General features: G+C 37.1%; 2 protein-coding genes and 2 long non-coding RNA genes across 5 annotated transcripts; 3 read left to right on the forward strand and 1 right to left on the reverse strand.

The window, feature by feature from the left end:
* The first annotated feature begins 6,244 nt into the window (after nt 1-6,244).
* On the forward strand, nt 6,245-49,032 carry SPARCL1 (SPARC like 1). Of its 2 annotated transcripts, XM_032498438.1 has the most exons (12): nt 6,245-6,656; nt 18,623-18,804; nt 32,384-32,447; nt 35,282-35,458; nt 35,847-36,842; nt 38,147-38,219; nt 38,933-39,051; nt 39,513-39,633; nt 41,204-41,340; nt 43,101-43,249; nt 43,878-44,026; nt 48,573-49,032. In XM_032498438.1, exons 2-12 carry the CDS (start codon nt 18,695-18,697, stop codon nt 48,599-48,601), a joined length of 2,124 nt encoding a protein of 707 aa, XP_032354329.1. In that variant the 5' UTR covers nt 6,245-6,656; nt 18,623-18,694; the 3' UTR covers nt 48,602-49,032. The 2 variants fall into 2 exon arrangements, with proteins under 2 accessions (XP_032354329.1, XP_006193665.1); XM_006193603.3 differs by lacking the exon at nt 18,623-18,804.
* A 2,678-nt stretch (nt 49,033-51,710) lies between these two features.
* LOC116669284 lies at nt 51,711-54,769 on the forward strand. The gene is made up of 4 exons (XR_004326645.1): nt 51,711-51,783; nt 52,744-52,776; nt 52,869-52,946; nt 54,726-54,769. It is a non-coding gene; the product is annotated as an uncharacterized LOC116669284 (long non-coding RNA).
* A 1,226-nt stretch (nt 54,770-55,995) lies between these two features.
* Nucleotides 55,996-88,737, reverse strand: NUDT9 (nudix hydrolase 9). Its single transcript, XM_006193604.3, has 8 exons — nt 88,376-88,737; nt 79,883-80,122; nt 78,205-78,300; nt 75,263-75,349; nt 70,121-70,232; nt 67,100-67,246; nt 65,871-65,955; nt 55,996-62,138 (listed from the first exon to the last, which is right to left on the reverse strand). Exons 1-8 carry the CDS (start codon nt 88,480-88,482, stop codon nt 61,960-61,962), a joined length of 1,053 nt encoding a protein of 350 aa, XP_006193666.1. The 5' UTR covers nt 88,483-88,737; the 3' UTR covers nt 55,996-61,959.
* An 81-nt stretch (nt 88,738-88,818) lies between these two features.
* Nucleotides 88,819-108,102, forward strand: LOC116669281. The gene is made up of 4 exons (XR_004326640.1): nt 88,819-89,663; nt 98,753-98,823; nt 99,549-99,611; nt 105,005-108,102. It is a non-coding gene; the product is annotated as an uncharacterized LOC116669281 (long non-coding RNA).
* Nucleotides 108,103-123,959: the final 15,857 nt, after the last annotated feature.

Consider the following 123,959-nt stretch of genomic DNA (forward strand, 5'->3'; position numbering starts at 1 on the left):
AAAGCATGCTCTGGAAAGAACATTAAGTATATAGCTAGACAACATTTTGCTACAGAAACTAGGCATGTGAATGTGACCCATGGATCCAGTCAACTTTCTCAGCAGAAGCCAGGAATAAGGATGAATTTGTCCAGAAAATATCTGTAGAGGACCCTCTTGTCTGATGGTTTGAACCATCATAGATTTCACAGGAGACCAACAAAGTTCTTGAGAATGTTATAGCAGCAGAAATATTTCCACCCTGGGCTGAAAGACACAGAGGTAGGATGTAATGAAAGTTGTCAGACTTCCAAAATTCTACATGGCTACAAACAGGTGTTATCCTTGAAGAAAAAGGAAAAATGACTCCCATTATGAGCTGAATTGTGCCATCCTCCAAATTCATATGTTAAAGTCCTGACCCCTAGTATCTCAGAATGTGACTATATTTGGAGATAGGGCCTTTAAAGTCATAAAGGCAAAATGAGGTCATATGGGTGGGCCTTGATCCAATATGACTGCTGTGCTGTTAAGAAGAGATTAAGACACAGACATACACAGAGGGAAGACTGTGTAAAGATAGTCATCTACAAGCCAAGGAGAGAGGCCTCAGAAGAAATCAACACTGCTGACACCTTGATTTTGGACTTTTAGCCTCCAGAACTGTGAGAAAATAGATTCTTATTGCTTAAACCATCCAGTCTGTGGCATTTTATTGTAGGTAGGGCTACCAAAGTAATATAACTCCAAAGGTGGGTCAGGGGCTGGTGGAACCTCCACAGGCCCAAAAGGAACCTCTGTTGGCCAGAAGGAAGAGCACTGGGCCCTAGAGGATTATTCTCAGGACTTGAAATCTAATAGAATTTACCCTGGTGAGTTTTGAATTTGCTTGGATCAAGTGACCTCTTTATTCCATTTTCTCCCTTTCAGAATGGAAATGTCTATCCTATGCCTGTCCTTCCATTTATATTTTGGAAGAAGATGACTTGTTTATTAGTTTCATAGGTGCACTGATGGATGGGAGTTTTGCCCCAGGATCAATCATACCCAGAGTCTCACCTCTACCTGATTTAGATTATTCAGATGATGAGATTTGGAACTTCTGAGTTAATGACTCAGGAGATTTGGGAGTTAGAGTTGATGCTGGAATGGATTAACACATTTGGAATGGGTTAAGAATGTTGGGACAAGCTGAATGTATTTTGCATGCGAGAAAATCATGAATTTTGGGCAAGGGAGGTGGAGAGTAAACTGCAGTGAGTTGAATTTTGTCCCTTCAATTCATATGTTCAAGTCTCAATCCCTGGTACCTGTGAATGTGACTTATTTGAAAACAGTCTTTGCAAAATAAGGTGAGACCATACTGGATTAGAGCAGACCTAAATTCAATAACTGGTGTCCTTACAAGAAGTGGAGAGGGCACAAAGACTCAGAGGAGGCACACAGGGGAAGAAGGACACTTGAAGATAGATGCAGAGTTTGATATGATGCTGCTACAAATCAAAGAATGCCAAGAACTTCTAGGAGCCACCAGAAGCTAGGAAGAGGCAAGGAAGGATTCTTCCCTAAGCCTTCTTAAGGAGCATGTGCCTACCTTAATTTCAGACTTTTATCCTCCAGAACTTTGAGAAAATAAAGTTCCGTTGTTTTAAGCCACCCAGTGTATGGTAATTTGTTATGACAACTCTAGGAAACTAACACATAACTCTTACATCTGTATAGAAGCACTTGATTGGCATTGCTCTAACCTAATCTAACCCCTTATATTTCTGTTGTCAGTTTTCTTAGTTATTTATTTGTATCTTCTATAGAGCTACCTCTTATTTTTACCCTACTTCCTCTCTCTTCTGCCCGCTCATCTTTTTATCCTCCACATTTTTTAAAAAAACTTTGCTTCTGCCCCTTTCATTTTCCTCTTTCCCTTTCTTCTAGTACTTTTTTCCCACAGGCTGTTCTATCCATCCCTTCAAGAGTAGAATCTATTTTCTCGTTCTTTTGCCTATGGTTTCTCTTCTCTGTAGGAGGATTATACTTCCCGACCCCGCTGAACTCAGTGTGGCCACATGACCTGCCTTGGCCAATGAAATGTGGGCAGAAGTGATGTGTGTCACACTTGGGCAGGAGCTTGAAGAACTAAGCATAGTTTGCCATTTTCATCTCCAGCCGAGGGAACATGGGGTTGAGCCTAGATCCCAGAGTGAAGACAATGTATAGCAGAATTGCCGTTGACTACAATAAACATGGAGCATGAATGAAAAAGCAACCTTTGTTGTAAGTCCCTGATGTTTTGGGGTTCTTTGTCATTGCAGCATAATGCATCCTGATAGATGCAGTATTTTATGTTGTTTCCTTCCTACTCTTTCTAACCTTCCAGAGTTCCCTTTCACCTAATGAATAAAGGTCCAACTAGCCTGGCATACAAAATTCACCTAGCCCTAACGAGTCTTTCCTTTTCTATTTCTTTTGCTTTGAAAGTTACAATGAGAAAAATTTCAGTTAAGCACACTCATCACATTCTATTTAGCAAATATGATGCATATTTGCAACTCTCCTACTTATTAATGACTTCTATGAGTCAAGCCTCTGCTTAAGACCTAATAGGGAGTATGACTAATCCCGCAGAACTATGGGCTGGGGAAGGCTGGCTAGAGTAAACTCCTATAAGAATCTGTAGTTGGAAATTGACTCAGTGGGTTGATAGCCAATACAGAGCTGAGAGATCTGAAACGGCTCAGTGCCAGGATATGATGGTAGTGCAGGAGAATGGGGCAAATTGCATAGAAAGAGGTCAGGAACTAAGCCAGGACTGAGAAATGAGAGTGGTTCCCAGAAGTAAGACCCAAGGAGAAATAAATGTCAAAGTTTGAAAGATACATGGGGTGTGACAGACTGAACTTTGTCCCCTCAAAATTCATATGTTGAAGTCCTAAAATCCAATGTGACTGGTTTAGGAGATAGATAGAGCCTTTAAAGAGGTAACTAAGATTAAATGAGATCATTCAATAGGTCTAATGTCCTTACAAAAAGAGGAAGAGACACCAGGGGTGAATGAGCCAAGAAAAAAGGCCATGAGAGGACACGGTGAGAAGACAGACATCTGCAAGCTAAGGAGAAAAGCCTCAGGAGAAACCGACCCAGAGAGCACCTTGGTCTTGGACTTCTAGCCTCCAGAACTTGAGAAAGTAATTTTCTGTTATGTAAGCTGCCCAGCATGTGGTACTTTGCTATGGTAGCCCCAGCAAACTAACACATGGCATGAGCAAGGAGAAGAGTCCTACAGGCCAGGTCCTGGCCAAGATAACTGTCAACACCCTGTTGTCACTGCAGCTTCCCTTCACTCATACTCACTTCCTACCTGGGGCTCTCTACCACTCCATGGGAATCATGCCCCCTTCTGACAATGAGTGCATGTCTCGTCTCTTAGACTCCAAATAGCCAGGAACTATGATTTTTCTCTCCTATCACCCAGAGATTTGTGCTGTGTATAACAAAAGGCTCATTCAATGCTTGAGGACTGATGAATGTGTTCTCTGGTCCCTCACCTGAATCAGTGGTTTTTAACCTCATGGAACCCCTCGGGGAGGGGAGGTTCATGGATGAACTTTAGGAACTTGCTCAAAGCTTTCGTCAGATTCTCAAAGGGAATCTTGGCACTCAAAGGTTGAAAAAAACACTTCAACTTTGATGTTGGCTTTTGTTAGACCCTTCTGACCAACGCTGGTGTTACATGATTCAGTTCACATGCAGGAATGTAATAGGCTCCTTATTTATCAAACTTCTCCCATCATATTTAGATAGTGGATAAGTTACTAAATCTGTCCTACAGTTCCATCTGTTAGGTGGCTATTGGTGTAGGTTTATTGTCCTTAGTTTCATAAGCTATAAACTATTTTAGAAATGACAGATTCAGAAACAAAAGTTTGGATATCTGCCCATAAACATTCCCAAAATAAAGTCATACTTAAAAGAACTTGTGGATTCAAGGTCTTTTTATTAAAACACACACACACACACACACACACACACACACACACACACACACACACACACACACAAACACTGTTCTCTGTTATCTAGTTGTAAGAAATACAGTGAATCTTTTTAATCATGTTACAGATTAGTAAGACCCAGAGCAAAAATCCTGTATAACTGAGTCAAAACTCTCAAGCTTTACCACATACAAATGAACTCTCTAGGTACGTATTTACATTTGAAAGGTAAGTCCAGTTGGCTTTAACCAAGTTACTTTTTATGTTAACATAGATTTCTGTAAGAAATTTTATCATGATCACTTTGTAAAAAACATAAAATATCAATTTTAGTATTAGAAAAAATATTTTTGTGGGTCCAACCATTCTTCCTTAGATCCCTAGCTACAACTTTCTCTACATTCTCATTGAAATGATGTAATTACCTGAATCCAATCTCACAAAGCTATGTCGAATAAATGGGGAATGTTGTTAGAAGAAGATCACATTTTTGGTCCCAGACAAATTTCCCTTTAGCCAACTTGGGCAAAATCTTCAGAAATGCTTGTCCTACACAACCTGCAATAGTCCCACCGTACCTGTGGCCCTCAGGACCCATTAGAGAAATAGTGCCTGTGTCCCCCACACTTCTGAGACCCAGATGTGCACGGAGGCAGAGGAAAAGCAAAGTCAAACACAGCCTACCCCTCTGATCCTCACTCAGAGGAGACTGCTCACGCCCTAGACCTCAGCTAAGGAAAAACATCCCATTGTCTGAGGCAAAAGGACATCACGTCACTTCATCCTGTGCCTGGAAAGGCAGTTTGAAACAAGTAATTCTGATTCTAGAGATGTTGAGACCATTCCCAGCTGCACCGTGACTAGCTTTCAGTTCCTAGGCAAATTGCCCAATTTCCTCTGCTCCCAAATTTCCCCAGCTGTAAAACAGAGATAATTATTGTTACCTTTCTCTTGTGCTATTCTGAAAAATAAATAGGACAAATGTTTCTAAAGTGCTTGGAGACAACTGTCTGAAGACATATTTGCCTACAGCTATAGGTGGGGGTTTTCTTTATTTTTGTTAGTACTTTGCTTTTGGCCTGACTTTGGCATAAATATAGAAAAATCTAAGTTAAATTAAGTCATAACCCTTTATCTAATGTAAACACTTACAGTACGCATAGCACTGTGCTAGGCACATGGAGAATACAGAGGGGGCACGTCCCCACCCTCAAGGAGCTCACAGCTCACTCAGAAGGAGGTGGTATAACCTAGAGAAACACAAGCGCACCAGTCAGCCAAGGTAGCTGGGTAGGACTCCTGCTCCAAATCTTAGGAGCTGGAGATCCTGGAAAAAGCACTCAGCTTTACCAAGCTCTGTTTTTCTCATGCAAATCATAATAACTAACATCTGAGTGTCTGCTGGGTGGCAGGGGGTGTTTACTTACTTGAAGCTCAGAACCACCTGAGATAGATACCATTATTATCCCCATATCTGCATCCCCATCTTATAGATAAGGATTCTGAAGCTTAGAGACATTACATAACTTGTCCCAAGTCTTATACAGTCAGGGACCAAAATGCAAACCCAAGCTGTATGGCCACAAACATGGAGACCTTCCCACAAAACTACACCATCATCAAATGGGAGGAACACTCACCTCACGTAGACTTGTGAGGAGTAACTGAAATGGGTGCATAAAACACTGTTAGCCAGTGTCTGACACATCATAAACGTGCAATAAATGTAGAAGTAGCGGTGGAAGAGCTTAGACACATATATAAATAACCAGAACGCCAAGTCTGTTTCATGGGAAAACTCTTACAGACCAATCGTTACATAGAGGGTTACGGTATGGAGTTGTGTTGGGGGAAGAATAGCCTGTGAACTGCACCATTTCTGAATCGGCAGACAAGGGACCTATACTAGGAAGGAGAGGTGCTTCATATCAATGTGCATTTCTGAAGGTCATTTAAAGAAAGGTTAAAGTATCTGCAGTACCCTGCTATGATCAGATTCAGGCGTATTCGTGAGAACAATTTTTACATAAGCAATGTAAAAATGCATCTGCTGCAATTATTCTACTCCCCTTCCTTAACCCCCACCCCCAATTTCCTTTAGGAAGAAACCACAGCATGGAGTTTCTTTTCAAAGTCTTGAAATAAAAATACCCCCCCAAAGGATCTTGCATTTAAAAATCTTTTAGAGTTGTTTGAGAAGAGAGAGAGAAGGGAAGGAGAAAAAAAAAAGCGTAAGGAGCCAAGTGCTTATATTCTGGCCAAGTTCTGAGCCTCTGGGAACAAGAGCTGGAGGGGAGGACTGTTAACCCCATTCTCTCGAGCAGAGTGAGCTCTTTGCCTGCGAGTCTGCACCGCCTGTAAAGCTCATCGCGCACTCGCCCTCGGAGTGAGAGGCGAGCCCGCTGGGAACTGCAGGAATCTGCAACAAAAACGATGACAGTCTGAAACACGTTCCAGTGCCAACCTCCAAATTTGTCTGTCACCTCAGACCCTGACTAGTTGACAGAGCAGCAGAATTTCAACTCCAATAGACTTGAATGTGTTTCTGGGCAAAGAAGCAGAGCTAACGAGGAAAGAGATTTGAAGAGTATTGGATATTTGTCAAACTTTTATTTCCAGGCTGTGTGCAAAGAGAGGACTCAACTTCAATTTTCTGCCAAGGCTCTGGGTCCAGCTACCTACCTGAAGGTAAATTTTAATAAGTTTACTGTATCATCTAATTGCATTTGTTAATACGATTTGCGTGATCTGATAAAGATGTCTAATATTTTTACCTAATACAAAGCCATTTTTTTACCCCCAAAAAACCCTTTTGCATGATTTACAGAAAACCTACTTAAGAGGGAATTTTAACAACTGAATTCATGCTTCCTTTTCTTTTCCAAGATTAAATAGTAGGTACTAATAAATGATGGTTTTAGTGTAAACCAAGAAGACAAATGCAGAACTATGGTTGGTCAGACTAGTCATTCAAATCTTGGTGAAGTCTGAAATCTGGAAATGTATTTTATAGAAACACTTTACTAAATATATTAAATAAATCAAAGGGCAGATAGCTTTTTAAAAAAAAATCTTTCAGATTAAAGTAACTTGAGTGTTTTCCATGTTTAAATTATCCGAAGTTAGTCAATCACCATCATTTTCCCAGTCTGTACCTAACAGCAATGTAGAAATGGAATATTTTGCTTTTCCAAGAGGTAAGAAAATCCCTATAATACTACATTCTTCATTGATTATTTTTTAGTTATTGTGGCTATAATTTTTTCCTGATGCCCTTTTACAGTTTTACGACTCATTGTTTCTTATCTCCTTAGATCATTTTTAAGATGCACACACACACACACAATTTCTAATTCCTAATGATACCTTATTTTGGAAGGGGAAAAGGAGGAGGGGAATCAAAGAGCTAAAAAATTATGATAACTCCTGTATCTTTAAGGTATCTTGGTGTCTGGCTCTATCTTCTAAAACAAAACAATAATGCAAGTCATGCTCCCTCATTTCTTTTAGATATTAGGGGTCACCCTGCAGGAGAAAACCACGTTTTTAACTGCAGATCAATGCTGTTGATACCATAGCCAAGAGGTAGTGCAGAGAGAGTATCTCTTTTGAACTGCCTTTAATCTGAAAAGAGGTTAAATATGTCATCTTGGCATTGTATCCAAGCTCTCCTCTGGCCCAGAGCCTAAGTACACTGAATAGAAATGATCACTACGTCCAACTCAGCAGAAATCTTTCTTTTTTAATTCTCCCCTTTCTCATGGGTACCAGCTTTTTTCACTCCACAACTTATTCAGCTAAACTTTGATGGTTATAACTATTGTTAACTATGACTTTTTTTTAAAGGACACTCCTCTCAGGAAACATTTAAGTTTATATTTCTGTCCATTCAACAAGATCCAGCAAAGCACAACAATCTGTTTCATATACTTATTATCCAATCAAGCAATGCTGCTTTCTACTTTTTGGAAAAGAATAGGTACATGTTATTAACGAATCTTGCCTTTTTTCTCTCAGAGAATTTTTGAACAGCCATTTAGCAACTGGAGTACTGGGATTTCCTTTCCAGGTCCTTTGGAGTTTAATCCCCAATAGCCTCTCATGCAGTTTCACTTATCAACTAAGTAAAAATAATAAATAGTGATGACAGAAATGAAATGAATAGTGATATGTCTGGAAACTCCAGAACATTATTCATCTCATTTCCTCCTGACTGCTTGTTATTTTTATTCAGTTGATACATAACTGTACACAAACATTGCTATTTTAGTTAAGTTTAGCACAATGTCCAGAACATGCTGGGACTCTTTTTCCACCGAGAATATGAGTGACTGTTGTTAAGACTTCAGATGCCCTTTTCACTAACATATCATTCTGGAACAACCTCCAGTGAGGGAAAAGGGGGCCCCACAAATCCAGGAGAACTTCCCCAGCAGCCCTAGCTGCCAAAGAGATGTCCAATTAGGTGAGGGTCTGGTTCATACAGGGGTTATCACCCAGCATCTTCCCCCAAAGGTGAGCTTGCAACGGTAGTACTACCTGAGGCTAGCCTGGTTTTTGTCTTGGGCATCGAGAGACAGTCAGAACTCTGGGGAACAGAGTGTGTGGTCTTGACTGATTGTAGGGAGATGGTGTGATAAAGTGAGTGAGATCATGGGCTCTGGAAATACACAGATCTGGTTTATACCCAGGCTCTCCCAGGCTCGGTGACTTTGGGCAAATGACTCTTTGAGCCTCAGTCCCCTCATTTGTGGAAATGGGGATCATAAAATTAGTTGCTACCTTAGAGATTTGTTGTGATAATTAAGCGAGGAGAACAGCTATGGCTGATACATATGGATCAATCCATCAATCACAGCTAACATTACAGCACGAGGCCGCCTGTACTTCCCAAGTGGAACTCTGTAGAAAGGGAATTTACTCTACGTGTTCCCTCCGGGTTTCTTCCTTGTACTTAGACACTTTGCTGTGTAATAAAATGTCAATTTCAGGTCTACGCCTCTGAGTCAGCGAGGCAGAGTGGATAGAGCATGGGTTTCAGTGTCTAACACCACTGAGTTTGAATCCTGGCCGAGTGAGCTTGGGCAGTCCCTTCACACCTCCAGGACTCAGTTTACCCACCTATTCAGCAAATAGTGGTAATAATACCCACAAGGGGGTTGTTGTAGGAATTAAATAAGATTTTTTTTTAATGTCAGGTATAGTACCTGGCAGAGTACTAGATATACAGAGAGAAAGTGTTTGATTATTCACTTGGAATAATTTTCTGACAGTAAAATTGGAGGTCAAGAAGGAAATATTTCTTTGAATTGTCTTTTTTTTAATCCTAAGAAATGGAAAAATAAACCTGACACTACTGTATTCCCCTGAGGGACCTCGACGTGAAGTATTTATTACTGAGAGTCTTTACTGCTTCGTCAATTAGTTGCTTCTTAATGGCCAAGTCAAATGAAACCAAAGCAAGCTTTCTGTTACAGACTGCCATTAAGAGGACTGAGGCAAAACGCTGCTTTGCACTCAATTCTGTTTTATTGGCCTACTTGGACAGAGGAGGCCCCCAACATTTCTCCTTTCTTATCTTTTCTAAAGGCAAGAATAGGGGTTTTGACTTGCTCTAGGGGTATTTTTTCCTCTCGAACTGAAATTCAAGCAAAGGGCTTGTTTTTTGTTTTTTTGTTTTTTGTTTTTGTAAACCTCTCCCCGATGTTCTTAGCATTTGAAATGTCAGCCCCTTTTTTCTGGCTACATGAAGCAGGAGCAGGCCGCCATCAGAGTGATGATAGAGAGCCTCGAGTCTCACAATCCTCTCCGTGAAATAACTCTTAGTCCGCTTTAAAAATCCTTCTTTAGAAATGAAGTCTCCAGTCCTGGCTTGTTTCCTCCCTATTATGCAACCATCTTACGTATACCAACAACAGTAGCCAAATGTTTCCTTTTAAGAGTCAATGAATATGTGTTAAGAAAACGAACAAGAAAGCTACTAAACGGTGAGCAGTTTACTGTGGAGGACGGGGACAAAGGCAAGCAGGAAAAATAGAAAGACCTCACTTTCTAGCAAATACTGCACATCCCGCAATAAATCCATTTCCAGGTTCCCACCACCTCTTCCCATCTTCACTACGTGCTTATCAGGGGAGATCAGGGACAGGCTGCCTGGGCTCAAACCCTGGTACTCATACTCTAGTTTTTTAATCTAATCCACTCTTTGCCTTGTCTTCTCAAATGTAAATTAGAGGTAATAATAGTCATGAAATAGTCGTGGGAATTGAATGAGATTGCATGTAAGAATCTTATCACAATATCTGACCAGTGGTAACGGTTGGCTGTTAAACTCACCAAGCCTCAGTTTCCCCTACTTCTTAAATGAGGATAACAGGTAATTCATAAGATTGTTGGGGGATTAACTGAAATAATGGATAGAAGTGCTCAAGAAGTAGTAGTTCTTTTAATCCTTTTCTCATTAAGTCTAACACTGATGAGACTGGCTTTTTTGAACTTGGAATCTCCCAGTGAGTAAACTGTAATGAATACAGGACTCAGAATTATTGTATAAATGTGAACCATTAAATTTCTAGAGACTAAAAGGAAATAATTAAGGGTTTTGATATTTATAAAGAGTAAAAAGGACTCTTCTCATCTTGATTAACACTAGGGCAAAACGTATCAAAACATTTTATCTTTCATTACAATCCTTGTTATTAAAGTTTCTGTTTTAGTTTCTCAACTATTTTCTAAGTTATACAATTAGGTAAATAAGTAATATTTTTTCCTTATCTCTCAAGCAACTAATGTATTCAGTGCTCTACCCCATTCAAAATGCCAGAGACGCTACAGGAGCCATAATAAGAGAGGCTGTGCTCCCGTGAAGTTTGCTGTGTAGTTAAAAAGGCAGTCGTTAATCAAATCATTGCATTAATAAAAAGTGCATTTGCCCAAACATAAGGTGACCCCAAATACAAAGTCATCTTCATTTTTCTAATGGAAAGATCCTCAGCCACAGTCTTCAGTCAACCTAAGTGCACAGATGGATAATATATTGTAATGTATACCTAGGACACTTAACTCTATTGTTATATATACATATTTTAAATCTCATTTCATTCTAAATATTTCATACTTAAAAAAATTTTTTCCATCCTCATATTTCAGGAAACAATTTTGTTAAAACTCTCTCTATGCACCTTTAACATCCTTGTCTGCATTCACTGGACCCACTCTGTAATTATCTAATAGAGAGTAGTGCATTATGAATTCTCTGCAAGTTGTTCATAATGCATTTCTCAAAAATCTGCTGATGCTGCAAATTTGAGCCCCAAGCATAAATTCTCACTCTACAGTGATGATCTCTACATATTAATTACTTACTATATGGTTTTTTCCAGTGCTCTTTAAAGGGCTTATTTAAAACCACTGGAGTCCATGAAGTGTGGTTTTCTAAAATTGTGTAATTCCAACACTTGCAATAATGAAGTCATACCTCAAGAATAATTATCATCAAATCTGTTTTAAATATCTTTATCTCCTTTTTTAGTGTCATGGTGACTTTCTTAAAAACAAAAATAAATATTGCTTGAGATCATTTCAGGCTGTTTTCCTAAAATGGTACTTTGTTGTTCCAAATGAAATAACTGAGACAATGACCATTAATGTGAGAGACCTCAGAAGTATGAGAATATAAGTCAAATCTCTCTTTTTTATAGCACAATTTTGGGGGGTGAAAAATTCACATTATATTGAGCATGTATTGCATATAATTATATGCTGAAATGTGTTAAGAAGGCAAAGCACCTTTATTCTAAGAATGTAAGGAGCCTGACCTCTGCTCAAGGTCACTGATGGCTTTCCTTGATCTGAAAGCTAAATAGAGATTAACTCTGCAGAAGGTTTGTGTGTGCTGGATGTTGGTGGTTGGGGCAAGTAGGTTCTGGCAAGAGAATTCTGAGCATGTGAACACCTTGTGCAAAGACCCTGTAGCAAAAGGGATCACGGCCTATTTGAGGAACAGAGAGGAGCCAGTTCCTGGGAGAGCAAGAGGCAGAGCAGTGGGAGATGCGAAGCCTAAGCGATGCCCCATAACATCCTCTTCCCTGGGCACTCAATGCATTTATCCTCTGCTTCATTCATGTTTAATGTGTATCTTTAACATCTCTGTTGAATTCTGGTTAGATCTCAAGTTCTGATGCGCATGAACCAAGTCTACCCTAGCTTGGATTCATATAATGGTGAGTTCAGTTAGGCAGGATAACCAGCAGTTGAAGGTCAGAGCTCCAGAAAAATATGTATCTTTGAGTGTATATCATATACATTTACAGAGCTGGGCAATCTTGATGTCAGACGGTGACTCAGCAGAGAACTTGAAATAGAAGAACATCTTTCTTAATCCTTCAGATGACTTTAATGCCAAGCTATAGAGCTCTCCCAAGAGACTCATAATACTTGAAAAGCCCCAAAGCATCACTGTTAACTCTGTATCAGGTAACAACACGTATATGTTAGCCAAAATATGACTCAGGGATTTGCTGATAACGAAGTCTTTGGCTATCGTATAAAGACAGGGTGAAGGGGAATGCTCTGTTTGAGTCTGATTATGAAGTACCTATAATAACCATTTTGTTTACTACATTTCCCTGAAGGGAAGTTTTTCCATAGTTATAATAATTACTAAAAATAGCAGCCTACAATCTCCCTCTGATATAAACGAATTCAACAGAAGATACCTGGCCTTATTTGGAAGCGTGGATGTACACACTCCACGAAATAATATGCCAGCAGTAAGAAGAAAAGTAAAATAACAAGGAAAACAGTCACTGCAGCCTCTCCTCTCCCTAGGCTTTCTAGGGTATACCGTGTGTCTTTCTCAGGTCTTTTGACTTTAGATAAGGTAAAATGAATGGATCAAGTAGTCATCATCTGTCTTGGAAACCAAAAATGCTAAAGAAGTTTTCTTGTAAATTTGGCTGAGGCTGCCAATGAAGGAGCCCACAGCAGGAGGAGGAGGGCATCTGAACTGCCTGAGGAACGCAAGGCAACATGAGGAAAATTCAGTTAGGAAAACTTGAAACAATAATTACCAGCACTAAAATTTCCAAAAAGTCATTGACATAACCAAAACAAGAGATGGGAAAGAGCAGACTCCAAGCCTGTTCCTCCCTTTAAAGGTGTGGATGGCCATGTTTCCAATCCAGTTCAGAAGTCAGACAGCTCGTCAATACTTAGAAGAAGAAAGAGAAGGGAGATAAAAAGAGAAAAGAACCCACAACAACATGGATGAGCTTGGAGGGCTTTATGCTAAAGGACATAAGTCAGACGGAGAAAGACAAACACTGGATGATATCACTTACATGTGGAATTTAAAAAATACAACAAACTAGTGAATATAACAAAAAAGAAACATACTCATCGATATAGAGAACAAACTAGTGGTTACCCATGGGGAGAGGGAAGTGGGGAGGGGCATTTTAGGGGTAGGGGTTAAGAGGTACAAACTATTATGTATAAAATAAGCTACAAGGACACATTGTACAACACAGGAAATACAGCCAATATTTCATAATAACTATAAATGGAGTCTAATCCTTAAAATTGTGAATCACTATATTGTACACCTGAGACATATAATATTGTACATCAACTATACTTCAATTTAAAAAAAATTTTTAAGAAAGAAGAGATATAGTGAGATAAGGAGTACGCAGTGGAGACGGATGGTTAGATTAAGTAGATTTAAGTGGCAAGGCAATATGCAGAATTTCAAAAATAAATTTACCATTTTAAATGTAAATTTAAATTAGTGTTCTAAATTAATTAAATTGATGTTCTTTAAAAAACTATAGGAACTGAAAAGAAATCAAATAAAAACACCTACTCAGACCTAATCTTATTCCAATTTAAATCTTTAGAAAATATAATAGAAACTGAAAAGAGACTAATACAATGAGAACTCAAAATGAACCACAATACCCAAAATATATTGTTTGTTTGTGTAAGTTCACTCCTAAATCTAGATGGAAAATGGTGTTCCAGAGTATGCTAAATTTTAAGTGCTCTCTCCTTCTCTAGGAGATAGGCATTTCAGGACCTCAAGAGACAGAGAGACCAAGAGTCAGAGAGTTTTATTCAAAGGAACATCCTATGTTTCCTCCCAAGTGCCAAGTAATATTTATCTACTGCATGCACTGATTTCCACCCTCAACCTGAAAGACCATGCACTTGGTCTTAAGAGACCAGAGCTGACATTGATCCATCAGAGGTCAAGGGGGGCTGGCATGCACATAGCCCGTTCTCCCTTTGCCTTTCAGACCAAGCTCTGCAGGCTTGCCTGGGCTATAAGAAAGAATATTCAGGCCCTTTTCCCTGTTTTTTTTTTTTTTTTTTTTTCGCCAGGGACAGAACTTGCAGACCTGCTGAGAAATCTAATTACAACCTCCTTTCATGGTGAAATCCAATTACAACCTCTCTCATGGTGAAAGCCAATCCTTTTGATACAAAAGGAAACAAAACTAAGGGGTTTCAAGCCAGGAATGTGTCTCTGTTCTGCCTTCTCTCTTAGGCAACCATGCGGATAGGTTGCAATGACCTTGACCTGACTTGTTTAGGAACAATGATCATAAACTATTGCGACCTCTATTCCCATAAGAAGGAAGAATATTTTCATCTCTGATGCCAGGAGTTTCTGGAGATTTTCTTAAGGATCCATTGGTTGAGCAAAGCAAAAAAAAAAACAAAAAAAAAACCTCATTTTTAATTCAGCAAGATGATTTTCTTTTTGAACTTGGAATGTCATGTTAAACAAGAAAAAAATAAAAGTAGTGTTATTTAAGACAATATCCTCCTATAATCTTTTCCTGACATCTTTTATGCCCTGTGCCACCTTTTCCAACAACCCTTTTCCTTGAGGATAATGAGAAAATGCAGTGCTGCCTGAAGGCGGATCACATCAAATTCCTAAAACTTAATTAAGATAAATGGAGACAGTTCTCAAGATAGTCATTTATGGAAATACATATTTTACATATACCTGGTAAAAGTCTATAATTGCTGAAACAATAAAATTACCAAACACATTCTAATCAAAACTCTATCTTTACTACATAATCACTGTAGTCCACTGAATATGTATAAGACCCAGATTTGCAGCTTATCACCCAAAATGGGCAAAATTTTTAGAAGAATCCAGTCAACTAATAAAATTTTAATTGAATATGAGTGGAGCAAGGACTGGTAAATGCTTTTGTTTTGTTTTGTTTTTTAAATATGATAAAATTTACCATAGGTTCAATAATAGTGTTATGCCCATTGAGTGAATAAAAGTAAATAAACAAGGATAAGAATCCACCATTCCGAATGATCCTCAAATAGCTCCAGAAGTAATGCATTTTTACCATACTTGATTCAACTTCAGTTACCTAATCATCTATATAATATGATAGGGACCCAGCGGAAAGGTGCCCTGAAATCTGACAAAATCAGAAGAATTGATCTAGATTATGGGTCAAAGAAAACCTGTAGCTGGTTTCAAGACACCATGATTGGTCAGATCTTCATGCTGGTGGGTGTTGGGTGCTCAGTTTAAAGTAAAAGGGGGTACACAATCCATAGACAGAGTGCAGTCGTCTCGCTCAGAAGGGAGAGTATGGCTACAAGGCGTGGGGGTTGTTAGTTTTTAATGGGCTCGGTAACTTCACATGCTAACAAATGGAAGGAGTATTCCAACCACTCTGGGAAAGGGGTGATGATCCCCAAGACTTGGGGCACCACCCACTTTTTGACCTTTTATGGTCAGCCTTGGAACTGTCATGGTGCCTGTGCGAGTGCCATTTACCACGTTAATATATTACAATGAGTGTATAACGAAGCTCAAGGTCTACTGGAAGTCCAATCTCCCACCATTTGGAGCTTGGAATCATTTTTAACTCTCAAGCCATTTGTTCAGTGGATTCCCCAATCTTTTATTGGGGACCAAAAAACTTTGAGCTAACGCTAAATCAACACAGCATTCTGGTGGAATTCAGAAGAAACAGAACACAAATGCTGAACCTCAAGTGTCTTCTTTCCTTCTCTTTTTCTTTTCTGATCCCCAATTCCAGAACACATAACAGTAGGCTTTGAGGACCTCATGGTCGGGTATAGGTTAACCTCTTTCTAGGAAAATTTTTCACAAATTTCCTAAAATATAGATACAGGAAGCTACAAGAAGCTTTTGTTTTGAACTGGGAGCTTAAAGCTTTTGGCGTACTTGGCATTTCAAGTAATCTTGCATTCAGTAGCTTCTTAGATAGGCACAGGGGGAGGGACGGGTGGGAAGTACCAGCTGATTGATGTCTTCTTGTGACCTGAAAACAATTTAAAGTGATTGATTGCAAAAGTAAATGTTTTCTTATAATTTGAAAAATACACTGGGTAGGAACGTTGGATGTTACTATAGCCTCAGACCTGAATGTGATTAACTTCTCTACTTCCCCAAAAGATGACACACAAAAGTCCAGCCCATGCTTACTCTATGTTTGGTTCTTTGTTGTCTCATTTTGCTCAAATCCTGTGTTTAGAAGGTGGCCACAGTATGGTCTGAGGTTGTGGTCATGGCTGGAGATGGCTGACTCTCCTATGCTTCCCAGCGCCTTGTTAACAGGGCTAGTATCTCTAGTGGTCCATGAATGTGATGTGTACATTTCAGTGCCATGAAACCCAAAACAGTCACTGTCCAAAAAGAATTAACAACAGACTCCCTTGTGCAGTATTATTCATCCAAAATACAACTTTGTTTTAATTTGGCTAATTAGAGTAGTCTTGATTAGGCAAATTCCTACACATTCTGGGACAGACCATCCAAAAACAGTATTTTTAGAACAATGTTTACAATGTTCAGTCAGGCTAAGCTAATGAGTTGAGTTTCCTTGGGTGTGAAGGTACTGTAATAAAAGGGAAAAGAACAGAGAGACTACTTCACTTCCCAAGTTTCCAGATTAGTCCTGGTGTCATAACATTCTAGAGATTGCATGAACAGAGAAATGGGATAGTACGGTGAAAAATGCCAACTTCTAACACAGAACACTCCCAGAGCAGGTTGCCCATATTTCTTTCTAAAACTCTTCAATTCCATAACACCTTCAAATCCTGTGTGAAATAATCTTTATTGAGTGCTAGTCACACTTTAATACCTTGTAGCTTTTGATTCTCTCCAAAGATGAGGACTGCTATGTTCATTTAATAAGAAATATGTGCACCTGCTAAGGCAATGTAAGGGAAGAAAAACTTTTTCCTCTATCCTCTTATGTTCAGTAATTGGGGCCTGCAAATTAAACTGACAAAAGCCAGATTAATAGGAGAAAAAGGTTTATTCATATGCATAAGGGAGCCAACAAAAGTAGCCAGCTCCTTAAACTGTTAAAGGCTTATAAACCCAACTCAGTAGAGGAAAGGGAAGGGGAAGAAACAGCTTCTGTGGGAAAAACAAAAAGATTTCTTTAGGGAAGACAAATAGGTTTTTAGAAGAAACTGGAGATGAGAGAGTTTGTGATATTTGTCTATAAAGGTGTAAGTGGTTTTTCTGTCTTCATCAAGGTCATAAAAACCTCCTTGAGAGGAATTTATGGTAGACTTACTCTGGGTCTCTCTCCTGGGAGTAGAAGCCACCCTGAAGGGGGAATTTATGGCAGTTCTCATTTCTCAGAAGTTTCTGCTTTTAGTCAGACAAGGCAAGCTCCAAGAAGGCTTCTTTCTGCATCCATCTGTTGAATCTCAAATGTCTTCAACTTAAAATAATCTTTATACCAATCCTAGGGTTCTCAGTGGTTCCCCATAGCAGCTATAAAAAGACTTGAAACAGGGCCGCACTGGGGAGCAAGAGGCAGCTTTGTTGGCAGGGGAATCTGAATTATATTCAAACCCACGAATCCTAAATTTTGAATCAAGGGCTATGTGGGTCAGGGTCATAGCAAGGAAATGATAGATCTGGGCAGGAAAACTGAATTGGGGGATTTGAGGAGAGTGACATCAAGGGATGACTTACCAAGGTGTGGGCATGGTGTAGAGAAGTCACAAGGGGTTGTGGGAACAGACTAGTAACAGCTAAGATTGTACAAGCCAGGGAAAGGAGAACTTTTTGAACCGACAGAAAATGCTGTGTGGAGAGGGACACTGAGAGGGGCTGTGACCTTCAGGAAAGGGACACAGTCACATAGAGGGAGCTGAGAAAACATACACCCTAATTTTACTTCTCCTCCTTCCTTCAAATCTCTCCTGCCAGTGCACCTCATTGGCTGAACCCAGCAGAAAGGGAACCTGATGATGCAATTCACACAGGCCCTGGGACAGCTCAGGGTGGAGTAGGCTGGAGAGTGGGTGTGGAGTGGATCTGAGGGATCAAATGGAAGATATCTAGATATTCAGAAGGGAAAAAAAAATCTCTTCCCAATGTGAGAAAGGCAGAATGTACAGCTGTAGACCAGCTGTGTCTCCTCCTTGCCTGAATAACTCTTCTAGAGTTTCCCCTCTGAAGGCATAAATAAGCATAGTGTTTCCATCCTATTTTCAAAGAACTCCTCAAACCCCAGCCACAAAAACCCATTAGGGTTTATTGTACCTGCTCCTTTCACAGAAGGCAGGTAATGAGTAACACTGCACCACTGGGGCATGCGTTTGTTCCCCCTCTTCAGTGCGCTGGACCTCACCAAGGCACCCGAGAAGTCTCCACCATGTGCTGAATCCTGAGGGGACTCCTGCTTGGCATGAGGGCTTTCATTAGCGGTTCACACAAAAACTGTTCATCAAAGCCCACCATTGTTCCCCAGAGGGTCCCAACAGCCATGAGAATGAGGCTACTTGGAACTGTTCTGAGGTATGATTTGCTGTTTTTCTTAATCCTGGAAGAGAACTACCCCAGTCAATAATTCTTTCACAGAGCTGAAAGCACTTGAAATTCCTCTCCCAACTAGCTGAACTTAACAACAACTTACTCTACTCACAAAGGAGGAGGGACAGTTCCTATTGAACCCAAAGAGGTTTTTATATGCTGGTAGAGTTTACCTAATAAGGGATATTCAAACAAGAGCAGTCAGAGGAGAAAGCTAAGAACCTGGCATTCAGGGAAAAGAAATAACAAGGAGGTAAAGAATCAAATAAAGTAGGGCCTAGAGAGAAGAGCTAAAGGCAGAAACAGAATAGGACAGATGCATATGATTATTTCAAAGGTGAGGGAGGCTTCAAAAGTGAACTGTCATGCTGTTAATACGATGAAGCAAATCATTCAGATACTAAGTCCTGCAACGTGACAAATGCCACAGGCCTTCAAGGGAGCCATAATTCCAAGTGGATTCAGAACCTGGGAACCAGAAGTTTACACAATGGGTGGGGCCTTCTTTTTTAAAAAGAGAGAAATCAAAATCAGGTGCAGGACTTTGTAAGAAGCCCTGAAACAAGCTGCTTAGCTCTGCGGTATATCCACCTCTGGCCATACTCAAAAGTCTGTGCCCCAGAGAATATGCAGAAAGGGGGAGAAGGATAAATAAATGTATTATAAATAAGTGTAATAAATAAATATATTTATACATAAAATAAAGGTAGTAAATGTAAATGTGAGAAAACCCTGCAATCACAGAGAAAGAGGAACTAAAGGGACAGATATCAGAATCTTATTTGAGAAAAAAAAATACAGCCAAAATAATTTCTCCCACTGCCCCACAGGTCAGGGAGTGGTGGAGACTTTCTGAAGGACAGACAAATGCCTCAGGAAAGGACCAAAGCACTGCCACATGGGTCTGTCTCAGATGAAGTTGTGAAATGAGATGCAGTGAGATTAGTGAGTGGTGGGTGGCACAAGAAGATGAGGAACTCTGAAAGGAATGACGAAGAGATGTGGAAATAAGCCTATTGCACAGTCTTGCCTAAGATAAGCCTGCGTGGATCCTCTAAGTATAATTAAAGTAATCTGTAATCCTTCAATTACACATTACAGAACAGGGAGAATGTACTAATTTCTCCTGAGCTAGAAAGAGAGAGGTCTTTGAGAATGTCAAAGCCACCCTTTTGGAAATTCTTGCATCCTTTGGCTTCCATGCGCCTCACTCACTCCTGGGCACAGTGGCACAGAGGGATGTTCAGGAAGCTCTCATTGGATGGATACTCTGTGAAATGGAGGTGAGATGACAGGTGGAATACTTGGGTGAGGCATGGATGAAGTACTACCATAGTACCTGACATACAGTAAAATCTCAAAAAATATAAGCCATTACATTAGCTCTATATTAAACAGTCAATGATAAAAAACCTACTTTCAATACGAGTACTTTGATGAACATAAGTGATTCTAATTCTGATGAATATACTTGAATGCTATTTCACTCAAGATATTTAATGTTCATTCCAGTTCTCCACTGCTGCTTACAAATTGTGACTTTAAACAATTATTTCATAATTTCTCAAGATTTTGTGGGTCAGGAGTTTGGACAGGTTGCTTAGAAGTACTGAGCTGGCAGGTGAGCCACTCTGGAAGGTCCAAGGTGACTCCACTCACATATACTGTGCCTTTGCAAGGACACGTGGAAAGCTGGAATGGGCAGGGACTGTTGAACAGCATCTTCTATGGCATGACAGTCTCTTACAAAATGGCTTGGAACTCCCAAAGCAAGTGTTTCAGGAGATCAAGGTCAAAACTACAAGGCTTCTTCCAGGCTAACCTCCAAAGTCCCAGAACAGCACTCTGCCTCAATCATTTGGTCAAGTAAGTCACCAAAACCAGTCCAGATTTGAGGGAAGGAGAATTTGACTTTGCCTCTCAAAGGGAGGAGCAGCAAAGAATTTATGGCCATCTTTATTATACCACACTGTTTATACACATTAAATGAAAAGTGTCAGAAATTGTCTCAAGACAACTATTCATGTGAATTAGAGTTGACATCCTTGGATGTTTAGTTCTTAATGGAAGACCTGAAATTCCAAATCCTGGGCTTCCATGGAAAGGCCATATCTCATACAGTGGAGTCTAGCAGTCATCTTTTAAAATTCCAGATGACGTTCTTCTGAAAGTTTGGTAATGAGACACTTTGTTCCTAAGAGATGGTAGAGGCTCTCCTCAAAGTTCTCCATCACTCTCATCTTAACCTCTCTAGATCCATGCAAAGAAACTGTGGGATAAAACTAACATTGTAAATCAACTACACTTCAATAAAAAATAAAATTAAAAAAAAGAAACAGCGGGACAAAGTAAAGAAATAAGTAACTTAAGAACTCTAAGTAAAAAGATGAATTTAGGTCTGTGTGAATTATTACTTACTATGGTTATGAAAGCCATTTTTGCCTTATGAATGTTTCAAAGAAATGTAATCTTTCATTTCATTTTTATAGTTAGTAAAACTATCAAATGACTATCTGATCATATTTGAGTCTCAAAACCACCCTAGAAGATAAATAGGAAGGCTTTATTTTTTCCCCCCTATTTTGTAGATGAAGAAAGCAGTGACTTCACCAAGGTCTCTTGGCTGGTAAAAAGTAGTTCAGGTCTGGACTTAGATCTTCCATTTCTATTCCAAGTCCTCTTTCAGCTATGCAACTGCCTTTGAATAAGCTCATACAGTTGGGCAAAGATCTAATTTCACATCAACACTTCATAGTTAAGTCTTCAAGAATAATAACTTTATATTCAAAAATGTGTCTCACTTCTGCATTTTTCAAATAGAGTTTTGTTTGCTCTTTCTGCAAAAATAACGATCTGCATTTTGTAGACAGTGCACACCAAATTTGAATGTCTCAAAATATATTACTTTCTACTTATCCAAGAATAAATGGTATTCATCGTACTTAGCAAGAACATCATGGGTTTCATTTTCAAAGTATTTTGCAAGCATCAGCTAATTAAGCCTCCTGTATTCTTCAGTTTAACAGTTGTTTTCAAAAATCTCTCATTTCCCAGGAAAGTTCTCCACTGTGCCTTATTTATATAAATCAGCACATTTGTTCAGTTCTTAAAATAAAAAGTTAAAGGCCGTGAAATTATTTTTGATCACTGTGTGGCAAATACGATCAGCTCAGTGAGGCAAAAGTGCCCAGTGACTGGCTGGTCTGAAGGACAAAGAGGAACACAGCAGAAGAACTCAAGGCCTTCTACATTCTAGATACTTGATTGTTCCACAAGGTTCTATCTTTACAACACAGGCATCTGCTTTACAGTTGAAAACTTGAGGTGGTTTCCTGCTTGGATCATTCTAAATGACATAACCACAGCCTGTTTTTAAATTTTGTTTTTGATTTCAGGATGGAAACAAACACGAGACCCCTAAAAAAACAGTTCGAACCTGGGACACAGTAAATAATCAGGGGCCATGCAGGAAATGTTGGGGTTGACTCCCAAAAAGCCAGCACAACTGGCCACTAAGCTCATACGACAAACTCTATACTTATCCTGTGTTAATATGTCTCCTCCACAGCTATACCAAGATTCTTATCATTCTATAGCTCCTTTGGGTTAAGGCCAATGTGAAGATACCTCTTACTTAAGACTAGAAAGACATTAACTCAGGAATTTTCTTATCTCCTATCTGTGGATTAGATGCATGCAGAAAACTAGAATTTAAATATGTGGGATATAGGACAAGTGAGTTTGTTTTATTGAGAGAACCAAATGTGAAAACATTCTGGAACCAGGACTCCTAGGTAGCTTGAAGTCACCAAGGGGAAGAAGACATGAAGAGAGGGAGAAGAAAAAGTAAGGAAGACTAAAGATTCATTTCCCTTATACCACACTAAATATAAGACATAAATGACTACAATGCTAATATTGATGACAGGTACCAGGCAGAGCAATGGAAATAATAATCATTTACACATATACATCATTTCAGAGTTTGCAAAGAGCTTCCCCACCTCAGTGGCTCCCTTTGCCATTGGAATTGTTGTTCTCACTCTCTATATGAAGTTTAGAGAGATTAAGTAATTTGCTCAAAGTAGCATTTACTACCTGGCAGAGCCAGGGCCGAAAGCCAGACTTCTGATTTCTAGTCTGCAACCAGTTCTGTGAGACCACATGAGAACCTGGATTCTGAATCCACAGTGCTGCGTTCTAGTCCTTGCTCACCTCTTAAGCCTTGCACATTTAGCCAAATAAGTTAGATTCTTCAAGCTTCTGTTTTTTTATAGTTAAATGTTATCTATCCTCCTTTCCTTAATGGATCAAATGAGACAGTATACAGGAAAATATTTTATAAACTGAGAAAATCATGACTGCTATGTAAGTCAAAGTAGGTTAACTAAGTCCGATTTAATGAATTGGTATTTCTCAGTGCCTTACCTCAACACCTCCTTACAGTTAAGCCTTCCTCCCTTTTGTCTAGAAGAACAAAGAATCCCTCTTTCTCTTCAAAGTTAAACCTTCCACCTGTGCTTTAATATTAGACCAGCAAATACTTACCAAGAGCTTACTGAGATTCTATTATCTCATTTAATCTCCATCATCATGTTACAGATAAAGAAACTGAGGCTCCAAAAAGCCGAGTAATTTATCCCAGATTATAAACATTGAGTATTAGAGCCCAGGAAATCCTGTTTCAGAGCCTATGCCTTTAAATCACTGTGCAATATTGCCTTCCCAATAACTCAGGCAACTTCTCTGTTTTCCCCCATTTCAGTTACTTGTTACTGCATAACAACCCAACCCCAAAATTAAACAGCTTAAATCCAGTCCCCTTATTCACACAGACTCTGCAATCTGTACTAGCTCAACTAGGTGGTTCTTCTGTTGACTTTGTCCAGAGTCATTCATGAGGTAGTTGGGAGCTCAGCTGGGGCTGAACCTGCCCCACATGGTCTCATCCTCCAGGGTTCTCTTAACCATTCAGCGGTCTGGACTAGCCTGTGGTCCAAGCTTTTGAACAGCATGGCAGATGGTTTCCACAGGACAAATCCCACTCTGCAAGTACTTCCCAGGCCTCTGCTGTCATCATACTTGCAATGCCCCACTGGCCAGAACTAGTCACAAAGCCAAGGGCAAAGTCACTGGGCATGAAACTCAGGAGGTATACTTCACTGGGCGCCATCACTGTTTACCACATCTCCTCTCCTCCCCTCTGTCTTCTCATTCATCACTTATGCTTTCCCCTCAGCACAGGAAATACTTGGTTGACCACATTTGAGTACAAATAAACATTTCTTGTGACTGCACTTTCCCTTAAGCTATCTTACTCTCCTTCCTTTCATAGCCAACCATCTTAAGAGTGGTCTACATTCACTGTCTTCATTCCATTACTGTCTATCTACTTCCCAGGCACGAAGACTGGACTCCACCAACACTACTGCACCAACACTATTCTCCCTCAACTCTCCAATAACCTCTGCATTTCCAGAGGCAGTGGACAATGCCCAGCCTTGTTTACTTTGACCTGTCTGTAACATTTAACATTTTCTTTTTCTTATGTGACGTTCCCTTCCCCCATCCTTTGTATCTTTAGTTCTTCCCATTCTCTAATGGCACCTAATGGTCTTCACCCACTAGGATTTTGGCTCTTCCCTTCTGTTCTACCCACCGTATAGATTTTTGTGCTAAAAGCACCCAAACTATATCTGTAGCCTCAAGCTCTATGCTTACCTCCAGACCCATTTATCTAGGTACATCTCTACTTAAATTCAACAAGTCAAAAAACTAATTCACCATCTTTCTTGTAAAACCGGATCCCCTTATAATCCTTTATCTTAGTTTTAACACCACCATTTACCCAGTTGCCCAAATTAGAAATGTGATAGCCCAAGACTTTTCCTTCTCTTCTTCCCACAGCATACGATTTGTTAGTAAGTCTTATCTGTTCTATGTTTAAATATTTCTCAGAACTTCCAGTGTTATACTGGCAAGTATTTAACAACCAGATTTTGTGGGGAAAGGAGGATTAGTAGCATTTGATGATTTCCATGGTATAATCCTCCCACCATGGCTGATTTCAAGCTGTTAACATGACATCACTGAACTGAATTGGGAAGAGAAGCGCATTACCACGCATTATATAGTATATCCACCTACAGATACAATAGGCATAAATAAGGTCAAGAGAGTAAGTGACAGTATATGTAGTAAAGTAAATATAAAGCAGTGAGTTTTGAGTATTTATTTCTTTTGTTTTTAATATAATTAAAGTGTATATAATTTAATTTTTAATGATGGCTTTGTTTAATAGCCAGCTCACAAAATTCCCAGAAATTTAACAATTGGCTCTCATGAGCCAGTATGAGCTGGATCTATCCCTCTCTTTTCCATTCAGAGGCCAGAGGCAACATTTAAGGCTCTGACCACTTCTCACCCTAATATTTCAATTTCTTCCTAGTAAGTCTACTTTCTACTTCTAGAGGATCTGTCCTCTACATAGCTGTTCCAAGGACTCTTCCTAACATTCAAATCTGATTATATCACTCCCCAACTTACAATCAGTCATTCAGTTCCCATAGCTTTTCAGCCGGAACTTAAAATTCTGAATTTAATGCACAAAGACTTGCCTTGTTTTGAGCTTTGCCTCCCTCCACTTCACCCACTAACACCCTAGTGACTTAAACATATTCTGTCTTATGTCTGTGGACCTTCACCTATGCTGCTTTCACCCTCTAGATTGCCCTTCCATCTTTCATACAGCTAACTAGTACTGAGTGAGTGGTTTTTCAAACCTCACATCAAGAACTACCTTCTCTGAAAATCTTTTCCATACATGGCAGTATAGCACGGTGGTTAAGAAGACAGACATAAAACCAAATGGCCAGGTCTGAAATATTGGTTCTGCTACTTAGCTGAGTAACCTTGAACATGTTGCTTAACTTTAGTTTCCTTACTAGTAAAGCGATGAAAATAAAATGCTACCTTGTAGGAATGTTGGGAAGATTCAAAGAGTTAGTATGTGCAAAACTCTCAGAACAGTGCTTATAACTTAAGTACTCAGAACTCAGTAAATATTAGTACTATTAACTACCTAATTGTAAATGCTTCTTTCTGTATTTTCATTGCATTATGTACATGCTGCTCACATTATACTGAATCATCGATTTACTTGACTTCTTCCTTTATAACTCTTCAAGACAGAAACCACGGGACCCTGTGCCTATGCAGTGTCTAGTAAGTGCTCAATAAATGAGTGAAAGAGTGAATGAGTGATGTGAGCTCTGGCCAACAGGACACATATTTCTTTTTAACTCATTCAGCTGCATTAGATTTAAGAAAGTGAAGGGAATTTGTGAGATCCTTTGATCAAATTAAAGGGAAATACTTTCTCAAATTTAATTATCTATACATACTGCTATAAAAACTAAAATCAGAAAGAAATTAGCCTTAAAACCCACAACACGTTTGATGATTCTTGCTTCCCCTTTATGTTACTACCATTTATAAGAAATGTGGTTACAGCCTCTTAGCCTAATTCCATTGTTATTTGCGATGAATGTAGAAAAGAATCCTGGAGTTAAAGGGAGCTTTGGTAAATGAGTGGGCAAAAGAGACTATAAATGTTCCACTGGAAAATTATTCTAACTTCACAGCAACACTTAAATTATATAATTTTCTGAGGCTCTAAGTTATTTATCCAACAATAGCACTTTTATTTTTATGGAAAATGAAAAAGGAAAGAAGAAAAATGTATTGGCCACCTCCTAGGTATCACACATTTTTACAAATACTATTTCTTCTAATCTTCACAAAACTGAATTAGTTATTGTATGAATCAGGGTTCTGGGTAGGGGGAATATATATATCTGTTTATGTTTATTTATAGAGAGAGATTGATTTATTATAAGGAAATGACTCATGGAATTATAGGCACTGATAAAGTGCCATTATTTGCCTTCTGCCAGCTGGCAACCCAGTAAACATGGTGATACCATGTAACTCTACAGTCTTAGTCTGAAGGTCTGAGCACCAGGAGCACTAATGTATGTTCCAGTCCAAGGGCAGAAGAAGACCAATGTCCCCCCTCAAACAGTGGCGGACAGAGCCAATTCTCCCATATTACAACTTCTTGTTCTATGCAGGCCCTCAACAAATTGGATGAAGCCCACCCACACTGGAAGGGCAATCAGCTTTACACAGTCTACTGATTCAAATGCTAACCTCTTCTGGAAACACCCTCAAAGACGCATCTAGAAATAGTGTTTAACCAGATAGCTGGGCATCCCACTAGCCAATAGTTCTCAGTCAGGGTGAATTTGCCCTCCAGGGTTACTCGGCAATGTTTGGAGACATTTTTGGTTGTCATAACTGGTGAGGAATGGGGGACTTGCTACTGACATCTAGTGGGCAGAAGAAGTTAGGGATACTGCCAAACATCTTACAATCTTACATCCAAAGGACCACCCCCCACAACAAGAATTATCCAGCCCAAGTGTTAACAGTGCCAAGATAAAATGACCCTGCACTAAATTATACTATTTTATATTTTAACAGTTTTCTAAAACATTAAAATAGTAATAATATGCTGATTTAAAATATAAATGACTAGAGTTCCATAAATCTAATAAATACTGGTGGAATGAATGAATGAATGTTAAATTCTAGAAGATAGAGGAAGGAAACTGAATTTTTTAATGGCTCTTTACAATTAGCATTTACTAAGAGAGTAAAATATTTTAAATTATCAATAATAGAGGTAGAAAATAGATTCTACTTATTTCCTTGAAGTATTAAATAGCATGTATAAAATACTTTATTTTTCATACAATATAATCATAAAATACATTTTTAGAGGGTTTAGTAGTTTAAGGAAAAAAGACAGAAGCAGTTTGTGATTCATGAAATTCATAGAATTATTTCTAATTTTACAATCATGAAATATTAGTGCTGGAGGATCACCCTCTTCATTGTTCATTACCTAAGAAAACGATCTAAGAAAGGGTAATTGACTTGACTGAGGTCTCTTGGCTAGTTAGGGACAGTGCTGAAGCCAGACTCTAGCTCTCATTACAGTTTAATTTTTTCACTAGAAGGTGTCTTTTAATACAAGTGAAATGTCACGAGTCTTTGTGGGAAAGGAGGGTGATGCACTGTATGTTTTTTATTTAAACGTGTTATTGGTTCAAGGGAAATTTAATTTTTATGCTTTTTCCTTGTTTAGACAAAAAAAAAAAGAAAGAAAAAAGAGCACTATTGACAGGGACTGTTTTTCCTTTAATGGAGGCACTGAGGATTGAACCCAGAACCTTGTGTATATTGAGTACGTGCTCTACCACTGAGCTATACCTCACACCCCAAGCTATTGATTGTTTTTAGTGAAGGTACTAGGGGTTGAATCCAGGATTTCATGCATGTGGAAGGGACTTCTGATGTCAAAGACCACAACCAACCTTCTATGACAAGCAACACAGAAAAATGTATTTTGCCAAGTATGTAAAACCTTAAACCTTAGAGTGTTTGGAACTCTTATTTAAAAACTCAAAGTGAATTCTTAATTTTTCTCAATACTGGGTTGGGTTTTTTAATTTTTTCTTCTTTTCTGTATCTCTGGGTAAGAGGTAAATGGAGATCTTTATTTGCAAAAGAGCTGGGAAAGTGCTGGAGCAGGAGCCGGGAAAGCTGTGTTCAAGCCCAGTTCCCCCTCTTAACAGCTCTGTGACACCCCCAGCATGTCACATCGTAGCCTTTCTAGGCCTGTTCTTCCTCTGCCATGTTTTGGGTTGTTGCAAAGATCGAATAAGATAATATTCCATTTGTAAATTTGTTTGGTAAGCCCAAGGCACTTTGATAATGTAAAATTCTAGTATCTCTTATATACCATTACTGGTTCTAAATAATGTTTATTTAAAGATACAAATGATGTAAACACATTTCACAGTAGTACTCGGAATTTCTACTTGTTATGTATGGTCATTTTCAGAGGGATCCAAAAGAGGGCCACCCAGTGGGATCTGAATAATGGGATAGGCAGAAGTGTGTTTTTATTTGTTTCCAACATGATAAGGAAGTTTGCCTTGGCACATATAGCCTCCTTTTCTTCAATAAAAATTCGATTTGCTAAGTTAGAACCAAAGAGCTATAGTAATTATTATGTGTCCTAAATAATAATAATAATAATAATAATAATAATAATAATAATAATAATAATACAAATCAGATGAAGAAATGGAAAACATCTGTTGATTAAATTGGGTGGATAAAAGACATGTATATATTGTTACTCCCTGCTAAAATTCCAGTATAATAATACTAATAATAATAGTAATAATAATAATAATAATAATAATAACAACTCATAATGACAAAGAAAAAAAAAGGAAGAGACAAAGATAAAAGATATCAGCAAATTTTTAGAAGATGGAAAAGTCATTGGTAGAACAGGGAAAGCTTAAACCTAAGGGTTTTCTGAAACAAAGAAGGCCAATTCATACTGCAGAATCCAGAAAAGTTTAAAGAATTGGAGGCAGCAGGTAATTTAAAAGCCGATCAGAGGGTAGAGGCTGAAATCAGGAGGACTGTTGAAAGGCTGTCAGATAAAAAAGACCCAAAATCTTTCCTCATGCCTGCACAGCCAGGAGGACCTCCCGTTCCACCCTAAACAGGAGAGCAGATTGTTCTCTGGCCCTGGACTCAAGGTAGGCACAGGGGAGGGTGGGATGTGGTGCTATGCAGGAGTCCAGGGACTAAATGAGAGTCATATATGCACTGAGAGATCTCCAGTCCCTCCACTCAGTCATCTTGCAGAATGCTAGCAACCAGGCTTTTACCTACCTCCTCAACGAATTAATCGATAGGAAAATCCTCTAAAGAAAAAAACTCCCCAAGAAAAGATCTGACAATGACATTTGGGATGCCTCATCAAAACTGTTAGACTCCTGCCTCAGCACCCCTATCCAAGCTCTCCAAGGTGACAAGCCCTGCCCATGAAACTTCTGACTGGCTTCTTAGTGACTCACTATTAAACATTACCAGACAATCAAAGACATTAGACATTTGGGGAAAGCGTTCAACATGAAAAACAAAGACCAAAATGCACAAACTAGAAAAAGAGGAATAATATGGAAACAGAAAATGTAGAGTGCAGAAGAAATTTTCAAAATGTTTGATTAATATCCTAAAAAAGATAAGAGTATATATCATACTAACGAGAAAAGAAAAAGTTAATATTAAAAAAGGAGACCATTAGGAAATAAGAAATTGAAAATGTATGAGCAAATTTTTTAAAAAACATCAATAGAAGACATGAAAGATAAAATTAAAGAAGTTTCCCAGAATAATATAAACAAGATGGGAAAGAGGAGCAAAGATGGTAAGTAAATTAAAGAATCAACCCAAGAATTTGGACATTTAACTAATATGAATTCCAGAAGGAAAAGACAAAAATAAATAGAGGGGCAAAAATTAGCAAAGAATTAAAATGTAAATATCTCCCAGAACTGAAATATATGAATTTCCAAATTCAAAGGGCCTGATGACTACTTAAAAGTAAAAAAAGAAAAAGAAAAAAAGAATCCAAACAAAGGCAGAGGTTGTAATATTTCAGAACACTAGGGGTAAATATTAAAACTTTAAAACTTGCAGAAAGAAAGAAAAAATTCTCATTTTTAAAAATTGGGGAAAAAACTGACATTGGAGATCTTACTAGCAATGCTGGAAACTAGAAGAATATGGAACATGCTTAAAATTCTAAGAAAAAAATTTCTAGTCTAAAATTCTATATCCAGTCAAACTATGTATCAAGTGAAAGATAAAATACAGATGTTTTTCTGATATGCAAAGTCTCAAAAATTCTGTCTCCTATATTCTGTTTCTCAGAAAGCTTCTGGAGGATGTGCTCCATGAAAATGAGGGAGAACACCAAAAAAGAGAAACATATGGTATCCAAGTAGTGAGACCTCAAACATGAGAAAAGAGCAAAGGGAATTCCCAGGGTGGAGGTGACTAGAGATCCCAGGAGAAAAGCAGTGCAGCTGCCCACAGTGCTTCAGCCAAAAGGAGCAAGAGAAACACAGCTCCGGGCAGGGCATTTCCAAGGGGGCATATGGGACTAGGGGAGTTCCTTATGGATATGGGTTTGTTGTTGTTTTGTAGTTGTTGTTACCATATTCAAATGAAATTTTGTTGGAAAATTTCAGAAGAATTAAGTGATAGTTACTTGGGAAAGTCCTTTAAAAAGGGAGACAATTTCTAGGTCTGAACAAAAACAAAATGTTGTTCAAGAGAAGAAGTTTAAGTATGACTCAACACAAGAAATTACTACTTGTCTCAACAGTGAAGAATATTTACATTGTCATAAATGTTAAATAATGATTTAAATAAAAATTGTGACATAATTATTTTAGAAAGAAGAGTACATGTGGTGTGTGTGTGTGTGTGAAGTGATAGCTGTTACAGTATTAAATCAGTTGAATAATGTTTAACATTATTAGATTTTTTAAATATCCACTTAAGCACTTCTTCAAAAATACTGAGGTAACTAGCAGAAGAAATTAATCATTTTCTTTATAAACGTCAAAGTATTATTTAAAGCTCTATGGATGCTTTTATGCATAGAACTATGATTGCAAAAAATAATTTGAAAGAGTCATTTTCTATTTCTGGGAGATCCAGAGAATCTCTATTAAAGAATAAAAACTGTACCCCTAATCTCAGTCAGAGTTCAGACTACCAAGCTTAGGGATACTCTGCAAGAAAATGTAGACAGCCCACTATTTTAAGAGAGTTCATCTGAAGGCCAATTTACTGAGCCTCACTTGTCTCATCTCTAAACTAAACAAGTTCATAGGGAACTAGCTAAACTCAAATGCAAGACAAATAACAAAAATGAGGCAGATCAGGTACAAATGGCAGCATCACTTACAGAGGAGAGTCTCTACTCAGACTCAGCCAATGGCTGCCATGAAGGCCCATTGTTGCTAAGAGGCCCAATGGTTCAAGAGAAACTGCAAAAATGAGTTTTTACATGAAAGCTCCAGATTTTAAAATAAACACACAGTGCCTGCCAAATAGAACCCACCTGCAGGCCACTACCAAGTCACAGATTGCCAAAGTGAGACCTCTAAATTAGATGAACATGGATGGCCCCTATAGGGCAGTCTGATGTCTCATTCCCCAAAATCTGTATTGGGTATATGAGTTTCTTCAACACCAGAGAGGAAGTTTGTTTTATCCAAACCTGACACACTGTATTACTTCACTCCATGACTTTCCCCTTCACTGTGAACACTCACAAATCTTCAGACCCAAGATCTGTATACAGCCTCTATCCAAGGAAACATAGTCATCAACAGACAAGTTCTACCAAACACAGCTGGGCCAAAAAATCAAAGAGGTATTCTCACAGGGACACAATCGGGTAAAAAGTGTCATAAATCTGTCTTTTCAGATGTGTTAGTCCACAAAGACAACAATCCCTCTTAAAAACAGAGGACACTGTCAATCTCAGGAGAGTATCTTTTCATCTTTCATGAGAAAACTTTTAACCACCACTGCTAATTATCTTCTTGGTTTACAGGTCTAGAAAGATGAAGACCGTGGCTTTTTTCCTATACATGTTGGGAACTGTAGCTGCAATCCCGGTAAGTATCCTTTCTTCTGTTACTACATCTCTCCCTCCTGACATTTAGTTTAGAAATCCTCCATTTAAAAAGTTCTTATAAAGTGATTTGAAATTCTCTTTTTTATTTTAATCATATTATTTTTTCCCAAGCAGGGAATGAATGACTAGAAAAAAATGAAATGTGACTTTTTAAAAGTACATTTCTTTCAGAACTATCAGGTTCTGTAAGATACAATTAAAAATGCAGCGGAAAGTGTTGACTATCAGTTTATTATCCAGGAAACATGCCCAAATAGCAAAGAGAACAGGAAGAAATAAATTCTCTGATGGAAGCTCATCACATTAGTATGAGAAATTTGGGGCAAATACCCACATTCTCCAGTTGCATTTTCTTCAAGATCAATACATACTGGCTGAGAAATTCTGAGTCTGCAATGAAAACAGGAACCAATAGTTCAGGGACAGGAAATGGTATGGTAACCATAAACTGACTCCTAACTCATCCTTGGGGATCTGTCCAAGCAAACATGCTGAAAGCAGACAGGACTAGAACATTCTTTTCTTCACAGTCAGATATAACTGGCCCTGCCATTCACACAGCAATAAATCAGCAAATTGGATCATTTGAAACTATGTCAGCAGCCTCAAAATACATGAAAACTGACTTTTTGTTTGTTTAATGAAACTATGGTTTGGATGATCATTTGGCTATCTCCCAAATGATCCATATCATCCTTAATCAAACTAAAGGATTGATGCCAATTTTTTCCTTTTCACCAAATGGAGAAATCAACCTCCTTCAAACAGAAAGAGCAATTTATCTCTTGTCCTTTCTCTCCCTCCCTCTCTACTGCATCTACAATTCTGTCCTACTTTTTGGATAGCTGGTAGCTAGCTTCTGGTTAACAGCTGTGTCAGCAAAGACTAACACCATGCCACCCAGCCCAAGCAGTTCTTGGAAAACAGAATTCATGACCACCGCTAAGAATCATGCTTAAGTAGTGAGGAGCTACTCCAGCTGGAATTATACATTGTCCTCTGAAATTAAAAAAGTGGAAGAAATTATGTTCAGCACGTAAGTTCCCACAGAACCATTGTTTTCTCCTGAAAATGTGTTTTACCCTTGCAGCTGTTGCTACCATGTAAACAGTCATCAAAGTGTCTTTGAACCAAATGTTTGAATGACATGCTTGCATACAGACAAGTTCCAGATGTTTCCTTTTTAGGACAATCTGTTCTCATACAGACCCCATCAAATGCTAAAAAGCAAAGTAACTTCTCAAAGGATTTACCTATTAACAAGCTTGTGTCATTTTCCCCTCCTGCCTGAATTCTCCAGAAGTAAATGGATTCTGTGTAGTTAGGAGATTCCACACAGATTTCCAGAGAGTATGTTGTTACAAAATATACCTGTGGACATAATGATGAAAGAGAACTTCACTTTCTGAAAATTTCTGAACAAAGATAAGCTGCTATGTTTTTTATGCATTTCTTCCAGCTTGCTGAGGGGGAGTGGGGGAGGAGGAACGGCACAGGGAGGGGGAGCAGTTCTCCACTAATAAGCCTAAAATCTCCTCCACTGTTGTCCTCCATTGGGCCCCTGCCAGCAACTTGCCAAGCTGGCCACCGTTCTTTCTCCATTTTCCTCTTTAAAATGGCTTCTTTGGAAAAGTTTTCAAATAGTATTCCTTTTAGTTGAAAAGGTAATAAGAAGCAAGAGAGCAAATCTACATCTAGAATAAATGCTATATTCCATGGCTTTCTTTATATTATATAATCAGCCCTACAGGACCTGCTAATGGAGTAAAGATGAGTCCATCCAAATAGAATCTGAGTTTTAGACTTACACTTGGACCTGTCTGACATCTGAGTGTCCACAGAATCTCTCTAATAAAGATCTGTGATGAATACCTGCCTAAGGTATCAGACAGTTCCTATTATTACCACTGTATATTACTACTAGCTAGAGTAATTTTTCATTTGGGTCCCCCGTAAAATTCACGAAATGCTTTATACACATAGCTTTATCTTGATATTTCTGCTCACTTCACCTCGAGAGATGAGGGAGTAGAGATTAACAATTTGTCAAACCACCGAAAGACAGTAAACAGCAGACAAGACTTAAAGGGAGGCCCTTTATCTCTAAGTCCAGTTGTTCAATTTCTCCATCATGCATCACTGCCCAGCTCTTCATGTATGCCTCCAATCTTGCTAGACATAGAGCCATTCCTCTAGAGGAAATGACACTCCCTAGCTGTTCACCCCTCCTACATTTGGTGTCTGTTTCACACAGGTTTTTTTTTTTCCACATAGTTTTTGAATTAGTTCTAGATTGAATTATTTGTATGACATGATTTCTTGATGAATATAAGACCAATAATGTTAGGAAAGTACACAAATACTGAGTAAAAAGTCTGTAACTTTTTCTGCTAATTATCAATGAGTACTTAAAAGTTAAGAAAATGTACAACACTAAATCCTATGGTTAATTTAATTTCAACTTTCTACTAAACAACATTTTTCAAAATTATAAAGTATAAATACTTTTTAAAAGTTAAAAAAAAGAAAATAATTTAAAAATCAAAGGTTGCTATTACTGAAATCATTTTTGCTCTATTTCCTCACAATCTCTGCATATGTAACATTTTCCTAATCATGATTTGGATTTCGTTTTCACTTAAGATTATATTCTGAATATTTGCTTGTTCCCTTTAAACTTCTAGAAAATATCTTTTAGTTGATGATACGAATGAAGCATATTACTGCTAACAATGATGACAAGAGAGTAACTAGAAATTTTAAACATTAACATCTAGACATGAATAACACAAACCAGTTTTTAATTTTTTTCAGACACAAGCAAGGTTCCTATCTGATCATTCCAACCCAACTGCTGATTCCTTGAATTCCTTCCAAAAGACTGAAATGCTGGTAACAGCTGAGCGCACTGCAGTTCCCACTGTAAAGGCTGAAGATGCAGAAAATGAAAAGGAAACTGCAGTATCCATAGAAGACCATCCCAACCATAAGGTACAAGTCACATGGTTGTACTAATAAAATTGGTTAAGTCTCCAAAGGTCTCAATTTTAAAGCATGGTCAAAGAGACTACCTCATTCACTGTAAGTTGAATTTTTTTTTTAAGATATGATCTCATCAACTGCCTCCTATCACTAGAAGATCTGTGACAATTAATGATTTTTCCTTGGGCTGAGGTGCTGCATAATTGTTCCATTTCACAAAGTTCAAATTCAGGTTAAACTTATAGCTATTGAATGTGAAGAACATCATAAATTAAGTTTACAAGATATAATGTGAAGAAAAAGAATAATGAATATTGAATTTTGGCTTATGAATTATAAATATGATACAGATATCACATTATCATTTGTTTCAATAATAAGCTTTTTTTCTTTTTAGCCTGAAAAATCTTCAATACTAAAGTCAGAGGAAGAAAACTATGATCAGTTAGCAGATCAAGACCCGAGTCATGGCCAAAACCTGGGATTACAGGATCAAGAGGAAAGTGAAAGTGACTTACCAGCGAATTTGGAGTATGCAACAACTGAAGGTACACTGGACCTAAAGGAAGATATGAGTGAGCCTGAAAAGGAAACACTCCCAGAGATCACTGATTTCCTTGGTCATGACATTAGCTCCATTGTAGATTCTAACCAACAAGAAAGCATCACAAAGACAGAGGAAAACCAACAACAAACTACAAATGACTCACATCCTCAGTTCAACAGGAGCAGCAAACATAGCCAAGACCTAAATGATCAAGGAAGGGAAGAGCAGGATCCAAATATTCCAAATGGAGAAGAGGAAGGCGAAAAAGAGCCAGGTGAAGTTGGTACCCACAAGGATAACCAAGAAAGGGAGAGAGAAGTTCCCAAGGAGCATCCTGACAGCAAGCAGAAAGAAGACATTACCCAATCTGATGATATTTTGGAAGAGTCCAATCAACCAACTCAAGTAAGCAAGGTGCAGAAAGATGAATTTGAGCAGGGTAACCAAGAACAAGAGGAGGAAAACTCCAATGCAGAAATGGAAGAGGAAACTGTGTCAAAAATCAATAAACACGATCAAGATACAGAATGGCAGAGCCAAGAAGGAAAGCCTGGCCTTGAAGTTAACAGCAACCATGAGGAGACGGGTAAAAAGACTCTTTTTGAGCCTTTGCTGGTGGAGCCTACTGATGATGGTAACATCATGCCCAGAAATCACGGGGCTGATGGTGATGGCGATGATGGCCCCAGACACAATGCAAGTGATGACTACTTCACCCCAAGCGAGGCCTTCCTGGAGAATGAAAGAGCTCAATCCAATTATTACCACATCAAATATGAGGAGCAAAGAGAAAAAGCACATGAGAATGAGAATGTGGATACCAGTGCACCTGTAGAAAACCAAGGGGTAAGATTATTTATAGTGATTGTCTGATAAAGTGTTTTATCAAAAAAATAGCCATGACCTTTCTCTGTGCTCTTGCAATCTCTTGTGCTTATCTCTATCAGTACATTATTCCAATATGTTGTAATTATTTTTCTCTGCATCTCCATCTCCATCACTGGGGGGAAATGCCTGTTTTATTTGGGTTCCCCTAGAAGCACACCCTGGACTTTAGTGTAGTTTGAGAAGTTCAGAGAACAAAGAGAAGTGGAGAAGGGACACAGGAAGGAAAGGAAGCTAATCAAAGGTACATCATTAAAGCCATGTAAAATACATTCCTCTGAATCATGCCATTTAGAGAGTGAGGGAGCGATGGCTTTTATACAAGCTGAGAATTACCATGAGGGGTGTTAATTTCTCAGCACTTCCAGTCTGCCTGTTAAAAGAGCAGGCCAGATAGATTGCCACAGCTTTCCAGGCACAGAGATGCTGATACTGGCAGTTGAAAGTAACTGGCGCTAACTGGAATGGTAAATTCTGACAGATATGAGAGATGAAAGACATGACAACTGCTGCTCTAATGCCTTGAGAGCAGGTTCCAGGTCACAGTCAAGTTGAATCACCAATGTCTAGCAAAATACCTCTAACATAATAAAAGATACAGCAATGTTTATTGATTTAGCCAAAAAGGCAAAGAACAAAGACTTCAGCTACAACTTTATTAAGGAAACACACACCAAAATGATCACCAAGAAATGGCAGCAGGGTTGGGGAAGGGAAGAAGCATATTTTTATTCGGTTGTTTAGTCATCTGGAGCTTTCATGCAAAATCCTGGCAGCCACCCACCAGGAGCACTTGACATAGCTTTTTGTGGGCAAGTTCAATCGTAACTTCAGTTCCTAAAAACTCTGCTGCCAAGCTAAGGTAGGAGTTTTCTGACACTATAGAAACCTGATAAGAAAACTTTCCTAACAGCTCCACAGAGATTAGTGATGTAATCATGTCTTAACTACAGAATCCCACGGTAAAATTACATTTCTACTGCTTTCCCAAACCCAAAGGGGAGGTTCCAACTTTGCTTCTTAGTGTTAGTTCCAACTTCTATTGGGTAATCCCTAGAGATATAGCACTGAATCCAGTTGATAAAGATAAAAACGGCTCCTGTTCTCAAAGGGTTATGTCTACTTCTACATTTGTGGCTGGTGTCTCCTGAGATTGAAATGATTTGGGTATGAAAAGCTCTGTGAAAGGGTGTGCAGTGGAAATGTAAATTATGTAATGGCTTTCCCCTAAATAGACTTCAACTTCTGCTCTTGTTATTATAAAGGCCAAGAAAGTAGAGAGCTCACTGAATGAAGATGACAGTTCAACTGAAGGCAACATGAGGATGCATGGTGTTGGTGAGTGCCAGCTAAGCAAGCTGTCTGTGAGGATGTCAAGGAAGAGATGGAATCGGCCATGTTGGGCTATCCCTATCTCTTTATTTGTGGCTACTGCACAGAATTTTCCCTCTCCCTGCCACTCCCCAAGGAAATGCTCCCATAAATTGTTGACATTCTCTTGCGTGCTTTTGATATACAACTCTGGTAACTGTGTTTACAAACTGGAGATCCAGTTGCAGCATTACTGCAAACACTAGAATTCTTTTTCTCTTCTGCATCTAAGAAGAATAATTAATTCTACCTTATTTACTCTCAAATCCATAATTTACCACTGAATTTAGATCCCATATTTACTTGAGACCTAATTCTCAATCATAAAATTTTGAACTTCAACCAATAAAATTCTTGTGGCTTATTTAATTAACTTTGGGCCAACTTGCACAGCATTGCACTATAAACATCAGACTATGACTACTACAGGCAGGCCAAGCTTAGAGCTGTTTGTTCTTTTTAAATCCATAATGCAAACTGCACAGAAATCCAGACTTTTGTGTAAAACGGTCTGATGTCAAAGAGTCCCACCTAAAAATTAACACATCCATTAAAAAGACGCCTAACATTTTCCCAATTTTTTTTTCATTAATGAAAATGGAACTAATTGCCAGGATGAATTTGAGTTTACATACTAAATTTATCTTTGTCCATGTTTCCTGTCCAAACTTTTCTGTCAGATTCTTGCATGAGCTTCCAGTGTAAAAGAGGACACATCTGCAAGGCTGATCAACAGGGAAAACCCCACTGTGTTTGCCAAGATCCAGTGACTTGTCCTCCTACAAAACTCCTTGACCAAGTAAGCATTCTACAAAATGGTCTTTAAGGGACACCAAACAGTTAGTGATTTGAATGAAAGTCATTTGCAATTGAAATCTTTGTTTAAAAAATAATAATTTCCCAGGTTATCATCTAATATTTAAGTAATAGTCAATAGAAACAAATGCCAACAAAACAAGAATTTCAACTGCACGCTAAAACAACAATGGCATTGACGTAGAATTCAAATTAAAACTCATTTTAACCTTGGAACATCTGCAATTTTTATTCTACTGAGTTTATCTAGAGCTAAACTGTCATCACCATTGGTATAATTGAGTTGATACTTTCGTGCCAAGTGGGACAGTTAGGATTTTAATGGCCCTACCTACCCGACCACATCTTTGGCACGGCAGTTCGTCAAACAGCCTTTAAGGAGCAGAGTGTTTTCCCAATGAACATTCATAGACTTGAGCTTTTTTTCATTCTTGTCTTTCCTAGGTTTGTGGCACTGACAATCAGACCTATGCCAGCTCCTGTCATCTCTTTGCTACCAAGTGCAGACTGGAGGGGACCAAAAAGGGGCACCAACTGCAATTGGATTATTTTGGAGCCTGCAAATGTAAAAGTCCATCACTACTGCCAACCACTGTTGCTGAAAGGGTTTTCAGTGAATCTGAATAATATATATATTATATAATATAATATAATGTATAATAATATATATATATATAGTATATATATATATATATATATATATATATATATATATACACTCATATATATACAAACAATAACAAAAAAAAGCTAAAGGTAGTTCTGAATCCAGGCTGCACATTAAAATAACTGGGGAGACATTTTTTTAATTAGAAGAATAATTTTCAGGCTTTAACTATAAGAGATTCTGATTTAATTGGACTAGGTTGGAACCTCAGCATTGTTTTCTCATTTGTTTTTAAAGTAACCTAGGCAACCCTAATGGTCAGCCAGGGTTCAAAACCAGTGTGATAATGGTACCCACTCAGTAACTGAGATGAGTCATTGGAATTTTGTAAAATTAGTTGTCCTCTTCTCAAGTTACGCCTCCACCAAGAAGTTTTGATGACAACATATTCTTTCAGAATTTTTAAAAATCATCTTCCTTTCCCAGGATATTCTCAATTGTGTTTGGATTTCCTGGTCGCTAAGTGATTCTCCACATTAGCAGTGCTCACTAACGTCTCCTCTCTTTCCTGACACACAAAAAAGACCCAACATCTCAGCCTCCTTGGTGTTAGACGTGGCCATATGAGTTGCTCTGTCCATTGAAATCTGAGCAAAAATCATCCATGTGAGTTCTGGGCAGAAGCATTTAAGAGCTGGTGTGTGGCTCTCCATGCTCCCTTCACCTCATGTTGAGATGGTGTTGAGCCTGTGGCATCTCCACCATCCTAAGCACCAAAGAGACTGCGATGAGCAGAGCCCTCCTGCCATCTTGCATTGGACATGTAGCAGGATGGAGAAATAAACGTTTGACGTGACGTACAACGTGACGGCTATAGTCAACACTGCTGTATGGTATATTTGCAAGTTGCTAAAAAGTTCTCACCACAAGGGGTAAAAAATGAAAGTAACTATGTAAGGTGATGAATGTCAACTAAACTTACTGTAGTAATCATTACACAGTATACTTAAGTCATTATGCTGCACACCTTAAACTCATGGTGTTGTATGTCAATTATATCTCAAAAAGCCTGAAAAAATGGTAATAATCTTTTGTTCCTTTAAGCCACTGAGATTTAACATTCTTACCATGGTATAAGCTAATTTCTGTCTTTTTTCTCTTTTCCCGTAATAAATAGCTCTTGTAACCTCCACCTCTGAATTCCAACTCTCTGATTCTAGAGCAGTGGTTCTCAGCCCTACCTGCACATCAAACTCAGCCCTAGCTGCACTTCTGGAACTATTAAAACATCCTGATGCCGAGGCTCCACCCTAGACCAATCAAATCATTATTTCTTTGAATGGAAGCTGGCATCTGGCATTTTTAAAATACTCCTGGAAATTCTGTTGTGCCACCCGGGTTAAGGAACCCTGTTGTGTTGGAGGGGCTGTTAGTTACTGGAAACTGTTAGGCATCCTGTTTATGAGGACTTTCATGGGACAAGAGTAACACCCCAAAATTAAAATCAATTTGCTTTCTCTTGGAACAGCTATTCCTGTTTGCACAGATTTTGAAGTGACCCAGTTTCCTCTAAGGATGAGAGACTGGCTCAAGAATATCCTTATGCAGCTTTATGAGCCTAACCCTGAACACGCTGGATATCTAAATGAGAAGCAGAGAAATAAAGTAAGTTATCCATGGTCAGCTGCCTAAGCATCTGTCTTCAGGCCTAAGGAAAAAGGTTTCAAGGGGCAGGGGGTTGGAGGTGGGGTTCCTCTCTCTGCATATAAGTAATACATCTGGGTAACACATATGGATTAACAGAATACTAGTGGTCATCATTCATGTCACAAGGTTTGGGACACAGACAAACCACCCCATTCCTACACAAAGGGTATGCCCTGAGCAAGGGCTCTTGAACATATACCTAGAGCAGGCTCTACTGAGCAAAATGAACCTCAATTCAGCATTTATATGTTCAGGCCCAGATACATAAATATGGGTGGTAATTAGGTTTGTTTGTTTGTTTGTTTAATGGAGTTACTGGGGATTGAACCCAGGACCTCGTGCATGCTAAGCACACACTCTACCATTGAGCTATATACCATCCACCATGGGCCCAGACATATTATTTAAATCTAAAGAACATTTTTGCCTTCATAGGCCAGATACAGATTTATGATATATGGGAAATCCATTACGAAAAGTGTCAGTAATATATTAGGATTTAAAAATGCAGAATATTGCATCCAGAAGTTCCCAGAGAAAATTCACTTATCAGATAGTTATTCAGTGCATCCCAGGTACCTAAAATTGATTTATGTGCTAGGAATATAGCAATGAACCAAACAAAAATCTCTGCCTTCCTGAGCTTAAATTCTAGGCAAAGAGACCACATATATTTCTATATACATGTATGCAAATATGTAAATATATGCAAGTAAACATTTATACAAATACATGTATAAGTTATGTCAGGTGGGATGAAACATGCTATACAAAAATAAAACAGGAGGGCGTGTATTAACTGTGTCAAACACTGTTTACAAGTTGTTAAGGTGTGGACTGAGAGTTAGCCACTGATTTGGCATGTGGCACTCATAGCTGACCTTGACAGGAGCTGTTTCTGCAGAATGGGGAAGAGAAAAGCCTGAGTGAACAGGGTTCAAAAGAGAATAGGAGGAAAGATGTGGAAGCATTTTGCTGAAAAGGCAAAGAGTGAAACGGGGTGGCAAGTGGAGAGGAATGTGAGTTCAAGAGTCCTACCTACCTATCAAGTTCCCATATTAACAAGGAGGGAAATTGGTAGGTGAGTTCATAGGAACAAGCAGAAGTTCTGTTCTGATTGCTTCCAATTACTCGTTGAAATAATGGGTAATGTCACAAGCTATGAGTTTTATAAGCATTGCCCCCCCAAATTTCTGTCTTTTCTCTTTAACAATGCATCGTCACAGACAGCCTTGAGAGCATTAGGTACAAAACAGGGAAATTTCAATGGAGGTGCCAAACAGTGTCACACCAGGGCTAATCTGAGACTAAGCAGGCACTGGAAAGAAATCCATACAGGATTAAGAAATAGAGTACGCCAATGGGGAGAGAGCAGGACTTTTCACTAATAAACAATTTTGTCTGGGTCAGTTCAGCCCTTTTCATTAAAACCTCATAGTATATTTTAAGAAATGTGATGAATATTACTTTGTTAAAAGATCAAAAAAGATTTATATTTCTTCTGAAAACCACAGGTTTTTAAAAAAATATTAGCTATTATTCCATGTAGAAGTAAGAAAGGCTGCAGTGCCGACAAGGAGTGTAATTTGTTTTCAAATAACATTCTGGGCTTGTTTTCCTCTGTCATGTTAGGATTACTCCTCAAGTAAAGTTTAGCAAGTGACAATTCCATTACACTTGCCTGATTCTCTATTGATCTTCTCCCTTCCGAATCTCAGGTCAAGAAAATTTACCTGGATGAAAAGAGACTCTTGGCTGGGGACCATTCCATTGACCTTCTTTTAAGAGACTTTAAGAAAAACTACCACATGTATGTGTATCCTGTGCACTGGCAGTTTAGTGAACTTGACCAACATCCTAGGGACAGGTAAAAACTTTCACCTTGTCATTACTATGTCATCTCCCTGATATCATGTCCAGTTATTTATACAGAAAATTTTTAAAAACAGGTTTAGGAGATTTCCCAGTTCCATTTCAGAACACAACAATGACAAACAAATATGGTTAGGTGTCTAAACACAAAGCTGCTTTGAAAATAACAGAATATGGCCACGCCACAGCTCCCAAGTTTACATGTTAGAGTCCAGCCTCCCACAAAGACTCTTTCAACTCTTTCTCCTTCTTTCTCCTTTCAACTCTTATCTCCTTCAAGACAATCTGATTGGCCCCACTTGGGTCAAGTGCCTACATCTGGAACAATCAGGTGTGGCTGGTGTAAGAGCCAGGTTGTACTCATGTGATTGCTGGGTTCACCCCTATAAATTTAGAGTGGAGGGAGGACAGTTCCTAGTGAAGAAGGAAACCTTGTGAACTGACACCCCAAAAGCTGTCTATCTTACCCATAAATAGTTTATTTCATTTGCAGCTTCTCATGATTGTATTAGTTATTTGCCATCTTCAGCAACCTTGTGGAAGAAAAATGCCCTTGCTGATCCTGAGTTAACTTTTTATACATAAGCTACTCAGTTAATAGGCTGCCATTTATCTCATTGCAGAGTCTTGACACACTCTGAGCTCGCTCCTTTGCGCGCATCTCTGGTGCCCATGGAACACTGCATAACGCGCTTCTTTGAAGAATGTGACCCCAACAAGGATAAGCACATCACCCTGAAGGAGTGGGGCCTCTGCTTTGAAATTAAAGAAGGTAAATTCATTATCAGTCCAGGGAGAGGGGTGTCCTCTTCTCCAGACAAGCCATAAGCCCCGCAGTCCTCACAGAGAGGTCCTGCTGTGTGTGCAAACTAGAGACCTAGAGACCAAGAGACCACAAGGTGGCAGCGTCTCAGGGAGAACTGCTGTCACTGCAAGGTTCTTACCTCCTTTATGATACTGTTTTCAAAGGGTAGCAAGAGTAAACATTTAAGGAATAACTGCACTGAGGTCTCAGCAGTTGTCTAAGCCTAAGAAAGTGATGTGAATCCAGAGAGCTGTGCCAAATCCCAAAAGGCTACCCTTCTAAAGAAGGAAGGGTTTTATATCCTTCCTTAACCTGGGTATTGGGCTAAAGTGTGAAGAGTAAAACAGAAAGCCTGATTCTGACAATAGGAGATGCCAAAAGAATCTCAGAATTTATTAGCACATTATTAGCACTAGCACATTAAAGATTTTCACCAGTTATGCCCGGAAGTTATTCCTTTAACCCAAAAGTGACCCATTCCTGCATCTTCAGTGACAGACAGACAGACAGAAAGAAAGAAAGAAAGAAAGAAAGAAAGAAAGAAAGAAAGAAAGAAAGAAAGAAAGAAAAATTTAAATTTCTCCTACAGTGAAGGAATTTAAATTGAGAATTTGTTTTGCTAGGTTATGTCTTAATCTACTTCCTTTGCTTTTCCTAAGTTACAGTTGACTTCTATGAGCATGTTTTTAATAATCGAGATTTGAAAGATGTTCAAAAAATGAGCAATCAAAACTGCAGAATATAAAGCAACAGTGAACATCAATTCTCCAAAGCAGAGGTTTCATACATATGTTTACAGCATACATACATGTAGGATGAATATGCAGCCAAAAAATAAATTCATCAACAATCAGAATTCCCCCCAAAGAGGTAACTTGTGTGACCTTCACTTTAAAAATATTCTTCATGCATATGTACAATGTCTTGAAATTGGAAAAAAAAAGCTGGAGTATCAGGATTCAGTTATTTATTGATAAACAGAGAAGCAGAAAAGGTCCCTTTCCTCTACAATATCACTCTGTGAAATAAGCACAAATGAAACGAGCAAAGAATGAATATTTTTGTAAGCACCTAGTTCTGTGTATTAGTTGTCTGTTTCTGTGCAACAAATTACACTAAAGCTTAGAATCTTAAAATCTCTCTCAGTTTCTGAGGATCAGGAATCCAGTAGATTACCTGGATGGGACTGCTTAGAATCTGCTCTGAGCTCACTTACATGGCAGGAGGCTTCAGCCCTTTCCCACGGGTTGCTAATAACATGGTATCTGGTACCAGAGAGAGACTTAAAAGAGAGAGTCCAAGAAAGAAGCCACAATGTCTTTTAGAATCTCATATCAGAAGTGAGGTACTTCTGCCATTTTCTGTTGGTGACTCAGTCTGACTCTGCTACAATATGGGAGGAGACCACAGGAGGTGGGGATCACTGGGGGCCATTGTGGCGGCTGGCAACCACATGCTGTCTCCATCCTATTAACATCGATAGGAAATTAACATGCTTTTAAGACCCTGACCCATGCAAATGTTAATTTCCTTTCTTAAATCTACTCTATTAAGCACAGTACTTACAAATCCAAATGTATCCCTAAAAGTGACTAACACTGTTTTTTCCAGGTCCCATATTAAAAAGACAAAATGTACCCAAGCACAGCCACCCTGTCCCCTTCCCTCCACCATTATCAAGAGGAAAACTTAGCTGGGACAGGACATATTTATGTATGCTCTTTTATATGGCGCATGATTATAAAGGAGTGACCCAAAGGCAAATTTAAACAGAGGCCATTTGAGGAAACCAGTTGCGCTTCGCTGTTCCATTTGAGGCTTCTGGCAGCTCTTCAGCATGTGGGCTCACTCAAGCCCTGTGCTGGGTGACTGGGAGGAGTAGGAAGGGCTTGAAGTTCAGTAACTCACAAAACTCCTAATGATCTTGTTTGTTCACTGTGGTTTGGCCATGATTACGCTATTTTGAAGAAGGGAAAGAATTATCACAGAGTAAGCCAATAAAGCGGATATTAAGTATTCAATCAGAACATGTAAACAAGTTACTGCCTTGAGATTCAGCTAGGAAAAGAAAAAAAATAATAGTAATAATGTCTATTTGTAAGCATACTCTTCATTCTCTCAGGACTGAGAAATCCACAGGATAAGATAAATTTTAGCCAGTGGGGTCCTGAATTTTAACTTCCTTTGCATCTCCAGATGTGCTGAAATATCCCAGCTCTGTCATTAACTAGCTAATGTGAACTAGGGCATGCCACTTAACCTCAGCAAATCTCATTTTCCTTGTGTGTAAAAATGGGGTTCAATTAAGAGGTGAAAGTCTCATTTATTTATTACGTATGACATACCATGTGTTGACATATATCCACGTTAATCTTAGGAAAACCTTCCAAGTGAGACTAATAGTGGAAACGAGTCACAACAAGCAGATCCTGCTAAGCCACTTAGAGATACTATCCTCAGAGTACTGGAGGATAACCAAGTGTTTTAAATAGGGGAGTGATTTCACTCGATTTGTATCTAATAAAGATTCTTTTGATTACATTGTGCATAAGCCAGAGAAAAGCTGTAGTAAATCCAGACAGAGTTGATGAGAACATGAATTAGGGTAGTTATAATGGGGAAAAAGAAAAGTAAACATACTCAAATACATTTTTTAAAAAGCAACCTATAGATATATTTGAGAATATAAACATATTCAAGATGTATAGCATGGAGAAATAAGAAGACAGTGTTTGATAGGAAATATGTTGGGACAGGAAGCAGACAGTTGAGAGACTGAGAGCAAGAGAAGTACCACGCCTAGGTTCCTCGCTCAGGCCAGGCAGCATAAGTAGAGGTACCTTCCAGAGATGGAAAATAAAAGAACAGAAGCAGGTTTGGGAGGAAATGACAAATTCTGTTTGGAACACACGGAATTTTGAAGTACTTGGGTAACAGTGTACAGTTGATAGAAGAATGTGTGGTTGTGCTTTTCAAGACAGAGTTTGGGAATTTAAATACATATTTGGAGATTAAATACATATTTGGAGATTAGCATACAGAAAGTAACTGATACTAGGGAAGAGGAATTAATTCCCTGAGGAAGATGGGCTGAGTTACATGGAAAAGGGTCTTGGGTTGAACACCAAGAACAATGGATAGAGAAGGAAGAAGCAGTTCACCAGAAAAGAGTGAAAAGTCTCCTGAAAGGAAAAAGAAAATAGGATGTGCCATGTCTAAGGAGGTGTTTCAAAGAGGAGGAAGAGCACACAGTGCTAAGTGATGCTGAGATGTCAAGTGAAAGATGGGGAATATTTGCTGTACGTAGGAATAAGGATATCCTCGGTGGCCTTGGTGAGAGAGTTTTGGTAGAATGATAGAGATGCAAGCCAGACACTGAGAAAGAACAGGAGATAAGAAAGGCTAAAGAGTGAATGTCTGAAGGCAGGCAGGAGCTAGAGAGGGACACAGAGCCCGGGGAAGCATTTTTGAGAATAAAGAAGGCTCGAGCTCTCATTCGTTCACTTACTCATTCATTCACTCATCAAATCTTTACTGATGGGCTACATAGTGCTAGGCACTGTTTCAAGGCTGGAAATGCAGCATATTTAAACATTAAGGGGAAGGGTCCAGTAAAAATAAAAAAGGAAAGATTGAGGACATAAAACAAGAAAAAGAAGAAAATAGGGGAGAATTCTGAAAAGATGAGAAGAGATCCTGGGCACAGGCAGAGGATTCACCTCAAAGTCAACAGGAGGGACATCTCTCATGTGAAGAACAGAAAAAAGACAAAAAAATAGGAGTGTGAATATAAGTAAATTTATAAGGAGCAAGACTATTAGCCCTACCTTACAAATGAAGCCAGTGCTCAAAAGAAAGTTACCCAAAGTCAAAGTTACCAAAAAGTCTGTAATTTTTCCCACTTTTGGGGCAAGATGAAGACTTACATCGGCCAGGAAAATTACGTGGTATCCCAGACAGGGTAGTAGTTGAGTGTGCTTCAGATTAATCTGCTTTAAGCATCTGTTTAACAATTATTGAGTGAAGTGGGCCATGGTGGTAAGGAGTGGTCTTATATCCCTGAGAGGACGCTGTCTTCTTCCACAGGTGTGGCATTAAGTTCTTTTACAATTACTTGATTGGAACTTTGATTTAACTAGCATCATACTTCTGTTTATTTGGATTTTTTTTAGCAACCCTTATAGATTAATGTACTTAGCTCTTCTTGGCTGGGCCTCCCCTCAACCACCTCTATTAGTGGTTCTTAACCTACATAAGAACTACCTGCAGAGCCTTCTAAATGTATACATGCCACTGGCCCACCCCTGGGGATGCAGATTCAGGAGGCCAGGAATGAGACCCAAGGATACATATTTTTTAAAGTTTCATGGGTGATGTTGATGCATAACCAGGATTGAGAACCACCAATACGGCCTTACTGATGGCTTCTCTGACCCCCCAGCTCTAACACTGTTTGTTTATATTACTACTCTGGTTACTTTCTAAAATTGTATTTTGTTTTTGTTTTTCACAGAAGACATAGATGAAAATCTCCTGTTTTGAATTAAGATTTGAAAGAACGCAAACTTCCCAGCATCCTCCCCTGTTCTTATCACTTCTGAAGTATATGCAGCCATAATATTTGTAGATTTATATTTAGCAAAATGCTTGCATGTCTGAGAAGACAATGAGAGTCACTGCTTGATAACAGTATATGCACCAGGCATTTAACATTAACTCTGAAAATAAAACTCTAAAATTAAGTAAAGTCAATATATGCAAAATACCATACATACACTGTTTGTGAACAAGAGTTTAACTCATCACTCTCTGCATCCAATTATGTGATACTTAAAAATGATAAAACTCAAAAAAAGTAGGTTCATTTTGTCCATATTATGTGCACTTCAAAAAAGTGAAATAATGTTCTTTGTTGTTGATGTATATTATTTTCAATATCTTAATATCCTAATAAAAGTCCATAAAAATCCAAATGCCTATTTGTTTCCAGTCATTTACTTAAACAATTGTATGTGAAAGACCAGCCCAGGGCTCACACTTCATATCAAGTTATAGTTGTGCTTCCTGGACCCTACCGCTTAAAAAAAAAAAAAAGTATGAGTGTGCTTGGAGGTGACTTTTCCTATGGGAAATAAATACTCAGTTGTTAAAATGGCAGTTGCTCATAAATGTCCTTTGCCATAATGTAAGTTTAAACAGAAAAATTTTTGAATTCAATTGCTCAATTAAGTTCAATCAAATCAATTCAATTAAAAATGTGGATGATTATGCCCTGCTTGATACAACTAATTTTAGCTTTTGTGCTGGTGTACATGTGTGTCAGGGGAGAGCGAGACCCTGCAAAATCACTACACGTTTCATGTTTTTAAAGAGAATATAAAGTTAACAGACAGTGGAGAGCCCTGAAGTGTCCTGATGTCCAATGTGGTCAGGTATGAATACTACTAGCGTAAGTTGATAGCAAGATGTGTCAGAAAAGAAAATCTGTGTTTCTCTTTGAGCTCTTCTTTGGTAACTATTAATACAGTATAAGTGAAATTGCAAAAATATAAAAGATATCAAAATAGAGTTTTCCAAGGTCTGAAGCAAAGCAATAAAAGAACCTGTCACCCAGTTTACCCTACTTACAATATTTAAAAGAAAATAAAATGGTTTTTCACATATTTTCCTGATAGAAGATATTAATGCAATTGTCTTAATTTTTTTTCAAATAATAAAAAATTTTTTGTTGTTAAGAGCCTTATCTATAATCACTGAGAGAATAGGCCCCTAGGAATTTTATCTGAAGGACACTTAAATGACAGTTTGTTTTCTATCAGAATAATCTTCTCTGATTAACTTCAAAATTGTGTTTACACTCTTAGTTCGAGTCATTTGTTCTTAACCAGACTACATCACACCATGCCATGTCTAGATAATTAAGATAAATTTGATTAATCAAAATATAATGAAGCATTATTTATAATTTCTCCCAACTAGGGAAATAACTTTAGGAATTATTCCAAAATTCAGAATGTTTTTCTGTATACCTGCAAAGAAATGTCATGAAAGGTCCTAACTAATTAAAAACCAAGTTTGTAACTGTACATTTGTTGGGAACAGTGAAATTAATTTTGGAGGCATTACTTAGACCTAAATTGCTATCTTTAATGTCTTCTAAATATTTTAAATGTTTTGGAATAGTGAAAAGTGATTTTGATCTAAGGACACTACCTAAATATTCACTAAAAATTTTTTACTTGAAAATAATTTGTTTTGAAATAAAAATATTATTTAATAATAGAAAGTTTTAGAACCTTAAATTTTTCTATTAGTTAAGGCTCCCATGTGTATAGCTGCCCTGGATATATTGTAAAAGCACTCTAATATTCTTGGTAGTCACAATTTTTAATTGTGGGTTGTTTGTGATAAAGACATTACTCTAATCCCAACCAAGGAGATGAAGTTATTTTCTCAGTAATCAGTCTTTAAGCCTATTTCTGTGTAACTGACATACTTTAGAAGTTGGAGTTCCTTGTCTAGAACCAATTACTCAGTTCAGCTGCAAATTCTGTGACTCATATTGCCCATGACCACAAAGGTATTAACAATTTGGCTTAAATACTAGACAGGCATAGAGATTCTAGATCACACTGCTCTTTGAATTTGTTGCTCAAGGACCATTTGAAGCAAAGGTAACTGAAAAGACATACAGTGTAATTTGAACTGATTTTATTGCACTAGGTAAAATTCTGTTGGATAATTTAATGATTTCTAACAGGTCCACTTATCAAAGGAAGAAAAAAATTCAAGGGTTTGAATCCAGAAGGAAGAAAAATACAAAGGAGAAACATGAAAAGGGGAAAGGGGGATAAGGCAAAGTAAAATAGCACAAAGATAAATCAGAGCTGAGTTCCAAATACATGGTATAAAATAGTTGAAGAGTGACATATATAAAGAGATATAACTTGCTTTGGATACTGGGGACATGCCTTAATAAGAATATGATGAAATTGATTTTTCTTCCAAAATTCAGTTCCAGAGTACAGTGATTTGGTTTGAAACTCACAAGGTAAGTTAATTTGAATTAAATATGATTTAAGACTATAAAAAGGTTTGCTTTCAGAATCAGCTGGCCAGTAAAGACAGCATTGATTTTATTTATATTGTTTATTCTCTACAAACTCATTATGCCTTTCAAGATTTTTCCATATCATTTCCTTCTTGATGAAGTATAACTGTCTAGCAGCATCCAGGCCACATGATGACCTGGTAAATCTCATGGGGGTAGAAGCTCAAGGTGGATTTATTTGTATATTACGTAAGAAATCTCATTGAGCCAGTGGTGATACATCTCTAATATTAAGCATGATCTCATGTTTGAAGATTTGTGGGTAGAGATCACAAAATCAAATAACTTCAGGAACCAAACAGTATGGGTTGAACTTTGAGATTATAAGGAAGAATAGGAAGTGTATGTTAATGTTTTGAGCCCAAGAATGCATGTCTTGTTTAAAGATTTTTAAAGCACTGTTCTAGGCTTACAAAGCCTAGATCTAGAGACAAGAATATAGGCTGACCACTATTTTAAAATCTCTCACTAAAAAGTCCATTTACAATGAGAAGAGGACTTAGAAAAAACAAAAAAATGATCTCCTAACCCTTCAATTCCAGACTCTTTCTTCAGAATGAAATTTCTTATCCTGGCTAGCCTTTTGATCACTGCCACTGCTCTGCCCATCCCTGTAAGTACTCCTCCTATTTTCCACTCCATTTCTGTTCTAGAGACAGTATTTCTGGGCTAGAAAGCATTTTCTGCGTCTTTTCATTTCACAGAAAAGGAAAGTGGACTTCAGGAGATTTGCAGAACTAGGAGTTTACCACTGTTCTTCACTCTAAGGGTCTCCAATACAAATCTCAGATCTACATGCCATTTGCAAGCTGCATGACCTTGAGCAAGGAAATAACCCATGGCTTCCCAGTCTGTAAAATGAGTTGTTAAGAACTACCTCAGAGTTGTGCGAGAATGATAAAAATGTATCCAATGGAACATAGGAAGCTCTCAAATATATTAAGCAATATAAAGCAAGTACCCCTCAGTGACCTAGGTCTTATTTAGGCAGTTTAAATTGAGTTTCATTTACAATACCCTTATCCCAAACCGTCTCATGTTGACTACAGTCATGCTTCACCATCATACAAATGAGATCAATGATTCTATTCCGCATTCATTATGGTCTGACTATGTAGAGCACCTAGTAGGCAAGAAATCCTGTTCCCTGCACATTTTGTAACAAAGGAGCCTTCAAAGAAGTGAGGGAGCTTTCAAAATTTGCATTTGTGGATACAAAGTTTAAATTTACACTTCCACACTCTCTCCACTTTGAACTCATAAATGCTGAGAACAATTAGAGAGCACTCTTGATTCAAAGGTAAAGAGGCATGCAATATGTAATTAATCTTAAGAAATGTAAAGAAAAACATTCTTTGGAAGTAAGTTTAAAGGTAGAAAGTACAAATTCTAAATCACTGGACAAAATTAATTTAACTTTTCCTATTAGACTTGACTGCTTTTTATTTCGGAGGGAAAGCTACGTTACTGATGAGTGGCTTGCTACCTATTCTCATTTAGAATAAAACCTCTCCGTAATGAATAACGTATTGCCATATGTTGTTTCACCTTGTTGCTGTTATTGTTTTACAAGCTTGAACAACCTGGAGGAAGTTCCAGTAGTCAGGTAAACTTCTGGTTGTATTTTCAAATGACATGTTCATCACTTTTAAAGTCTGCAAATGTTTGAAATGACTGACATCCTGTATCTTGTTACAGAGATTTAACGTTTACCCACCGCAAGAACCAGCATTTTTTCCCCAGATCCCGTTTCCCCTACCTCCGCAATTGCCCCTGGTAAGCACAGGCTTGGGGGATCTCAAATCACAAAAAGTATTTATTAGTTGGATAATGGTTATAACATTTTCCAAATTTTGACACAGAAATATGAGGCTTTCGGAGGCCACCAGGCATCAACTACTCACACTTCTTTCCCTGCACAGCTTGCGAAAGTTTGACAAGGGGCTAGCAAATTTCCCTCCAAAGCTTCAGTAACTTGCTCCCATATCTCTCTACACTTGTTATCAAAAAGGTACTTAAGGGTGGGGGGTGGGTGTAGCTCAGTGGCAAAATACAGGCTTAGCATGCTTGAGGTCCTGGGTTCAATTCCCAGTAACTCCATTCAAAAAACAGAGGTGTTTATGCTGAATTTCTTTGACTATGACAAGCTTAGTTACTCTTTATGAAGGGAATGGGAATGCTAATCTTTTTCTATTTTACCTGTTCTTTTCCTAAATCACCTTGCTGCTTTCTTTTCTCTAAAGTTTTTTTTTCCCAGCTGTCTGTAACTTTTTCTCACAGGTCAAACAATATAATTATTTTGTTTTTCTTTCTGTATCCTCTCCAATCTCTCCTAATATCTGGATTCTTAAAACATTTTTTAAATAAAGGCCAGAACAATGCTAAATACATAATAGAGCTGCCTTTATTGGTACAGACAGCATATATTTGGCTAATACTTACTGAGTGTCTACTATATAATGGGGTCTACAGTGAGGGCTGGAAATACAAAAAGGTATGAATAAGTTCATAATCTAATAAGGAAGAGAGGTTCATAAATGAAAAAACAACGTATTTGTGTAAATACTTCTAGATGCAAATACAAAACCAGTTGATTTAGGCTGTGTGCCAAAGACTTCTTTCACAGAGAAGTATCCAAGCCAGGTCATGAGAAGTAGGTGGGGCACTCCAGGCAGAGGGAACAGCAAGTGCTGAGAAGGACAGGCAACTTGGGGAAAGAAAGACTAGGGTAATGAGGCTGCAACACAGGTTGGGATATCTTAAATAAACAGTATTTAGGCAATGATGTTTTGAAAAGTTCATACACGGTTTAAAATAGCATTTTGTTTGACTCCTTGTCTATTACCTAAATATTTTTAAAATATAAGCACAATTTTGCATAATTTTGCTTTTATATCTAAATGTAACAAACATCTTCCCTTGGCTGATATTTAATTTCAAACTGTTTATTTTTTAACTTTAAGTAGGCTTTTGGAAATTGTCCCTAAAGTTATAGTCCTCAATGGAACACTCTTTCCCTTTTATGCTTTCATATGGCCTATTTGAATCTTAGACACTAAATTTCTAAGTTCTTACATTTAATGCAAAATCCTGGAGTATTGGTTTATAATTAAAATTTAGGAATCACTATTAACATCTTATTTTTAAATTATGTAAATCTGTGTGGCAATACAATCACTAGTATTTGAAATGGAAGCTCTTCTTTCCACCAGATGGCAGAATAGTATTAAAAATCCAGGCAAAGAATGATTTACCGTACAGAAACTGATGGATTTGCAAGAACTATCAACACAAAAGACAGATTCCTAGGCTTTAGGTTTGATTAATTAAGCATAATACGCATACTTCTTGAAAGAAAAAATGATTTGAAATCTACTGAAATCTAATCTCTCCCATAGAAGGAGGACTCCCTGACAGCATGCAATTGCTCAATAAATACTGGATGAATGGATGGATGGATGGATGGATGGACAAGTAAATGGATGAATAATTGAGAAAAAAAGCTAAAACAAAATGTGAACATCACATAATTCACTCTTTTTTCCTTTTTTGTAGATTTCAATTCCTCTTCCTTTTCCATTTCTTAATAATCCAAATCAGGTAATTATACTTTAAGTTTCTTTTATGAAAGTATTTAAAAGAATACAAAACAAAACCTTGAAAATTCTTTACATTTATTGGGAAAGGAACTTGACACCAAAAATAATGGCTATCATTCTCCTTTGGGGATCACTAGTGATTGATTATTTTGTCTTATTTGAGCCATTTAATGTATAAATCTCACATATCTTTGAAAACTGAACTACCTAAAACCTGAAACTTTCCTTGACCATGTGGATGGAACCCAGGAGACTAGCACAAAAAGAATTTGAAGTCAAATAATCCGAGGATGCAAGCTCTGTCATTTAATACTTGGGAGTAATCTCAAACTCCTTCATGCCTTACTTTCTCTTAAAATATAAAATAGTGAAAATGAATGATATATAAAGTCCATTACATCTCTAAAATTTTATGCTTACAGTGGGGGAAAATGCATTCTTACTGAAATGGATTCTGTCTCAGAAGCCTCTGAACTAGATTTAAGATTATGATCATGGTATAAAGGGATTATTTAAATTTTACTTTTGACAGGATCTTACTGAATGAAGGAAAATCACATAGGATGAGACTGACTCAGTCACAAGCAAAAAACAAATTATGTATAATATAGCATGTTAATTCCAATTTTTTTTATGTTACTTCTATTACAATTATAGGAAATGATATTATTAAAGCTTCTTTTCATAAAGAGGTGATCCCCAAATATAGTCTTTTTTCCAACCTCATAAATGTAAGTTTAACGATCATTCCAAGAAGTTCCTGCTACTTTTGGAGTCCACAAAAGAAAATGTGGACTACATGTTTCCAGAGATAGTAGGTTTGGGGCTGGGTGCGGGGACAGTACTATGGGGTAGAAGTACTTAAAATACTAGTGAATGTGAATCCTACTGACATAATTTTATAAATGCTTAGAATTCTAAAAAGCACGTTTTCATTAATCAAACTAATATAAAATGTATAACATAGAAAAGATAGATAAAATGCTGAATTATAACCCCTTGATTATTTGATTATGTTTCTTTATTCTAGGTCCTGACACTTGATGACCTTATAGCGGTAAATTCATCTGCCTTGTTAATCTATAAGTTTATAAAAAATATTACATTCAACACCCTATATATGATGAGCCAGTTCATCTTATCATCTATCTTTATTTGTCCAATTCATTTGGAAACAAAATAAAGTGTGGCTTTTAAATTCAAAGCCAAAAAACTATCTCAATGCATGCAAACAGATCTATATTCCTTTATTCAACTCATCCAAATTGACAAAACAGCCTCTTCTATCATAGATGAGGATGAAGGTGAAGAGTCACAGATTTAAGAGTGATAGAATAAATTGCTTTAGGAGAGATGAAATAGACTAGATTATTTCTTCACTAATGACTTATTAGCATGAATGCGTAATACAATAAAGATTATCAATTCTAAATCCCAGCAGATAACTTTTTTTTTACTGAACTGTACATAATTCAACTTTTTAATGAGGACCTTTATTGGTATGTTATTCAAAATCTTTGTTTATGAAAACATAGGAGAAATACTTAAATTACAAAAGAGAATACGAAAAAATTTCATTTCCCATACACTTTTCACACTTAAACATTTTCTGAAATCAACACATCTCACAGCAGATGCCTTTAACTTAGGATCTCCTTTTTCTTTAAGACGCATCACTAACTAAATGGTACACTTCACAGCTGACGGTATCTTAGAATTAGAGACATGCAGTATTTTGCAAAAATGTCAGAAAGTTAGGCCTCAATCAATGTGTGCCTGAGGTAAAAATTTTCAGGATTCTTTAATACAGATTATTTAAAGTCACTCATCTTGAAGAATATTTAAGTGTCCCAGAAACTTTAAGGTCAAATTAAATAAGAATCTAAGTCTTGAATTCAAATAGCTAGTGCTCTTCCCATAATCAACTCTGTTTAAACAGTATTATAGTCCATTTCCAAATGACAAATCATGAAAATTCTAGCATATTTCTAGAATTTATTATACATATATATATAAATATATGTTCTAAAAATGTTTAAGAACCTACCTTCAATAATTATTGATAATTACAAAATTAGCAAATCGACCTTTACATCAAAACATGGCTAAAAGAGCACTGATCTGTTGTGGGGAAGCCTAAATTATAAGCTCATCTTTAAAATTAAATTAGCTGTGTGACCTTGGGTAAATGTATGAATATACCCCCAAAGTCTCTTCCAGCGAAAATACTGACTCTTCAGACATCTAACTCATTCGAATTATCAAATCTGAACACTTCATACTGACTTACACTATTTTATGAGCTTTTAAAAAGTGCTGTTGGTTACAACCCATCCTGGAAAGGATCCTGACAGAATACTTATAGAACTGCCATTTCTTCATAGTCATGAGAACTTTTTTCTCCCAGTGATTGTAGCTAAGTCAAGGAGCAGGAAGAGGAATTCCGCATTGTTCTTGCCTAAGAACAAGCAGGATAGTGTTTAGCTTAGATATTCTTGCATCCATGCTGGGAGGGACAGCTCTACAAACAGATTTGCCTTTTTGACAGAGTGGTCAATTTCTTGAGCAAGCTGCCAGTCTCTTAAAACAGGACCACAGGGAGTTACACGGTAATACTTTCCCAATGAAAGTTACAAGGTAATACTTTCCCAATGAAATTGCTTGTGTAAGCAAACCCTGGAAGCAAAGTCATACTTGTCTTAAAATTTTGGTTCAAATATCATTCACACAGAAAATTTCACATAATTTAAGAAAGATAGCACTTTCATGGAGGTGTACACAGAGAGCTTCTTAACCAGTGACATCAATTGGGGGGTTGATTAGGTTTATTTATTTGTTTGTTTGTTTTTAGAGGTGATACTAGGGATTGAACCCAGGACTCTGTGTATGCTAAGCATGCACTCTATCATTTGAGCTATCCGCTCCCCCTCCACATCAATTTTCTATATTTCAGATATAATGAATACTGTTACAAGGTAGTTAAAAGAAAATATTTTTGTGAATTAGGGGAATTTGAATCCAGATATTGCATATTCATTTTAAAATCTTACACTGTGAAAATAAAACACTAAGCAGTAAAACGGAATTAAATTTTCAATAAAAACAAATTTTCATATAGAAAATACTTTAGCTTATATATGTACTAAGTTAAAAATAAGCTAAAAAGTAAACCCATTGATATCACTGATCATTGATTTTTCTTCTTTCACAGTTAATCATTTCTATTTTGAACCAACTTGGGGTAAGTCCATATTAATTTTTAAGCTATGAACTGCAAACCTACTTAATGGACAAAAGATAACTTTAATAATTTTTTTTATTTTTAGGGTTTCTTTGGGGTAAGACTTCTTTGCTATGATTATATTGATAAAAGCAAATGGCATTTAATCTTAGAAAAGGTAAGAATAATTCTTTTGAACCATAAAAACATATGGCAGAATGGAACCCAACTGATCTATCCAAATTAAAGCTCATGAGTTATAAACTCAGTTTCCTCCAAGATCTTTAGGTCAGAATTTCTGCAGGTCTAAAAGTGTATTCTTTCCATAATGCCCATAGCATCTGGCAAAATTTCAGTTTACAGAAATACATGCATTAGGTTAAGAAATTTCAAACAGTAAATTTTACCTCAAGCTTATTTTTGTCTTACAAATAATTCAGAGTAAACAGTAAGAAAAGCTTGCTGTGAAACTACCAAATCTAGAAACGTTCTGATCTCAAGGCAAGGGTACAAATCTCCTTAACATAAAAGCATCGGCTCACTTGATGGAAAGGCTACAAACCTTGAGACTTCTATTTTGATTCTCAGCCAAGTTTTCTTTCATTTAAAATATATACAAAAGAGAGAGAGACTGAAAAGGTATATTCCCTTTTTAAGTATCTGAATTAATGTCAATTAAAATTATATACAGTATGTATTTATTTTAATCTACCTTGAGAGACACTGATAAATCAAAATATTCTCAATTCCAATTTTGAGACAGAAACTGGATTTCACCCAAGTTTTCCTTCTGACAAATTTCATTGCCCTAAAGCGCTTATTAAGTGTCTCTTACCACTTCAAATGCTTTTAGGCCATCGGGGTGAAGCAGGAGAACTTAAGCTCTATGTTGCAGAAAAGACAGTTCAATGGTTCAGTTTATCAGCATTTAGGTATTACAGAACCACACTATTATCTACCTCCCAATACACATGACTACCAATACAAACACATAGGCATTGAATAACCATAATATGGGAGACATAAGATGGAGGCAAAGGAAAATTATGGCAAAAATATCTTCATGTAGTAACTATAATCTGTATTATTTATTTTGGCAGAAATAAATCTCTTACTACTGTGTCAGAAGTCATATACGGTTAGTAAAATCTCCAAATATCTTTTAAGCATTATTATACATTTTAAAATATTTTTTATCCTAAGAGTTAAATAGCCTCAGATTGTGCCCATGTTGGTAAGTTAATAATATGATTGAAGTAGGTGTAAACAAGACCAAATTGATTACAAGTGCTTTCTTCAAATGCTGTAAATTATAAATAAATCAATTTATTTATTATAATTTTACAGGTACTTTAGAAAATAATAGCAACTACCATAAATCCTTATACTGTAAAGCAGAGTAGCATTTAACTTCTAAAAGTGGTTAGAAATTTTAGGTGCCTTCTTTAGCTTCATTTAGCATCTTGTTTCTATTTGAATTTGAATGCTTTCAAATCTCAAGAATACCTGCTGGCAAGACAAACACTGATGGAGTTACTCATCCTTACATTAAGATATTATCAATTGTCTCTGGGCCAAAGTTTTGCAAACAGTTTCAACAATGCTAGTCAGATCAGATGTGGCCCTTAAATTTCAAGTCACAAACCATAAATGTATTACTATTTATGTCATATATAACATGAATACTGCTTAAGTAATACAGAATCTTCCAAACTACAAACTTAAAGTAACAAATCATAAAAGCTCCATAACTTTAGTAGGGAATACAATCGTCAGAGGAACCAGGCAGATCAGGATTCAAATCTCAGCTCTTTTGCTTATTGAATAAACCTTGGGGCAACCTTTCTAAAATATCATTTTCATCAGTGAAGTGAATATCACCTAACTTCATAGGACTGTTGTGAGGATTAAGTGATATAATGTAGATATTCAATAAATGGTAGCTATTATTATTTATTCTACTAAATATCTCTTAAAACCCAAAATATTCTTTATATCTAACATATTAAAAAGCAAATATGAAGGCAATATCACCTAGTGATAGAAGATATTCCTCCAGAAATGTCTTAAAATGAAATTTTAATCTGTTTTTTCTCTATTATAGATGGTGCTGGAAACTTAGAAGATTATCTACTTCTATCTATCTATAGGGTATAGGAGTTTTATCGCTTTGCATACTTTGTAAATGTTCCAATGAAAACTAGAAAATGCCACAAAAATTTATTATCTATAGACCATGTGCTTTAGTCATTCTTTAAATAAAATTTTAATAAAAATTAACATCTTTACTAATGTCAGTTTAGAAGTATCAAAACTAATAAAACATAAGGAAATGTCATGCTGTAGGCAACTGCTTAAACTTTGTCAAAAGCTTTTGTAAGCTGTTTCCATTTTAGAGAATTCTATTAAGTGCCAGGAAGAAGCAATTTCTTCCTGCCAAACAGTAAAACTAGAATCAGACTCTTACATGCTGGGAAAAGGTCATCCTACCCTTCACCCAATAAGCAGGTCATCCTTGTCAAGCACAAGTCTTTTATCATATACCCAACAACCAGGATTTTATGGATTTTAGAAAATTAATACCGAACATAAACCTTAATAACTCTTCCAGAGGGGTCTGAGGCAGTATCCTGAAATAAAATATTCTAATGTTTCTCCATAAAACTTATAGTCATACTAAGGGGAAAAAAGCCCCCTGTCAGTTCAGTTCAAGTTTACCACCAAAGGAATTTTGACACTAAATCGAAAAACAAAAACAAAACCTTAGACTGATTTACCTTAGCCCTTGTTCTGTTCTCTAGATACAAAGCAGGCCTAATACCTTTTACAAGTATCTGAAGAAAAGAAAACAACCACATCTCTATCCCTTAAACATCCTTTTCTTCAGATGCCCCATCTGTAGTCCAACTGGAACAAAGATGGAATTATGATAGTCCCTACCTCAGGTTGACAGGCGTTAGTATCATGGGACTTTTCCAATGGATATCTTGGCTAGAATGTGATACACATGTCCACTGAGACAAGGCAGTGCTATTGTCCTTCCTCTTCCCTGCTTCCAAGAACACCTGGAACACCAACTCTTTCCTTTCCTCTGGGAATTACAATGTTAACAGTGAGTCTCTCAAAACCCTATGTCAGTCCTTAATAATCCTTTTCTAACAAAAAACACTTTAACTTCAAAAGACCTCCCTCCGTCTCTGTCTGACTGCAGTTCCTTTCTGAAAGTATATTTTTAATTCATTTATGGCACATACAGTTATAGCAGAGTGAAGTACATATATCAATTTAAATTACTAATTTCCTGGACACATTTTTTATTCAGCATTTTTGGAAATGAGAACATAAGCTGGTTTACTGTTCTTGATCTGTATTGACTAAAAGAGTGACTGCAATTTCCTCATAAAACCGACTCTAAAGTCAAGAATAAATAAGGTTTCCATTTTTGAAATCAGTTTCAATAAGATCATTTAAAACGAGATGTGAAGCAAATAATTTAAAGATAAATCAGATTATACAACAGTGGTTGGTGCTGCTCTGAAAGAAGCTTGATACTGGCAAGAACATTCTTCAGATCCAAGATCAATTGGAAAAAAAAAAAACCAACTGACAAACAAGAACTACATGGAAAGTAGAAGTTATAGCTGAACAGAAATTTATCATTATTCAGATTCTGATTCTTTAAAGAGTATCAGTTGCTTAAATTTGGTTTAAGCCATGCTTAAACAGAATACAAACAAAATACAATTGTGTATAGTTCTTTGGACAGGGAAGCAGGAAATTCTGTGTTCTGTTTCACCATATTTACTAATTTTGTTCTGATGCAAAACCTTTTAAATGCAAATCATTTTGAAAGTGAATAAAGTGAATTTCCAAGTGACCTACCCTGCCCTTTTTACATGTGAGCTCTGTGATCTGCCTTCTTTTCAGCAATGCTCCTTTGCTGGCCTTTGGCTTTTCTGGAGCTGGAGAGCTATAACCCATGGCAGTCAGTTTCAGAGTCCTCACTCCAGTGCGCATCTCGTTTCTCTGCCACAAGTTTGATGAATTCAGAGTGACTAGCATAAAGCTTGAGTTTATCACTGATGTCCACCCATTTCACTTTTCCAGCATCATCTCCAGCTTCTAGAGTAAGGTTATCCATTATCTCACCTGCTTACCAAAGAGAAAACATCGTCAAGAAAAAGTAATTTATATATTCATTTCTTTTTCAGCAGAACTCTGTATCTTCAAGTATTCTCACTAAAAATAATCTTAAATCAACATTGTATTAGGTGGCCAAGTGAATTAAAAACTAGAATATTCCAAATTTCCTAAATGCCCAAATTTTAACCAAGTTTCTAAATTTTAAGTAGAGGAATCAGTAAGAAAGTTTTTCTCTTTATGAAGTAGAACTATTATCCTTAAAAGAAAAGAGTTCACATTAAATAACCATGAAACCTCATATCAAAATTTCAGAGGGATTAGAGACTTAAATTTTAAAAAATGAAAGAAAACAAGTTATTGATGACTCATTTTATAGTTTTAACGTAACTGGAGTTTTCTAAGCATGATACCAAATCAGAAACCATAAAATATGTATAGTTATATTTATAAGTACATATAAACACATTTTATTTAAAATATTTATCAGTATAATTATCAAAAATTAAAACAAATGCTCTCAATCACTGTTGGCAATGTAAATGGCATGTTTCTGTAGGACAATTTGATAATGTTTAATCACAAGTTTTTAAAAAGCAAATGTTCGGGGGTAAAGTATAGCTCAATGGCAGAGTGTGTACTTAGCATGCACGAGGTCCTGGGTTCAATTGCCAGTATCTTCATTAAAAAATAATAATAATAAGTAAATAAACCTAGTTACTCTCTCCCCAAAAGAAACTGCATTAAAAAAACAAACAAAATATTAAAAAACAAACAAGCAAAAAGCAAATGTTCTTTGATGAGCATTCATTCAACAAATATCAGAATCTCTTATGCACCAAACTCTGTACTAGGCACTAAGGATACAATAAACAATTCAGCACTTCCACTTCAAAGGATTTATCCTAAGGAAATAAAGACAAACCTATTGAAATACTCAAAGCAATATTATTTATAATCAAAAAGAAAAATATGGATATAACCAAACTTTCCATCTAGAAGGCACAGATTAAATAAGACAGCTGTGCGGTGGACTCCCATTTAGTCATTAAAAGTGAAGCAGACCTATAAAAACTGACATAGAAAGATGTCCATAATATATTTTTAAGTGAAAATTCAAGTAACAAAATAGAATGCACAATGTGAGTCCATTTCTATTTTAAAAACAGCTATACAAAATTTGGAAGAAGCTAAATCAAGATGTTAACAGTGGTCTTTGGGAAATGAAATAACTGGTGCTTTAAAATTTTTCCGTTTTATGTCACCTATTTTCTAAATAATTCACTATAAACATACATATCCTTTATCTTTATAATGGTTATCTTAAAATAATAAAACAATACAGTTATTTCTTAAAAGAAAAGAATCTAATATTTTAGCCCATAGGTTTCTAAATCTCAATGCTAAAATGACAGCTCTTTGTGTATCCTCATTGCAACTACAACATCCAATTGACAATGGAGAACAAAAATTAAAAAGTAAACCTGAATCTAAAAGTTAAATTAAAATATCTGATTATCTAAATAACAATGTCCTCCAATAATATGCTCTTTATCGGCTCTAATAATGTCTGAAAAGCATCCTTCCCTCTGGTTACCTAATAAATTACCCAAAACAAAATTCTAAAAAGTTTAAAGTTTACAGTCTGACATGTAAAGAGCTTGGAAGTCATCACTCCTATCCTAACAAACATGAAAAATTTGAACAAACTGAAAATCAACAACTCTTCTTGGATCCATCAGAGAACTGAGGTCACAGGGCACAATGACACCCTGAAAACTGGAGAGAAAGGCCAATAATGAGAATCACAACTTACTGGAAACAGAAGCCCTCCACTGGAGTCAGCCAGTGGTAGAAATTTTTAAAAGGTAATTGACTACTTTATGGAAATTGATCTGTGAACTAGATTGAGAGATAAAATCTCCTAGAGGCCCAATCTTGGGATGGGTGGATCACATTTTCATGAGTTTTACCTCCAGGTGAAGACTGGAGAAAAATTCCCACTTGCTTCCAACAGAGAAATGGAGAAGGTAACCATTCTGAAATACACCCAGAGCGTTCTGCACTTATGGAAAACTATTTCACCAAGTCCCAACCAGCCTGGGGGAAGGGAAATACCCAGCGCTAGCCTTCCGTCTCACCTAAGGAGTGTGAGGGTGGAAGGAGGAAACTGACAAGCAGATGTAAAGGTCACAGCCCCGGGGGCACAGGCTCACCGAAAGACTAAGACTTAATCACTGGGTTCTCCTATGATTCTCCTCCCTCTACACCTCACCACTACATCAACAGGGTTTCCATAAAATAACAGGGGAATACAACTGAAAGAACTGCATGGCTCAGACCTTATTTAAGTAGTCTCTAGGGAAACCCAGAGATAACAGAAGAGAAGAAAACAAAAACAAAGCTGGAAATTTTAGCCTACGACACAGTCACGGCAAATAATAAGCACTGCCTAACTCCTAGTCAGGTAAAGACAAAACCTCACACTAAAGGTCTATTTGCCTCAGTCCCTTTTACTGTATACATCATGTTCATCTTTCAAAATAACTAAATTCATGCTAAAAGGCAAAAAGCACAGTCTGAAGAGACAAAGCAAGCATCAGAATCAGACTCAGATATGGTAGAGATCTGCAATTATCAGATCACAAATTTTTTTTTAAGTATAGAGAGAGAATGAAAGGGTGAAAACAGTGATTTGAACCACTACATAATCAACCTCTAAAGGATCATTGTTTTTCCAAAAATAAATAGCTAACAAATTTATCATACTTAAATTGTAGAGGCCTGCTTCTAAATTGTATTTGCATACTTCTCCTTCTGAAATATTTCTTCTAAGTTCTCAATACCAGGATGAATTCTCCTAATACTTTGGCTGAAGTTTTTATATAGAAATAATGAACCTGGTGCTAGGAGTTTCCCCAAGTTCAACAAGAACATAAAAGTGACACATCTTCCAGCCCATTTTATAAAGAAAAAACTGAGTCCAAGAGAATAAGTGATTTACACAAATTTACACAACTAAGAAGCCATGGGTAGAACATTCAGTTTTCTAATATGGTACCCTCATTTCAATACAGATGAAACAAAATTTTAAAGTATCATCCAATTTAACAATAAAATGTTTCAAAAGAAGCCAGCCATTCAGTATATAAATTAAAGATCATAATTAATTTTTAAGATAGCAAATTCCCCCTCTTTTATAATAACAGATTTGATTCCCACTTACCCCCCTAAAATTTTTAAATCCGTAGACCAGAAAAAGCATTCACTTTAAAGTTTTTTCAATACTTGGTAAGTTTTTTGTTATTGTTTTGTATTTCAATAATGCATGCTTATTTCAAAATTATTTCAAACAGTAATACAGATATAAATCCCATTTCCTTTATCATAGCTATACTTCATCCTCAAATCTCCAATTGCTTTTGTTTTTGTTTTACATAGATTCATACTACATAAACAATTTGACAACTTTAAGACATATAATTTTAGTCTATAAATTCAAAATTAATTTTATATGCCACCAGTGGATTAAAGGAAATTAGTTACTGATAACACTTTTAAAGCTTTCTTCTACATATTCTTTTAATATCAATAATTTGGTTTCATATAAATATAATCCTACAGTCAGTAGCTGATTGACTTAAAATGCTAAAAAGTCCAGATTTAATTATGCCCTAGTAGGCTGCTTGACCGAAATTGATCCTCTAATTCAGTTGGCTTAATAAACATAAGTAAAATTACCTGTTTCATCATGGTAGTTCACAGCTTCTGTCTCTATCCATGCATTATCAGTGTTTCGAGGATCATCAACATACCCCTTATATATCTGTTTTTAAAAGGAGGCACAGAAAAAAAAAAAGTGTAGGGTGAAATAGGAAAAAATAGGAATGGGTAGAGCAGAACATTTACCTTCAACAGAATCAGAAATATTCTGTTGCAAAACAATGCATATTTAATTAACGTTATTCAACTGTACACTTAAAAATGGTTAAGATGGCAAATTATACGTTATGTGTTTTTTACCAACACGCATAGAAAATGTAAATATCATAGAACCTTTAATGTAGCATCCCATATGCTTGTTTTAAATTCCAAGGGAACAATATTCTCATGAACATTCTGAGGCAGCTTTAAAATCCACAAAACCCTCAACACTTTGGACTCTAACTTCAGAATCTGAGAATAGTCATATTTGGGCCATAAAATTTTTATAAAGACTCTATAATTTAAGTATTTTTCTGTTTTAATAATCCTGTGATTATAGTTTTAGATACACAAAGATAGATTCTTCTAGTTAAATAAAGATCTATAAGGAACGTTAGTAAAGACTAGTATTTCAGCTATTAATACATGAAAAGATTTGGATCTAGCCATCTAACACAAATGTGACCCAAAACCTAAACAACATAGATAAATAATTAAGAAATCCTAATTCTAGAAAGAAAACAAAGCAATTCAAAAGAAAATGTATCCTTTTCCTCATTATTCGTGCACATATACCTTGTAAAGTGATTTCTTAAATCACAAAGGGTGTACAGACAAAATAGACATGAGACTTAAATGGTTAGGAACCAGAAAAACTCTAAATAATGTAATTTAAAATGTAAATGTCCTCTCAAAAAAGCTGAATTCATGCATTTTTTTAAAAAAAAGAAAAGGTTTTCTGTTAGATGAGTGAGCTCAGTGGTACATTAGCTCACATTCAGTCTAAGGAAAAACTAAGAGGAAAAAAATACATTATACTAAGTGATGCAACCAACCTAAAGTTGGGCTATAAAAATTTAAATAGACATCTATTTACAGTGAAGATCTACTATAATGTAATTTATTCTTATGAATATGTATGTATTTCAAATACACAAGTATTTCACTTTATTCAAAAAATGATCTACCAGATTTCCAGGTGAACTTTTAAGTAGTTTTCATTAATCCACAGGACTAAATCCTTCTTAGGAACCACCATTTCTTACCACTAGATGTTCCTGGCTGAAGAGTTTATGCAATTGTTCCTCTAATTCTCTCTTTTCGGCACTGGATTTCTGTAAGGAGTTGAGAGCTTCCTCACCAAATTCTCTTTTCAGTGTGGCACTAATCTTCTCTCCTGGATCCACCATCCCCTAAGAGACATTTTTGTAAACAAACAAAAAGTAGTAAGCTCTAATTCAATCAATAAATATTTACTGAGAGATGTAGTGGACATATATTGCTCTATCTGTTCATAATCATCTGTGTTCTTCTCTAAATCATTTGTTTCTAGTAGAAGCAGTCTAGAAGGGTATCTCATATGTTCAACCACAGTAACTGGTCCAAGGTTAGCCTATGGTAAACTGAGCCAATCAGACTCCTTTCCTGGTATTTTTCAAACTCAAGCCATGGAAGGAAAGGCTGGAGGCAAGAAAGACTATAGCAAGCTGATACTTTCCCCATTGGCTATTCAATTCCAGCCCTACTGACCTCAAAGTTCCTGGAATGTGCCAGACATACCTCAGTCTTAAGGTATCTGCCCTGCTATTACTTCTGTCCAGGATGCTTTCCCCAGATAGCCAATGGTACACTCATTCACCTCCTTCAGATCTTTACTCAAACGTCACCTTTTCAGGGAAACTTCCTCTAACCACCCGATTTAAAATTGCAAACTCTCAAACACTTCCCAGTCCCCTTCCTTACTTTATATTTTTCTTAATACTTACCACCTTCTAACATACAGTAACTTATTTATCTTATATAATTTATTTATCTTATATTATTTATCTTATGTCTCCCCCACTGGAGTGTGAGCACCAAGAAGACAGGGATGTTTATGTTGCCCTGTTGTATCCCCAATGCCTAAAATATTAGCTGACAAAAGACAGATACTCAAAATATATATTGATTAGATGAATGACTCACAAAATGATACTAATGACAACAGTTCCCTGATCAGAATTACAAATGACAATAAAAAGATAAGATCTTATGATGATGTCATTATTGTATTCCGCACTCAGCATGAGTGAAATTTGACTATTTGGCTCCTAATAATTAGCTTAAGCTTTTATCAGTCAGCTGTAATCTTTATTTTCATTCCATTTTTATCCTACAAAGAAAAGCCATCCTTGGGGATAGCAATATGTGTATAAAGAGTCATCTTCTTATCAAACTATCTCCATTTCACAATATGGCATAAAATATAAAACCCTCTACTGAACGTATACACATTTTTAACAGCCACTTGAAATATACTATTGACATGGACTCAATAAAAGCATATTCTTCCTGACATTATGGAAATTTAAAAACTATAAGAAATAGTAAGTAATAAAAGTTATCTTTTTATTATGTCTAAAGTTATCAGAATTCAACCAAAAAATACTAAAAATCTTTTCTTGGGCTTGGAATAGGGGTTGGGTTCTGAGACAGGACCCAACATTAATAAATATCTAATACACCAGGTGCTTTGTGCACTCCCTCTAATAATCCTATGAAATAGATATGATTATCTTTAAAGTGAAGGACTGAACTCCATATCACTCAGCTCAAAGTAGAAAGGCCAGAACACAAGCGTAGGTCTAACTCCAAAGTCCATGTTCTTTCCCAAGGGTTTTAGAATTAGACTCAGATTCTAACAGCTTTGTTGTATTATCCTACATTTGTTTTGTTTTTTTCCCAAATGCAAGAACTTTTTTTCCTTTTTTTCCTCCTTTTTATTGAGTATGATTGATTTACAATGTTGTGTTAGTCTCTGGTGTACAGTATAGTGATTCAGCTATATATATTATACATATTCTTTTTCAATATAGGTTGTTACAAATTACTGAATTTAGTTCCCTGTTCTATATTCAATAGGACCTTGTTTATCTATCCTATATATAGTAGTTTGTATCTGCTAATCCCAAACTCCCAATTTCTCCCTCTCCTGTTTCCCCTTTGGTAACCATAAATTTGTTTTCTCTGTCTGAGTCTCTGTGTTTTGTAAGTAAGTTCATTTGTATTATTATTTTTTTTTTTTAGATTCCACATATAAGTGATGCCATATGATATTCTTTCTCTGACTTACTTCACTTAGTAGGATAATCTCTAGGTCCATCCATGTTGCTGCAACTGGCATTATTTCATTCTTTTCTATGGTTGAGTAATATATTCCATCATATATTATATATATAGAGAGAGAGAGAGAGAAAGAAATACATATATAGATCTCTCTATATATATATACCTCACAACTTCTTTATGCAGTCATCTGTCAGTGGACATTTAGGTTGCTTCCATGTCTTGGCTATTGTAAATAGTGCTGCTATGAACACTGGGGTGCACATATCTGTTCGAATTGGAGTTTCCTCCAGACACGTGCCCAGGAGTGAGATTGCTGGATCATATGGTTAATTCCGCTTTCAGTTTTTCAAAAGGTCTGCATACTATTTTCCATAATGGCTACAACAAACTACATTAACACCAATAGTGTAGGAGGGTTCCCTTTTCTCCACACCACCTCCAGCATTTATCAACTGTGGACTTTTTAATTATGGCCATTCTGATCGGTGTGAGGCGATACCTCATTGTAGTTGTGATTTGCATTTCTCTGATAATTAGTGATCTTGAGCATCTTTTCATGTGCCTATTGGCCATCTGTATGTCTTCACTGGAGAAATGTCTGTTTAGGTCTTCTGCCCATTTTTTGATTAGGTTGTTTATTTTTTTGTTATTGTGTTGTATGAGCTGTTTGTATATTCTGGAAGTTAAGCCCTTGTCAGCTGCATCATTTGCAAATATTTCCTCCCAGCCTGTAGGTTGTCTTTTTGTTTTGTTTATGGTTTCCTTTACTCTGCAAAAGCCTACATTTGTCATTGACAGTGACACTTCATTGCAGTGATGAATGACAAAAGAATTACTAACTGAAGTAGGGAGGAATGGAGAATAAATGGAGTAGAAAAGATCCATAAACAGTAACATTATAGTAAGAAAAACAATTAAAAAGAACTTAAAACATAATTTGACTTAACTTTAATGCTTACCCCTGGGAGTGCCCATTCTCCACAGTCTTTCCTTTTTATTGCAACAAACTGTAAGATGTTTTTCCCAGAAATAGGATTGGTGATTTTATTTCCACTTCTATCCCTTTTCCACCTATAAATAGTAACGTAAGATCATAACTGATTTAGAACAAAGACCAAGGATCTATCTCAAGCTTGAGACAAAATTACAAAGATGCATTTTTTTAATAACAGAGCATACATATATTTACCACAAATCAGCTAGTTTTATTTTTAAAAATTGTTTTGTATTAAAAATATTCTTTATTTGTCACTGTTACAAACCAAGACAAATGTCCACTTTTCATAAAGTATTTTATAGTCTCCATATAAAAATTCAAGATATAAATAATTTTTACTACTTAAAGTACTATTGAAAAATTTTAAAGCAGAACAGAACTTAAAAGAAAGGTCATAAAAGTTTTTTTTTTAATCCAAGGATCCTTTTTAAGCATTATAAGCAGAGAAAAAGATCTGTAATATTTGCTTTTAACAGTTCATCCTATGTTTTCAGAAAAGCAGATTATATAATACAGGTTCATTTGGTCTCAAAAGGAGTGCTTCTCAATCTTTATCCCCTCTTTTGATAAAAGAAATTTTACTCTATCCTTTAATTTTACATTTCAAATTGAATTGCGTATTTTTAAAAGCATCAATGTAATGTTAATTTCACAATGTGCCTTTTCTAACCACAGCCTCCTTCCCAAAGATGTTGCTAAATCTCCCCTTCTTCCCTACACACCCACCACATCTGCCTCCTCCTGCCCAATTTTACAAATAATTCTAATAGGCCCTCAGGCAAAGATAAAGATTTTGAACTTCTAACACTAAACCAAATAAGAAAGCCTATGATCGAATCATTACTCTGCATGAGACTCAATAAAATATACTAGCTCAGAAATGAGTGTCCAAATTTCTTTATATTGTGGCTGAAGACTATGTCTGACCCATAACTCCCCCAAAAGAGCTCAGAGTCTACAGTGGAGCTAGACATGTAAATGAATAAACTGCAAAACAGAGTGACAGTTTGATAAATACAGTAAGTAGAAATGAAAGAATAATTAGTATAAGAAGACAACATCTGTTTTTAAGAATGCCAGAGAGAGGAAACAGTTATAAAATAAAATAATGTGTTCAAGAAACTAAAAGTACATTGGGGTGCGGCAATATAAGCACCAGTAAGGGAAAGATGAAAGATGAGGCTGGAGAAGTAAGCAAAGAATTCACCAAATTCATCTGCTTAGAGAGCCAGAGAATAATTTTAAGCAGGGTAAAGCCATAAATAATTTGTATTTTAGGACGCTCTCTCACTCTGACAAAAGTCTTGAAGTTGGTGTGGAGGGAAGCAAGACTGGAGGCAAGAAAACCAGCTAGGAGACTGTTACCATGATCCAGGTACAAGACGATGAGGACAGCAGGACTGAAGGCAGAGACAGTAAGAATGGAGAGAGGACAGATTTTACCTCTACTTTAAAAAAAAATTTTTTGTGTCAAAATAGTAAGAACACTGACATCTAATCTCTTTTTTTATTGACGTATACTTGTTTTACAATGTTGTGTTAGTTTCAGTTGTACAGCAAAATGATCATTTTTATATATATATTCTTCTTCAGATTCCTTTCCATTATAGGTTATTACAAGATATTGAGTATAGTTCCCTGTGCTATACAGTAGGTCCTCCTTGGTTATCTCTTTTATATATAGTAGTATGTATATGTTGATCGCAAACTCCTAATTTACCCCTCCCCCACTTTTATTTTTTAAAAGTCATTTATATAGCACTCATTATGGACCTAATATTGTTGTGCTTTAATGTATTTACCCACTTAAGCCTCAAAACCACCCTATAAAGTAGCTGTATTATTGTCTTTATTTTACAGATGTGGAAAATGAGACACAAAGAAGTAGCTAACTTGCCAAAGGTTGCAGAGCAAAAAAGTTGTATAAATCAACATTTGAAGCCAGGCAATCCAGTTCCAGAATCTGCGCTCTAAGTCACCATACTATTTCACTTAAATCAAACAAACAGAATGCTTATACTAAGTAGGTAAGAGGAGGGGTAAGGCGGCAAATCATGGTTCTGTTCACTCACAGATATTTACTGGCACCTACCATACCTCATATGCAAGGAGATGGGAAAACAAAAACACAGAGCCCCCGCTGTTCAGCCAGCCAGCCTAAGAAGAGAAGCAAGATAGAGAGACATGCTGCTGGGCAAGACGGCATGACCAGACAGATGATGAACAGCTTGGGTATTATGTTTACAGTCTCAGATGTTATCCTGAAGGGATTCATTTAAAGATTTTAAAGCAGAACAGCTTCATGTTAAAATTTTATCAGTATCAAATGCATTATCACCAAATTTAAAACAAAATTTCTTGATATAACAGAAATAATGTATCATTTTCATTAGTAAACCTCATTAACATTTACTAAATATTAATGATACTCCTATGTACTACCGGTATTCCTACCCCATTTCTGATGGTCCATACCCTCCCATCTTTAACCAAAACTGGAAAGAAAATGATATTGCCATTATCTTTTGACCTGAGTTTATTCACAATAATATATTAACACTTTCCATCTCATTCTGACTTTAAAGGACTTAAAGGAACTTGAGGTAACTTCCCACTGTAAATGGGAAATCTCTAGGAGAGGTACCTGGGAATCTAAAAATTTAACATTGTCCCTGGAGATTCTGAACTAGAAAGTCTGTGAAATTCTGCACTGTACAAAGCTATTTTGCATTATGAAGTACTTGAAAGAAAAGGGGATAAAACCCTTGCTTAAACAGTGCCTGTGTGATTTTTATGATTACTCAGTAGTGAAATACTGGTATAAAAAAGCACACACAATAGCCCTGATTCATATTTCAGATCTACAAGATCTAGGCAAATCAATTAACCTCAGTAAGTTTCCATTTTCAAATCTATAAAATAGACATGTTAATACCTACTCTGAGGAGTTTTTATGAGAAACAAATATAAAAACTATTCATAGCACCTAGCAGAGTTTCTGGGGTAAAGCCATATTTTTAACAGTTCATCTAATCTTGTTGATTCTTCAACATCCTTCATTCTTCTCTTCCTTTCCTTTCTACTGCCACTCATGTATTTGCAGGACTCATCAGTTAACATACGTATTACTGAGATAGCAAAGAACATCAACCTGAGAGTATAGCGGAAAGCTAGACTCTGCCACTTTCATAGCCTTAGACCATCTCTAAGCCTTCAGTTCTCTCATTTGTATAATAACAAAATTAAGGTAAAAAGTCTACCATTTCAAAACAACTTGACATACAATCACCATGTTTACTCCCAGCTGCTATTTGATCCACCACTGATAAAGACAAGCTAATTAGAGGCTAACTTTCAAGTCTCTGGCCTCCCTTTTCTGCTTCTTGTTCCTAGCATTCCTGCTTCAACTGTTTCATACCTTCCTGTTTTTAGACAGCCTCACCAAAACTGGAAAGAAACTGAATCTATCATTAATATTTACTTATACTATTTTAATTACATTCATTAATAAGAATATATTAACTCTTTTCATCTCATTTAAACCACAAAGTTTCTGAAGGAATTCTAGATGGGTAGAAGCAGGTTGGCAGGTAGGTAGGTAGGCAGGTAAATGTGTGGGTAGGTGGGTGGAAGGAAGAATGAATGGATGGAGGGAAGATAAAACTGGGGCGGGGTGTGGCGTAAAGATCCCTTTTGGCAGGAGAAATGAAAGGGAAAAAGAACACAATGAGGAGAGTATTGGTGCCTCTTCCAGTAACTTGACAACAAGCTGCTTTTCCTAGATTTAAACTATGAAATCATTATTATATCCCAGATTAGAGAAAAACAAAGTCTCCTGGAAGAAAGGAAGGCCCTCAAAATATCAAAACTAAAAAAGTAAGACTATTGAGGGTATATGCATTATTTAAAGAAGAAAAATGGCAATTACATGTGAGAAGGTAGGTGGTCAGTGAAAAAAAACCCTAAAAATAAAAAATAAATAAAAGGATGACAGAGATGATGGAATATTCCAAATGTGTTGGGAATATGATTAAGATGGAGATGGCTAAATCCATGTAAACATGGATTCACCTACCTCCTTTATTATGATTCATGCTGACCAAGAAACCTTCTGAATATGATTTGGCTTACCAGACAGATCTGCCTCAGAAGAGAATGCCTTTCCCCTGTTCTGGAAACTTCAATGGCTACACTTCATAGCCTTTAACTCTGGCATTTAATATTCTCCACAATAAACTGTATAAAAATTAATTTTAAGTTTAATTTATCATCCACTATTCTCTTACAAGAATCTCCTGTTTCAACCAAGCTGGTCTTTTCACTATCCCTCAATACTCAAACAGATATTACTACCAGCCTTGTTCCGAGGCCTCCTCCTGTCCCCCTATCCAAGCTCCAGTCTACCTCCTTCAAAATGCCTTTCTTGGGTACTCCAGTTTACCATCATTATGTCCTAATCCAATCTTCTAATTCTCTGAGGCATCCTGTGTCAGCCATATTACTTTGACACGTTTTCTTATTTCACATTTTCCATCTTTTAAATGAAACCACAGTTCCTCAATGACAAGGAGCTGAAACTTAGGATTGTTATACTTTTTCATATGCACCAAAGCACTTACTCAATTTTGAGAACAAACAGATCCTTAATAAGTATTTAGTGAATTTAGATAATGCCTAACTTATACAACATAAAACTATAGTTTTACACTTACATCATTATCATTATAATTTTACATAAAATTCCTTTAAAATAAAGGTTTCGTATGTGCATGAGTGCATAATTATATATACACACACATATATACATGCACATACAGTCAGCTCTCTGTATCTGCAGACGTGGAATCCATAGATAAGGAGGGCCGAGGGACTTGAGCATCTGTATTTTGGTATCTACTTGGGGCAAAGGGGGTTGTCCTGAAATCAGTCCCGCAGGATACCAAGGGATGACTGTATATACAAACACATATATACATACATACACCTCTGTGTGTGTGTGTGTGTGTGTGTGTGTGTGTGTGTGTGTAATATAGACGTAAAAACTGGGCTACAGCCTGTATTTTTTCACTTAGCTCTTTGCTATGGAAATGTTCTTAGTTCTTACCTGGTTATAATTGGATCTGCAGCATGATTGGGGCCCCATCGCCCCAAAAGCCCACGGCCAATCAGTCCTGTCCGTCCTGCAGGGTTTCTGGGGAGGGAAAAAACATAAAATCAATTAAATGTGTTCATCTTTTTTAACCCAATCTGATATGGCCCAAAACAAGGCAGTAAGAGCAGTAAGAGGGAAACAGTATCTCCACAAAAATCCAGTAGCACTATCACACATCTGGCACTGAAAGTACATATTTCCTTATAGTGTTATTTAACTTTTCCTTTGTGCATCCCTTAAGCTTTGGGCTTGATCCAGGAGGGGGGAATCTCACTTCGAAAGTTGTTCTACAATGTAAGAATTGGCTTCAGTTTTCACCTACACTTCAAAATTCAAACTAGAACTTTACTGGACTCTTAACTCTGGAGGATAAAATGTTCTGCACCTAATCATCATCTATCTCTACAACAGTAGTGCTTAATTACTCAGGATACCCACACTTGTCTTCACTTTCTCATCACCTTCACTTCCTGCTCCACTCTCCTTCAACCTGTCCCATCCAAATGGTTTTTGTTACATTTTAAAGCCCATTTTTTCTCAGCAGGTTCTAGATTTTTATTATCAATAATAAATATTTTGTAGCATACAGTGAGGTAGAAGTATCCAATATTTCAAGATTTGAAATATACCAAAATTCAATTTTTAAAGAAAACAATTATGTAAAAATGTCAACAAATTATTTTACCTAATGCCACAACCCAACATTAAAACATCTGTCAGATAAACAAAACAACAGTCATGCCTAAGTATTTTCTTCCAGTCAATACCCCTTGAATGTTCACCTTTCACTATGTACCAGTAAAATGCCCTAATCTGCAATCTTATCTATTTAATATTATATCTTTTGTCCTCCCACTATGTGAAATAAATAACTTGTCAAATTTTCCCTTTCAGCTATCTCTATTTATTCTAGTCTTCTCTGTAACTTATTAAAGTCAAATGAATTTTTATACTGTTTCGTTCTAGACTTAGAAATATTCCAGCAAGATTTGCAAATAAAGACAGAAAGACAAGACACCTGGCCAGGTGACGATAATTCTACCTTTCAAATTCAGGAGGAGAGGCAGGGTGGCCAGCAACTATGTTTTATCCCATGTAACCATAGACCCCCAAACACAAATGATCAAAGCCAGTATTAAGAGAGAGAATGTTTTTTTTAGATGACCAAGCCTATAACTTATAAACTGGAAGCTGCAGAAAAGACATACGGACTATCCTATAGCCTGAGAAGCAGAGAAAACTGTTCACAGAAAAAGAAAAACAAAGGCAGCACGTAAGGAAAAGCAGGCATGAGCCAAAGAGATGGTCCTGATGGATTTTCAATTCCACTCTTTCCTAAAGTTACCTGCACATCTGCTTTGGGCTCTTTGAGAAGATCCCGCAGCCCCAGAGTAAAGTTCACTCTTTGCTCAGGCAAGCCTGAGTTGGTTTCTATTGGTCAGAGTCTTGACTGAAACAACAGGCTACCCTGCCTTTATCTTTTTATATATGTATGTATCTTTTAATATATTTCACCCAGAAAAGAATCTACGGAATGAGTCAAATGCAAGGAGAGCTTGATCTGAAAAGATTCAATAACACAGAAAGGTGAGTAAGTTACGAACACAGAATTTAGCAAAACTGAAAGTCCAGATTGGGGTGAGAGGAATACTATTATTTCCTCACCCTAGAGGGACTAAGAATATAAATTGCTACATTTTTACAAGGTGATAAGCATGATTACAAATCTGCGATCCTTTTTTTTGTTTTATTTTAGACATGCTAATTTTTACATTTCTTCCTAACTTTTATAATGTCTTCTTAAGTAAAATGGAAAATTTTGGCATTGTGTAGAAAAATCATTTTTAAAAATACAACAAGAAACTTGATATTAAATTGTTGGGTTATTTTAATTTTCACTCTTACGTATTTGGATAAATTCTTACTCTAAAGTATTATCTCATTTTATAAATAACTACTGAAATACAATTTTCAATCCTTTCTCTGTTAATTTATTCAATTACAGCTGACCCTTGAACAGCATTCCCATATAAACTTATGGTCAGTCGGTCCTCTGAACACTCTGTTCCTCTGCTGGGTCCACACAGTTTAAGCCAGTGTTGTTCAAGGGTCAACTGTAATTATTTCTACCTTCAAGGTGAAGTTACAAGAAGATGCATTTAAATCCTGCTTCCACCACTTACTGTATGCAAAGTGCTTACATTTTCCCTCCTTATCTGGAAATAGAACTAAAACTATCTATCCACAGGGTTATCGTGATGATTTAATTAGAGCACGTATATAAATTCTTTTGTACAATGGCACATACAAGCACTCAATAAATGTTAATTATATTGATGAAATAAAATTTATATTTTAAGGCAGGACAAGAAAATTTAAACATAAAATTCTCTGTCTGTCTGGGCCTCCTCCCTTCCTTCCTAACATGCAGGGTGCATCTGTATTACACATTAACCAGAGCTCCTCAAAGACAGGAGTGCTGCTCGACCATAAAGATCAATTTTTTTCCTTTCTTCTGACACTAGCAATTTAACTTCTTAAAAGAATGGCATTCTTTCCCAACTCTGATGGGAGTCATGGTGATTTGATGCTTGCTTTGTACATGTGTACTTGGACTATGTATCTTTGGCAGACTTTATGTAAAATATCAGTATGTCAGTTTGATGCACGATCCTTTGTCTCAAAAAACGTATATGACTGTGTCTTCAACTTATACCATGTGGAACAGTTCTCAGACCTTTCTGAGAGTCTGTCTCCCAGGTCGTAATCCTCAGTTTGGCTCAAATAAAATTCCTTTTTTCTTCTTAACTTGATTGTTAATTGAATTTTTGTTGACAATATCTTCTACCTTTTGAAGACCCATTATTGCAAGATGTTCCATTCCCAGTACCTACCTAGGTCTTCCACTTTGAATCTCATACAGGCCATTCTGGCTTTTTCTCTCAATATGCCCATCCTTTTCATTAAACTTGGGAGAAAAGTTGCTTTCACTGTAATGAGAATACCAATGCAAAATAAGAAATAATGATCCAACATTACCACTAGCTTAATAATGGCAGTCAGTTATTTACAATGAGCAGTATTTTTGAAACTAAATTTTTAGTTACAAATTTAGTTTTTAATTACAAATCCATCTTACTTCTTCAAAACAGTTTCTGAAAAAAAACCTGTTAAACCAAAACACCTTACAATATAAGGATATATATTATAACCCTTCTGGGAAGGACTAATGGCAAACAAACTGGAGTTTCTCCCACATACTAAAAAAAAGTTTACATTAATATTAGTAAAGAGGAATTGTCTATGGTCACAATGTGGCAATTACTAGTTCCTATGTAGTTCCAAAAATAAGATTCCTTCTGATATATTGATGTTTCTACTGTCTCAAAATAATTTTAATTTCTTCAAATGTACACTGATAAAATTATCAAAGTAAACCCACAAAACAGTGAATTCATCCCACAAACTTTATAATAACTATCATGTAGATTAAAATAGATGTAATATGCTGGAAATGTTCTAATTCTTGATCTGGATGGTAGCTACCGAAATATAAAATCCAAGTACTACCACAAAGTTACAAACACATCTTTGGATAAAGTAAGAAAACTGTTCGTAAAAATCAAGTTATAGCAGTAAGTCCGTGGTAAAGTTTAACAACCTAATGAACTAATACTGGATCTACCCAATTAGCAATATTTTTTACTTAACTGACTAACTAATACCTTAAGAGAACTATCATTTACAATAAGTTTACCCACTAAATCAAACTTATAAAACAGTTCCAAAACTAGGTAGCAGTTAAGAGCATGAATTCTGGAGTCAGACTGAGTTCAAGTCCAAGCTATACCATCTACTAGCTCCGTTACCACAAGCAAAGGGTAAATCTTTCCATGCCTCCATTTTCGTATGTGTTTTCTCTATAAAGCAGAAATAACAACCTTGTCTGCCTATCAGAACAGTAGTAAGAGTAAAATAAAATAATTTTTATAAAACATTTAATAGAGTGCCTAGGTCATAGTTGGTACATTTTAAAACTCTACCATGATATTAAAAGGAACATAAACATAAAATGTGAATCAAAGCAGCAGTTCTATGAATTTAGTCAAAGCATTTTTGTTTGAGTTTTTTGTTTTCCTCTTTCTCTCTCTCCTTTACCTATCCCTTTTCTATTCTTTCACATTGGTCTAATTTTATCATCATTTGGTAATCTGAAAAAAAAGCCTGAAAATTATTTTCACTACTTCAAGTACAAGTCTAGCTATGTTGGAAAAGAACCACAAAAGGTGTTACTGATAATCCAAATAGAACACATGAAAACAGATACCACCACTTGCCATTTCACAAAACAAAAAACTCCACAGCAAAACAGATTTACCTATTTGGAAGGATCATCATAAAACCTCCAATAGAATAAACAAACATGAATTCAACCAAATGTAGAAACTGAATTATAATAAACTCAAGCACTAGATAAAAATGATTTTCAGCTTTCAATTGGTCATTTACAAATACAAGCATTACCTTCTCTAAAAGTCTTAACACCCAGCTGACACTGGCTAATTTGCTCACCTGATCTCAGGATCTGCCCACCTAGGTCCAGCCAACACAGAGACTGCAGTATATTCCACAGGATTATAGTCTTGCCACTCAACCAGCCAGCCTACTTTCTCATTAGGAACCTGGCTGCGTTGAACTTTTGAACCTGGGTAAGGAGATGTCCGAGCTTTGTTGTGAGAATTCTCTTTGGAACCATTAGAACCAGACATGATGTTGGAATTAAGATGAAACCCACAGGATAAAAATGAGTTTCTGGGAGGAAAAAAAGAAAAATGTTTAATATAAATATTAACTATTAATTAAAGAACTTAATTCAAAGGCCTCAAAACATACTTTTCAATTTCAAAGACTTAAAATCAGAAAATTCAAATTTGATGCATATTAGTAAAAAAGTCCAACATCTGTGAGAGATTATTTTTAAATACGAAAGCTTTAAAAATATTGCTGAATCTTATTAATTGAAGCTACTTACTGAATTTATTATAGTTGAGAAAAAGGGACAGAAGTTCACTTTTATTGGCACAAATGTTGGGGAAAAAAGTTTATTATAAAACTTTAACCATTAAAAACAAATGTAAAGGAACACTAAGTCTATATGAAGGAATCCATTTTTAAAAACAGTTTGGCCTAAGTACACAAAGTAATGTAATATTACTTGAAGTCAGACTGTGATAACATGTAAATTATAAGCTTTAAAGTAAAATACGAGGTATAGAGTGGAAATAACTGGATAGCATATACAAAAAAGCAAAAACAAAAAACTGAACCTTTACCTCATAGCATACACAAAAACTTTTCATGTCTCCTCTTGCCTAAAAACTTAAATACCTTCTCATTATTCTTAAAGATTAAAATTCCTAACAACCCTAAATTAGGACATCTAAAGGAGAAAAGAGAATTCTGAGAACATAGTAGACTGATGACAGCCCCCTTTCCCTGCACTCACAATAACAATTTGCCCTTCCTGAGACAAATGGTTGATGGGACAAACACCAACTTGATGGGATGGTGAAATAAGTCAAATTTATGTGCCTCCTGATGTTATACACCGAGAAGTACACAAGTGATCATTCCTGAGGTATTCCTTACAAGAACATATAACCAGAGTTTACACATGAGGAAATACAGGACAGACCCACATTAAGGGATATCTTACAGAATAGAGGTCTGTACTCTTTAAATGGATAAGGTCATGAAACATAAAGTTAGAGGAACTCTTTCAGATAGAGGCATGAAAATTAAGTGCAATCAGTGATCCTGGATTGGCTACTGAACCATTTATTTAAAAAAAAGGGGGGTGGCAAATGATGAAATGTGAATAGGGTTGTATCTTTTAAAAGTTAACAGAAAATTACTTACTCCCAACAAAGAAAAGTTTAGGAGCCGATGCTTTCACTGGTGAGCTCTATTTAACAGTTAAAGAATTAACACCAATTCTCCTCAAACACTTCCAAAAAACTGAAGAGGATGGAATACTTCCCAATTCTTTCTAAGAAGCCACCATTATTATTACCTTGCTACCAAAGCTAGACAAAGATGCTACCAGAAAACTAAAGACCAATATCCCTGATGAATATCAATGCAAAAATCCTCAATAAAATATAGCAAATAGAATTCAACAGCATATTAAAAGGATTATACAACATGATCAAGTGGGATTTATTCCTGAAATGCAAGAACAGTTCAACATACAAAAATGAAATAATGTAATACACTACATTAACAGAATGAAGGGAAAAAAGCATTTGATCATCTCAGTTGATGCAGAAAAAGGTTTGCCAAAATTCAACACCACTCTCATGCTCTGGGACCCAGGGCAGAAGCAATATTTTGAAAAGAGCCCACTTGCTCATCTTGGAGAGCCTCTTGGAGAGGCAGAAGGCAAGAAGGACTCACCCTGGGGACACAGTCACTGGTGACAGTCTTTTTGACAGCTCTTTCTGCCACAAAAACACCGGTGCTTGCAAGTGCCTTTTTGGAATCCTTCCTCCAGCTTATTAGCATCTGGACCTGGACCCACCCAGAAGCCTGTCAGTAAAAATACTGGGATGCCATAGGCCAAGCAGCTAGCTGGGTGGGGACACAGCCCTACCCATCAGTAGGCGAGCAGCCTGAAGATGCCCTAAACCCACAACTAGCCTGGGACCAGCCCTGCCCACCAGAGGGTCCAGAACTCAGCCTTGCACACCAGTGGGTGGGCACCAGCCCTAGGATCCCCTGGGCCCCAGCTCCGCCCACCAGCAGGTTGACAGTAGATCAGGGACCCCAGCCCCACAACCATCCAACCCAGAACCCATCTCTACCCACCAGTGGGCCAGCACTAGCTCCAGGATCCCCCAGGGCTCTGCAACCAGCTGCCATGCAACTTGGCTCTGCCTGACCAGTTTTCATTAAAGGTAAGTCTTGGTGTTGTACATTCTACTGGTTTGGACAACTGTATAATGGCATGCACCCATCATTACAGCATCATACAGAGTAGTTTCACTATACTAAAAATCTCCTGAGCACCACTAGTTCATCCCTACCTGCCCCACCACCACCACCAACCTCTGGCAGCCACGAACAGTTTTAATGTCTCCATCATTTTGCCTTTTCCAAAATGTGTGACTGATTTTACTGAAATCAGTAGATTCATTCATTATTTTCAGGTTATAATGGCTTTTGCTTGCTTACACTGCCACAGTTTTGGAAATCCAAATCATGAATACTCAAAATAATATCTTCCTTACCCACCCTAGGCCCATACTCAATAAAAATGAATAGATTTAGAACACATGTATTTATCAAAAGTAGCAAATATATTTCAGGTACCTGTGTGTAAAAAAAACAAAATTTTGCATATGGAGCCCTAGTCTCTATCTGAATTCTATTTTAAAGTTAGCATTATTTTTCATAGTTTGAGAGTAGGGTAAGAAAAAAGTCAAAGGTATTAATGAGGCAGGAGGGTATAGCTCAGTGCTTGTGTGCTTACTTAGCACGCACGAGGTCCTGGGTTCAATCCCCTGTACCTCTGTAAAAATAAAAAATAATAATAAACCTAATTACCACCCCCACAAAAAAAAAAAAACTAAAAAAAAAAAAAGGTATTAATGAGATGCCCAACAGGAAACACTTATCCTGTTCCATTCTACCCCAACCAAATACCAAAATTATTTTTTAAGTCTGAGGCTCTTTGATTTCTGATTTAGCAATAATAAGCATGCGGAATTTCACAAATCTGCTATCCATCTGACAAAAGAAACTTACACACTTGATGATTTACTTTCCCAAATTTAATTTTGCAAGAAAACAGCAAAAATTCAGACTATGTATTTTTATCACACTGAGAAGTGCTAATATTGCTATTCATATCTGCTATTTAAATGTGATACATCAAAAGGAATCAGAACAAAAATATATGTAATATACAGCCTAGGTTATTTTATGGCATTACTAAATATATTTAGTCAAGCAAGTGGGAACTAAGTAGCTGATAAAATTCATTTTAGAAAGCAAAAACCAGTTTCTAAAAGTCAAACTTAAAGAAACACAATACTGACATGGTGTTTTGAAATAAAACATATTTGCAATAATACTAACAGCCATAATAGCTAAATGTATATATTAGTGCATGCTGTGTGCAAGGCACTGCTCTTGTGCTGTAACATATTAATTCATTTGATCCTTGCAACTCTAAGTTTAGTTACTATGATCCCTACTTTGGAAATAAGACCACTAAGGCTGAGAGAGGCTAAATAAGTTTACCACGGTCACACAACTGATAGCCGAATCAGGATCCAGTCCTAGGCAAACTGGGTCCATATTTCAGGCTCTTAAGATTATGCTATACTATCCTAACTTCATTTTTAGCTCACACATATGTTTACATGTATTTACAGAAATAAAACATATACCATTCTCCACACATGTTGCTGACAGATTCTGTTGGAAAATATGGAAACACTCATTACATTTTTATATACTAACCATTTTTTTTCTAGAAAATAGTCATTCACAACTTTCTAGTCAAATCACAAGCCAACTGCAAAACTGTGACTTTCTAGTTCTGCACAAATTATCAAAGTGTGGTAAAATTTCTTTTTTTTTTAAATTGAAGAATAATCAGTTTACAATGCGTCAATTATTTCTGGTGTATAGAGTGTTTTAGTCATACATATACATACATATATTCATTTTCATATTTTTTTATTATAGGTTATAAGATACTGAATATAGTTCTCTGTGCAAGAAACTTGTTTATCTATTTTATATATACTAGTTAATATTAGCAAATCTTGAGCTCCCAGTTTATCCCTTCTCACCTCCTTTCCCGGACCCTGTAACCATAATACATTTACTATGTCTGGGAGTTTGTTTCTGTTTTGTAGGTAAGTTCATTAGTGTCTTCTTTTTTCTCTTTTTAGAGTCCATATATGAGTGACGTCATATGGTATTTTTCTTTCTCTTTCTGGCTTACTTCACTTAGGATGATGATCTCCAGGTCCATCCATGTTGCTGCAAATAGCATTATTCTTTTTTTATGGCTGAGTAGTACTCCATTGTATAAATATACCACAGCTTCTTTATCCAGTCATCTGTTGATGGACATTTAGGTTGTTTCCATGATGTGGCTATTGTAAATAATGCTGTTATGAACATTACGGTGCATGTATCTTTTCGAATTAGAGTTCCCTCTGGATATACGCCCAGGAGTGGAACTGCCAGATCATGTGATAAGTCTGTTTTTAGTTTTTTGAGGAATCTCCATACTGTTTTCCATAATGGCTGCACCAAACTGCATTCCCACCAACAGTGTAGGAGGGCTCTCTTTTCTAAGTGTGGTAAAATTCTTGATGATAAATTTCTTCTGTCTTTTCCAGGATGCTTTGTAATATAATATACCAGACACTCAACACAGACTTGTTGGCTTAACTTTTGGCTTTTTCTTTCATGCCAGTAAGCAGTCACTGGTTTTAGATATATCCCACTTCACGTAGGGTCCCCAGCATTCTAAAAATGAAGAATAACTGCTAAGCAGTATTCCATTGTTCTAGTGGTATCTATCAAAAATAGCACTAGTGACTTCAGAGAGTTTAGATGTTTATTCCTTCCCTTCCCAATTTCACTGAAAAGAGATAAAGATGTATAAAAGGCAACAAAATCCACAGCAGAAGAGAGAATAGCATACCACTAGTGAAGGAGATTTTAACCAATTTCAGGAAGATAAAAAGTAGATGGAATCATATTGACCTACAAACCAAAGTAGAACACATTATATTTGAGAATACACACAAAAAGGTGAAGGAGAGATGCCCTTCCTACAAGAGGAGATTTCAAGCTTGAAATAAGTGGGCCCAAATGTTAAGTAGGCAGTGTAACAGTAACCACGGAAATCAGTCCTCCTCCCTCCCTATCCTTCAAACGAGAAGCCAGCGTTAGCTGTCTGCCCCTAGGATAAAAACCAAAATTTAAAGAAAATGAAGACTAGAACCTCTATTGGGAATGTTGGTATTGAAGAACACAGTAGAAACTTAGGCTTAATATCTCTACAATTCACAATGAGGAGGTAACAGTCAACACAGCTATGCCCAACAGAGAAGTTGCTCCAGTGTAAAGCCTGGAAGGAAAGGGGAAGAGGGACATTCCCAGTCTGTCCACCTGGTACCAGCTCACACACCCCCAAGTGAAACCTTCTAGTCTAGGTGCACTGGCAGAAGGAGCCAATATTCAAGTAGTCCTCCAATTTAGAGAAAATAATACCTACATTAATCAAAATATAAATAACAGGCATTTACCAGATGTTTGGAAAAAAAGGAAAAAGGACCAAAAAGGAACAGAACCACTGACCCAAAATAGTCAATTCAAAAAGTAAAAGATAATTTTTTATTCTAATTATCATTTTCATAGATTCAAAAGACATTTTATAGCCATAAAATAAGAAAACACTGCTATAAAAGAGAGCAATTCGGGAAAAAATGTTCTGTCAATATATATGTAAGTTGAGGGGAGGTATACCTCAGTTGTAGAGTGTATGCTTAGCATGCACAAGGTCCTGGGTTCAATCCCCAGTATCATTAAAAATGTGTGTGTGTGTGTAAGTTAAAAAACATAATAAAATCAATCCCTGGGAATTTACCATCCAACCTAAGAACTTTGCATTCTTGATCACATCTTGTGATAAAATAAAAAAAAAGACAACAGATAACAAGTGTTGGAGAGGATGTGGAGAAAAGGGAACTCCATGTACTGTTGGTGGGAATGTAAGTTGGTACAGACACTATGGAAAACAAAAAATTAAGAGAACTACCATTCAATCCAGCAACTCCACTCCTGGGTATTTATCCGAAGAAAACAGTAACACTAATTCCAAAAGATATATGCAGCCCTATGTTCACTGCAGCATTATTTACAATAGCCATGATATGGAAGCAACCTAAGTGCCCATTCATAGGTGAATGAATAAAGATATGGTATATATATACAATGGAATATTACTCAGCCATAAAAAGAATGAAATCTTACCATTTGCAACAACATGGATGGACCTAGAGGGAATTATGCTAAGTAGAATATATCAGACAGAGAAAGACAAACATTCTATGATTTCATTTATATGTGGAATCTAAACAAATGAACAAACATACTAAACAGAAACAGAGTCATAGATACAGAGAACAAATAGGTATTCACCAAAGGGGTGGGGGGTAGGTGGGAGGAGAGAAATAGATGAGGGAGCTGGAGCTACAAACTTAGTTACAAAAGGAGGGTATACCTCACTGGTGAAGAGTGTGCCTAGCATGCACAAGATCCTAAGTTCAATCCCCAGTACCTCCATTAAAAAAAAAAAAAAACTAATTACTTACTGCCCTACCCCCAAAAAAGAGAAAAAACTTTCAGTTACAAACTAAATGGGTCACATGTGTGAAATGTACAGTGTGGAGAATATAGAGATGAATTAAAATTATCAAAACCCCCAAATACTTTAATCCAGTTTTGGTTAAAATTCAAAGGAAACTATAAGTGACCAGTTGTGATGGAAATCTTTGAGGGATAGAGGCTGTCAACGTAACTGCTTTTGTGAACGCCTCTATGATTATATATTATGTATTATCTTTATATGGTGACAGACAGCAACTAGAGTTATTTATCATGGTGGTCATTTTGAAATGTATAGAAATATCAAATCATTATGGTGTGTACCAAGAACTAACAAAGTGTTGCAGATCCTTCATACTTCAAAAACAAACTCATAGAAAAAGAGAACAGATTCATGGTTACCAGAGAGGCAGGGGTTGGGGAGGGAAAACTAAATGAAGATGGCCAAAAGGTACAAACTTCCAGTTAGAAGATAAATAAGTACTAGGGATATAATATATTACACAATAAATATAATTATCACTGCTGTATGTTACATATGAAAGTTGTTAAGAGAGTAAATCCTAAGAGTTCTCATCGTAAGGGAAAAATTTTTGTTCTGTATCTTTAATTTTGTATCTGTATGAGATGAAGGCTGTTCACTAAACTTACTGCGGTAATCATTTCATGATGTATATAAGTCAAATTATTATGCTGTACACCTTCCACTCAAGCAGTGCTGTATGTCAACTATATCTCAGTAAAACTGAATAAATAAGAAAAAGTTACTGTCAAATACAGACGAGATGACCTATGGACTGCACAGGACTGAAGTCTGAATTGGTAGTCTGGAAGATAAATTTGAGGACAATCTCTAAGAACATCGTACAAAAAGACAAACCAATAGAAAATGAGAGAAAAAGAGAAACAGAGGCTTTTTCCAGAAGGTCCAGGGGGAAAAAGGACAGGACAAGAGAAAAATGGGAGGGGGGGGAAAATAGAAGAAAATGTCCTTGCGTCTAAAGTAAACATGACATACCAAGCAAAAAGCACTAAAAAAAACCCACTCCTAGAAGCAGCCTCTTAATATTTATTACTCTGTGCCTAGAGTGGTACCTAGGACACTGTGGTTACAAACCTGAAGGAGAGAGGAATAAAAGGAGGCTGTGTAAGATACTGTAAATCCCTAAATTTATACAAGGCAAATTTAAAAAGGTAAATAATAAATATATTATCTACACAGAAATGTGTAAGTACAGGAGAGGAATGACGGCTTATATTTTTAATTTTACACCATTTATACTGTTCACATCTTTAAACTTCGTGCGTGTACTAATTTTAATAATAATGTTTTAAGTATTAAACAAAAGAAAATAAATGGCAAGGGACAACACCACAACCAAACAAGAGCTATTTAAACCCTCTGGGGGCAATAATGTTGTGTGTTAGTGAGTCATGGAGGATGGCAAATTTCAATACCATAAGAAAAGTCACTACCACTTGCTTCTCTTAAAAGGCAGATAAAACATTTTAGAGCCTTTTAAAAACGTATACATGGCTGTAAAAATCCGGGAAGCAGGCAAAGCCTACTGAATCCACCGGACCAGAAACTGGTTCCCACCCGCAACCCAAGGAGTTGGGAGGAGCCGCCAGCACTGGAAGAGAAAATACCTGCACGCCGGGATGCTGCAACTGCCCGAGGACTTGACAGTCACAGAGGCCAAGGCCACAGAGAAAGACACGGTGGCTAAAGTCGTTCCCAGGACGCGTCCGGCCATCAGCGTGGGAACGAGCGCTCTTAGTTTGGGCCGCAGCCTCCGCCCGCGTCACAGCCCCGCGCCCCAGCCCGGGTGTCCAGCGAGCGCTGGGACCGGCTCGCCCTCCCGCTCCGGAGAGGGAGTAGCTATATCTATCTTATCAACACAGAGACCAAAAGCTCTCTCAAAATAACAGAACACCTCTACCCTCACGCTCCCAGCGCGGGCGTCCGCCGTCAGGGGAAACAGCCACGCGGGCCGTGACGTCCCCGGTGCGTGACGGCACTTTACGGCCGTGTCGCAAAGCGAAGACGGTGCCGGCTCCGTAGCGCTTGCATTCCTCGTTTTCCTAGTCTGGCTGAGGCGCATTTGGGACGAGGTGGAGGTGTGGGGGGAGGCTGTGGTACCGAGAAAGCGGAAAAGAAAGGAGGAAGTGAAAGGAGACGAAGAAAATTAGAAGGGAGAAGAAAGCAAGGGGTCAGAGAGAAGTGTGTTGTCCTGGTTTTTTCGACAGAAAAGATATTACAGGCCCTGACGTAGTGAACCACGCGCGTCCTAGTCATATCTGAATAATAAGTGGTTACAGGAAAAGGAGGTAGGGAGGAGACTTACAGTCCTCGTATCTGGGGATGCAGTGAGTGAAGTTCGACGGGTGTGGCTCTGGCAAACCCGCACATAGCCTGGAGGAGGAACAGGGTCACACACGAGATAACTCAAGAGGCAAAAATTAGTCACACTGCCAAACTGAAAGTTGGAAATCAAGATTATCCAAAACAGTTTGTAATCTGGTTTTCATCTTTGATACTATCTTATTAATATCTTCGAAAATTTAACTTTTAGTACACAATCCATTGTTTCAGAGGTGTGGTATACAGACATTGTAAAACTTTTGACCATTTGAAAAGCCAGATTTACCAAACTTTTAACAACTGTGCTGAAGACGTAGAGCTCTTGGCATCTAAACGTCTGCACTAAGAGACTTGACCAAACTCTTGTCAGCGAACATTCAATTAACTACTAAGTTAAGAAGAAAAAAAGGAATTTTATTGGAGCCAAACTGAAGATTTTAACCTGGGAAGCAGATTCTCAGAAAGCTTCGTTAGAAGACGAAGGCTCAGTCATACGTATTTGAGTCAAAGGATCATACAGCAAAATGACATACTGAAATTTCACATGAAGTTCACCAGAGATACATAGTCCAGGTAAGCCTCTGCAAGGCCATTGAGTCAATATGGACCCCTCCTCCCAACATACACACACAAAGTGGGAAGGAACATATTCTTTTAAGAAGTTACATTGTTAGCGTCAGAATAAAGGGAACAAATTGATCTTTAAGATTGAGCAGGCACTCCCATCTTTGAGAAGTTCTGGTTAAGTGTAATGCAGAGGCACGCTGCACATTAGGGAGGGAGACCCAAACAAACAATTTTATGTTTAATTTTTTTCTTGTGCCTTAAAATACAAATTTTATTTCATTGCTCTGATATGGCTTCTAACAGCTTAAAGCCTTGTCCCTAGGATAATCCCAGTGCCCCTATCCCCACCTCTATAAAATACCTGCCTAGAAGAGCTCAACGCTGCCAGAATTTACTGTTTGTTCCAGGCAAAACCAGGATAGGCAGACAGATCCGAGACCCCTTTCCTGGAGCAGTTTCTTTAGAAAGCTTGCAAATATAAATCCTTTCTCTGCCCTTTGTGATATAAATCTACCACTCAGAACTGTTTCCTTAAGGCCCTGAGAGCCCCTGTCTTTAAAATGCAAATATTCAGGAAGATAACTGTGCTACCTCCACATCCTTGGCAGAGGATAAGGACCTAACCTCAGTGGGTGCCTTTCTTCAGCTTGCACTACTGCCTCCTGTCATAAAGATAGGAGAAGTTTGTTTCTCCTCTGACAGATGTCAATTAACAGACCAGATGGCCTAGTCACATGGTTCACCCACCCACCCCCTTACCACCCCTTAGTGCCTTTCCCTTAGCACACTTCAGCCTTTGAAAAGTTTCCAGTCTTCTCTTTCAGGGAAGTGGATTCAGTTCATAGTGTAGTGTTTATTGAATAAAATATGTCCTTACCACTGTAAGTAATATCCAGCTTTGTTTATCTTTAATAATTTATCCAGTTAGCAAAGTACTATTATTAAAATATGCTTGCCTTTTAAAAAATAAAAGGACTTGGCTTCCTGTAATCTTATAAACTTCACTTTCAATGTTGGTAACAGCTATTAACCTCTGTTTAAACTGGCATTAAAAAACAAAATTCAACTGAGTAAATTTGAAAATAATTGGCTTTATTAAATAATTCATGAACCAGGCAGCATCCTATCTAATAAATAGAAAGGAGCTCTAAGGAGCTGTACAAATGGAAGGTTTTTAAAGTCAGGAAGGAGTGGGACAAGGAAGTGAAAAAGAAAAGAAAGGATTATTTCAGGCACAGTCACCTTTCTTTGGGAAAAAGGGAGGAATTAATCATGCTGATTACTGCACTAATGTTGATCAGGAAATTCCAGACTGATAGGTTTAAAATCACAATTCCAGGAGAGGCTGAAACTGCAATTAAGTATTGAGTTTTGGTTTGTTTATGTGGGACTTAACATAAGTGACTTTGTTTTGAATTTGTTCCTTTTTTAACACTGGAAATGTATTGGGCAGGCTCTATTAAAAAGATTCAGCTCAAATTAGTTCAACTGACAAATTAGTCTTTAGGGAGAAGAAGAGTAAGGCAGTGAGTCACAAAACCTCTGATCAAAGAACGGGAGAAACAGAAAGAAGTTCACATAGGAAGTTCTTCAAGCCCTAGTCTTCCGACTCTACATTCCTTAAAGGAAAGTCGGAGTTGACTTAGTTTAAAGAACTAAGCAAACAACTATGCAAACACATAACTATGCAAACAAAACCAACTCCCTGGCACTGAGACTGCACCACAGTTAGCTCAGACAGCGGGGTCTCCTATGTTCCTCTCTTCAGGGACATGCATTCCGCAGTCTGCAAGACTGTAGTGTGTGTGTGCTGCAGCCCACTTGGGCAGAACTGAAATGCCATCTTGAATATTTACTATTTTATATTACTGGCCAACGACTCACATCCTAAATTAAATGGGTGTCCTCAGGGCTTTTGTTTTCTACTGTATATTTTTATTTAGAAGCCAGATACCAACATTTAAGTGCTTCTTATAATAGTTGGTGAGACAGGCACAAGAGACTGAGAAATAAATATTTTAAACAGGAAAACCGTGTACATAATTACTGAAATTGATAAGTATGCTAAAAACAAGAATGATTAAGAATTCCAACTATCTCCCCCTTTTTCCATTCATTTTGTATATAACAAATGTTAACTGATTACTTACTATTTACCAAGCACTGCCCTAGATGCCAGGAATACAACTGTGAAAGTCAGGGAGGAAAATTTTTTCTTCTACCCTTTTAGGTTTTTTGGTCTAATTTATTAATTAAGACGGATTAACAGGAGAAAAACAAATTCGATTTCATACACACAGGAGCCCACATGTCACACAGACATGAGAGGGTCAAAGACAATCAGGCAATTAAAGCTAATAGGCCATTCTTAGCTAAGGAGAAGAAGGTAGGCATCTGGATCTTCAAAGGGAAGGAAGACAATTCATAGGAAAATGGGAAGAGCACATGTTTGATAAACAGTTTGTCATGCCACATGCAGAGACAATGGGATACAGCAAGGAATTTGAACAAACAGGTCCACTGAACTCCCCCCAGCTCACACTCTTTGTAGTTATCTCTGGTAATACCTCTTTCTGGACCAAGCCCTCTATCTGAATTCTTTTAGGCAGTTAAGGGGGTGGTAAAAAAGCTCTTCCTGAGTCTTTTTATCCTCAGTTGTCTTCACCTCAAAATAATTCATGTGCGAAAGTGGCACATTTAAGGGAGACTCATTCTGAACCCCTTAATGAACAAAATGGACAAGGCCATGCTTTCATGAAGCTTACTTTCTAGAGGAAGGGAATCAACCATAAGTAAGTAAACAACCTGGGGATTACAGTGCAATGAAGGAAATAGACAACTTGCTGTGGAAAAGAATAATTGAAGCAGATATGGCTTCTTTAGATTACAAGAGAGGGGTATCCAAGAAGGCTTTTCTGAGGAGGGTGCATTTTGAAATATACCTAAGACTTGTGAAGTTGCCAGCCACTTGAGAAGTTGGGGAAAGAGCATTCCAGACAGAGAGGACTGTAAGTGCAAAAATCTTTGAGACAGGAAAGAGCTTGGCCATAATCAAGAAAGAGAAATGTCAACGTGCTAAAGCACACTAGTAAGCCAGGGAAATCATGATCTGCAATGAAGCCAGAGAGGTGGGCCAGTATGGTTGACATAGCTCTCTGTATCCCAATATCCATTTACCCACTCTCCCTTCTTCGATGTTATGTAGAAATGTGTCCAGTTAAAAATTTTTTTCACCAAGATCCCTGCAGTTAAAAGGGCCATTTGACCCTTCCTGGAAAATGAGATGAATGTGCAGCCTGCTGTGTAGGTCTTCTGGGAAGGCTATTATTCTCCTGGTGAAAAAAGACTCACTCATTTGGCAGGAATTATTAACTGTTTGCTATTTCCCCTCCCTCCTTTATTCTGCTTGAAAGGAGGACAATTTCTAAAGAAGGAGTAGCCATCCTGATACCATAATAACAAAAACCACACATGAGGATGGCAGAATAGGGAGTAAGAAGGACCCTGAGTCTTTTATGACTTCCTCAAGTAGTAGCACCCATCCTGGATATCTTGCTTCTGGGCTAATGAGAAAAATAAACCCTTATTTGGCTAAGCTACTATGGTTGTGAAAATCTGGACATAAGAGCCAACTCATATAAGGTTTTATAGGCTATGGTAAGGAATTAGGACTTTACCCCAAGTGCAATGGAAAGCCACTAATACTCCACCCAACTTTATTCCTCACGACATAAAGAAGTATGATAAGAGTTGGAACTAGATAAACAGAAACACTAGGGTGGAGGTTGGAGTGGGAAGCCAGGTTACTGGATTCTTAATACCTGACTCCACTACCATCATACCATCTCCACATACCATCTTCTTTCCCATAAAACACTGGATCAGAAGTAGCCTGCTACCCTCTTTTCTCTTCCCTTATGGCAAGGATTTTCTTCGTATTTTCTGTGTTCTTTCAATCAGAAGAAACTTCCCACCCACCAGTTCTGTTTCTTAGTAAATTAATGCATGCTGAAGGAAGTTTTAAAGCCCTTTTTCACTTGACGAAGTCTGGCTTTCAAGGTTAATCCTGCATTAGCGACTCAGAAATCCTATTTGACAGTCACTTCTTTGTTCCATTTCGTATCTATTCTTCCCTCTGAAATAATAAAACCATTATGTCACCATTAGGTGCTGGGGTTTGAATCTAGGACGTTATGCATGCCAAGTACATGTTCTACCACTGAGCTAAACCCCCCACCCTGAGAATTTGACAGGTAGATTTGGTCAAGTCTGGGAAAGCTCCACTTTTAAGAAGTAACACTTGAAATGAGATCTGAGGGAAGAATAGGAGTCAATCAAAAAATGAAGACAAAGAAAAAACCGTATGCAGTCCTGCTGGCAGTGTGTCCTACTGGCAGGGTGTCTGGTACATGTAAGTGATCAGTAAATCAAGATCTCTTTCTCCTCTCCTCTCCCTTCCTTAGGGAATCTACTAGTGTAGTTACAGTGCTATTCAGAGAGATACAGAACTACTACAGTGGGACCCCTTCACAGGTCCCCCTAGAATCTTCCTGAGCAACACAGTATGCAATAGTCCATGGAAAAAAATGTCCTCATGGGTTTCAGTTCATCTGTAGCTGAACAATAAATAAATCTGTGGTATAGCTTGCATCAGCAAGGCAGGAACCAATAATCAAATGTAGTCTATTGTACAAAGAGCCAGGCATGTTCTCAGTGCAATCAGTGTTCCAGGATGGGACTGGACATGATCAAAGATGTTCAAAAAGCCCAACAAACCATCCTCTAACAGAACTTTTATTAATAAGGAGAACTTGTTGACTCTTGGGGTTATTTAATTAAATAAGAAAGTAGTTCAAGGACAATCTTTGCAAATGTTACTATGTGTTACACCAAAGAGATTTCAAAGAATGGTCTTTTGCAGTTGAAAATAAGTATTTTCCAGTTTTTGTAGATATTCTGTTAGAGTTGCTACATGGAATAGACAAAGTTAGCTTATTTAACAGCTAGTTGAAAAACAAGCATTTTGTTTCCACATTTTAAGTTAGTAATTTTGTCCTTTTTAGGAGTTCCATAAGGTTCCATAAATAAGCTTTCATCAATAGTTATAGCTAGAGAAAAAACCTAGGAACAAAGGTTTCCATCAAATCAAGGCTACTGCATACAGCAGCAGTGCTGCGATGAGCAGTATAAGAACATACCTCCATTAAGTGTGAACTCTCATCCCCATCGTTCCACCTTTCATTTCTCCTATTAGAGGATATGTGCTTTCCATTTCATAATTGTTTGAGTAGGGTGTCTTCTATATTGAAGGCAGTATCTTATTTGTTTGTTTTTAAGGGTTAACATTAATTTATTATCAGAGAGGGGGAAATTTCCCTCTCTACCTTTCATGAGCTCTTGTGGCTAGACACAAGACAGATTAAAGAAGGAGAAAAAGAAACAAATTTTAATTCATGTGCATGAAGTTCGCACAGAAATGAGCCTAAGAAGTGGCCAAAGCAAACAGCTTTTATATTTTTTAGACAAAGAAACAAATTTGTGAGTAATTGACAGGAGAAAGAAACTTAGGTTCTGGGTGCCTTATTAGTGAAGAATCCAAAAGGAGTTTGGGCTTGGGGTAGCGAATTAAAGAAGTAACAAGGTTTTTTTTTATAGCTTCTCAGCCCGGGTTCCCTATCTCTGGTGATAAGGGTGGCCTTCTACCTCAAGATATGGCAAGTACAACTTTCATATGAGAGATTTATTTCCTGCTTTCATGGAGACAAAAAGAAGGGTCAGTGTTCTTCTTGCATTGATTGCTTCTTAAGTAACTTTAATTCAAAATAATCAGTATGCCATTGATGTACATTTTGGGATAGCCAGCCCTGGATCCCAACATTATCAAAAAAGACAGATCACTTTCACCTAAAGGTAACAGGGATAGAGAAGAAAAGGTCAACACAAAATACTGGTATGAATGTAAAATGGCACAACTGTTTAGAGTGGGCCCTTAAGCAGTCATGGGTATGCACATAAGAAAGCCGCAGTCCTAAATACAGTAGCATTCCTGAAGGATGTTCCTTCTGGTGCAGAAAAGTGATTTGAATATAGCTGACTATTCCATATTTACCTATAGCTTGCTAAAGGAATTTGCAAACTGCTATCCCTTTGATTCAGACACTTGACCTATATCACTGGGCAAATACTAATTAAAAGAGCAAGTTATAAATTAAAAGAAGCTTGATTTTCTCTGTTGAAGAGAAACCCTGACCCCACCAACCTTTCAGAATCTTTGTGTACTTTTCAAATGTAAATCTCTTTAATGATCAAGTTTCTTACCAGTCTCAACACACATTTCATATTAGTCAAATCTTTGGTAGTCCCGTGATCCCCAACAACTGGAATAGTCATTGAGATTATGTGCAGAGCATTTAAAGCATGTCAGAAAGCTGGAATTCCCTTTGTAGCTTTGTGGTTAAGATTGCCAGGAAATTTAATGGCCAAAGCAGAGCATTAATGTCCAAAGAGGGAATAAGTTAAAAGTGCCATACTAGAAAATGGAAAAATCAAACTCCAGACATTGAGTTTAAGAACTAGGAATATATAAAGAACATGGCAGTGTTCCTAAGGCAGGATGGGGAAACTCTAGGCCACATTCTTCCCCTGAGCCCAAATCAGTCCCATATGGATGTTTTCTACCAATCTGGATAAGGGCCCCAGCATCCTTCCCTCTAGAAGAAATGCCAGGTAAGATTCTCCATTCATGCCAGCAAGTTTTTCTTGTCCTGATTAAAGGTAGGCTGAAGCAGGGACTAGGATTCATTCATTAGGCCCAGGAACCTGGCCATTTGTCCCCCTCCCTTCTCACTCCAGGAGATTTTGTTAGGGGACATGGAATTCACAAGCACCCTCCTGTTTACATATGCTGGCCTTTTGGGGGAAATAGACAAATCACTACTAGTCACTCTGAGGAATACGCCTTCAAGTAATTCATGGGTATATAATTTTTTTTGTCTTATTGTGCTTGCAACACCTTTAAATTTTACCATTAAATACTGAGCATAAGTATGTATTGGTCTTATGTCTGCAGATTTTTGAAATGTAAAGATAAATGAACAAATGGCTTAAAGGATGTGACACAGTAAACACCAATTGTCAAATCTAGGTGGTGATAAAATTCTAGGTAAAGGTTATACTTTGTACCCTCTACCACTAAGAAAGAGAGACAGTTCATCCTGGCCTCTTTGAGCTTTGCAGGTGACATATACATAAGTACAACAGTTGAGAACACCCTTTTGACACATTTATTGGTGACCTCAGAATGTTGCCAGTTTTGAGAGTCGTCAGAATAACAAGTACTCTACGTCAGGTCCAGGCTGTGCTGCAAGCTTTCCTGCTTCTTGGTCCATATGTCCCTGCAGATCCCCTGGGCAGGATTTAGCCGTGGTGGATAAAGAAGCTGTGTATGACTTCACAGAGCAAAACCCGAAGGGCTCTGGAGCAGGGCTGTGCCTTCCATGACAAAGAGCTCCTTGTTGTTTGAAAATCAGCTCCTGGCATGTCACTTGGCCCTTGTAAATACCAAGTACCTGACCATGGACAATCCAGTGACTAGGTGACCCAAGGTGGATGTGTTAACCCTACTCATACCGTTAAAATAGCATTTAATATACTCAAGGCACAACTTTAAAATGATTTTCCAAATTCTGCAGGATTAGTAAATCTTCTTTAGTTTGTTCTTTGTCTCTTCTTATATGTTTGTCCCAAAGAGATATAATTTATGTCCACTGTTCATATTATTCTCAAAGAAATTGGATTCTGTGTTTAGTTTCTCTGGAAGACATAGTTGTGTCGATGAGAGAGGGATATAAATGTGAGCAAGGAAGTGAGCAGAGACCACATCATGCAGAAGTTTCCTGAATAGAGCAAGGAGTTGAGATTGTATTCTAAGTGCAATGTGAAGCCTCCAGTGAATTAATCAGGAGATGACAGGATTTGATCTTCATTTTTAAAATATCACTCTGGCTACTGTAAAGAAGAGTTGAGAAATAGAGTAGTAGGTGAAGAGGGATATGATGAGGCAGCATTTGTTATTAAGATAGGAGATAGAGTGTGTTTGTATGCCAATGAGAATGATTCAGCACAGTGCTGAATATGCCACTGTAGCATAAAATTTTTTTTAATCTGAAGGCGCTTGACAATATGGGCTTTTAAACTCCCTTATCTACTTGGAATCAAGAACCTCCCCAAAACTCAGTTATCATAAATCCTCTCCACAGGAGTGTTTGGAGTTTTCCAACCTGGAAAGATTGTCATAGAGCTTACAACTATCACATCTCCTATCTATTCTCTTAAGGGCCAATTAATCTTTCCTAAAAGTCATTTGTTTTCCCAAAAATGCCCTTCTCTCCCTCCCCTTTGCCTATTAAAATAGTATACCAGCCCCCAATTCTAATCACCTCCTTGAGTCACATTTTTCTGTGAACTCTTATGCATACATGAATAAACATTTCTTTTCTCTTGCCAGTCTCATATTTGTCTGTTTATTTGCAGAACCCCATTCACTAAACATAAGAGAGTAGAAAAAAGGTTTTTCCTCTCCAACAGGTAGAAAATGATTCAATAAGAATGTTACAGAGATGAGCCCTAGGGCTCTGGAGGACTTGCCTTCCAGAACAGAGAACTATTTGCCTTGAAGAGGGAATAATTGCAAAAGTGAAGTTCTTCCAAATGCTGGAAGTGCAGGAAGAGCAGTAGGGGATGGGATCCAGTGCCCAGTGGGGAAGTAGGAGCAGGAACATTTCACTCATAGAAACAGAAGAAGAAGCAGTGAACCTGGTATCAAGTGCAGAGAGTTGATTGATTTGGTAGTTGGACGATGAGGACATTTCTTGGGATTGCTACTATTTTTGTCAACTGAGACAACTTTATCAGTTGACAGTGAGGATAGGAAAGGGAGTAAAAGCAGTTTGAAGAGAGAGGACATGTGACACAGCCTCTTTCAGAGAGTGGGAAAGGAAACATCATAGGAAATTTCATCTCAGTATTTAATACCCATCTGAAGTTTGTGTCCTCAAATTCAGTCTGCACAGTTGAGTTTGTTTATTTGTTTTCAGGAATGCTCGGCTTCTTGGTGGAAGCACAGAAAAGAAGAAAACGTCTTAACAAGGGGTTAAATCTTCATCAGGTGAGTCCAATGGAGGGCATGAGACTCAGGAGGATGATTACAATGAAGGGTCATGGAATCTAAGCTGAGTAAGGAGAGGAGGGAGGAACTGAGTTGGGTAATCAGTGATTGAAAGGGGAAGAGTCAGCTGATTGAAGGACGCCAGTCAAGTAGTTGCTGTAGTAAGAGCATTCAAGTGGGTCAGTTAGCAGGAGAGGGATGGCAGTAAGAATGTGGGAAGCTACAAGCTAAGGTTGGGATGCGTTGTAGTTACTGGGGATATCAAGGCCATAAATACAACCCTGAGAAAGGAAGGTAAGGAGAATTGAGTGAAAGATCTGCCTATCATTTTTCAGCCATATTCTAGCCTCTTCTCTGCACTTTGGTCTCTGATGTATAACTACTTTTACCATTGTACAATTGTGGTAGATTTGACAGTTCTCAGAGAATTTAGTGTCAAGGTTTATGAAAGAGCAATGAATTCTCAAACGTCATCACCAGCAGGTAGATTTATGGCACAGTAAATAGACTTTTAATTCACACAGGAAAAATCATAAGACAATGGGTTCTGGCAGCTTTGTAAAGTTCCACGTAAAATCAAGGGAATAAACCAATTTGTGGCTTGGAACGCTACAGACAATAAAGGTGACAAAAATGGAATAGTGTTGAGTGCTTTTGCTTATGAGGAAGTAAACTCAATTGGGGGAAAGAGGACCTGAATTAAGCAAATTCCCTCTAATTTCTAGGGTTACAAGTCAAGGACAAATAACCCTGCACATTCTTCTATTTAGTCCCTCATCTCTGCACAGGTGAGTATTTTTATGTGAAATGAATCAAGTTATAATAAATACCCACAGTAGCCTGAAGAGGAAAATAAGTTATAGTAAAACAAAGGTGGAGATTATACAAAAGATTCTGAATCTCTTTTTCTTAGTACAAGGTTTACTTGAGTTACTGAATAATAGAAAACAGTAAACAAATTACATGGAAACAGTGTTAAGTTCCAGTGCAGTGTGTAAACATCAATCTCTTTCAAATCCCAGATTAAAAATTGAATAGTTTTGAGACAGGAGGAAAGGCGGCATGGCACAACCTTTAAAAGAATGACATAGCAATTGAGGATAGGACATAAACTGGTAAGAACCAACTTGGCCCAAGATGGCAGAAGATTCAACTTCCAGGGTAACTTGAGCTTCATTATAGGCTCATTGTAATACATCAGCATGCTAAATGATAAACCCACAGGTTCCATGACAGTTCCCAAGCTAACCAAAATAGGCCAAAAAGTGGGTGGGGGCCCAATTCCTGGAAATGCCCTTCTCCCCCAAAACAGTTGAAATAATCCTCCTACTCATTAACATATGAAATTATACAGCCCATAAAAACTAACCACCCCATGTTCTGGCACCAGCTCTCTTGCCTTCTGAGACCGTTTGCACTCTGTATCTCCCTGAGTAAATCTACTTTCATTTTACCATGACTCACTTTTGTATTCTTTCCTGCATAAGACAGGAACCTGTTTTCCGACAACAGTTTGAACATTACATGTACTGAATTTCTTAGATAAGATCAGGTTCAAATTCTAGTCTCACTTATGAGGCAGGAAAAAGCTTCACAGACCTAGACCTACTAGTTTAACATATAACCGATTTAACATCTTTATAATTCCATTCTTATACTTTCCCCAGAGCACATACTTTGATGATTTCATTATAGAATGTTTTCTTACTGGTCATTGGATTTATAGATGATAGTTTTCTAAAACTTTCCACTACTGTGGCTGAATTATACTTAGTAATGATTAACTTTTGTACCTATTTGACCCTCTTTTCTTTGAGTCAATCAATGCAGTCTTATCACCTTTAAAACACAGGCACTGAATTAGGTTTACTATTCTAGGTACATGTAAATGTATTATATTTTTAAAGAATTTAGGTAATTTTGGTTATCTTTCAAGATATTGCTAAAATGTTATTCATTGCCCCATTACTAAGAAATACATTTTAATGTCATTCTTTAATAATTTACACTATAAAAAAAATTACAATGAAAAAGCTGAAGACTAAAAGAAAGACATGATCCCTCAGCTTTAGGTGTGATTAGAAAATAAGGAGATGAGTTTTAAACAAACCTACCAGAAAGTATATGCTTCTTTTAAACAGTTTCCCCGGAAGGAGACACACTGTATACATTAGAGTTATTTTGTTATTTGAGCATACCACAAATAAGGAAACTTCTGAGACCCTGTGGCTTGGATACGTGATTCTCGATTGAGGGTTAAAATGGACCAGAGGGCGAAACAGAGGCCTTGCTAAGGAGGGATGGCCAGGATCTTTACAACAATGTGTAATTTGGGGGGGGGGACATATTAAACATTAATATTAATAATATTAATTATTTATTAATTATCAAAGATATATTTAAACATTAATAAATTAGAATTTTTCGTTCAGTTATTTCAAAATAACATTAAAGGAAAGCATAAAGTTAACAAATTATTTTTTAAGTCAAAATAACCCCAAGCTAAAAAAAAAAAGCTTAGAAACAAATATCCAGTTATTCGTCCTAGGCATAATGGCCAATAAGTGCAGGGTCAGAAAACACAGATCAGTCTGCCTTTAAACACTGTATGTATTTCACTCAAACATGCCAGGCACATCCCACCTCAGGGCCTTTGCACTTACAGATATGTATTAGCTTGCAGTGTAAAATGTATTTCTTTCTGTGGATCCTGATATGAAGTACTTTAAAGACACTACACTACATCAAGCTGCTTCCATTTCTCCACTTTCTCTTACCTGAGGCCTCTTAAATTCAGGAACAGAAGTAAGTTTATTATATTTCTATATAATGAAATTAACCTTTTGATAAACTAGTAGTAGTTTTTTAAGCCTGATGACTTTGTCTTTCCATTTTCTTTTCTAGTTTATATATTATTGTGGCTTTATTTGGCATATCATGCATTTTAGAGTTTATGTAAAAATATGAAAGAAAAATAAGTTGTCAGTGATATTTTCTTTGCAGCCTTTAAGAAGAAGATAAAGAGTTTTAGATATACTGAGCATGTGATTGTGAGAGAACTTAAGGTATAAATGTATAACAGGAAATTGGATAAAAGGTATAAAGGTTAGTAGATAGAGCAAGGCCAGAGCAGTACATCTATGAGTCACTCTGCTATAGACTAAATGTTTGTGTGCTCCCCAAATTCTTATGTTGAAACCCAATTCCCAGTGTGATGGTATTTGGAGGTGGGGCCTTTGGGAGCTGATTAGATCTTGAGACCAGAGCCCTCATGAATGGGATTAGTGCCCTTATAAAAGAGACCCCAGAGAGATCCTTCTGCTCTGTAAGGACACAGCAAAAATATGGCTGTCTATGAACCAGGAAGTGGACTTTCACCAGATACTGCATCTGTTGGCTCCTTAATCTTGGACTTCCCAGCTTCCAAAACTGTGAGAAATAAATGTCTATAACAATAGACACCTAGTCTATAGTATTTTTGTTATAGCAGCCTTAATGAACTAAGACAGAGAATTGGTTCTGGGAGTGAGATACTGCTATAACACATACCCAAAAATGTGGGAAATGGCTTTGGAGCTGAGTAGAAGCTGAAAGGATTTTGAGGTGCATGCTATAAAAAGCCTATATTACCATGAATGAATCATTAAATGTAATTCTGGTAAGGGTCCAGAAAGTAAAGAGGAACACTATAGAGAAAGCTTCAATATTCTTAAGAATACCCAAGTAATCCTGACCAGATGTTGGTAGAAGTATGGATGCTAAAGGCCATTCTGATGAGAGCTCACATGGAAATAAAGAACATATTCTTGGAAACAGGAGGAAAGACAGTTCTTGTTATAAAGTAGCAAAGAGCTTGGCTGAATTGTGTTCATGTTCTAATGTTTCGTGGAAAGTAGAATTTGCAAGCAAAGAAACTGGATATTTAGCTGAAGCTATTTCTAAGCAAAGTGTTGAAGGAACAACTTGGTTCTTCGTGACCACTTTAGTACAATGAGAAAAGTTTTCACATAATGAGATATAGGGAAGTCATTCTGGCTTACACGTAAGTTAACCTGAATTTTATGCTAACTAAAATAGCCTGTTTATGGCCTATCGAATATACACTGTACATCTGCTTTAATTATTAAAGAAAAGAACATATTGACCAGAAATAAAGAATATCCATGTTAAAAATAAAGATTAATGCCTCCCTTCCTGGGATGCCAATGTTGCCAAAAGCAAGCTAGTGTGCCTGCTGCACAAATGAGGCCAAATGAACCAAAACGTCAGTTTGGAGCAGAGAAAGGTTTATTGCAGGGCCAAGCAAGATGGCTCATGCTCAAAAAATCCAACTCCCCAATGGTTTTGGGGGGAAAGTTTTTATAGGCAAAGTCTGGGGTGAGGGCTGCAGGGTGTGTGACTTTCTTCTGATTCATTGGTGGTAAGGTAACAGGTTGGTGTTCCAGGAATCTTGTGCTCAGCCTGAAGTTGCCATCCTCCACCTGGGTGGGGGCCTTAGTTCCAGTAGAAGAACTCAGAGATAGGCATCAGATTGTTATGTAAATCCCTTGAGGAGGAACCAGGACCCTGCCCCATTGCTGCACTATTGTTTCTTGACTGCTCCTCATTTGTTTCTGCATTTTCTTACTTTCCTGATTAGCAACTGTTTGAATGGAACTCTGGAGAGGTCTAAGAGGCTGAAGCCTTTTTCCTCCAAATTAGAAATGGACAACACAGACTTTTGTACCCAGGAGGGCCCCACAGGGTCCTGCTCAGTTTCACCAATGCTGGTACTTCTTCAATAATAATACTTCCTTCCCAGGTGCAAAGGCCATACTGACTCACTGTATACATGCTGATGTGTTTTTTTGAAACCTTGGAAGAATGTATTCCCGACTCGTTTGATTTTCTTTGTTCTGAAAAAATATAAAACTGTGCTGTAAAACATGCTTCTTTGAAGCAGTTCCTCATAGTTGTCTGAAAGGCTGTCCTCAAGGCTACAGTTATCAATTTGGCTCAGTTTTCTATTATAGCTTATTACATTACAACTTATTTCTTGATTATTTTCATCAACAAGTAAAATGGAAAAAGAGAGAAATGATTTACATGTGGAATTGCTTATCAAAAAGGAAGCAAAACATTAAGATTTGGAAAATTCTCAGCCTATCTATATTTTAAAAAATGAGAAAGCAAGGTTAGGAAAGAACCCTAAGTGTATGCCTGAGAGATTGTTTGCTAAGAAGATCAGTTTGGATCAGCCATCTCACTAGCAGCTATTCTCCAAGACAACAGAAGAATGACCTTGAGGGCAACTCAGAGATAATTAGGGCTGCCCCAACCCTCAGAGGCCCAGAGCACAAAGGCTCTGGAGGCAGAGAAGTTCCAGAAGAGGGGCCTCTTGCACCTACAGACACTGGGAGTGCCTTGCCCAGCCCTGCCTTGCACTTCAGGTTCCATTCCCTGTACTTTGATTCCACGTACCTTGGCCACTCCAGATATGGCTCCAGTTGACCTCCCTGCTGTGCAGGACAGGGTGGCTGCCCCTCCAAAGAGCACAAGTATCTTTGGCAGCATCAGGGCAGCACTGTCTCTATCTGCACACAAAATATAAAGGCCCCGGAGAATGACCACCTACACCTAGATTTCAAAGGACAGGGCCACCACAGGTAATCCCCATTAGGGCAATGTCAGTGGAGCCCAGGTAGGGTGCTCCGTTGACTGCAGGCCTGCAGAGCCACCTGCCCCTGAGCTCAACTTGGAATGAGGTACAGGCAAGACTGCAGCCCCAGTTGTCATGGGATTCAGCAGGCCAATACATGGGTAGTAAAAGAACTTACCAAACACAAAGGATGAAAATAGAAAAGGAGTATATTAGGTATACTGTCATAGACAAGTGGGCCACACAGACAAGAGGTGCCTGTGTGTGCTTCAAGTGTCAGTTGCTGAGGTCTTTATAAGGGAGGGTTACATCAGGTACCAAGGGGTCACAGGATGTGTGATCAGTTCTTGCACAAGTGTCTAATGGGTTGATAAGGAAGGGACGGGGTTGTAAAAGGGTAAGACTGCATGACTCTGGTATGGGGCTGTGACTGGTTCTGGTGGTCAGGCTTCTGGGCGTTGTATAGGTGATCATTATCTGGATAGTTAGTTCAGCTATGGCAGGAATGTACTAGCAAATGAATGTTTATTGTTACTTTTAAAGGGCAGCAGCCAGACACCTGAGGGACCTTGGAGTTGAGGGGGCTTGGAGTAGGAACCTGCCAGCTGCCTGTGGACCCCACACCAGTGGGCTTGGAAGACAGAGCATCCAGCCAAAGACTATTCTTGAACCTTAGGGCTTAATGTTTTAATGTTTGATTCATTAGGTTTTGGACTTACCTGGGACCTGTTCTTTCTTCTTTTCTATTTCTCCCTTTTGGAATGGGAATGTCTATCCTATGCTTGTCCCACCATTGTATTCTAGAAGTTCATAGCATATTAGCTTCACAGACTCACAGCTGGAGAGCAATTTTCCTCAGGCTGAATCATACCTTGAGTCTCACCCATATCTGATTTAGATGATATATAAATGAGTCTTTGGATTTTAGACTTTAGAGTTCATGCTGAAATGAGTTAAGACTTTTAGGGCTCTTGGGATGTGATGAAGGTGTTTTGCATGTGAGAAGGACATGAATTTTCAAGGGCCAGAAGTGGAATGCTATAGGCTGAATATGTCTTCTGAAAATTCATATGTTGAAATCCTAACCCTCAAGGTGATGGTATATAGAGAGGAGGTGATTAAGTCCTGAGAGGGGAGCCCTCATGAATGGCATCCTTGTAAAAGAGGTCCTAGAGCGCTCCCTTACCCCTTCTGCCATGTGAGGATACAAAAGAACAAGGCCATTTATAATCCAGCAAGCAAGACCTCTTCCAACACAGAGTCTGCTGATGTCTTGGTCTTAGACTTACCAGCCTCCAGAATTGTGAAAAATAAATTTCTATTGTTTATAAGCTACCCAGTCTATGGTATTCTAGTATAGCAACCTAAAAGGGCTAGCACACTCACAGAAAGCTAGAAAATGAAGTTATGGGCTTAGGTAAAATGTCTAGAGAAGACAGTGCTTGACACATTCTTCAGACTTCATATTCAATATCACATCCTCTGGGCACCCTAAATAAAGGAGGTATCCCTCCCATATTTCTATTATTCTCTGTCAAAGCACCCCTTTGATGCTTTCATAGAATTTTTATAAATTTATAATTATATATTCATATGGCTTATTACTTCATTTTCTACCTTCCTCACTAGGGTGTAGAGATTCACAAGGACAGATAGTAAATGGCTTTATTCAAAATTATAACAATAATAATGATAGAAGACTCATAAGTGTTCTGTGTATATTAATAGATCTCTCCTCACAGCAATTCTAAAAGTTAAATTTTATTCTTATCAGTACTTTATAGTTGAAGGAAATAAGGTACAGAGAGGTTGAGAAACTTGTCCAAGGTCACAAAACTAGGAACAATGGAGCCAAGATTCAAATTTTGGAAATTTGGCTCCAAAATCAGTGCTCTTAACTTCTGTTGTCATGTCACACTGCCCCTCTAAACTGGGACCTATCGTAATCATTGCCAGAAGGGGAGGTGTGTAATAATGTGCTACAGGAATGGATGAAGGATTCAACCATGTTATCCTACTATTTAAAATGTATCAATAGTCCTCATCTCTACTTGGGTAATATCATATTCTAGTCTATAGCATAGAAAGTACTGCAAGACTTGGCCTCAATCTACCTCTTCAGTCTCATCTCCCATTTCTTCCCCTTAGAATCTTACACAGTTCTCAGAGTATTCCATGTCATACCATCTTGTACTTGTGTACCCTGTGCCATCAGCTGTGAATGCTGTCCCTTCTCTTCCTATATATTAGTGTTGTGAACTCCTACTTCAGTTTGCCTGTGAAGCATTCACCAACCTGCATAGGGAGCGATGACTATTCCTTTCTTTGAGCCTCCATTGACCCTAGTCTTTATCTGTCATAATAATTTTCACAGTGTTCAGCATTCAACATTTTGCATGTGTGTTTCACCCATTGCATTGTTTGCTTCTTCCAAATATTAATGTTTCTACATTTGCCGCTTTGCACAGCTAGTGGCACAGAATCTCAATAAATGTTTGCTGAATTGAACTAAAATGGAAGCAAAAGAGGATTCCATGAAGGAGTTAGAAATGAAGAAGGAAGTCTTTAGACAAAGAATTACGGGCCTAACACAGAGAATATGCCCAAAAATATCAGTCATGTTGGTTTGAAATAGCCTAGTACATTATCCAAAAGGAAAGAAATAAAACATTTGGATAAAAAAAATTTTCGCTAATAGTGTCAATAGATTCATGGGCAGTACAATAAATGAGAATTAGCTTCCTTTTTTGTTTGTTTATTTGTTTGTTTGTTTGTTTTTGAGAAAATAAAGAACTTTATTGCAAGGTTGACCAGCAAGGAGACAGGAGGAAAAGCTCTCAAATCTGTCTCCTCAATCCAGAGTTGGGGTAAAATTTAAGGAGTTGGGGAATTTCAAACCCAGAGGCTGATTGGCTAGTCTTGAATCAGTCCATATAAGCTACTCGTGATACTGGAAGCCAGATTTTCCTTATTGAAGGGCTTCTTGCTCAGCTTCATGAAAAGGTCCAGTGGCAACATCTGACAAAATCTAACACCTCTTTACAAAAAAAAATCCAACAAACTAGGAATAGAAGGGAAGTTCCTCAACTTTATAAAGAGCATCTATGAAAAACCCACAGCTAACATCATTCTTATTGATAAAAGACTGAATATTTTCCCCCCTAAGATCAGAAATAAGACATCTCTGTTCTTGTTCTTCACTCATCACTTCTAGTCACCTCTAGTCAACATTGTATTGGACAGGTTCTCTCCAGGGAAATTAAGCAAGAAAAAGAAAAAAAAAAAAAGGCAACCAGTTGGGAAAGGAAGAAGTATAAGTATTTTTACTTGCAAATGACATGGTCTTATATATAGAAAATCCTAATAAATCCACTAAACATCTGTGAGAATGAGTTAACAAGTTCAGCAAGGTTGGAGGATACGAGGTCAATGTACAAAAATCAATTCTATTTCAATACACCATCAATAGTGATCTGAAAATAAAATTTAGAAAATAATTCCATTTGTGATATCATCAAAAAGAATAAAATAATCAGGAATAAATTTAATAAAAGAAGTGCAAGACTTATACTCCGAAAACTAAAACATGGCTGAAAAAATTAGATAAGATCTAAATAAATGGAAAGCTATTTCATGCATCAGAAGACTTAATATCATTAAGATGACAATACTCTCAAATTGATCTACAGATTCAACACAATCCCTATTTTAAATTCCAGTTGCCTTTTTTCTAGAAATAGAAAAGTAAATGCAAAAATTCATATGGAAATGCAAGTGACCCAGAATAACCAAAAAATTTTGAAAAAGAACAAAGTTAGAAGACTCACTCACACTTGTTGATTTCAAGACTAACTATAAACCTACAGTAATAATTACAGTGTGGTACTGACATCAGAATAGATATATAGAATAGATCGGTTGAATAGAATTGGGAGTCCAAATATAAACCTATACATGTATGGTCAATAAGTTTTGACAAGGTTATAATGACAATTCAATGACAAAAGTATAGTCTTTTCAACAAATGATGCTGGAACTGGATATCCACATATAAAAGAATGAATTTGGACCCCTACCTCATAACACATAAAAATTAATTCAGAATGGATCAACAAGATAAATGTAAGAGCTATAACCATATAACTGTTAGAAGAAAACACAAGCATAAATCTTTGTGCCTGTGTTGGAATAGGCAACTATTTTTAGATTTAACACAAAAAGCAGAAACATCAAAATAAAAAAAAAATACTTCACCAAAATTAAAAACTTTTATTCATCAAAGGACACTATCAAGCAAATGAAAAGACAACTGGGAGAAAATATTTACAAATCATATATTGGATAAAGGTCTAATATTCAGAATATATAAAAACCCTGACAGCTCAACAACTAAAAGACAAGTAACCCAGTTTTAAAATGGACAACGGACTTGAATCAACATTTCTCAAAGAAAATATGCAAATAGCCAACAAGCACATGAAGATATGCTCAACATCATTAGTTATGAGGGAAATGCAAATCAAAACCACAATGAGTTACCACATCACACCTACTAGGATGAATTTTTTAATGGAAAATAAGTATTGGTGAGGATGTGGAGAAATTAGAATCCCCATATGTTGCTGTTGGGGATGTAGAAATAGAGCAGCCATTACAGAAAACAGTTTGGAAGTTCCTCAAAAAGTTAAACATAGAGTTATCTTATGACCCACAATTCCACTCTTAGATATATACTAAAGTGAATCAAAACACACCTTTGCACAAAAAGTTGTACACAGATGTTCATAACAGCATTATTCTTTATAGCCAAAAAGTGGAAACAACCGAAATTTCTATTAACTGATGACTAGATAAACCATATGTGACATATCCATACAATGAACTATTATTTGGTAATAAAAAGAAATGAGGTATTGATACATGCCACCATGCATGAAACTTGAAAACATTATGCTAAGATGCCAGTTACAAAAGACCATATATTGTATAATTCCACTCATATGAAATGTGCAGAATAGGTAAACCTATAGAGACAGAAAAGTAGTTGAATGGTTGTCTAAGGCTGGGGGAGAGGGGTGGGAGGGGTTGGGGAATGATTGCTAAGGGGTGCAAGATTTCTTTGGGGGTTGATGAAAATGTTCTAAAATTGATAGTCATGGCTGTACAACTCTGAAAATGTACTAAAAATGATTGAGTTGTATACTTTACATGGGTGAAATTTATGGTATGTGAATTATATCTCAATAAAGCTGTTAATTTTTTAAAAGTCATGGGTATTAATCCCAGCCCCAAAACTTGTCAGCATCACCTTGGCAAGTTGTTTAACCTCCCTGAAACTGTCTTCCTTTGTAAATTGTTAAGTTTTATTTTCCTTCTCATTTATTCAATATTTATACATAAGATCCCTCTCAAAAGAGAACTAAAAAGTCAAAGATATATGATAAGCTACACCTTCAACCTAAAACTCTTATTGGTAAATGATCATGTGGTTCCTGTCAAATTCTGAAGTATTTGAGTTAATTCAAATTTGACTACAGCAGTGGCTTTCAAAATTTTTTGCCTGAGACTCTTGGTCACATTTGCACAGCTTACCGTGTACCACGCCGTATTCTGAGCATTTAATAAATATTATTTAATCTTCACAATAATCACAGTAAGATAGCTGCTATTATCTGTTTTGTTTTGTTTGTTTGTTTGTTTGTTTGTTTGTTTACAAATGAGAACATTGAAACCAAATAATTGTATCACGTTCCCAAGGTCATAGATAATAAGTAAGTAGTTGAGCCAGGATTCAACTTCGGACAATCTGGCTCCAGAGTCTAGTGTCTTAACACTTTGCTCCGTTGCCTCTCAAGTATCCAGAACAGGTACACCCACCACACACACACACATACATACCCCTCCACCCCATCCACCTACCTACAGAGAACTGAAGTAAAAGTTTCACCAGAATACGTACCCAGAGGAATACCCTGTGGTATTTTCTATAAATATTCTTTATATAATATTTTGAATGAGTTTAGCAGTCTTAAGCAAAACAGAACTCACTATTTGAAAATGAAGATTCTTCTAACGTGGACAGACAATTCTTTCTTTTCCTAGTTGGATTTCGGAGCAGGATTGAAATGCCCTGCCCCAGTAGCTGCTTAGAGAGCCCCACCCACCCTTAGGACATAACTCAAATCCAGCCTTCTAGTAAGACATGCCTAACACTGAAATCAATCTTTCTCTCCCCTATACCCCCACGGCAAGTTTTTGTTTCAGTTTCTATTAAAATATTTGCTTTATTGTTTTCCCGAGGGTAACTTACTGGTCTGCCCTCTCTTAGATTGCAGGTTCCTAAGAGATGTCTTTTCCTCTACTTCATATCCCTCATCGGGCCTTGCACATAGAATGCGTAGTAACATTTTTTGAACTGAATTAAATAAAATTGATAGTAATCCCTTAATAGCATTATATTAGGAAAAATAAAGACACTAAAAGAGTATCTTGAGGGAATAAAAAGAAGGAAGAATTCCTTTCAAGCTTTCCACAGTAAAATAAAATAATTTCTTTGATTCCTTTGGGGGATAGCCCATTTCCTCTTTTATAGCTAAGTTTTAATTTTTATGTTTAAATTAGAAAGTAATGTGAAAATTAAGTTAAAGTTTAAAAACTATATAAAATTCTTTGTTTTTCAATAAAAGAATTACCAATTTAATTACGTAAGATTTCTAAATGAATAATTTAATAAATAAACCAATTTAATTACCTAAGATTTCTAAATGAACCTTCACCCACTTTCAAGTAGGGTAGTTTGTACATTTTGATGTTGCAGTACAGTTTGTAATAAGGAACTTTGCTTTATTTACCATAGCTTGCAAAATAAGGAAATGTGGTATAAAGCATATTATTAGAGAAAATTAACTATGGAAAGATTAATTGAGTCTTTGTTCAATTCTAAATAGAAAAAATGAGGACATTTGAATTCAGTTTCCTTAAATAATTAAAAAATGTTCCAAGAAAAACTAGGGATATTAGCACAGAATAACTTTCTCAGCACAACTTTATGCAGTGTTTGCCACCTTCAGATTTTCCTTGTAGGTGAGTGCCTAAAGCCATTCAATTATTTTTTCCCAGAGTTTACATAGCATTTACAATGCACCATTGTTCTAAACACTTTATAAATGCTAACTCTTTTATCCACTTGACAATCCTATAACATAGCTTCTAATACTTTATAGATTAAAAAAACTGAGGCAGATTAAAAGACTTGTCCAAATTCATACAACTAGAGAGTGACAGAGCTGGAATTCCAACCTAACTTCAGAGTTTTTGCTCTAACACTATGCTGCCTCAGACTTCATAAAGGCCAATGATAAGTAGATTTGAGATGACAGCAATTCTTCTGGTCCAGTCTGTCCCCATCAGTCAAGTAAGCAGCATGATGCTGAGGAAGGCTAATAGTCACAAGAATGTAAATGCTATTTATTGAGTTTCAGCTTTCAGAATCAACCAATAGACCAAGCACAGAAAATGTTACAGTTACAAAACGGAAAATAAATGTTATCAATCCTGACAATGTGAAAGTAACTGTACAGATAATAGAAGCTGAGAAGTAGAAATGGACAGCTGAGAAAAAGAACAGGGCATAACTTTGTCTTACAAAATGGGAAGCCAAAAGTTTCAGCATATTTTGGCATTCCAATTGCTGGAATAAGACATTAAAAAAAAAGTGTAAGTTTTAAATATAACCAAATAAAAATAGTAAAGCTAATGACATATTTATATTGGGAATATATGTGGGAAGAAGGGAGTTAGGCAAGGAATAAGAGAGCTGCATCCTCAGCTGTTATAGGAGAAATCGATTAATAATGTCTACTATTGATAAAAATCAAGAAATGGTAGTATGAGCCTTTATTAGAGGCATGGAAGTCAGCTTTGCAAGAGACAGCTAAATGGATTAACAGTAGTTGATCTGAGGAGTTAAACAGGGTAGGACTAAGAACTGTGCCTTTTTGTTATCTGCCCTGTTGAGCCATTTTAATCCAGATGTAGTCATTACTTTGAGTTCATAGATTCAGTATTCTGAAGAGAAAAAAAATTTGTAGTTGGATAAACTAATATCTAACTTTCTCCAGCTCTAAAACTCAGAATTCAGAGTCAAGTGTGAAGGCTTCTATCCCAGAATGATACGAAAACTATTGGAAGTATCTCTTTAGCACAGTCTGGCCATCATTTCTGGATATGCTGCCTCAGTATTCCTCCGAATAACAGGAAATTTTCTTCACTGACCTGTGTAATTACTAAGATTGATAGCCTTTTGTTCTGAATCCACTAGGATTCTACAGAGCCAGCCTTGCAAACATAGACCTCTCACTCATGACTGGTTAAGATATAATTTATAACAGCTACCATTCATTGTGTATATTTGTATGTAAGATGTCATGCTCTGTGCTTTTTAAATATTTCATTCACTCAACCAAGTTACAATTATATCCATTTTATAAATGAGGTAATTAAGATCTCAGGAAAGGGTAAGTAATTAACCAGGTATCATAGCTAATAAAAAAACTTGGAATTTGAACTCACTGGGGTTTTTTTAAAATAAAAAAAATTTTTCTTTTGGAGGTGAGGTAATTAGGTATTTATTTTTGATGGAGGTACTGGGGATTGAACTCAGGACCTTATGCATGCTAGACACACACTCTACTGCTGAGCTACATCCTCCCTCCCCACCAAACTCACTGGTTTAATAGCTGCACTCTATTGCCTATGTTGGGGCTAAGGGCAGACTATTCCAAAATATGCCACAAAGGCATATTGATCATTTTGAATTAAAGTTACTTGAGAAACAGCTGGTGTAAGAAGATGCTCCTCTCTGTCCCCTTGAAAGCAGGAAATAAATCTTCCATATGAAAGTTACCCTCCCTGCATCAGGAGAATAGGAAACAGCATCATCACCAAAGTGAGAGAACTTAGGGCTGAGAAAGCCATATAAGCAAACCTTGTTCCTTCTTCATTACCCCAAGCCCAAACTCTGTTTAGATTCTCCACTAAGTAAACTCCCAAACCTGTTTCCTTGTCATAATTCCTCATAAATTTATTTCTTTGTCTAAAAAGTATAAACGATGCCTGTTTGGTCACTTCTTGGATTCTATTTTTATGAGACCTCTGTGTGCACGAATTAAATTTAGGGTTTTTTTCCTCCTGTTAATCCATCTTGTGTCAATTTAATTACTAGACAAATCAAAAGAACTCAAGAAGTATGGGGGGGGGGGCGTCCTCTTCCCAGATACTTACCAACTAGGCATTTAAGTTACCTAACAGGTATGAGAGGGAGCTGTTTTGAATGCCTTTGGAGTTGAGTGTTGAGCGGTAGGAAGTGTTATGAATAGTAAAAGTTTTGATCCTTTTGAATTTTCAAAGAGACTTATAAGTGGTTTATCCTTTCTTCTTTGCCCTAAGAAAGAAGGCAATCTAGCATTGTGATAATGGCCTAGGTTTAAGTTCAACTCTACTACTAATCCTATGATCTCAGGTGATTTGCTTATTTCTCTTAATCCTTTATTTCCTCATTCATGTGATAGACACTCCAATGAACCTACCGCTTAAGGTTATTGAGAGGACTTAGTGTAACATCTGGCCATATAAGTACTCAAAACACCATTGAAAAGAACCCCTTATCCTTATCTTTTTTATGCCATTTCAACAGCTGGGAAGTGTTAAAAGGTAAATTGAGATAGATTAAAAATTTTAAGATTTTTTTTTTTAGCAAAAATTGATCTGAATGTAGCAGCATCCAATCTAGCAGATAGAAAGGAGCTCTGAGTAGCTACACAAAATGAGAGACTTTTCTAGGCAGAAAGGAGTGGAACAAGACAAAAAAAAAAAAAAGGAGGGGTTGATTATTGCAAAGTTATTTTCCTTTAGGGGTGGCAGGCAGGTTACCTAACTAGTGCTGCTCAGATGATTCCTGATTGACTGATTTAAGATTCCATTTCTGGGAGAGCCGGAAGTCTTGGTCTCATGACCTGAGGTTTAGCATAAGTGACTCCATTTTGGGCCTGTTGTCTCATTTTTAACAGAGGGCAGCATGAAATTAAGATGCCCTATATATAAAACATTTTAAACTCTCCCACTGAAAGGTGTTTTTGAAAACCACAAATATATAAAATCACATACTTTACCACTGTATCAGGTAAGTAGCTAATCATCACTCATAAACCATTCAAGTTATAATTATATTAGTGCTAATTATAACTTACATAGAATTGAATAATTGATAAACTAATGTTTTTTATGTTGATTTGTTTGAATGTCACAAGAATCCTGTAGGATAGTATTAGTAACATGCCAATTCAAATTGGGAAACATACTCAGGAAGGTGAAGCTATGGACACTACGAGATCCAGGTGTAAATGCTTTCAAACACTGGATTCTTTCCCTATACCAATGGAACCTTGGTCAACATAGTGAGTCAAAACTATTCAGTTTTTTTAGTAGAATTTTTAAAATAAAAAACAGCAGAGTCAAAACCTCAATATATGTGAAAGTCAACATAGATGAAAGCAAACATACACACATACACTATGTCACCATGTAAAATGTGATTTCTTCCAGTAGATATTGGGCAAAATGTTTGGCAACACTGACCCTGTGTCTAGCTCCACCTATGCTTTTACTTGCTGTGTCAACTTTAAAAAGTCAATCTGTTTTATTTGTTAATAAAATAGGAAGACAAATAGGGTTTTTTTCCCTACTTCCTAGCAAGCTTTTTGAAAATCAAATGAGATTATGTATGTGGAAAAAACTCTGGAAACTGTAAACTTTCTATACAGATGTTTGGACTGTTATAAACTTGGGTTTGGGAGCTATAAGAAAAAAATTGCAGATGATGTTCAGAATTTTCAGGAACTCCATGGTGGAGTTCTACATTGCAGAACTATCACTGTCACTTCATCCCCTATAACAGTGTAGGGCTGTTTAAGTAAGAGGGAAAAGTGAGCATGAATTATTTGTGAACTTCAATTTTTTTGTCATCTTCCTGCCTCTTAAATATAAAAGGTGAACATTAGTGACCCATGTCAACTGAAGTAAAATTACACAATGTGAGAGTTGTGGACTAAGTTTTATTTGGGGCAAAATGAGGACTATAGCCTGGGAGACAGTGTTCCAGAAAGTTCTGAGAAGCTGTTCCAAAGAGGCAGGGGGAAAACTCAGTATTATATATGATTTCAGTGAAGGGGGTACATGCAATCAAGCACATAGGCAGAGGCTTGCTGCTAGTTATGAGGAGCAGATGTCACCGTTAATGATTTTAGTGCTTTTCTAGATATGAGGAGATGCAAGAATTGGGGTCATAAAATCTTCTAAAAAGATCTAACTGTCTGAAAGCATGTTCAGCCAGTTTTCCCAAAGCACAGTGTGTCTCATTCCTGACCTCCATCGTGAACTCCTTTCACGGTGTGTTGGAGGTCAGTGGCTGCAGCAGCTCATGATTTAATCTAAGCAGAGTTAGATGGCAAGAGCCAATGTGATCCAGTCCTTGTAGAGGCAGATGGCAAGTGCCAACTTTGAGTTAGCAGGGCTCCCTCATGGTCATAAATTCAACCATAGTTTGGGAGGCATTTCATTACCATTTTGTCCCATGGTGCTAGGAATTCTTATTCCTACAGCAGGCGAGGATCTCATTGACAGGCCACTTAAGTGCTATTATGGGACTAGGCCTTATTAACAGTGACAAAAAGTCTCTGGACCACCTGTCTTACTAATCTGTTATGGTCCAGGAAAATATTCCCTCTTGTTGCTTCTTCCCATATCTAAAGTTGCACTATAACAATCATTAGGTTTGTACAGAAGTATGTATTTGGTCTACTGTTTCAAGTTGCCTATTCATTATTTTATCAGAGACTCAGTCACACATTTGGTAATGCAAGAAACAATTGTATAAAACAGGCAAAGTATAAATAATATAGTTAGGAGGATTAGCAAGGTCATAAGTAAGAATTTAAGCCAAGAACTTCCATTAGATGCAGCTCAGTGTATCCCCAGATTATCTGACTTAGTCTGTTCTGTTCCAATCCTTATATTTAAGGAAGATGTTATACAGACGTTGTTCATAAGACACCCAGCCAAATTTCCTACTGTTATTAGGTTGGTTATCCTTAGTAGAGTTTAATTTTTCCCAACAGAAACTTAAATTTAAACTTAAATGAGCATAGTCTGGTATTTACCATACAAGTCCTTCCCATAATTGAGGGAGGTTATACTTTTTGGCTGAAATTTTGCTTGTTGCCTTGAATGAGCTTGCATGATCTTATAAGAAAATTTGTATTTATGACCAGGCTCAGAGCAGATATTATTACTTGGCCAGGTGAGGGGATCCTACCTAATAATATCACTAGCAGCCTAAACAGAACTATAATTTCTTTCTTCTAGAATAAATTTTCTAAGAGCTATCCTGTTAGAGCCTTGGAGTGGAGAAACCCACTAAGGTAACCCAGAAGTACTGGATATAAGTAATTGACCATAAATCTAACCATTTGATTAACTTCAACTCTGCATAAGATTGTGAAATACACTTAGTTCATAAGCGAAGGTGTGAGCAATTATCAAAGGATACAGGTATACTGGTATACAGGCCTGGTCTGGTGTCTTGGGTCAGATGTCATCTTCTTCTCATCCTGGTCTGGTAGCTTCTCCTTTGTTTGAGCATTGTTTTAAGGTGATTTTTAAGGTCAGCAGTCCTCTCTATAGGCCAGTCCAGTGCAGAAGCCCTTTGTAAGTGGGAATGTTAATCCAAGAGTCAATTTCCTTCAGGCTGTTGTGCACGAGCTAGTTAAGAATACCTGACAAAGGTCCTTCCATCTAGGTTGGAGATAGTCCATAAATTGTGTTTTTTCCAGTATGCATAATCTCCTTGTTGCAGGTCATGGGGCATTGGCTCTTCATTCAAAGACAGATTTCTGAGATAAGCTACAGAAACAAACTTAGAGTATCCTTTTAATAATTCAATTGAATTTACAATAATATAATAAAATAACAAGGAACTATATGGGAAGTGATTCTTAGGCTATAAATACAAACTTCCATTAACAAAACTAGAATTTAATATTCACTGAAACAATCTTTTTCTCTTTAAAGTTACCCTCATTTTTATCAAATATAGCCAATTCAAGATTAATCTGTCCACAAATCAAGTCTGATTATTTGATCATATAGGCTCTTTTTAATTGACTGTGCCAAACTTTTCATAAGGAGTCTCAGGCCAAAATTTTAAGATTTCTCCTAAGGCCAGGAAAGCCAGGTCAAGGGCTTGACACAGATTTTGCCTTACAGAGTTAGGTGAATTCTTTTCTTTTTGAGGTCCCTGAAATACCTTGAGATTCCTATACCTGTTAGGAGGTGGTCTTCCTAATTTACCTGGTAAGGCCACTGGGAACCTGAGTTTCCAGTCTGTGGAGGGATCAGATAGAAAAGTCTGCTTACATAGGTATAACTTACCAAATTGCTGAGTCATAATTAGCTTAAGCAGAAGGGTTTCTTTATATCTGGAAAACAGATTAAATGCCAGTAATATTTCTGACAGGAACCATAAAAATTATAACTAATATTCACTGGTTCAATCAGCCCTATGTAACTAATCATTTTTGTTAACAGTTTTATGAAACCATCAGGTTTCCCATTAGAATTCTTTAATTTCTTAGCCAGTTCAACATTATGGTCTGAAAGTTATCAGAAACCTGTATTTATCAAAGGAGTCTTTTCTATAAACCTTCTTGAAGAGAAAGCATTTTTCAAAGGCATCAGAGTAAACCATATCTATAGAAAAGTAAAAAACATAAGGTACAGTTTTGAAACCTTATTATATGCAGCCAACAAAAAACTTAGGTACTGCTGTGACATACAACATTTTAGGATAATAGCTAGAATCATGATTCATAGCGTTTTACTAGGATATGCCAATTTTTTTTTAAAAATCCACTTAATTTCCAGAATATCTGTATTAATAATGATTTTCCTAATATAACTTAAGAAGATTACTTATTTGACAATACTTCCCATGCAATTTAGCATACCAAATGAGCCTAACTAGTTTAATCTCTCTTTTTGGGATGTTTCAGGGTCCCTTAGAAGCATCCCAAAGTTATCCAGAAGTCAAAGAAACTTCATCAAAATTTAATTTGGAAAGTTTGTCAAAAAAATACCAAAAAGGTTTTAAAACAGTTGGTCAGATAGGATAATAGGTCACTGTGAAACAATACTTATTCCCTTAGCCAAAGTGATAATAAAACATTTCAAAGGCAAATATGGAAAGTTATAACAGATTTATGGTTAAATGTAAAAGAAACTTTATGCTCTGTTATCAAAAACAGATCAACATTTTAAGAAAGTATTTTCTCTCTTATCAAAGGAAAGAACTAAATTTAAGCTTTGCATTAGCTTACTTTTAACAACCAAATCCATTTACTTATTTAAATTAAATCCAAATTTAACCAATCCTGATCATGCACAAAGCTTTTTTCTTAGGGTTCTGTTTCCCACAAACCTTTCATTACTTTCTGTATCTATATTAGTTTGCCCCTTATATATTTTTTCCACCCAGAAACAACCAGCTATAGGATAAACCTGCTTTCATTTTCCCTTAACAAAATGCAATTCCATTCCTCATACCTTCTATGCTGAATCACATACCCTACTTTCCTACTGTATACTGAAATATTTCCCTTATTTTTCCTAGTAGCTTTAATTAAAATTTTAAAATAGAATCCTCAACTCTTAAAAATCTCAACTTCTAATGAAAACTAAGAAGTAAGCAATTATAAATTGTCTTTTTTTAACAATTTTTTATTGAGTTATAGTCATTTTACAATGTTGTGTCAAATTCCAGGGTAGAGCACTATTTTTCAGTTATACATGAACATACATATATTCATTGTCACATTTTTTTCTCTGTGAGTTACCACAGGATCTTGTATATATTTCCCTATGCTGTACAGTATAATCTTGTTTATCTATTCTGCATATGCCTGTTAGTATCTACAAATTTTGAAATCCTAGTCTGTCCCTTCCCACCCCCTGCCCCCTTGGCAACCACAAGTTTGTATTCTATGTCTATGAGTCTGTTTCTCTTTTGTATTTATGTTTTTGTTTTTAGATTCCACATATGGGCAATCTCATATGGTATTTTTCCTTCTCTTTCTGGCTTACTTCACTTAGAATGACATCCTCCAGGGACATCCATGTTGCTGCAAATGGCGTTATGTTGTTGGTTTTTATGGCTGAATAGTATTTCATTGTATAAATATACCACCACTTCTTTATCCAGTCATCTGTTGATGGACATTTAGGCTGTTTCCATGTCTTGGCTGTTGTAAATAGTGCTGCTATGAACATTGGGATGCAGGTGTCTTTTTAAAGTAGGGTTCCTTCTGGATATATGCCCAGGAGCGGGATGGCTGGGTCATATGGTAAGTCTATCCCTAGTCTTTTGAGGAATCTGCATACTGTTTTCCACAGTGGCTACACCAAACTGCATTCCCACCAGCAGTGTAGGAGGGTTCCCTTTTCTCCACAGCCTCTCCAGCATTTGTCATTTGTGGACTTTTGAATGATGGCCATTCTGACTGGTGTGAGGTTATCATTGTAGTTTTGATTTGCATTTCTATGATAGTGATATTGAGCATTTTTTCATGTGCCGATTGATCATTTGTATTTCTTCCTTGGAGAATTGCTTGTTTAGGTCTTCTGCTCATTTTTGGATTGGGTTGTTTGTCTTTTTCTTATTATGTATGAATGGTCTTTCACATTAGTATTCTGTAGATTGGCAAATAAATATCAATTATAATTCTAAAAAGCCATATGCTTTCTTATAGAAAATATCTCACTTTGGCTCTAAAAATATGTGTTAATAGTTCTAGATACTTTTAGTTTCTCTGCAAAAGGAAGTCAATATTCAGTAATTAATTTTTCAGTATCTTACTGTATTTGGGAATGACCTAGCTATTCAATAAACTTCCATTATTTAAGTTAATCTAGCACAACTCTAAAATTTTAAGTTACCAAATATCTGGAGAACTTATCTTTAAGTAGACATTTCTAAAATATATTACTCCTAAAGTATTCATGTTACCCTGGAGCAGCCCTATTCTTGTTTAACTCGTAATTCTGGTCTAAAATCCAGTTTTCCTTCTAGGCTTCTCCTTCTTGACTTAAAATGTATTTTCTGATGCTCTGGTTTTCTGCAGTAAAAGTAAACTGGTTTTCTATATTCGGTTGTGGATTGAATGAGAATCAGTTAACCTTCAACTGGCATTGAGTACTTAATTGGCACAATTGAAGGTTCATGATTTTTTGTAGGTATCCCCTTTCTTTTGTTTGTAAAGGTCTTAAAAGTGTAACAAGGTCATTTGTAGGTAAAGAGGACCAACCTAGCTTGTCTTTTGACTGGAGTAGTCAATTCCTCATCTAAGCCTTCTAAAAAGGCAGTTAATTAAAGGATCATTTTGGTCATTAGAGAACGATTCAGGTGTCAAGCCTTCTTTAAAAGTTTTGCAGTTTTTTTAACCTTTCATAATACTCTGGAATTGCTTCATCAGGTCTTTGCTTGCACTGCTGAATCTTTGCCCAGAGTTTTTGGGACAAGCTCTGGGATAAATTCGAGTAATTTTTGAGCTAATTCTTTGCATTCAGTGTGAGCCTGTGGACTATGTAATTCAAAGTCCAGTAGAGGTCATTTCCAACCTGCTTTCTCTGTCTATTTCCTTGGTTTGCTTTCAGAAGCTAATTGATATAGATCTTAAAACATGGGCTTGTAAGTCCAGATGGTTAACTAAAACTCTGTAGCAAATCCCAATGGATCCTTACTTGGAGTGGGAAATTCCTTAGCCAAAGCTCTAAGTTCTGCTCATGTCCAGGGTGTGTACACAAGCACCAAAGACAGTTCGCCTCTCCCTGTAATAGGTTCCTCCTTAAAGAGAACTATAATCACCTCTGAGTTTTTAATTCTCTTTTACTGGGGAAGAGAGAACAGCAGGAGGTGGAAGAGACAGAAGAGAAAAAGAGAGAGCATCTGGACCAAAAAATTCAGATAGAAGAGGATACATGGGAGGAGCAGAGGGAGAGACAGTGTCAGTGCTAGCAGCCCTTTTCAGTTCTGATACAGTTTTAAACAATTTCTTGTTGGTTTCCTGAAAGAGGTTATTTTATTATTTCCTCTTTTAGAAGCTTCTAAATACCAATCAAGTAAGCATTCCATTCAGTCTTATGGTTGGCTTGGCTTTTTATAACTGTACATGCAAAAATATCAATTATGGAATATCAAAAAGAACCCCAATTTGGCCATTTTAGATTGAGATCTCCTTTAGTATAATTTCCCCAATTAAGTAGGTACTTGCAAGTATGAGCTCCATACATGAATTTGGCTAGTGTGTTAGTCTGAGGTTGGTTTTCTGATGCCCCTCATTTCTCTGTTTGAAAGACTCTATTTCTCATTTTAAAGTTGAATTTGTCGGGATAAAATTTCACTTTTGTCCCGACAAATTCTACTGAGGTAGTCAAATTGAGGAAAAGCATCAGCTCAGCCTCTTACCTAACCACCCAGTCCAGACCCTGGTATCTCTCATCCAGGCTCCATCCAGCACCTTTTTACTGGGTGGGTATTCCTCCCAGTATCTCTCAACTGGAGGGCCAGGTAACTGGATACACTGCCAAATAAAACTCAGCATCATTAACCAATATGGGAGATCCAAGAACCACAAAAGACTCACCCAAATTTGTCTGGACTCTCTGAGGAAGCAGATGGGCACAAAGGTACCAAGGCTCCAGTTTCTCACAGAGTTCAGGCAAAGGAGAAAAGTCTGCTCTGGATCCCTTTGTGGATTTGCCAAAACTGTTGACTGAAATAAAATCACACAACATAAGAGTTGTGGGTTAAGTTTTATTTGGTGCAAAATGAGAACTATAGCCTGGGAGACAGCATCCCAGAAAGCTCTGAGGGATATTATATGTTGTGTGCACAATGTGGTGGCCTGTTGGTGACATGGTAACATGCAGGTTGGTAAAAGAATTTACCAGAAGTTGAGTATAAGAATAGAAAGGAGTTTATTAGGGTACACTGTCATAGACAACAGTGAGCCACACAGGCGAAGGGTGCCTGCATGAGCACCAAGGGCTGGTTGTTGGGGTGTTTTATAAGGCCGGGTCACAAGGTGCCTGATCAGCTTGTGCACAAGTCTCTGATTGCTTGCAGGTGAGATAAGAGGTTTAGGGTCCGTGAAGGATGGTGGGGTTTGACTCTGATAAAGTAGGCTTGAAACAAGCCAGCCTGAGCATTACCTAGGGCTGTTAGTTTGTTACAGGAAACATGCCCAGTAAAGAATGTACTTCATCTGAGAGCCCAGAAATGAGGGTTGTTGGACTTTGAAGGATGTCAGTTGGCCCAACATTATATATGATTTCAGTTAAGGGGGGTACGTGCAGTCAAGCACATAGGCAGAGGCTTGCTGCTAGTTATGAGGAGCAGATGTCACCATTAATGATTCTAGTGCTTTGCTAGAAATGAGGAGACATAAGAATTGGAGTCATAAAATCTTCTACTGAAAATATCTATGTGAAGGCCTGTTCAGTCAGTTTTCCCAGAGCACAGAGTGCCCCATTCCTGACCTCCATCCTGAACTTTCAGGGTGTGTTGGAGGTCAGTGGCTGCAGCAGCTCTGTGATTTAATCCAAGCAGAGTTAGATGGCAAGTACCAATGTGATCCAATCCTTGTAAAGGCAGATGGCAAGTACCAACTTTGAGTTAGCACTCAGATGACAAAAGTCTCTTTCCAAGCACTGTAGTGTGTCACAAAAAGCCCTAATTCAATTACTGTCAAGAACTGAATTGAAAAAAAAACACATATAAATGACATTTTTTAAGGTCTTACTGCACACAAGCCCACAGTTGGGTCTTTTCTTTCAACAATCAGTATCTAGGATTTTTGTTTAAATCACTCACACACATAGGCTATGAACACTTACACATATAGGCTACGAAACCAAAAATTACATAGGTAATCGTTAGGCAAGGTGATTTTCTTTCTACTTTATTATTTATTCTGGAGGCAATGATTTATTAACCCAGATAAAGACACAATTACTAAAGTGTAATAGGTGTTTTTTCAGAAGTTCTAATAGATTGACTGAAATAGGTTACCTAAACACTGCTCCTCCTTGTGGAAACAATCTCCTTTAACATGATCAGAATTTTCCTGGGACTTGATTATTGCTGTCCTTGAAAGGACAACATTTCCTCTGTCTTTCAGAAATCGTTGTGTAGCTCAAACTAAAGTATGATGGAGCGTCCTTGCTGAGCGGGAGCGGAACAATGGTCCTCCTCCCCAGGTCCTAATTAACACAGGAAACTACGTTTGCATCCCTTAACTAGGCAAGGGCAACCATTAAGTTTCAAGGAAGCATCTGGACTGCAGACACTGTATTAGCCTTGTAACTTTGAAAGGGATTGATCAAATTTAGC

Source organism: Camelus ferus, chromosome 2, assembly GCF_009834535.1.
Source record: "Camelus ferus isolate YT-003-E chromosome 2, BCGSAC_Cfer_1.0, whole genome shotgun sequence".
Taxonomy (NCBI): Eukaryota; Metazoa; Chordata; class Mammalia; order Artiodactyla; family Camelidae; genus Camelus; species Camelus ferus.

Bases quoted from the DNA above. Each gene is read 5' to 3' on its own strand.
- SPARCL1 (XM_032498438.1), top strand. From the start codon at position 18,695: ATGAGGGCTTTCATTAGCGGTTCACACAAAAACTGTTCATCAAAGCCC. The intron at 36,843-38,146 runs GTAAGATTATTT...GTTATTATAAAG, and splicing joins CACCTGTAGAAAACCAAGGG to GCCAAGAAAGTAGAGAGCTC. The intron at 43,250-43,877 runs GTAAAAACTTTC...ATCTCATTGCAG, and splicing joins GACCAACATCCTAGGGACAG to AGTCTTGACACACTCTGAGC.
- NUDT9 (XM_006193604.3), bottom strand. From the start codon at position 88,482: ATGGCCGGACGCGTCCTGGGAACGACTTTAGCCACCGTGTCTTTCTCT. The intron at 80,123-88,375 runs GTATTTTCTCTT...TTTTCCTCCCAG, and splicing joins TGCAGCATCCCGGCGTGCAG to AAACTCATTTTTATCCTGTG. The intron at 70,233-75,262 runs GTAAGAACTAAG...TACTATTTATAG, and splicing joins GCAGATCCAATTATAACCAG to GTGGAAAAGGGATAGAAGTG.